This window comes from Oncorhynchus keta, chromosome 12 (assembly GCF_023373465.1).
Source record: "Oncorhynchus keta strain PuntledgeMale-10-30-2019 chromosome 12, Oket_V2, whole genome shotgun sequence".
Lineage (NCBI taxonomy): Eukaryota > Metazoa > Chordata > Actinopteri > Salmoniformes > Salmonidae > Oncorhynchus > Oncorhynchus keta.
Window position 1 is genome coordinate 1503488 of NC_068432.1, and position 144179 is coordinate 1647666.

Genomic DNA, 144179 nt, shown 5'->3' on the forward strand with positions numbered 1-144179 from the left:
ATGAGAGATGGCACCCTGCTGAGGCAATCTGAATTGACAAAGGTCCTGAAATATTCACCCCATCCCCCTTTATCAGACCACATCAATCCTAGAGACAGAGAGAGACAGAGAGAGAGAGAGAGAGAGAGAGAGAGAGAGAGAGAGAGAGAGAGAGAGAGAGAGAGAGAGAGAGAGAGAGAGAGAGAGAGAGAGAGAGAGAGAGAGAGAGAGAGAGAGAGAGAGAGAGAGAGAGAGAGAGAGATCATTCCTCCCACCTTGGCAGTAATTCAGGCCCTATTGATGACCAACCCTAGAGGGGTATATGTGTCCATTACTCCCGTCCCCCAGATGCGCTGTGATGGCCACAAGAGAAATCTTCCCTCCCTCAAAGCTATAGGGTCCAGTTACAGTGTGATGTGGCAAACTGGAGCTTAGCAAGAGTGATCTCCTTTTCTCATTGCCTGCTGATGGAGACCTGGGGGTACATTGTGTCTGTGTGTATTTGTGTCTCTGTGTGTGTGTGTGTGTGTGTGTGTGTGTGTGTGTGTGTGTGTGTGTGTGTGTGTGTGTGTGTGTGTGTGTGTGTGTGTGTGTGTGTGTGTGTGTGTGTGTGTGTGTGTGTGTGTGTGTGTGTGTGTTGCTTGTAATTCTCAAGGGCTGCACTCCTCCCTCCCAGCCAGGCTGAAATGGGCAAAATGACCCAGCTGCACTCCTCTCTATGGGGGGGGGGTTACACAACTGATATCACCACCTGGTTCCACAAAAGCTAGATGTGATCACGTCAGCCCCCTGGGAGAGGCAGGCCAGACCCACACCATTACACAATATGCCCATGGAAATCACAACAAACTCCTTTCTGAAATTAAAATTGAGAATACTTCCAGGACAGCCTTTGTTGAGAGCCTTTGAACGAGGCTTATTCTGAAGGGTTTGGTGAATGATTAAATGCAAATGGCCCATAGTCCTGTAGGGTGCCTGATATACATGTGGTGAGCTGGTTTATAATGAGTCTGAGCACATTTCTTTGTCACATGAAAAGATCCCCTCAATTGATCAACAACAACAGCAAGACTACTAGTCTACCTCCAGCCCCCAGCCATGGTTACCAACCACAGCACATCTGCCATTCTGAGGCACCCCTTCAATAAGCTATTTGCAATATTGGCGCTGGAATTAAAGCCCGCCTAAGTCAGTGGCACAGATGGAACTATCCAAGCAGAAGATCTCCTTAAAATGTTGCATTGACAACCAAAGACAATTCAATATCCAGTTTGTCTACAAATTCATAATTGATATGTTGGATTCACGTCTCCATCTCAACCAAAAGGTTCAAGAATAGGACTAAATCTAATCTCATCAAACTTTAAATAAAGTTTACATTGATTTAGTCCTATTCTTTAACTAAGATTTTTGGTTGAGATTTGAGACGTGAATCCAACATACAGTGTTAATGATTAACTTGAAGATTACATTTGAAATCAACCGAAGCTTGACGTCCTAGGCCTTTATGTACTCTCTATGTTTCGCTGAACCCTGGGATGACTTTGCAAATGCTATGTAAGGCCTTAAACAATACAATTGATGTTATATGACTTATAACGTATGGTTTCATTTCATTTGCATTGTTAAACCTCCCCTTTGGAATGAATGTGAATATATTTAGTTATTAAGACATCTCTTAATAATAATTATCACGATAGCACATGTGTAGTATTCCGTGACAAATGTAAAAGTGAAGCAGGCCTTGGTCAAAACCCTGGACAAGAGACCTAACAAATAAATAGTTCCAGTAGGAAGTGCTGCCCAGCCTATTGTTTGTTAAACCTGAACATTCAATGCCGTTTCAAAAGGTACAAATTCAACATACTGTATCTTAATACAAGGTTTGTCTATGATGAAAGTCAGTTACAATGATGACATAATCCTGTGAAATTGCACTCAAAACAACAGTTTGAGTTGATGAGTTCAGCCATTTTGTGCCCAGTGGGATGTTAATTGTTATATGTCAATAAATGTAATAACTTAATAATAACAACTTAATAATAATACATTAAGTTCATCATAAACTTAACCTAATGGGCTCTTATGACGCCTTACATAACGTTGTTTTGGTTGTCATGGTCAGATGACATGTCCTTGGCCAGCAGCATACCACCCTGCCTCCCACTGCTGGCTTATCACTGAAGCTAAGCAGGGTCAGTCCCTGGATGGGAGACCATATGCTGCTGGAAGTGGTGTTGGAGGGCCAGTAAGAGGCACTCTTTCCTCTGGTCTAAAAAAAGATCCCAATGTCACAGGACAGTGATTGGGCACATTGCCCTGTGTAGAGTGCTATCTTTAAGATGGGATGTTAAACGGGTCTTGAGTCTTTGTGGTCACTAAAAGATCCCATGGCACTTATCGTAAGAGTAGGGGTGTTAACCCCGGTGTCCTGGCTAAATTCCCAATCTATCCCTCATACCATAATGTCCACCTAATCATCCCCATCTTCCAATTGGCTCATTTGTCCTCCTTAACTATTCCCCAGGTCGTTGCCTTAAATGACAACCTGTTCTCAGTCAATTTACCTGGTCAAATAAATATAAACAATTGACCACCGTGGTTGGACTGACAGAAAGGCTGACACATTTCTCTCATTTCTTTTTGAACAGCATCGAGTGTTGCAAGCAGTTTATCATTGCCACCAGAGTAGTCTACTCTATTCTGCTTTGGCTGAGGGACACGGTTGTACGTCCTGTCTTGAAAGTTCCTACAATTTTCATCGACAGGTGCAGTCATGAATTATGCAAACAGGGCCTACAAAGGAAACCCAGCCAAGTTAAGCCAACTCCAGAGTGATCCTCCCGACACGGTCTGAAATGTTCAAATCTGACTGGCTGTTTCGCCTGAGAAACGGGAGGAGAGCAGGGTGATATGAGTGAGACAAGCCAGTCCGCTGTTCTGCTCCGTCCCATTCAATCTCCAGACTCCTCTCTCTCTCTATATAAAGAGATGTCTCCCGACCCGACCCGACCTAACCTGCTGCTGGCTGCCCAGTGCCCACACACAGACACGCGCGCACGCACACACACACACACACACACATAGGCGCGCGCGCAATAACATCACAAGTCCGTAGCCTACCTTCCGTGTGACAGCTGGAGGACAGGATGGTGCTTGAGGGTCTGAAGAGGTAAGGAAGGTACCGGGAGAAGCATTTCATCTTTTTTGTTGTTGTTGGCTGCGCATCACTATCAAGTCCACATCGTCTACACCCACTGCACTGACAGAGCGGAAAGAAACCGAGCGCTGGATACAGAGCCCATAGTCTTCGGCATCACTTTTACTCGGTTTAGATCAACGGGAATCCTTCCTTCGGGGCTATAGTAGCAGGAAGAGAAGAGAGGTCTCCACGCGCGATGCTACTCTCGTAAAACATTGTTCTTCCCCTAGTCGCCAGCAGGACACGAGAATATGTTTTTTTTTTTTTGCTGGAGTCGGATGCGAGGGAGGGAGGGTGTTGACGGAGGGAGGAGGACCGAAGCATCAGGGTTATTTCAGGGGAGGCTGGGGAGCACCTGCTCTGTCTGTCGATAGCCGCATGCTGCCTCTGTTGGTCGCTCGAGAATTGACTGTTATGCCTGTGAGTGTCTCTATTGGTATCCGCAGGAAAGTTTCAAAGCCCATTTTGAAGAGAGAATATAGCCTACGTGCGTCTGGTAAATAAATGTAGACTATTTATCATAACCATATCAGTTATCACTCCTCATTGAGACGAGGGCGACATTTAATGATACTGTTGATGATGGGTTTATAGAATAATGTGCCTGTGTTGCTTTTACTTCAAGCATATTCTCCATGTAAAAGCCACGCTATGTGGGTCATTAGGGCACTTGAAGTGTCTGGGTCTGTGCTCTTGGGAATCCCTGGATAACTCTGGTGACATCTCCAGTCTGTAGGCTAATGAACTGGGTCACAGAGCACCAGGACTGCCCAGGCCATATAACAGTCATTCAGTTCACTTAACTCAGGGGTGTCAAACTCATTCCAAGGAGGGCCGAGTGTCTGGGTTGTCGTTTTTTCCCCTTACAATTAAGACCTGGACTAGTGGTTCCCAACCAGGGTTACTAGGAGCCCTGGGGGTACTTGACCTATCCACATGGGGTACTTGAGAAGACTCATGAGACCATAGGCCTACTGATAAAATGCACAAGGTGGTACTTCAGGGGTACTCCGGACAAAGAAAAATTCAGTTGGTGGTACAATAACCCAAAGCGATTGGGAACCACCGACCTAGATTAAGATGCCGGTAGCGCACAAAGAGTGATAGTGGGTTGCACAGGGAGAAGTGTTTGGAGAATGGGAGCGATTGGAGAAGATGGCAGAAAAGGAAATAAGGAAGACGGTGGAGCATATTATGAAGAAACATGGAGTGGGGGATTACACAGGCCTTCTGAAAGGTCTGGTGAAGGAGAAGATGGTGGACAAGAAAAAGAAGAGAGAACCGTGGAAATGGTTATAAGGGAATGTGGAATGATTTCACAGAACCTTTGGAGGAACTTGAGGACATTGAGAGTGACGAAAGTGAGGATAAATTAGATGTGGCAGGTGCAGTGATAACGGTTGAGAAGAAGTTGAGTGTAGAGGGAAGGGTGGCGAGGAAGTTTGGCGTCAAGTGCAAAAATAGGGATACGTGTTCCAGTAGCTCTCAGATGTAATCTGACGAGAGTGTCGATGAAGTTCCTGCAGTAAGGACCGCTGAGGTCGGCCTCGGTTCGCGGATGTAGAGGATGATTCTGGTCCAGTGGGAGGAAGATTTGTGGAGAGAATGGATCCTTGCATTTTTGCTGATCCATATGTGGTGGTAGGTTGGGTAGAGGAGAGGTTGGGAACTATTGAGTTGGTGAAAGTAACTAGGAGTGATGATTTGTTGTGTTTCTTCAGCCCAAAGGGAGCGGGCACTCCGAATCACCCAATTAGGGACAATAAATGGGACTTGCTTTCCTCTCCGGAGCAGGGCACCGTTGAAAGGAGTGATAACGGAGGTGAAGATTCCCGGTGTCTGTGACGCTCGCCGTTTGGTGCGACGCAGATCCGGTGGAGAGAGTGGGGAAACAGAGAAGACGTTGTCTGTCCTGTTGAGTTTTGATGTAGTCTTTGCCAGATAAGGTTAAGGTACACTCTAAAAATTGTGGGTTCAACAAGAGTTCTTCTAAGATCCTCAAAGTTCTTCAAAGAACCTTAAGGATCTTCGCACTGAAAATTGCCCCCAAAGGTTCTTCCAAGAACCCCATAGGAGGTGGGGTTCATCGAGGAACCTCCTTAGTTGGTGGGGGTTCTTGCAGGAACCTAACTGCCCAACTGAAACATTTGGATATGAATTTGAAAGGACAGCTGGTGCAGGCACTTAACTGAAATATGTAGATCTCCTCAATTTAAGATCTACATTTATAGATAGTGTCATCAGAAAATTATCTTTTCATATTTGTGCAAATCTTTCTAAAACAGAAAGTGGACACAATTCAATGGATATCAATCAACACAGATGTAAGAATATGTACTGTAGGCTATAAGAATATGTTGAAGTCTAGCTGTATAGCGTGTAGCGACTGAACTGCTCACTTTTGTGTCTGCAGGTATACAGACGAGGAGGCATACAAAGGTATGTCAATTGGTGTTGGTATATTATGCAGATCACATTTACCATCCTCCTCCCTTACCTCTTCAATGAATATCCCATAGGCCTCTACATTATGGACAAGGTATACCATTTTTTTCATTCACATTTTACCACAGAAACCAAGGTATGAATACTGTCGTGTGCATGTTTTGTTAATCATCTGTAGAATTACTATTTTTCTGGATTCACAGACTTCACCCTCCCTACACCTCTGATGAATATAACAGGAAACCTGTTTGATCACCACACACTGCCAAATCATTCCGGCCGTGGATACAGAGAACATCAACACATTAACATCAACATACCAGAGGATTTACCCATTGGACTTGGGTCTCTGCTGGGAGTTTACCTCATATTTGGATTTTTTAATTCTGCTTTACCACTAAAATTATAAGAAACATTGACAACTAAAATATTGTCATATTGTTGTTGTTGTTTTTATTGTTAAGTGTATTATTATTAACAATAATAATAATAGGGGGGGGTAGTTAAAAAATGTACCCCAAAAGGTTCATCGAGGATCCATTAAAAAAGGCATTCTTTGAAAAAACCTTTTTTATTTTTGTTGTTGTGGTCCTGTTGTGGACGCAATTTAGTTTATTTCGTTCCAACAATCCTGTTTTTAAGCTCCAAAGACTGCACTCTCAGGAGAATTTAACAATAAGGGAGATGGACCGGCTCCCTCGTGGGACTCCTCTGAAAACACAGCATATGGCCAGCTACTGATGATGTAATACAAGCAGGCTGTCTACTGGAGGCATTCGAGTGGCAGGGTTGCATCTCTCCTGAGTCATTAAAGGTGTGTAGTGTGTGGCAGATGTGTCATTTATTGGAGCGCAGTATTGAATAAAGACATTCTACAAACAATGACCATGCAACGAGCAACGTTGTATCCTCCGAAAGGCTTCTATATCATTGTTCGAAAAATTACGCCATAGGGAACTGCATCCACTTATAACTGTGGTACACCCAGTGTACATAACACAAAGAATCTTGTCGGTCACAGAGAATGATCGAATCCAACGAAGCATATGATAAGGTGATTAACTCTCTCCTCAGAGAGGAATAGTCATCACCATCATTAGCAGCTTGACACCATCACAAACACCCTGGTGGGGATCCATCTACTAGGCTCTCATGACTGGGTTTCCCCTACTGATTAGCAGGCAGATCCCGTTCCCATCATTACTAATATAACTGTTTTTTTTCTATTCTCCAGGGTGTGGAGAATCTGTCTGTTGCTCATGTACAGTACCAGTCAAAAGCTGACACACCTACTCATTCAAGGGTTTTTCTTTATTAAAAACAAACTATGAAATAACACATAAGGAATCATGTGGTAACCAAAAAAGTGTTAAACAAAACAAAATATATTATATATTTTAGATTCTTCAAAGTAGCCACCCTTTGCCTTGGCAGCTTTGCACCCTCTTGGCATTCTCTCAACCAGCTTCACCTGGAATACTTTTCCAACTGTTTTGAAGGAGTTCCTACAAATGCTGAGCACTTCTTGGCTGCTTTTCCTTCACTCTGTGGTCCAACTCATCCCAAACCATCTCAATTGGGTTGAGTTTGGGTGATTGTGGAGGTCAGGACATCTGATGCAGCACTCTATCACTCTCCTTCTTGGTCTTATAGCCCTTACACAGCCTAGAGGTGTGTTGGGTCATTGCTCTGTTGAAAAACAAATGATAGTCCCACGAAGTGCAAATCAGATGGGATGATGTATCGCTGCAGAATGCTGTGGTAGCCATGCTGGTTAAGTGTGCCTTGAATTCTAAATAAATCACTTACAGTGTCACCAGCAAAGCACCCCCATACCTCCTCCTCCATGCTTCACGGTGGGAACTACACATGCGGAGATCAACCGTTCACCTACTCTGCGTCTCACGAAGACACAGAGGTTGGAACAGAAAAATTCAAATTTGGACTCATCAGACGAAAGGACAGATTTCCATCGGACTAATGACCATTGCTCATGTTTCTTGGCCTTCTTCATTTTGGTGTCCTTTAAGTAGTGGTTTCTTTGCAGGAATTTGACCATGAAGGCATGATTCACACAGTCTCCTCTGAACAGCTGATGTTGAAATGTGTCTGTAACTTGAACTCTGTGAAGCATTTATTTGAGCTGCAATTTCTGAGGCTGGTAACTCTAATGAACTTATCCTCTGCAGCAGAGGCAACTCTGGGTCTTCATGAGAGCCAGTTTCATCATAGCACTTGATGGTCTGTCATTTCTCTTTGCTTATTTGGGCTGTTCTTGCCATAATATGGAATTGGTCTTTTACCAAATAGGACTATCTTCTGTATACCACCGTTACCTTGTCACAACACAAGTGATTGCCTCAAATGCATTAAGAAGGAAAGACATTCCACAACTTAACTTTTAAGGCACACCTGTTAATTGAAAAACTATTCCAGGTGAATACCTCATGAAGCTGGTTGAGAGAATGCCAATCGTGTGCAAAGCTGCCATCAAGGCAAAGGGTGGCTACTTATTTAAAATACATTTTGATTTGTTTAACACTTTTTTGCTTACTACATGATTCCATATGTGTTATTTCATAGTTTTGATGTCTTCACTATTATTCTATAATGTAGAAAATAGTACAAATAAAGAAAAACCTTGGAATGAGTAGGTGTTCTAAAGCGTTTGACTGCTACTGTATATCATTATCATCATTAACATCCGCTCCCACTCTCTGCCTCTGTCAACATAATAAAAAATGGGGAAGCTCTTAAAATATGTGTGTGTGTAATAAATTACTTGCATTCTTTGGTTAGAAGCCAAACTAGAAGGGAGATGCATTGTGGCTGCCCATGTGGACCATGCTCTGCTTTACAGTGCATGCAGTCGATAGTTGGGGCAGCAGTTATTACGTTTGTTTCTTTGTGCTGGGTGAGTAGTGGTTAATTAACGGATACTTTAACATGTTTCATAAAAGTATGGTGAGGAAGTTGCGCAATGTGTTGTCCTTTCCTCTTCAGCTGTGCAACAATTTTTTTTTTAAATCATTGATAATATGAACATTTGAAAATGAAAATTTGTGTTACACTTACTATTTCTTTGTTAATTTGTACATTCTAATATTAGCTCTCTATGGGGAAAAAAAGCTGACACTGAGCAGAATTAACCGCAATGGTCTTACGCGCTGAGGAAACCAAAGATAAGACAGGTTTGGCTAAAATTGCAGTCTGTCTATTTATACTATATTTATGTTTCATCTGCAATATATACTATACCCTCTAGAGGGAGCCAAGAAATTCATACAGAGACTAGTCTAGCACCAGGATGGGCAACTTTGATGGGGGTGGGGGCTGAACTCTGAACTCGTCATGATGGGCCACAGTGACTTGCGGGTCTGCATACCCACATCCATACCCACACATGTCTTTTGGGGGTCCTAAGCAAAATGTTGTTGCCCCCCTTGTGAGTAAAACATATTCACCTTTCATTCAGGAATCATGGGAACATCCACATTAATGCAGTGGTGGAAAAAGTACCCAATGGTCATACTTGAGTAAAAGTAAAGATACATTAAAAGAAAATGACGGAAGTAAAAGTGAAAGTCACCCAGTAAAATACTACTTGAGTAAAATACTAAAAGTATTTGGGGTTTTAAGTATGTATAAAAAGTAAATGTAAATCGCTAAAATATACTTATATATCAACATTTTAAGTAAAAGTATGAATCATTTAAAATGTATCATACTAAGCAACCCAGACAGCACAATTTTCTTGTTTTTTTTATTTACAGAGAGCCAGGGGCACACTTCAACAGTCAGACATCATTTACAAACGAAGCATTTGTGTTTAGTGAGTCTGCCAGATCAGAGGCAGTAGGGATGACCAGGGATGTTCTCTTGATAAGTGCTTGATTTAGACAATTCTCCTGTCCTGCTAAGCAGTCAAAATGTAATGAGTACTTTTGGGTGTCGGGGAAATGTAAGGAGTAAAAAGTACATTATTTTCTTTAGGAATGTAGTGGACTAAAAGTTGTCAAAAAATATAAATAGTAAAGTAGTAAAAGTTGTCAAAAAATATAAATAGTAAAGTATATATACCCCAAAAACGACTTAAGTAGTACTTTAAAGTAATTTTACTTAAGTACTTTACACCACTGCATTAATGTGGAAGGGTTTAGAAACATATTCTATTCTTAAATAACAATAAAAGTGACTCCAGAATTACATTATTTACCATTCATTTTTATTGAGCACAAAATACACAACCAAAATGAATTGCAGTTGCATCCAACTAGTTGGTAGAGTCACAAGCTAGGAGCTAGCTCATTGCGTGCTAGGAATATAGGACAAAACTCAACATTTGAGTTGTATTACTTGTTAAACAAAATCTCTTTCTCTGAGCAATTGTATTAGAATTAAATAATACAAAATAGCTCAGGATTTGAATGATTTATTTGATACAGTTATTATTGCTCATCCTTGTCAAGGGTGTCAATCATTTCAGACCCCACTTTATATCTGTCTCTGCAAGAGTAGGGAGCATCCAAGTTAAAGAACTGAGCCCCATGGGCTGACTTCAGAAATACAACCCTTGGAATTCAGTTCTCAAAGTCAAGAACTCAGGGTGTGTTCAATGCGCTGTTTTACAGATGGATGCACAGCTCATCCCGCCTGTGAAGTGATAAAAGCAAACATAACCTTTTACTGCAGCGGGCTAAATCAGGGATGTAGTCTTAAACAAATCTATACTTTGAAATAAAAGTATACACCTCACACACGTGGAATAAAGTCGGAATAAAGTGACAGAGAGATTGCGTCGTCTGTGGATCTGCTGGGGCGGTATGGGAATTGGAGTGGGTCCAGGGTGTCTGGGATGATGGTGTTGATGTGAGCCGTGACCAGCCTTTCAAAGCATTTCATGGCTACAGATGTGAGCGCTATGGGGCGAGAACTCAAGCGGTTTTAAATGAGAAACGAGACCTTTGTTGTAGCAGGGCCGTGCACAGACCACTCATCATATAATATTTAAGAAGGCTTGTTACAGTGCCTCCTAAAGACATGACTGACATCGGGAAAAGAAGGTAGGCTGATCATTGATGTTGATGATTGATGTACTGGAAATCTGCTAGTTAGGTAGCAAATAGTTTTTTGTTTTTTTACTGATTGCGATTTATCTTCAATGCTCTTAAGTAGTAACTTCATAGTATAATATTTATCATCTTCAAACTCATAATATATGGCTGGCTGGCTAGTGACTTGTGTGGATAATCTACACTGAACAAAAATGTAAATGTTAGATGTAAAGTGTTGGTCCCATTTTTCATAAGCTGAAATAAAGCTTATTTGTCAAATGTTGTGCACAAATTTGTTTACATCCCTGTTAGTGAGAATTTCTCCTCTGCCAAGATAATCCATCCACCAGTGTGGCATATCAAGAAGCTGATTAAACAGCATGATCATTACCCAGGTGCACCTTGTGCTGGAGACAATAAAAGGCCTCTCTAAAATGTACAGTTTGGTCACACAACACAATGCCACAGATGTCTCAAGTTTTGAGGGAGCATGCATTTTGCACACTTACTGCAAGAATGTCCACCAGAGCCAGATAATTTAATGTTCATTTCTCTACCAAAAGCCACCTCCAACATAATTTTAGAGAATTTGGCAGTATGTCCAACCGGTCTCACAACCACAGACCATGTGTAACTTCACCAGCCCAGGACCTCCACATCCGTGAGACCAGCCACCCAGACAGCTGATGAAACTGGGTTTGCACAACAGAAGAATGTATGTGTCTTTGTGCCTCTCTCTGCAGCGCATAGGCTATTAGCCAACCTTACCGAATGTTGATTATGATGTAAATCAAGTGTTATCAAGTGTTAATCAAATGTTATGCTGCTCTGGCAGGACTGTTGATATTTAAACTAGGTAGCTTGCTACACACACACATTAGACCGGTGACCGCATCTCAAGGAATGCATCTTTGGATACCAGACGTGAGCAATCTCCATACAGGCATAGCCGCGGGAAGATGTTTGGGGTTACAATAATAGGCGTATAATTAGCAAGAATCGTGCAAGCCAACAGGCAGGCCACAAACAAGCAAATAACGGCGCAGTACAACATTGGTGTGCAGAACGGCATCTCGGAATGCATAACTCATCAGTCCTAGTCACAGAGGGGCTATTGCAGCCAAAGCGGGTCCCACTCCCATCAGCTAGTCAAGAAGAAGCAGCTCCAGTGAACATGCGATCACCAACACTGGACAATTGAGGAGTGGAAAAACATTACCTGGTCCGACGAATCCTGGTTTCTGTTGCATCATGCTGATGGCAGAGTCAGGGTTTGGAGTAAGCAGCATGAGACCATGGCCCCATCCTGCCTGGTGTCAACGGTACAGGCTGGTGGCGGTGGTGTAATGGTGTGGGGAATGTTTTCCTGGCACACATTAGGTCCTTTGATACCAATTGAGCAACGTTTGAACTACACACCTTGTAGAATCCATGCCCTGAAGAATTTAGGCTGTTATGGAAGCAAAGGGGGGTCCTGACCCGGTACTAGATGTGTGTACCTAATAAACTGGTCACTGAAAACTGGTCACAGAAACTCCCCTGATTATCCTTTATTACATTATTGTAGTCTATGCATATGATAAGGTATCACGTATTGCACTTCAACATTTTAGGGAGATGGGTCCTAATGTTAGAATAGTCTAAACTATTAAATGCTGTAATGTCACCTTTTAATGCATTCTGCACAAATTCATCTGTTGATTTAAATAGGCCCATAAGAATAAAATAACCATACATTTGAATCATTACAGTTACAAATGTGCCAACTTAAACCATTCTAATGTATGTCTGTAGCCCAGGGCTTTCTCATTAGTTAGTCACTTTCCTTTTGTACTTACCATGGGTTTTTCTTTAGTTTTTCTTTCTCTGGCTTCAACATCATTAGTACGAATCATTTTTTGTTCCAGTGCTGTCAGCATCACGACCGTGCCACTGCTGAATCATTCCCCGGTGCTGTTTGGGTAAAGAGGGGCACAAGGAGAACATTAGCCGCCTAAACCTCACAGCTTTCATGATGGGCCTCAAATAACGGTATATAAGGGAAGCATGGCTGCTCATTTGCATAGGCGTATATTCCATTTAACTGGCAGCGTACACATATAGTCACGGAAACTCCCCCTTTTTTTGTATCCCATTGCACACAGAGAGATTGCAAAACTCTGTGACAATGCATCATGACGCATGCATGGGCATATCCAAATAGAACACCATGTGTTGGTTAATTGCAAGCATTCTCAATCATTTGCAACATCGGACAAATAGCAATGTTTATTTTTTAATGTTCATGTTCATGCAGACATACAGGACCGTGGGTTTCAACCAATGACGCATTGGTTACAACCGATATCTGTTTAGGAAAACCCCAAACCAGAGCAGATACAGCGTTTCCGCTCTGTAAACTCCGTGGGTTGCGACGGGGAAATCCTAAAACCTGGTAGGCATACCAACCACCATAAACCATCGTCTATTTAGATCTCGTCTTCACGGATGTTGTTGTCCATTAGAGTTTATCATTTTTAAATCAAGGTTAGTCTTGATCAACATATTTACAACCAAATATATACATTTAGCACAACAGCAATGATTGTAACAAATTAATTAATTTAGCTCGACAAAAATAATTATTGGTTTTGTGTGTGTATGCACGTGGAGGTGTGGGTGTGTATCTGTGAGTGGTGTAAAGTACTTAAGTAAAACTACTTTAAAGTACTACATAAGTAGTTTTTTGGGGTAGCTGTACTTTATACAACTTTTACACCACTACATCCCATAACTTTTTACTCCTTACATTTTCCCTGACACCCAAAGGTGCTCACTACAGTTTGAATGCTTAACAGGACAGGAAAAGTTTCTAATTCACAAATTTATCAAGAGAAAATCCCTGGTCATCTTGGCAGACTCAATAAACACAAATGATTCATTTGTAAACTATATCTGAGTGTTGAACTGTGCCCCTGGCTATCAGTACGTTTAAAAAACAAGAAAATTGTGTTGTCTGGTTTGCTGAATATAATACATTGTAAGTGATTTATACTTTTACTTTTAATACATTTGAAACCTTTTACTCAAGTAGTATTTTACTGAGTGACTTTCACTTTTACTTGAGTCATTTTCTTTTAAGGTATCTTTAGTCAAGTATGAAAATTGGGTACTTTTTCCACCACTAGTATCTGTGTCTCTCTCTCTGTGTGTGTGTGTGTGTGTGTGTGTGTGTGTGTGTGTGTGTGTGTGTGTGTGTGTGTGTGTGTGTGTGTGTGTGTGTGTGTGTGTGTGTGTGTGTGTGTGTGTGTGTGTGTGTGTGTGTGTGTGTGTGTGTGGTGAAGGAGAGTCGGACCAAACTGCAGCGTGTCGATTTCGATCCATGTTTATTTAAACAAACGTAAAACACGACTAAACACGAACACTACAACACTACAAAACAATAAACGAAACGAAAACCGAAACAGCCTATACATGTGTCAACTAACATCTAACAAGGACATCAAGACACTCAGGACAATCACCCACAATACAATCAAAGAATATGGCTGCCTAAATATGGTTCCCAATCAGAGACAACAATAACCACCTGCCTCTGATTGAGAACCACTTCAGACAGCCATAGACTTTCCTAGAACACCCCACTAAACTACAACCCCACTAAGCTACACACCACATACAAAAACCCATGTCACACCCTGGCCTGACCAAATACATGAAGAAAAACACAAAATACTTCGACCAGGGCGTGACAGAACCCCCCCCTAAGGTGCGGACTCCCGAACGCACCTCAAATCAATAGGGAGGGTCCGGGTGGGCGTCTGTCCATGGTGGCGGCTCCGGCGCGGGACGTGGACCCCACTCAGTTAATGTCTTAGTCCCCTCTCCTTGCGTCCCTGGATAGTCCAACCTCGCCACCAACCATAGTAGGCCTAGTAGTCCTCACCCAGAACCCCACTAGACTGAGGAGCAGATCGGGACTGAGGTGAAGCTCGGGACTGAGGTGAAGCTCGGGACTGAGGTGAAGCTCGGGACTGAGGGGAAGCTCGGGAGTGAAAAGGAAGCTCAGGAGTGAAAAGGAAGCTCAGGAGCGAAAAGGAAGCTCAGGAGCGAAAAGGAAGCTCAGGAGCGAAAAGGAAGCTCAGGAGTGAAAAGAAGCTCAGGAGTGAAAATAAGCTCAGGAGTAAGAGGAAGCTCAGGAGTAAGAGGAAGCTCATGCAGGTTGATGGATCTACCAGATCCTGGCTGACTGGCAGATCCTGGCTGACTGGCGGATCCTGGCCGACTGACAGATCCTGGCTGACTGGCAGTTCTGGCAGATCCCGGCTGACTGGCAGATCTGGAAGAGTCTGGCTGACTGGCAGATCTGGAAGAGCCCGGTTGACTGACAGTTCTGGCAGATCCCGGCTGACTGGCAGATCTGGAAGATTCTGGTTGACTGGCAGATCTGGAAGATTCTGGCTGACTGGCAGATCTGGAAGAATCTGGCTGACTGGCAGATCTGGAAGAATCTGGCTGACTGGCAGATCTGGAAGAGCATGGTTGACTGGCAGATCTGGAAGAGTCTGGCTGACTGGCAGATCTGGAAGAGCCTGGTTGACTGGCAGATCTGGAAGAATCTGGCTGACTGGCAGATCTGGAATAATCTGGCTGACTGGCAGATCCTGGCTGACTGGCGGATCTTGGGTGGCTGGCAGTTCTGGCGTATCCTGGCAGACTGGCGAATCCTGGCCGACTGGCGGATCCTGGCCGACTGGCGTATCCTGGCCGACTGGCAGTTCTGGCGGATCCTGGCTGACTGGCGGATTCTGGCCGACTGGCGGATCCTGGCCGACTGGCGGATCCTGGCCGACTGGCGGATCCTGGCCGACTGGGAGTTCTGGCGGATCCTGGCTGACTGGCAGTTCTGGCGGATCCTGGCTGACTGGCGGATCCTGGCTGACTGGCGGATCCTGGCTGACTAGCGGATCCTGGCCGACTGGCAGTTCTGGCGGCGCTGGGCAGACTGGCGGCACTGGCGGTGCTGGGCAGACTGGCGGCGCTGGGCAGACTGGCGGCGCGGGGCATACTGGCGGCACTGGGCAGAATGGCGGCACTGGGCAGACTGGCGGCACTGGCGGCGCTGGGCAGACTGGGGGCACTGGCGGCGCTGGGCAGATTGGGGGCACTGGCGGCGCTGGGCAGACTGGCGGCGCTGGGCATACTGGCGGCGCTGGGCAGACTGGCGGCGCTGGGCAGACTGGTGGCGCTGGGCAGACTGAAAGATCTGGCTGCTCCATGCTGACTGTCGGCTCTGGCTGCTCCATGCTGACTGGCGGCTCTGGCTGCTCCATGAGGGCTGACAGCTCTGGCGGCTTCTTACAGACTGGCAGCTCCTTGCAGACAGACAGCTCCTTACAGACTGGCAGCTCCTTGCAGACTGGCAGCTCCTTGCAGACTGACAGCTCCTTGCAGACTGACAGCTCTGGCTGCTTCATGCAGACTGACAGCTCCTTGCAGACTGGCAGCTCCTTGCAGACTGGCAGCTCCTTGCAGACTGGCAGCTCCTTGCAGACTGACAGCTCTGGCTGCTCCATGTAGACTGGCAGCTCTGGCTGCTCTATGCAGGCTGACAGCTCTGACTGCTCCATGCAGGCTGACAGCTCTGGTTGCGCTGAACAGACAGGAGACTCCAGCAGCGCTGTAGAGGAAGAAGGCTCTAGCTGCACTGAACAGGCGGGAGACTCCGGTAGCGCAGGAGAGGAGAAAGGCTCTGATAGTGCTGAACAGGCGGGAGGCTCCGGCAGCGCAGGTGAGGCGAGGCGCACTGTAGGCCTGATGCGTGGTGCTGGCACTGGTGGTACTGGGCCGAGGACACGCACAGGAAGCCTGGTGCGGGGAGCTGCTACCGGAGGGCTGGGGTGTGGAGGTGGTACTGGATAGACCGGACCGTGCAGGCGCACTGGAGCTCTTGAGCACCGAGCCTGCCCAACCTTACCTGGCTCGATGCCCACTCTAGCCCGGCCGATACGAGGAGTAGGAATATACCGCATCGGGCTATGCACCCGCACTGGGGACACCGTGCGCACCACTGCATAACAAGGTGCCTGCCCGGTCTCTCTAGCCCCCCGGTAACCACAGGAAGTTGGCTCAGGTCTCCTACCTGGCGTAGCCATACTCCCTGTGAGCCCCCCAAGAAATTTTTGGGTCTGACTCTCGGGCTTCCATCCACTCTGCCGTGCTAGCTCCTCATAATGCCGCCTCTCTGCTTTTGCTGCCTCCAGCTCGGCTTTGAGGCGACAATAATCTCCAGGCTGTTCCCAGGGTCCTTTCCCGTCTAGAATCTCCTCCCAAGTCCATTTCTCCAGGTAGTGCAGCCTCTCCCACTGCAGCTGCTGCTGCTCCTGCTGCTGCTGCCTCTGTTGCCTCTCCTGTGGCAAAAAAGATGTCCAAAAGACCTTGCCGTCAATAAGTGTTTCTTGGAAAACAACATATGGTGCAAAATGTCCTTGCACAGTAACTGTGAATATCCCTCCCTGAAACCATTGAGATTGAGTCCTGTTGACCTTGTGATATCAAGACGTGTGTGACGGGGAGAATCATGCATGTCTTGCAATGTGAGGTACTACATAAGATCACACAGATGCCATCTCCTCCCACACAGACAGACAACGTGATCAGAGAGCATGCTACTCTGCCAAGGGCCCACTTTTACCTCACAGACGTATTTCAAACAGGAGAGGCACACACCCTCTTTACCCCAAATGGCTGATTGGTAGTTCTTGTCCCTTTTGCACCCTACATTTCATGGGAAAATAACATTGAAATGTCTAGATATTGAACTGATTGTTTTTTAAAGGTATGCTTAAAATCTGCAATATTTTCATTTGTTCAATGGTCATTTTTTAAATTAAAGATGTAATTTATATGCAGTGGAAGTGAAAGAACTAAGAAGCCTTTTGTGTAGTTGTATGTGTTTTACTGTAAACCTGTTTGAACAAGCAAACCTTTATCATTTAATAAACCTAAGATACAAATAACCAAGCAAATAAACAAACATACCTTCTCCCCCCCAAAAAATATGGACCACATCCCCAAACACTTCTTCAAAACAGCATGGTCACAAAATGGTTGCTCTCACACAAAAGACTAGTAAAAGCAACGACCCTGCACAGCCTATAAACACAGAACCTCCCCTGAAAGCTTTCGCCTGTTCTGGGATTTATACATTCTACCGGTTCACCACTATTTACACAGGAAACACTGCCCAAAACGAAGGTTACTAGAAATGATTTATATGTACACTAGATGACTGTTAAGGGGTGCTGTGTTGAAGCCACCACATCTCCAGGTTGGCACTCCCCACATTGTAAAAAGATTTTGGAAGCTATAGAAATTAATTCACTAATGTCAACATTCGTTTTGTTACATTTATTCTATTACAGTCATCTTAATGCATACTTTTAAATTATATTATGTAAGCTAAACATAATATATATATAAACATCTTAAAGTAGCTTTTTTATTACTAATGTTACTGTCCCCACTACAACAATTCAGGGTGTATATGCATCACTTGATACTAGCACGTCCCGTGACGGATAAATAATTGTGTATTTATCTCATAACAATGGTATCCTGGTTCAAATCCCAGCATTTGATTGATACTTTTATTTCAATGAGCACAAAGGAAAACTCGGATTAGATTATACTCATTCAGTTCAATTTTCTCCCTGATGCTGAAGAAGAGGGTGGGGATGCCAAGGATGCTCTCCGTGCAATGCCATTTGTCGAGCCATTTGTCAAAGCCTTTTCCCGATCACGTGGTAATGTTGCCGGATATTGATCCACATCTTGCCAACGGTAAAACCATTCATAATCGTTTTTTTTTTTAATTCTCAAAATTTCACATACTTTACATGTGTTATTCTATTACGGGGATAATCATATAGTGCCTCATTCGTTTACGATTGATACCTAATTTCATTCGCAAAATTGGCGGATTTGGGCGACAGACAACACATGCAGTGAGTGACTCGCTTGGCTGTCGCATCACAGTTCTAGCATCCATTCCTGCATCATGCACTGGTGTCTTCCTTTCCGATTTCTTCTAACATTACTATCGTCAATCTTGGCACTAGGAGACTCTGGATCTGCACAACTTGATGGTACTCCACCTTCAAAAATAGGTAAAGTAGCTAGCTCTATTTTGTCTAGCTAAAGTAAGTTAGCTATAGTTTTGCGGACATGTGTGGCTTGCAGTGCTGCTAACGTTAGCTAGCTGGGTTTGCTAGCTAACTAATGATAAATTAGCCTAGTAGCTTTCAGGGGGCTATTCAGCCACAGAGAAATGGAGTTGCTACCAAAACTGCCATGTAAATTCCCTGGTTGGGGATGACTTGTTTTTTTGACAGATCATTAAATTGTAGCATACTGATGTGTTTCTTCTGATGTCCGCAGCCATTGTAGGCGCTGGGATAGGCGGGACCGCCACAGCGCATTTTCTAAGGCAGCACTTCGGGCCAGAAGTGCACATTGATGTGTTCGAAAAGGGAACAGTCGGAGGGCGCCTGGCCACAGTCACCGTGAACCATCAGGACTATGAGTCCGGGGGCTCCATTATCCACTCCCTAAACCTGCACATGCAGGACTTTGTCAAGCAACTGGGTGGGTCCATCGCTGTCCCGTTCATAGATGGTACATTTTAGTACCACCGCTTTTATCTGTCCAGATCCCTCTGAGAATGTACAAGTGAAGACCACAAAGACAAAAAGGTGTTCTGTTCATTGCCATTACATGCACACCAAAGCAGAGGAGAAACTGAGGGTTGTAGGATAATCTTCCATACCCGTAGGCTTACTGCTTTGCTGGTAACTACAGGATGCTGTTCCACCCATCACACTATTCTATTTTTGTTGCAGGTCTTAAGTATCGTAAGAATGTGGCAGGGAAGACGGCTGTGTTTAACGGGGAAGAGTTCATCCTGGAGGAGACTGACTGGTACCTGCTGGATCTGTTCCGCCTGTGGTGGCGCTATGGCATCAGCTTCATCCGCCTGCAGATGTGGGTGGAGGAGATCATGGAGAAGTTCATGAGGTGAGCGGCAGCAGGGGAAGAGAGCTCAGACAAGACAGACAGGGGAAATCCTTCTCACTGTAAATTGGTTGACTCTTGATTTCAGAGCGCTGTCAAGCTATTCAACATGCCTTACATCCCCTATGCAATCTGTCTCTCTCCTTTCTGTGTCTATGTGTTCAGGATTTATAAGTACCAGGCCCATGGCTATGCCTTCAGTTCAGTGGAGGAGCTGCTGCACTCTCTGGGCGGGTCAGGGTTCCTGAATATGACTCGCTGCTCTCTCTCTGAGTCTCTGCTGGAGCTGGGGGTGTCACAACGCTTCATTGACGAAGTCATCGCCCCCGTCATGAGGGTCAATTACGGACAGAATATCAGCATCCCAGCTTTTGTCGGTAGGAACTAAGGCCAGGAGGATACCAGTATCGCGATACTCATTAGCACCGTGGCAAGGAAACAAAACACAAAGTGGATTTAACTTCTTTAAGAAAACAGCCCTAATGTTGGAATGTTGAAAACAAACATCCAAGCTATACCACACAATATTCTACATACAGCAGGTTTTTAAAGGACCGAAGAGTACGGTCTGCTTTGTGTTTTCATTTTTTGCCATGGGAAAAAAATATAGCGATAATGGTGTCGTCGCAGCCTTCGTAGGAACTCGAAGAACATTTGTAGTTGTTGTGTGCCGTTCGGGTCATAACGTTCTGCCAGTCTACCACTGCAGTTGCTCATCATGATCAATCATGTTCACATGTTTTAATCTGTGTTATAGGTGCCGTGTCATTGGCAGGTGCACAGGCCAACCTGTGGGCAGTGGAGGGAGGGAACAAGCTGGTTTGCTCTGGGCTGTTAAAACTGGCTAAGGCCAACGTTATCCAGGCCCAGGTCACAACCATCTCCCCCCATGCAGCTGGTAAGTGACTAAACATAGAATTATGTTTATAACATAGCATTAAGGTGAACTGGCATATTTAGCAAAACTGCGTTTTAGCACATATTAATTTACTTGCTCTAATCCCATTATTTCTTTACCTGAATTGAAGGAGAGTCTACCCAGTACCAGCTCAACTATGCCACTCTGACTGAGAAAGGATCTGAGTTCTATGACATTGTGGTGGTGGCGACTCCCCTGCAGTCCAGTGTGGGCTCAGGTATCTCCTTCCAGGGCTTTGAGCCTCAGCTGCCTGATATCGCTGGTTCCTACCACCACACAGTGGCCTCCATCGTTCACGGCTACCTCAACTGCTCCTACTTTGGCTTCCCAGACCCCAAGCTCTTCCCCTTTGCTAGTGTTCTCACCACAGACTCACCAGGACTCTTCTTCAACAGTGCTGCTAGCATCTGTCCCGTCAACATCAGCACTGGATTCCGCCGCAAGCAGCCCCAGGAGGCTGGTGTTTACAAGGTATTCTCCCCCCAACCCTTAGATAAGCCAGCGCTGAAGACACTGTTCAGGTCCTACTACTCTGTGCAGGTGACGGACTGGCAGGCTTACCCACGTTATGGGAGCACCCAGGAGCTGCCGCCAGTTGTCCTTCACGAGAGCCTGTACTACCTCAATGGCATCGAGTGGGCTGGCAGCGCCATGGAAATGAGCTCAGTGGCAGCCAAAAACATTGCTCTGCTGGCCTACCACCGCTGGACCAGGCAGCTGGAGATGGTCGACCAGAAAGACCTGATGCACAAGATCAAGACTGAGCTGTGACACGCCAACTCCGCAGACTCAGGCTCCGCCGGCTAGCTGCGGGGATTGTTTCTATGGAACCTTGCTGAAAGATGTTGTAGCATGATGCCTCACCCTAAGGAATTGTGTTTTATTAAGTTACTGCTGCTGCTGGCTGCAATGCAAAATAAAAACATGTTTTAATTTAATGCCACGTTGCATTCCATGGAAAGTGGTTCATTCTCAGCTGTTTGACTTGATATTTCATGGGGCGGCAGAGTAGCCTAGTGGTTAGAGCGTTGGACTAGTAACCGGAAGGTTGCAAGTTCAAATCTCCGGGCAGACAAGGTACAAATCTGTCATTCTGCCCCTGAACAGGCAATTATAACCCACTGTTCCTAGGCCGTCATTGAAAATAAGAATTTGTTCTTAACTGACTTACCTAAATAAAGGTAAAGTTAAATATGTAAATAATATGGACTTTATTCAAGCATTCTGATAATCAAATACAATATGGTTAGAATTGATTTACTTAACTAAACTACTGTCAATAATGCACTGATTAAAGGTCAGTTTTAATAATTGCTTTTATTTCTTCATGAGTTCAAGTAATAACAAACTGATTGTACACACGTGTTTGCCTGATAAGAAATTAAAATGGTTGTTCTTAATTGTTTTGCTCTGTCGTGTCTTATCCTTTTTAAATGCTCAGTGTCATCTTTACTTCTGTTTTTTTCCCGATTCACTTTCTGATGCACCATATTGTACCATATGGCAATCTAGTTTTAAACTGAGTTTAAAATGGAACTTCTCTCTGGAAGCAGCTTCTGCTGTTGCTACAGTCATCAACGCTTGAAGCCTGTTACATAGTTGCATCTCTGCTGCATAGTGACAAATTGGAACATTGTTATCTCTAATGACAAATATAATACTCCTAACTGCATTATTTACACATTACTACAATGTATCAACAATAGGCTACATTATGCATTATGATTCTTGACATAGGCACTTTCATCACGTGACCTGGCTTCCAGATTCGTCTGTAGCTCTCAGAGATATTGTCATTCTCGTGAAGTTAGTCTAATGTAGTTTTAAAACCATATTCTTAATTTAACAAACAAATCTTAAGACGCAACATGGCTTTTGCCATTCCTACTGTATTTACACTGTTTTGGTCATTTGTTGAAGGGGTGGTACAATGGTTTAAACTCAAGGGACCAAACCGAATGTCTAGCCTCTATAGTATGGCAGAATACCTTTTCTAGGTTGCAGGAAATGTAAATGAGTTGACAATGACAAATGGTCTTGGCTAACTGTAGGATTCTATTGCATAATATTGATATTATACATCACAAAAAGTTCATGAAATGAGCAAAGTTATTATTTGTATTTTTTATTTATTTTTATAAATGTAAGTTATATTTGAAAGTTATTGTTATGGGCAACTTTTTGATCATGTGGTTTTAATCTTCACTTCCGTTGCATTACTGTTTGAATGGCCATGTCTGTGTTTCAAAGGGTCATCATTGTCTTGCTAGTATGCACTGCAGTTTGCTGATACTTGTAAGTATAACCATGTGACGGAATTCATGGAGGCTTTGCTGTGTATCAACTTGTGTGTTGAAATATTGAAATATTTCAACACACAAAAATATTTTGAAGACACAGCAGTGACAGACAAGCACACAGTGCCTTCAGAAAGTATTCTTAACCCTTATCCCTTGATTCCATCTTTTGTTGTGTTACAGCCTGAATTCCAAATAGATTAAAACAAAAAAAAATCCCACCTCATCTACACCCTATACTGACAAAGTGAATAGAGGTTTTTAGAAAGGTTTGCAAATGTATTGAAAATTAAATACAGAAATATATAATTTACAAATTGTATTCACACCTCTTCGCTATGACATTCCAATTGAGATCAGGTGCATACAATTTCCTTTGATCATCCTTGAGATGTCGCTACAACTTGATTGGAGTCCACCTTGGGCCAATTCAATTGTTTGGACAATGATTTAGAAAGAAACACCTGTCTATATACAGTAAGGTCCCACAGTTGACAGTGCATGTCGGAAAGTGTAATGTTTTCATACTACAGAATAGTAGGCTGAAACACAGCCAATACAATAGGTGGCGGCATGCACCTATAATATTTGTTTGCGGACTGCCATAAAACCAAAGAAGAAAAATAAGAAGTGCATGTCAGAGCAGAAACTATGCAAGCAAGCAAGAAGGACCTTGGTCAGGGAGTTGACCAAGAACCCAATGACCACTGAAATGGTAGAACCTGCCAGAAGGACAACAGTCTCTACAGCTCTTCACCAATCTGGGCTTTATGGGAGAGTGGCCAGACGGAAGCCACTCATGAGAAAAAGGCACGTGAGGGCATGCCTGGAGTTTGAAAAAAATGCACGTGAAAGACGGAGCATAAAGCAAAAGATTCTGGTCTGACGAGACAAAAATGTAACTCTTTGGTCTGGAGAAAACCAGGCACAGCTCATCACCCGTCTGACACCATCCCTACCGTGAAGCAAAGTGATGGCAGTATCATGCTATGGGGATATTTTTAGGCGGCAGGAACGGGGAAACTGGTAAGGATAGAGGGAACACTGAATGGAATCAAATACAGGCACATCCTTGATGAGAACCTGCTTCAGAGTGCAAATGACCTTAGACTGGGGTGGTAATTTGATGTACGTTCCAACAGGCCAATGACCCCAAGCATACAGCCAAAGCATCACTGGAATGGCTTCAGAACAAGAATGTAAAAGCCATTGAGTGGCCCAGCCAAAGCCCAGACTGGAATCCCATTGAAAATCTGTGGAAAGACTTGAAGAATTCTGTTCACTGCCACTCCCTATCTAACTTAAAAGAGCTTGAGAAAATCTGCAAGGAAGAATGGGAGTAAATCCCCAAATCCAGATGTGCATACCCAAGATGACTCAAATCTGTAATCACCGCCAATGGTGCTTCTACAAAGTACAGACTCAGGGGTGTGAATACTATTTCTGTATTTCATTTTCAATACATTTGAAAACATGTTTTCACTTTTTCATTATGGGGTATTGTGTGCGGATGGGTGAAGGGGGGAATCAATTTAATACATTTTGAATACACAACTAAATGTGGACTAAGTTAAGGGGTATGAATACTTTCTGAAGGTGTGCAATATTGTTCCACTTGTATGCATTAAGAGGCAGTAAATACCAGATATCATATTTGTTCATTGGTTCACGTTTTAGTAATTTATCAGACGCTCTTATCCAGAGTGACTTACAGGAGCAATTGGGTTTAAGGGCCTTGCTCAAGGGCACAGATTTTTCACCTAGTCTGCTCTTTTAATCAGCAACATTTTGGTTACTGGCCCAACGCTCTTTAACCACTAGGCTACTTGTTACCCATAGCTCTGCCAAGAATGCGAAAGAAACAGAAAAGTCTTTTGTATACAAGTGTGTGTGAGAAACTAGTGTGATTCACAAGAGGATCAAACTGGGGACCTTTGTCCTGAAACTGTGAGGAAATGCAAGGAGCTCAGTAAGCCACATATTTGTTACAAATCCCCTTCTTTATTTGGGGGTCTGTTCAACTTGCGCAACAAGGTAGTACTTATGAGTACCTGTTCACTGTGCCTGTTTGGCCTGTATTCATATTTTACAGATATCACCACTTAAACCTTGTAGCCTAATGAAACCACTCTTGCCAGTTATCAGTGTTTTGATGGATAAGTAAGGGTCTCTGTGCTTCCGAAACAAATGCCAGAGAGTGGGCTTTTAGTTGCTCTCTCTCTCTCTCCCCTGGCAACTATGACAGCTGGACTGATTATAGTACAGTAAGATTCATGCAGGTGGACCCAGGAAACACAAGAAACAAACGGCAGCCAGTTTTCTTCACTTTGGATTGTCTGATGCATCTATTTAACTAGAAAAACGTTGATAAATATTGAGCTTGTGGAGCTGCCTATGTCTGTGTGTTACTGAGCCTTGTGTTAATGAACCAGCTGACGACAGCAGCTGACCACAACATTGAAGGCAAATGTAGAAAACAAACACAGTGCATTGTCTCCTCAATAACATTTGGGGAATTCATAAAAAAAATGTATCCTTTATTTAATAAGGTAATGAATATACTGCAATGGCTTGCAAGATGGAACTCTGCTCAGCCTGTAAGTCACTCAGCAGCATCTAGTGATGCTGTTTTGGAATCTACACGTGTGTAGGAATCTGAAAACGAGGAGGCAAGTAGTTGAGATACAAAGTGTCATTCAAAGTGAAAGTGTATTCATTTTATTTCTTACTGCTGAGTAATAGTCTCTTCTACAGAGAGAGCGAGAGAGTGAGCTGGCTTGTGTCCTGGGAGCGCAGGCAGATCTAAGCAGGATGTGCACTACGGAGTTCTCCAGACTAGCCCTGAGTTCAGACCCTCCCACAGATGGAATCCTTGGCTTAGTTTATATTTATTTTTAATAACCGACATAGTTACTATCCCTTTTTGGGAAAATGCTTTTTGAATATATGATATAGGACCTTTAGTCATGGTTGAACACACATTATCTTGTTCATCCTATCAGATTTAAGTTTTTCTCAGAACTCATGTTGTATTGTGTAATTATTTGACCAAACTTGTCTGTTACAATGAATATGTGTAGTTGCCACAAAAACCACTTTGTGATGTTTTTTTGTGCTGTACGTTTTTGGGGACCTCTTATGTAGAAACACAACGTGCCCAAGCACTTCCTGTAAGGCAGTATGGGAGACTGGGGCTAAATGTAACACTTTTTGCATTTTGCTTATTTATGAAAAGATTGTTTGAGTTAGATTAATAATATACATACAAACAGGGTTTGGATAGGTTACTTTCTAAATGCAATCCGTTACAGTTACTAGTTACCTGTCCAAAATTGTAATCAGTAAATTAACTTTTGGATTACCCAAACTGATTACATTCAGTTACTTTTAGATTACTTTCCCCTTAAGAAGCATTAGAAGAAGTCAAAAATGTACAGTACCAGTCAAAGGTTTGGACACACCTACTCATTCAAGGGGTTTTCTTTATTTTACTATTTTCTACATTGTAGAATAATAGTGAAGACATCAACACTATGAAATAGCACATGTAGAATCACGTAGTAAGCAAACAAGTGTTAAACAAATCAAAATATATTTTACATTTGAGATATTCAAAGTAGCCACCCTTTGCCCTGATGACAACTTTGCACACTCTTGGCATTCTCTCAACCAGCTTCATGAAGAATGCTTTTCCAACAGTCTTGAAGGAGTTCCCACATATGCTGAGCACTTGTTGGTTGCTTTTCCTTCACTCTGTGGTCAAACTCATCATCTGATGCAGCACTCCGTCACTCTCCTTCTTGGTCAAATAGCCCTTACACAGCCTGGAGGTGTGTTGAGTCATTGTCCTGTTGAAAAACAAATGATAGTTCCACTAAGCGCAAACCAGATGGGATGGCGTATCGCTGCAGAATGGTGTGGTAGCCATGCTGGTTAAGTGTGCCTTGAATTCTAAATAAATTAAAATAAATTAATAAATTAAAATAAATTCAACCAAGAGTGGCTGAAGTGAAATGTTACTATTGTTAAATGTAACAGGCTGCAATATTAAATGTAATAACGTCTTCAACGGTAAAAAAATGTTATGACTTGAAACTGATATTTGGATGAAAACACACAAAACTGATAACAACAAAAAATGTTGATCTTTTAGGCATTGACCGAAAACGGAGTAGCGAAAATGTTAATACTTCACTTTAGGCCTAAAATGTATTTATGGGTACTCCTAAAAACTTCTCAGCTATGTAAAGACACTAGTCAAGCATTAGCAAATTGAATAACAGCTTTCTAGGTGGTTTCTTATTTTAATTATTTAACTTTTACAACTGACCCGGTAATATGGTGAGGTGCAGCAAAGAAAGACCAAGGCAAAGTTGCAGCCTGAACAAAACAAAGCAGCACACGTTTCCCTTAATTGCACACACAGACCTAACATCACCAACATGCATAATAGTCTTTCATGGTGGAGGGTTGATGAGAAATTGACTACATTTAAGTCATTTTGACATTGACTACTTCTCTTGCAGAAACATTTCTGTGTTGAAAATGCCTAACCACTTTTATAATCTATTTGCATACACTTCAAACAGACATAGATACCCCACCAGACACGCCACTATGGGTTTCTTCACTGTACCCAAACCAAAAACAGGTTTAATGCGCCGCTCAGTTATATAGCGAGCCATGTCATAGTGGAATACTCTGCCACCAGAGGTTACTCAGGTCACTCGGGCAAAAAGAAAGTTTAGCTTTAAAAAGCAGATTTAAAAAACATATTGTATCACAGCACCCCTCTCTTAAGATCATATTTAACTGTATATAATACTATGAATATGCACATATGAATAGTGTGTAAATAGAATTCCAATATATAACTTTCCTGGTTTATCTGTTTTGTACCTCTTTGTCATGTATTTGTATGTTTTATGTGAAGTTAACCTAGTCTGTGTGATTTTCCCCAAGAGGTAACAATAGTCAAATCACAGTACATAAGAGATAGTATTATGACAGATCCAATCAAAGATGGTATTTATAGTCTTTAATTTGTGAACCCTTAGGAAACACGACTTGGGTTTCTTGCCAAATAACTGTAACCTAGGGCTTTTGGAAAAAAATATTATAAAAAATGTCTGGATAACTGTATTATAGCATATGAAGTGTGTGCTATGCCATCCATGGTGTGCAGTAGCAGCATACTGTTAGGTATGTACAATGTTTTGGGTCAATCCTAAAGCCCTGCTGCGATTGGTCCGTGAAGGACCACATGACTAGCAAGTCACGCGCTTTCCAGGAACCCGTCAGGAAGAAGATAAACAAAACAAATGCAAGAGGAAGGCAGCGTGGACTCCATTGAAATGGCTTTATTATTGCTCAGATAGGATTAAACACGAAGCGAAACACGACACCAAACTTTCACATGGGGTTTCTAACGGTGAGTTGAACGTTTTTCAAACCATTTGAAAACTTTGCATCATGTTTTTTCGCCAGATGCTTCTCACCTCTTGATAAGCTAACGTTAGCTAGTTGTATCTGCTGCTGTGAGAGGGGCGGGACGGAGGCCATACTGTAGTTGGTAGGGAACTAGATTTAGCTTGTTTCGTGTGAAATCCTGGTGAACTAAAACCGCTTACCTATTTAAAAAAAAATTGAATCAGGAATAGGTACTATATGTGCAGGAGCATTGTAGCTCGTTATAAGAGCTTTATTTTACAAAATATTTTTTGGGGTGTTTACAAGTCACAGCCAGTGTGCTGATAGAGAGATCGAGAACATTCTAGGTAAACTGAGTAGAGAAAAAAAATCCAACAGTTGACAGATTGGTTTTTCGGGGATTTGAAGACGTCAACTAGTCCGGACAGTCGTCAATGCTTAGCGAGCTACTTTTGTTCAGTTACCGAGTTCTCCGTGTCGTGTTTTTATGTTGACTATATGACAAAGCTAGACATGCGTGTCTTCTGTAAGATTATAATAAGAGGATAACATAGACTTCTGTAAAATTATCCCCTATGCGAATTCTACGTGTCATGGGGTCATTTTGCATGTATTTAATTAGTTATTTAGGCCACACAAACGATGCTTTGAATCGTTTGTTTTCTGTCTCAACCTAGTTATATTGAGATGGGCTATGTTTTTCTCTGAAGTATCTCATACGATTGACATAAATGTGGACCATTCGCGCATATTTTAAGGCGGGCTATGACTGCATTTTGACCAATAGGACTGTAAGATTGCGTGGGCGTTGGCCCAAGTAGGACGTTGGTTTGACGTTGCATTTGTTTTTGTGTCAGGGTCCATGTAGAGTGTTAGTGGGTCAGCCTACATTAAACAAAAAAAATCAGATGATTATTTATTGTAGTTTTTACGGTTTATTTATCTACTAGCCTGTATGTTATATATATATATATTTGGCCATATGCTTCTCTGAAAGTCAGATTTTGCCGAGGTATTCATTATGCTATGTAGCTAGGTCCTCATCGCCTGTAACGCGAGACAGCTATCGGGGGTTTAATCTAGTAAATATAGGTGATATATGTGAATACTTTAAACTTTTTTCTGCGTATGTGATCGATTTGCCACCATAAACTTAGGGGTGGCCAGCGTTGTAAATTAGATGCAGAATGCGATGCGTGCTGAGAATACCACACACATTTTTGCCTTGGATCTTTGCTCACTTTTAACATTACCTTCAATATTAGCAAAATAATATGGAACTTGGACATACTTAGCAGTGCTAGATCTATATTTTTTTTGTGCACTGCAAAGTGGCACAGGGGAGGACCCTGTGTTTCTAGAATACTCCTATCCTGGCATAATTTGTATTTTTTTTTAAACATATGTCAATATGCTTATCAAATACACTTTTATTAGTCACATGCACTGAATACAACAAGTGAAATGGTTACTTACGAGCTCCTAACCAACAATGCGGTTAAAAATATATATTCATATAATATATTAATAATATTGCCTAAGAAATAAAGAGCAGCAGTAAAATAACAATAGCAAGACTATACAGGGGGGTGGGTACCGGTACAGAATCAATGTGTGAGGGCACTGGTTAGTTGAGGTAATGTGTACATGTAGGTAGTTATTAAAGTGATGATGCATAGATGATAACAACAAAGAGTAGCATAGGTGTAAATGCATAGGTGCAATGCAGATAGTCTATATGATCGGTTCTTCCTGTTGACAACCAAAGCCACAGAGTACAATCAGGTTTCACGTTGAGGCCACAGAGATAACGGCCTGTCTGCTTTACAGTTAGATTCATCCTGTGCAATTTGTTATGAAAATGTGGTAGCCATCAAGAACCGAATGTGAGGTATTCTTAACATGGTCTAGGTAGTATAGTACATATTGGTTGTTTTATGTGTTGTCATATTACTGGATACTGGTATGAAAGCAGGCAATGAAACATTGCAGCATGCCTGAGTTGGTCCTGTAGGCAGGTAGCACACTGTGGTATCTATTAGTCCAAAACAGGGTGAACTATGAGAGTGCATTCATATGATATCACATGCATTTCACTCTAAGGTCTACACCTGTTTTATTCAGGGCATTTGACTAGAGGTCCGCCGATTATTGGAGGACCCAAAAATGCCGATACTGATTAATCGGCCAATTTTTTTATTATTATTTTTTTTTTATAAATGTTTGCATTTGTAATAATGACAATTACAACAATATTGAATGAACACTTACTTTAACTTAATATAATACATCAATAAAATCAATTTAGACTAAAATAAATAATGAAACATTTCAATTTGGTTTATATAATGAAAAAACAAAGTGTTGGAGAAGAAAGTAAAAGTGCCATGTAAGAAAGCTAACGTTTAAGTTCCTTGCTCAGAACATGAGAACATATGAAGCTGGTGGTTCCTTTTAACATGAGTCTTCAATATTCCCAGGTAAGAAGTTTTAGGTTGTAGTTATTATAGGACTATTGATCTCTATACCATTTGTATTTCATTAACCTTTGACTATTGGATGTTCTTATAGGCACTTTAGTATTGCCAATGTAACAGTATAGCTTCCATCCCTCTCCTCGCGCCTACCTGGACTCGAACCAGGAACACAGCGACAACAGCCACCCTCGAAGCAGCGTTACCCATGCAGAGCAAGGGGAATAACTACTCTAAGTCCCAGAGCGAGTGACGTTTGAAAACGCTATTAGCACGCACCCTGCTAACTAGCTAGCCATTTCACATCGGTTACACCAGCCTAATCTCGGGAGTTGATTGGCTTGAAGCACAGCGAAGAGCTTCTGGCAACACGCAGGAAAGTGCTGTTTGAATGAATGCTTACAAGCCTGCTGCTGCCTACCACCGCTCAGTCAGACTGCTCTATCAAATCATAGACTTAATTATAACATAACACACAGAAATACGAGCCGTAGGTCATTTAATATGGTCGAATCCGGAAACTATCATCTCGAAAACAAGACATTTATTCTTTCAGTGAAATACGGAACCGTTCCGTATTTTATCTAACGGGTGGCATCCATAAATCTAAATATTCCTGTTACATTGCACAACCTTCAATGTTATGTCATGATTATGTAAAATTCAGGCAAATTAACTGTAAGTTAACTGTAAGTTTGCAAGATTGAATCCCCCTAGGTGACAAGGTAAAAATCTGTCGTTCTGTCCCTGAATGAGGCAGTTAACCCACCATTGAAAGTAGGAATGTGTTCTTAACTGACTTGCCTAGTTAAATTAAGATTTAAATACATTTATAAAAAATAAAAAAAAATAGGCCAAATCTGTGTCCAAAAATACCGATTTCTGATTGTTATGAAAACTTGAAATCAGCCCTAATTAATCGACCATTCCGATTAATCGGTCGACCTCTACATTTGACAAATAACATTTGATTTGATTTGACGTGCTCTATGATTTGCCCTTTCTGAGAATGGTGTCATGTTCAGTGTTTCCCCTAGATTTTCTTTTCTTGACATAGGTGGCAAAGTTAGCATGCAGGGGTTAATGGACGTGGCCAATGGCGTGGTCTAACACTTACAATTTTTGAACAAACAAAATGTTGCTGTTTTTAAAGCTAATTTCTTGCAATTAGTGACTCGAACATGATAACACAATCATTGGGGGCCCAATGCCATAACATTTTTTGGAATATAAGATTTCCCTTACTGTCTAGTTTTTATTTTGGTTTTTATACTGAGCAAAAAATTATACTGCAACATGCCAATGTATACGATTTTACTGAGTTACAGTTCATATAAGGAAATCAGACAATTGAAATAAATACATTTTGCCCAAATGGGTGGATTTTAAGATGCTTAAAAAAAAATTTAAAAAAGGGTAGGGGCATGGATCAGAACCAGTCAGTATCTGGTGTCACCACCATTTGCAGCGGAACATATTTCGTTGGCGTAGAGTTTCAGGCTGTTGATTGTGGAATGTTGTCCCATTCCCCTTCAGTGGCTGTGCAAAGTTGCTGGTTATGGGCGGGAACTGGAACATGCTGTCCATAATCCATAGCATCCCAAAAAATGCTGAATGGGTGACATGTCTAGTGAGTATGCAGGCCATGGAAGAACTGGAACATTTTCAGCTTCCAGGATTTGTGTACAGGTCCTTGCAACATTATCATGCTGTAACATGAGGTGATGATGGCAGATGAATGGCATAACAATGGGCCTCAGGATCTCAAGATATCTCTGTGCATTCAAATTACCATTGATAAAATGCAATTGCGTTTGTTTTCCATAGCTTATGCCTTTCCATACCTTAACCCCTCCACTACCATGGGGCACTCTTTTCACAACGTTTGACATCAGCAAACTGCTCGCCCACACGACACTATACACATGGTCTGCGGTTGTGAGGCCAGTTGGACGTACTGACAAATTCTCTAAAATTACATTTGAGGTGGCTTATGGTAGAGACATGGACATTACATTCTCTGGCAACAGCTCTGGTGGACGTTCTTGCAGTCAGCATGCCAAACGCACACTCAACTTGAGACATCTGTGGTATTGTGTTGTGACACAACTTCACATTTTAGAACGGCATTTAATTGTCCTCAGCACAGGGTGCACCTGTGTAATGATCATGCTGTTAAATCATCTTCTTGATATGCCACACCTGTCAGGTGGGTGGAATATCTTGGCAAAGGAGAAAGGCTCATAAACGGGGATGTAAACAAATGTGTACACAGCATTTTTGATAAAAGCTTTTTGTGCGTATGGAACATTTCAAGGATCTTTTATTTCAGCTCGTAAAACATGGGACCAACACTTTACAAGTTACGTTATATTTTTGTTCAGTGTAGTTCTCAAATATGTTATAGATCTTATTTAAAAATCGATTTTCCAGTGTTAGCTGTGCCATCGGAGGCTCTGGATTCGAGCCCAGGCACTGTCGCAGCCGGCCGCGACCGGGAGGTCTATGGGGCGACGCACAATTGGCCTAGCGTTGTCCAGGTTAGGGAGGGTTTGGCCGGTAGGGATATCCTTGTCTCATTGCGCACTAGTGACTCTTGTGGTGGGCCGGGCGCAGTGTGCGCTATCCAGGTCGCCAGGTGCACAGTGTTTCCTCCGACACATTGGTGCGGCTGGCTTCCGGGTTGGATGCGCACTGTGTTAAGAAGCAGTGCGGCTTGGTTGCGATGTATTTCGGAGGACGCATGGCTTTCGACCTTCGTCTCTCCCGAGCCCGTACGGGAGTTGTAGCGATGAGACAAGATAGTAACTACTAACAATTGGATACCATGAAAAGGGGGTAAAATTAAAAAAATAAATACATGTTTAAATAGATTTTCTACATACTTTATATCTGGTTTTAGTCATTTAAATTTTATTCTGAAAACCATTTAAAGATCTCAATGTTATTTTTTGCCTGCTGCTGCCAAATTAATATAGGGAAAACGCTGTTGATGTTTGTGTGCGTGCCTGTGAGTGAGATCCTCCCACCTTGTAGTTGGTACAGGAGTGTGGCTGTCTTTTATCCCACACAATCAGATTGTAAAGTTGGGCTCATGTTTCCTAAGGCCTTGAAGGGCTTAATTCCTTTCCAATTGTGTTGAGAGACCTTTGAAGCCAGCCAATGCAGAGTGAAGTTGTGTTCATCAGGAACAGCTGGTGCCATCCATTGTGACCCATATCAGTTTAGTGCCCATAGTAAACTGACTTAACCTGTCCGCCTGTGTGCTTAGCATAATGAAGAAGCCATTGCGCTTTAGTCTCTGGTGATATCTAGTTTCAAAATGTTAAGTCATGCACCCAAAAGGCTAAAACATGTAGCCTACCCTAATCTAAACGGAATACACTGCTGTCAGTACAGGGTGTGTGGCACATAGTAGTTTGTCTGAATTCTGCTATTATTTCCACCCTTTCGCCTTCCTTTCAGTTCCCTTATTCGGCCGTCAACAGAAACCGATCGTCAGAAATCTGAAGAGGAAGTGAGTGGTCAATCATAAACATAAGAGAGAGACCTACTCTGTAGCGTGGATTTTAGAAATGGTTGCAAAAGGCAAAACATCATTTACATTTACATTTACATTGAAGTCATTTAGCAGACGCTCTTATCCAGACCGACTTACAAATTGGTGCATTCACCTTATGACATCCAGTGGAACAGCCACTTTACAATAGTGCATCTAAATCTTTTAGGGGGGTGAGAAGGATTACTTATCCTATCCTAGGTATTCCTTAAAGAGGTGGGGTTTCAGGTGTCTCCGGAAGGTGGTGATTGACTCCGCTGTCCTGGCGTCGTGAGGGAGTTTGTTCCACCATTGGGGGCCAGAGCAGCGAACAGTTTTGACTGGGCTGAGCGGGAACTGTACTTCCTCAGTGGTAGGGAGGCGAGCAGGCCAGAGGTGGATGAACGCAGTGCCCTTGTTTGGGTGTAGGGCCTGATCAGAGCCTGGAGGTACTGAGGTGCCGTTCCCCTCACAGCTCCGTAGGCAAGCACCATGGTCTTGTAGCGGATGCGAGCTTCAACTGGAAGCCAGTGGAGAGAGCGGAGGAGCGGGGTGACGTGAGAGAACTTGGGAAGGTTGAACACCAGACGGGCTGCGGCGTTCTGGATGATTTGTAGGGGTTTAATGGCACAGGCAGGGAGCCCAGCCAACAGCGAGTTGCAGTAATCCAGACGGGAGATGACAAGTGCCTGGATTAGGACCTGCGCCGCTTCCTGTGTGAGGCAGGGTCGTACTCTGCGGATGTTGTAGAGCATGAACCTACAGGAACGGGCCACCGCCTTGATGTTAGTTGAGAACGACAGGGTGTTGTCCAGGATCACGCCAAGGTTCTTAGCGCTCTGGGAGGAGGACACAATGGAGTTGTCAACCGTGATGGCGAGATCATGGAACGGGCAGTCCTTCCCCGGGAGGAAGAGCAGCTCCGTCTTGCCGAGGTTCAGCTTGAGGTGGTGATCCGTCATCCACACTGATATGTCTGCCAGACATGCAGAGATGCGATTCGCCACCTGGTCATCAGAAGGGGGAAAGGAGAAGATTAATTGTGTGTCGTCTGCATAGCAATGATAGGAGAGACCATGTGAGGTTATGACAGAGCCAAGTGACTTGGTGTATAGCGAGAATAGGAGAGGGCCTAGAACAGAGCCCTGGGGGACACCAATGGTGAGAGCGCGTGGTGAGGAGACAGATTCTCGCCACGCCACCTGGTAGGAGCGACCTGTCAGGTAGGACGCAATCCAAGCGTGGGCCGCGCCGGAGATGCCCAACTCGGAGAGGGTGGAGAGGAGGATCTGATGGTTCACAGTATCGAAGGCAGCCGATAGGTCTAGAAGGATGAGAGCAGAGGAGAGAGAGTTAGCTTTAGCAGTGCGGAGCGCCTCCGTGATACAGAGAAGAGCAGTCTCAGTTGAATGACTAGTCTTGAAACCTGACTGATTTGGATCAAGAAGGTCATTCTGAGAGAGATAGCGGTAGAGCTGGCCAAGGACGGCACGTTCAAGAGTTTTGGAGAGAAAAGAAAGAAGGGATACTGGTCTGTAGTTGTTGACATCGGAGGGATCGAGTGTAGGTTTTTTCAGAAGGGTGTAACTCTCGCTCTCTTGAGGACGGAAGGGACGTAGCCAGCGGTCAGGGATGAGTTGATGAGCGAGGTGAGGTAAGGGAGAAGGTCTCCGGAAATGGTCTGGAGAAGAGAGGAGGGGATAGGGTCAAGCGGGCAGGTTGTTGGGCGGCCGGCCGTCACAAGACGCAAGATTTCATCTGGAGAGAGAGGGGAGAAAGAGGTCAGAGCACAGGGTAGGGCAGTGTGAGCAGAACCAGCGGTGTCGTTTGACTTAGCAAACGAGGATCGGATGTCGTCGACCTTCTTTTCAAAATGGTTGACGAAGTCATCTGCAGAGAGGGAGGAGGGGGAGGGGGAGGAGGATTCAGGAGGGAGGAGAAGGTGGCAAAGAGCTTCCTAGGGTTAGAGGCAGATGCTTGGAATTTAGAGTGGTAGAAAGTGGCTTTAGCCGCAGAGACAGAGGAGGAAAATGTAGAGAGGAGGGAGTGAAAGGATGCCAGGTCCGCAGGGGAGGCGAGTTTTCCTCCATTTCCGCTCGGCTGCCCGGAGCCCTGTTCTGTGAGCTCGCAATGAGTCGTCGAGCCACGGAGCGGGAGGGGAGGACCGAGCCGGCCTGGAGGATAGGGGACATAGAGAGTCAAAGGATGCAGAAAGGGAGGAGAGGAGGGTTGAGGAGGCAGAATCAGGAGATAGGTTGGAGAACGTTTGAGTAGAGGGAAGAGATGATAGGATAGAAGAGGAGAGAGTAGCGGGGGAGAGAGAGCGAAGGTTGGGACGGCGCGATACCATCTGAGTAGGGGCAGTGTGGGAAGTGTTGGATGAGAGCGAGAGGGAAAAGGATACAAGGTAGTGGTCGGAGACTTGGAGGGAGTTGCAATGGGGTTAGTGGAAGAACAGCATCTAGTAAAGATGAGGTCGAGCGTATTGCCTGCCTTGTGAGTAGGGGGAGGTGAGAGGGTGAGGTCAAAAGAGGAGAGGAGTGGAAAGAAGGAGGCAGAGAGGAATGAGTCAAAGGTAGACGTGGGGAGGTTAAAGTCGCCCAGAACTGTGAGAGGTGAGCCGTCCTCAGGAAAGGAGCTTATCAAGGCATCAAGCTCATTGATGAACTCTCCGAGGGAACCTGGAGGGTGATAAATGATAAGGATGTTAAGCTTGAAAGGGCTGGTAACTGTGACAGCATGGAATTCAAAGGAGGCGATAGACAGATGGGTAAGGGGAGAAAGAGAGAATGACCACTTGGGAGAGATGAGGATCCCGGTGCCACCACCCCGCTGACCAGAAGCTCTCGGGGTGTGCGAACACGTGGGCGGACGAGGAGAGAGCAGTAGGAGTAGCAGTGTTATCTGTGGTGATCCATGTTTCCGTCAGTGCCAAGAAGTCGAGGGACTGGAGGGAGGCATAGGCTGAGATGAACTCTGCCTTGTTGGCCGCAGATCGGCAGTTCCAGAGGCTACCGGAGACCTGGAACTCCACGTGGGTCGTGCGCGCTGGGACCACCAGATTAGGTGGCCGCGGCCACGCGGTGTGGAGCGTTTGTATGGTCTGTGCAGAGGGAGAGAACAGGGATAGACAGACACATAGTTTACAGGCTACAGAAGAGGCTACGCTAATGCAAAGGAGATTGAATGACAAGTGGACTACACGTCTTGAATGTTCAGAAAGTTAAGCTTACGTAGCAAGAATCTTATTGACTAAAATGATTAAAATGATACAGTACTGCTGAAGTCGGCTAGCTGGCAGTGGCTGCGTTGTTGACACTACACTAATCAAGTCATTCCGTTGAGTGTAATAGTTTCTACAGTGCTACTATTCGGGGCTAGCTGGCTAGCTAGCAGTGTTGATTACGTTGCGTTAAAAGAACGACAATAGCTGGCTAGCTAACCTAGAAAATCGCTCTAGACTACACAATTATCTTTGATACAAGGACGGCTATGTAGCTAGCAGTGTAGCTAGCTACGATCAAATCAAACCCGTTGTGCTGTAATGAAATGAAATGAAAATGTGATACTACCTGTGGAGCGGCGGAATGCGACCGGGTTGTTGTTGGCTAGCTGTTAGCTGTTAGCTAGCAGTGTCTCCTACGTTAAGGACGACAAATAGCTGGCTAGCTAACCTCGGTAAATTAAGATAATCACTCTAAGACTACACACTCTAAACTACACAATTATCTTGGATACGAAGACAGCAAAGACAACTATGTAGCTAGCTAACACTACACTAATCAAGTCGTTCAGTTGAGTGTAATAGTTTCTACGGTGCTGCTATTCGGTGGACGTTAGCTATGTGGCTAGCTGCAGTAGACTACGTTAGGACGACGAAATACGATAATTACGCAATTATCTTTGATACAAAGACTGCTTTTTAGCTAGCTAAGAAGAAATTGCTAAGATTAGACAAATCAAACCGTTGTACTATAATGAAATGTAATGAAAAGTAATGAAAAGTAATACTACCTGCGGACCGAAGTGCGAATGCGAAACCCGGAAGCCCTTTTATTGACAAGGTCTTTAGTGACCTAGCCAGCTAGTTAACGTTAAGCCGGCTCCGTAGATAGTTGGCTAGTTAGCACTGAGTTCACCGTTCGTGTGTGTTTAACTTCCAGGGGAATGCCTGTGTAGAGACGACAAAGATATTAAAATGGCAGTTCAGTGCAGTAGCCAGGCAGGCAGTTTTGCATGGCATCAGCCGATTGCAGCAAGGGCTTCTCCACAGTGCCTCCCAAAACACAATCGCCGTCATTTTAGTTGTTCTAACAGGTGGGTGGATCTTCGCAGGACCGGGATTGCACTCGTACAGATGGCTCAAAAGTTTTCCTTTGCGTGGCGTACCACGACTCTGTTAACCTCTTGCTCCTACCCGACACGCAGGCGTCCCATCTAGACATCTGGAAATGCAAATGCGCTACGCTAAATGCTAATAGCACTCGTTAAAACTCAAACGTTCATTAAAATACACATGCAGGGTACTAAATTAAAGCTACACTCGTTGTGAATCCAGGCAACAAGTCAGATTTTTAAAATGCTTTTCGGCGAAAGCATGAGAAGCTATTATCTGATAGCATGTAACACCCCAAAAGGCCCGCAGGGGACGTAAACAAAATAATTAGCATAGTCGGCGCTACACAAAACGCACAAATAAAATATAAAACATTCATTACCTTTGACCATCTTCTTTGTTGGCACTCCTAGATGTCCCATAAACATCACTATTGGGTATTTTTTCGATTAAATCGGTCCATATATAGCCTAGATATTGATCTATGAAGACTGTGTGATCAAGGAAAAAAATAGCGTTTTATAACGTAATGTCATTTTTTTAATTAAAAAAGTTGACGATAAACTTTCACAAAACATTTCGAAATACTTTTGTAATGCAACTTTAGGTATTAGTAAACGTTAATAAGCGATCAAATTGATCACGAGGCGATGTATATTCTATAGCTGTACGTCTGGAAATAATGTCCGGGTAAATCTCAACAAAATATCCGGTCGGAGACCGGAAGAAAGGCGCTACCTTGTGTCCGTTTGACCAAGAAACAAATCGTAGGCAAATGACAAGACTGTTGACATCGTGTGGAAGCTGTAGGTATTGCAACCTCGGCCCCATTGAATGTGGATCACATTCAACAATGGGTTCTAGTGGCGCATGGATATATTTTCCCATTTTCAGTGATCAGATTTTCCTGCGCTTTTCGATGAAACGCACGTTCTGTTATAGTCACAGCCGTGATTTAACCAGTTTTATAAACGTCTGAGTGTTTTCTATCCACATACTAATCATATGCATATACTATATTCCTGGCATGAGTAGCAGGGCGCTGAAATGTTGCGTGATTTTTTTACAGAATGTTCGAAAAAGTAGGGGGTAGGAGTAACAGGTTAACTCCTAAAGTGTGCTAGCTGGGGGGGGGGTTTCTTCTTTTGCGGGCTGAGTTGTATACAAAAGCAGACAGATGATACGCACACCAGGAGGAAATGAGATCATCTGCTAGGCTTGGACGATATACCGTCTATACCGGGGTATTTTGGGGGTTGGGGCACCTGCGTGCTTAATTATAAGTTAAGTGTAACTGTAAGAAATCTAAGATGTATGTCAAATAAATTATATCCAGCTCAGGGCTTCAGCTATGCATTTGGTTTGCTAACTTGCTAGATGTCAAGATCAAGCTTCTTGGTTACAGCAGAGACATTCAATCTTCTCCTGGATATGTTGGCAAGACATTTTTTGCTTAATTTGAATCATAACATTTTTTAAAGGATTGTTTTGCTTGGTGTTGCAGCTGGCCAGCACAGTGCCCGCTCTCCCCAGCATATTTCTCCTGATTTGTTATGCAAACGGCACCCAAGCGACTCTGCTCCCTCTGTTTGTGACTCTTAGTAGGCAGTGGGGAAAGGTAGCTAGCTAGAATCATTTAAAAATAGCCTAGACACAGTGTTGGTTCAAAGCTCATTCTGTTTCGCATCAAACTCATTTTCTGGATCTGAAAGGCTGCAACCGGACAATGTCTGCAACTTCACTCGGCTTCAACAAGGTCTCTTTTACATGGACAAGCATGGAAGGACCCCCAGTTTGCACTGAGCGTCACCAACGCAGTCGTGATTTAAGCTCGCTCACACTAGGGTTGATAGAAGTAGGCTGTGTTCTGATTTAAATGAACAGCCGGTCTTGACAGGCACTTTCAGAAGCAGTGTTTGACGATCTGCACAGAATCTCAGCTTGTAGGCAAAGTTACATTATTGCATGTAAGATTGTAGGAGTGCCATATGCTGTCAAGTCTACCTAGTATGAAGGTGAAGTAGTGAAATGTGCAAACATATGTCATATCTTACCAATTTAACCCTTCCATTCCCCCTGTGTTCTCTCATCTTGCTCCAGACACCAGGGATCAGAAGAGAAGGTGGCGAGACTTACATGAGTCACTGAGTTTTCCACAATAAAGAAGACTTTGTTGCTTAACCCATCTAATTTTCTACTGGAGGTTGATATCATCCAAAGACGACTGGGACACGAGGTGGAAGAATAATTCACAATAAGGAACGAAGATCGGTGCTCGGCGATGCCTCAGGTAATGGAAGGGAGGGTTCTTTTTAGAAGTGTTCCAACTTTAGTCAATGGTCTCGCCGTTATCTTACAATTGACCATCTTTCAGCACAAACAACCTCTTCAGCAAAAACAACTAGGTCGCTGGATAGTTGATTACCATTATCCATAACGATGTATCTCAGATCTTCACACATTGTTTTCCTGAGTCTGTAGCTTAAAACTGACAGACCTTCGCCTAGTTGCCCTGCAATTACACCGTGGATGGTATATGGCGATTTCCCATTTTGGACATGGGAATGTTCCCACATTCATCCTGGCTTACACAACACCACAAATGTTGTATGTTCATTGTTACTCTCCATGCTTAACTAAATGTTTAAAGTGGTACTATGTACATACCCACTGATTCTTGAAGAATATACATTTATTAAATGCCTCATGAACTGTCATACCCCATCAGTACCTAAAATATAATCTTGCGTTACTCCGTTGTTTGTAAAGCCTAAAAACAGATAGCCCCTTTAAACTATGACTAATCATCTCTGTTCACCGTTTCAATAGTTTGGAATGTTTATTTCTCCTTAGCCCAGCATCAGTGGAATGGATCCTCCCTTTGGGGATTTCTTTCAAACTTATACTTTTGCTGACCAGGCACTAACCAGCACAGACCTGTTGGCGAGTAACACAGACCCAGACTTCATGTACGAACTGGTAAGTGTTCTCCATGCAAAGTGGCCTCTGGGCAACATCACAGTTTACAGAGCTCACAGAGAATCAGGATAGACAGGTGGCCTAGTAGAGAACACAACCCGCTACGGCAATAGAATTATGAAGATGTAACGTCTCTTTATTTACACATACAATATTGTTGAGTGAATATGGTTGCATACTTAGCCTTATCACACATCTGTCAAAGGATAAGACAATAACATGCATTTAATGTAGCTTCTTTATACTCCCCTTTCCTCCCCAGGATAGAGATATGACCAATCGCCAAAGCCCTAAAGGTGATCACTTCACAGTGGGGGACTACAAGGAGATGGAGTGTGGGGAGTACCTCTTGGAGCTGGTGGACAGTGACCCGGACTACAGCTCTAACTTTGAGCAGTGGGATACGTACTGGGAGGACATGACCAAGTACACCCGCTTTACCAGCTGTGACATCTGGGGCACCAAGGAGGCAGGCCTGGATGACTTCTCCAGCCCCTACCAGGACGAGGAGGTGATTGGCCAGACCCCCACCCTGGCCCAGCTCAACAGCGAGGACTCGCAACCACCTGTGTGTGACACGCTTTACCACCCTGATCTGCTGATGGGGGGCCAGAAGCAGCACACCTCCCTCCCCCCACTCTCCCTGGGCAAGAAGATGGCCGCCCGCCCGGGCCCCTCGTTCTCCGCCTCCTGCTCCAACCTGGTCAGGGACCCCCTTGGTGACTTTGCAGAGGGTTCCCTGAGCGCCACTTGTCCTGTCCCCTCCACCACAGAGACTATGTCCAAGGCCCAGGGTCCCAGCAAGATGGCTGCTCTGGGCCACCACTGCAACGACTATGTGCGCAAGGCCACGGTTCGCGTCAGCATGCCTCGCCGGCCCCTAGTCGACATGCCCATGGCCTCCCATCAAATTGAGTCTGACGACCACTCCCCGTACCCCAGCAAGCCCCCTGAGGTGGCCACCACGTCTGGCTGTGCTGCCCCTGTGGCTGCTCCTGCTACTGCAGCCTCTGCCTCTGCCAGCATCCTGGCCTATGAGAAGAGAGAAGAGCTGCCTTGCCGGGTGATGCCCCCCGCCTCAGTGGGCACATCTGGAGCTGTGCCCCCCATCCTCCACTACCCTGTGGCTGGGGCCACGGCCAGCGAGTCTCTGCTGACTGCCAGTGGGAGTGCCCTGGGACATGACCCAGTCTCTGACAAAAAGAAGGAAGAGGAGCACAACTACTCCCTGTTCCTAACCCGAGCCAGGCTGGCTGGGAAAACCCTCACTGAGATGGAGGAGGAGGAGGAAGAAGAGGTGGGGGAGATGGAGGATGAGGAAGATGCTGAGGGGGTGGAGCTGGATGAAGATCATGATGAGGGTTTCGGCAGTGAGCATGAGCTCTCTGAGAACGATGATGATGATGAGGATGATGATGATGAGGAGGATGATGATTATGAGGGCGATAAAGATGACGACATGAGTGACACCTTCTCCGAGCCAGGTAGCCATGTATCAGGTAGTCATTTCAATGTCCATGCACCTTGAATTATAGTAACCATTTTTTGTTTTTCATGTGAAGTAAAGTTAGTCGCTGAAGGTGCCCACTTCAGAACGGTGGCTATATTACAAATGTCAGCTCCCTGTAAAGAAAACATCACCTATATTTCTAGATGGGAATCTCTTTGTAGCTGAAGGATGGAAAAATGTAATTAAAATAACATTTGTGATAGGTTCACTTGTTCCCTGTTGGAAATCCTTGATCGGGCCCATTGTGTTACAGTGAGTCATTCTGTATTGTAAAGGAAGAATTTCAACCTTATCTTGTCCAGGGACCCCCCCACCCCAGGCAAACTGGCGACCTAGGGATCCCCATTGTACGTTAGCAAACTTGTGAATGAAAATGTCAAGGAGAAGTAATCAACATTTTTAAATGAATAGATTTGGCAGATAGTTTTACATTATTTTGACCTCCCCACATTATAATTGGAAGAGGAAGTGTAAACTCTAACAGCCTTTTAGCTAGAAGGGTGACTTAAACACATTTTCGGTATGGGCTGCTATTTAGCTGGTTAAACAAAGGTTAGCCATGTGTTGGCAAAATTGTCCAAATCAAGGAAGCTTGCCAGCAGTTCTCTTTAAATTTGGTGTACGTTTTTTAATTAGACTTTTGTCAACAGACTCCCTAGAATATATGGAGAGAACGGTTCAGAATATTAGGGATCAATGAAAGAAAGCCATGTAAATACACTCATATTCCTCTCCTTTTCAGCAGATAAAAAAAAAAACTCTGATCTTGTAATATTATTTAGGGTTAGGAAAGTGTTTGTGAATAACAAAAACACAGGTTTGGAGAGCCTTTACACACAAAATATATTTGTGAATCAAAAATAGCGGTTTGATTCATCTGGAATGTTCCCATATTCAATTGTTCAATCCATGGAATATTGTAAGGTGAAAAAGTGTACAATAGGGGTTGAACATTAGTCTATAAACTAGTCTATAAATCGACCCTAATAATCCTCACTAGTCATGGAACTGCGACGACAACGGTCCAGTCCTCGTCAACTGTGTGCCATTCTCCAGGTTTAAACGGCTCTGTATGGTCTGCCTTCCATAATGATTCAAATAGGCTACATGTCCCAAATTATTGCACAACTTGTAATACGTTAGCCTACTATGATCCACCATTGCTAGCGATCCTCAGGAACAACCACACAAACGTCAGTGAGGAACGAAAGGTAAACTATGTAATGATGCTAAATGTAAGGAAACTAACAATGAAGTGCCAATTTATATATGTGGGTATAACTGACGGTGGCTACCGATAGTGGCTGATATTTAACACGATACAAATTTGAAAAAATATAGTGAAAAGTCCAGGCATATAATAAAACATTCGAGCAATCAACTCGGTACGCTTGCCGCTATACTGTCATTTGCGTATGGCTGCAGAAGCCTATAGCTTGGGTCTCCAAATTTCATCCCTGCAAATTATAAAGCCAGCATTTCATAAACTTCACTGTGGAAAAGGTGATATGTTGATATGCTTCAGTTTTCTTCCATTGGTGCCATAAGGTGAATTAGATCTAAAAACAATTGTAATTTACTGTATATTCACAATCCCCTTATCCAAATGACTTACTCATTTACCTAGCTCTTAGCAAAAGTGCTTATCAATTTGTAAATTACAGTTATTTCTATCGGGGGGACCTACAAGTTCATAATTTCATTGTGCGTAAAGGTGGTGGAGTTATGTAGGCATGAAGTCAAGGTCAGAATACGGCGTATTTGTAGACACACCTTAATTTCTTTGATCTCCACCCCAAAATGTTTAGCGGGTGACTATCATGCTATTCTCCTGCTTAAGTTCAGGGTCAGAATATGCAGAGAAAGAAAAGTGCATGCTTACTCGAGTCGGAATTCCCGCCTATGTGATTGGGACAGTATGATCATCAGGCTCAATGGTTTATTTATACTATTTTATAAGTGGGGGGGGGGTCGTCTCTGATCAACTGAACCTCTGCACTTTTCTCATCCTCACTCCCTATGCTCATCTCTTCTCCTCACCCATATCTCCCTCTAATCTTTTCTTTCTGATCTTTCTTTCTTGTTGTTCCCTCGCCTCTCTCTCTCCCTCATCCCTGTCCTGTCTGTTGTGATCAGGATGTGACAATGACACGGTGGGGGACGTGAAGGGCCTGACAGCAGGGATCTCCAGGAAGAGGGGCAAACGCCGCTACTTCTGGGAGTACAGCGAGCAGCTCACCCCCTCTAAGCAGGAGCGCATGCTTAAGCCCTCCGAGTGGGACAGACAGACCCTGCCCAGCAACCTCTACCAGAGGAATGGCCCACACCACGGTGAGACACACAACTTTATCTCTCTCATAAACACACACACACACTCATACTGGTCAGTAGTTACGTGTGCACTGACAAAATATATAAAAATGCAACATGCACCAATTTCAAAGATTTGACAAAGTTACAGTTCATATAAGGAAAGGGGCGTGAATCAGAAAACCAGTCAGTATCTGGTGTGACCAGATGCAGCGCAACACTCTTCTTTTGCGTAGAGTTGATCAGGCTGTTGATTGTGGAATGTTGTTCCACTCCTCTTCAATGGCTGTGTGAAGTTGCTGGGTATTGTTGGGAACTGGAACACACTGATGTACACTTCAAACCAGAGCATCCCAAACATGCTCAATGGGTGACGTGTCTGGTGAGTATGCAGGCCACGGAAGAGCTGTGACATTTTCAGCTTCTAGGAATTATGTACAGATCCTTGCGACATGGGGCCATGCATTATCATGCTGAAACATGAGGTGATGAATGGCACGACAATGGACCTCAGGATCTCGTCATGGTATCCCTGTGCATTCAAATTGCCATTGATAAAATTGTGTTTGTTGTCCGTAGCTTATGGCTAGAAATCATTAACGTTATATTTTAAAATGAGTGTCTAACTTTTGGGATAACTGGTCTATTAAGGTAAAAGGTAGTCACTTTTGACCACAGCATGTGTTGGTGATTTCCATAGCAATATATATATATATATATATTGTTTATTTTAATTTAATTTGAATTTATTTATTTATTATTATTTTATTTTTTTAACCTTTATTTAACTAGGCAAGTCAGTTAAGAGCAAATTCTTATTTTCAATGACGGCCTAGGAACAGTGGGTTAACTGCCTGTTCAGGGTCAGAACAACAGATTTGTACCTTGTCAGCTCGGGGATTCGAACTGGCAACCTTTCGGTTACTAGTCCAAAGCTCTAACCACTAGGCTACCCTGCCGCCCCATATATTGAATTATAATCACCAAAAATTACTTAACTGCCAATCGTATCCACTTATTGTTTTAATTTTTTTTTATCCAAAAGGTTCAAGTTATTAATTTGTAAACTTGGAGAAGTAGGAACAACCTCATTAATATAACAAAGTGTTCTTAATAAGTCCAAGTAAAGGAAGTGGAATTGCTTTGCAAACCTCTAGTCCATATATTCTCTTTGAGTAATATTAACCTGAAATTTACCAATGAACTCCTAAAAAGGCAAAAACTCCCCAGTGTTGTCAAAACAAATCACATACAAAGTTAAAACCCTTGTCAAACCAAAAACCTTTGAAAATTGATTTCCTATTAATTTTAATAACTATTATTCCAAATAAATGTTTTTACAGAAAAGTAAAATTTGCTGGCGAAACTTATAGTACCAGTCAAAAGTTTGGACACACCCACTCATTCAAGGGGTTTTTCTTTATTTTTACTATTTTCTACATTGTAGAATAATAGTGAAAACTTAAACTACGAAATAACACATGGAATCATGTAGTAACCAAAAAAGTGTTGAACAAATAAACAAATCAAAATATATTTAAGATTCTTCAAAGTAGCCACCCTTTGCCTTGATGACAGCTTTGCACACTCTTGGCATTTTCTCAACCAGCTTCAGCTGGAATGCTTTTCCAACAGTCTTGAAGGAGTTCCCACATATGTTGAGCACTCGTTGGCTGCTTTTCCTTCACTCTGTGGTCCAACTCATCCCAAACCATCTCAATTGGGTTGAGGTCAGGTGATTGTGGATGCCAGGTTATCTGATGTAGCACTCATCACTCTTTGTTGGTCAAAAAGCCCTTACACAGCCTGGAGGTGTGTTGGGTCATTGTCCTAAATAAATTATTTTCCCACTAAGAGCAAACCAGATGGGTTATGCTGTGGTAGCCATGCTGGTTAAGTGTGCCTTGAATTCTAACTACATCACTGACAGTGTCACCAGCAAAGCACCATCACACCACCCTCTCCATGTTTCACGGTGGGAACCACACATGCGGAGATCATCCGTTCACCTCCTCTGCACCTCAAAAAAACACTGCGGATCCCTTTTCAATTCTCAGATTTGTTAAGAAATATGGCCAGTAAATCTGGCTAAAATAAATAAGAGGGGATATCGTACAACTCTGTCTAATTCCTCTAGCAATAGAGAAACGAGGGGAGGTTCCATTACTCATAGCTAGCGAACTGCTAATGTCATTATATATCAATCATCCTTATCACTTCACAGAAATTCTCCCTGAACCCAAAAGTAGAGAGTTCTAAATACAAAGTTGTGCTCTAAAGTGTCAAAAGCCTTAAAAAAATCTAAATACAATATAAAGCCATCATCTTCTATGAACTCACTCTAATCTATAATATCTCAAACTAATCGTATATGGTTATGAATACTCCTTCCTTTAATGAAGGCTGAGTGTCACTGATTTTTATATAATTCAGGCCTTTTTTCAGCCTATTGGCATGAAGTGCACTTCTCCAGTGTGCCAGTAGCCATCGAAGGTGAGCATTTGTCTACTGAAGTTGGTTACGATGCTGAACTGCAGTCGGATCAAGACTCTGGTGAGGACTACGAGCATGCCGATGTGCTTCCCTGAGACGGTTTCTGACCGTTTGTGCAGAAGTTCCCACAGTTTCATCAGCTGTCCGGGTGGCTGGTCTCAGACCATCCCGCAGGTGAAGAACCCGGATGTGGAGGTCCTGGGCTGGCACGGTTACAAGTGGTCTGCAGTTGTGAGGCCAGTTGGACATACTGCCAAATTCTCTAAAATAATGTTGGAGGCGGCCTATGGCAGGGAAATGAACATTCAATTCTCTGGCAACAGCTCTGGTGGACATTCCTGCAGTCAGCATGCCAATTTCACGCTCCCTCAGAACTTGAGATGTCTGTGGCATTGTGTTGTGTGACAACTGCACATTTTAGTGGCCTTTATTGTCCACAGCACAAGGTGAACCTGTGTAATAATCATGCTGTTTAATCAGCTTCTTGATATGCTACACCTGTCAGGTGGATGGATTATTTAGGCAAAGGAGAAATGCTCCCAGAGATGTAAAAGAATGTGTGCACAATTTAAAATATATATTTTTTGTGGGTCTGGAACATTTCAGGGATCTTTTATTTCAGCTCATGAAACATTGCGCCAAACACTTTACATGTTGCGCTTTATATTTTGGTTCAGTATAGAAGCACACACCACAAATTACCTATTGAAGTATGAATTCTCACACTTACAGTTGTACCTGATCAAAGCCACATGCTTCATAGTTAATTAATTACAGTAGATCACAGGTTATACATGTAACATGGCTGTTCGGTTATTCATGATGTACATTCATGGGTTTTGGATGAATCCATTTGGATACAAATGCATCTGACTGTCCCTGCTGACAAAGGGGAAACGTCTCAGTGGTTAACCTGCTCGGTGATTTGGCTGTGTGAACAGGGAAGTACAATCTGAAGAAGTCTCGACGGACGGACGTGGAGGACCTAACCCCTAACCCTCGGAAGCTGCTGCAGATCGGTAACGAGTTGCGTAAGCTCAACAAGGTGATCAGTGACCTGACCCCAGTCAGCGAGCTGCCCATCACAGCCCGCCCTCGCTCCCGCAAGGAGAAGAACAAACTGGCCTCCAGGTACTGGATTCTCACCTTTCAACCTCCATATGTTCAACACTCAGTAGTTACAGCTGGGTCTGACATTTTTGACACCCTTGATGAAGATGAGCAAAAAATGTCTGTATAAAATAAAACCTTCAACTACCGAGCTATATTGTATGTACATTTTTGAGGGGGAAATTATTTTATTTTATACTAATACAATTGCTTAGACAAAGAGAAGTAGTTTAATAGGTATGCTATTAGTTTTTTTTTCTCAAAGGTAAGGGTAAAAATTGACACCTGTTTTCAAATCCTCACCTCGCGAGCATAATGTTTTATGAGTTGGAGAACACATTGGGAGGGATCTTAGACCATTGCTCCATACAGATTCTTTCCAGATCCTTGATATCCTTTGTTTGCGCTTATAGACTTCCCTCTTCAATTCAAACCACAGGTTTTCAATGGGGTTCAACTCCGGAGACTGAGATGGCCATCGCAAAATGTTGATTTTTGTCGCCTATTAGCCATTTCTTTGTGGATTTTGATTGTGCTTGGAGTTGTCTTGCTGGAAGAACCGATTGCGGCCAAGTTTTTGCCTCCTGGCAGAGGCAAGCAGGTTTTCGGCTAAAATATCCCGGTGCATGGTAAAGGAGGCTGGAACTTTGCCACAAGTGGATCTTCCAGCAAGACCATAACCCCAAGTGCACATCAAGAAACGTTTAATTTGCCATAACATCAATGTTTTGCAATAGGGCTGCAACAGGGGCTTCCTGAGGTGGATTCTCAATCCTTGAAACCCAGTGGTGATATCAAATATTAGCGATATTACCGTGCAACCTAGACGTTCTAACGAGATTGCAAATCAATTCGTATGTTGTAGTGTTCATCGGTTATGAATGTTTCAGCTTCTGTGTTGGGAAATTGTGTTTTTACTGTCAGTTTCCATTTCAGAGTCTGTATTGTCCGATCTCTAAGCAGATGGAAGTCACATGATCTGTTAGCGAACACATGATGTGTCATCAAGGATCTGGAAAGATTCTGTATGGAGGAATGGTCTAAGATCATAGATATTTAAAAGGCTCAGTGCCGTTATTCTCATAAGGTGTAGGTATTGAAAGTTATTGAATTAAGGGGTGTCTAACTTCGAGAAAGTCAATTATTACTTGTTAATTTTTTTTAAACAAAATTGGAGCAATTCTATTAGTATAACATCATTTCCCAATTGTTTTAACATACAATATCAGTATATTATTTTTTTTATGTACAGTTATTTTTGCTCATCTCTATCAAGGGTATCAGTAATTTCGGACTCCACTATATATGTTCAATGCTCCCTCTCAAGAACTGTCCCTTTCTGCTTGGTTACCTTTGATACACACAACTACTACTACCACCACTAATGCTACTATGCCTTTAAACCACTTGTTTTTCTCTCTTTTCAGGGCCTGTCGGCTGAAGAAGAAGGCTCAGTATGAGGCCAATAAAGTCAAGCTGTGGGGTCTGGGCACAGAATATGGTATGTTTTAGGGTGTTTGTCCATAAAATTATTATTTAATTCAATGTTTATGAAAATGCAATTCAGTAAAGAATCAGAAGGCGATAGTCCAAACCCCAAACCCTTATATATGTTTCTCAAAACTTAGACTATTTACTCAGAGAGTTTAACGCGATTAGAGTGAATAGAATGTAATTACGGCCAAAAAGTGTTTACTGCTAAATAGAACTCTGTCACTGCTTTTGGGAAGAACAGCGCTAATTTAGCTTGTCAGTTGACATTTGATCTAGTGGCTGCAGATGTGTGTGATAACATGGCCTTTTTCTAATTGAAACGCAAAACAAAATTACACTGATTGATAGTGAGTGTGTTTGGAACGTTTTCAGACCCCTTGACTTTTTCCACACGTTACAGGATTATTTTGAAATGCATTAAATAGTTTTTTCCCCCTCATCAATCGACACAATACCCCATACTCACAAAGGAGGGAAAAAAATAGTTTTTAAAAATGTTTGTAAATTTATATGAATAAAAAAAACTGAAGTATCACATTTTCATAAGTATTCAGACCCTTTACTCCGTTCTTTGTTGAAGCGTCTTTTGCAGTGATTACAGCCGAGAGTCATCTTGGGTATGCCCCTACAAGCGTAGCACACTTGTATTTGCGGCGTTTCCCCCATTCTCTGCAGATCCTCTCAAACTTTGTCCGGTTGTATGGGGAGCGTTGCTGCACAGCTATTTTCCGGTCTCTCCAGAGATGTTCAATCGGGTTCAAGTCCGGGCTCTGGCTGGGCCACTCCAGGACATTGAGACTTGTGCTTAGGGTCATTGTCCTGTTGGAAGTTGAACCTTCGCCCCAGTCTAAGATCCTGAGCACTCTGGAGCAGGATTTAATCAAGGATCTCTCGATCCTGACTATTCTCCCAGTCCCTGCCGCTGAAAAACCTCCCCACAGCATGATGATGCTGCCACCACCATGCTTCGCACGTAGGGATGGTGCCAGGTTTCCTCCAGACGTGACGCTTGGTATTCAGGCCAAAGAGTTCAGTCTTGGTTTCATCAGACCAGAGAATCTTATTTATCATGGTCTGAGAGTCCTTTAAAACCTTTTGGCAAACTCCAAACGGGCTGTCCTGTGCCTTTCTATGAGGAGTGGCTTCCGTCTGGACCACTCTACCATAAAGTCCTGATTGGTGGAGTGCTGCAGAGATGGTTGTCCTTCTAGAAGTTTCTCCCATCTCCACAGAGCAACTCTGACAGAGCTCCAATCGGGTTCTTGGTCACCTTCCTGACCAAGGCCCTTCTCCCCTGATAGCTCAGTTTGGCCAGGCGGCCAGCTCTCGGAAGAGTCTTGGTGGTTCCAAACTTCTTCCATTTTTTTTATTACATACATTTTAGGATTAGGCTGTAACGTAGCAATGTGTAAAAAGGGAAGGGGTCGGCATACTTTCCGACTGCTGTGTGTGTACAGTACCTGTCAAGTTTGGACACGCTGTTAATAACTATTATTCCTTATCAATGTTTTCCAGAAAAGTTCAGTTTGCTAGTGAAACTTACAGTACCAGTCAAGTTTGAACACACCCACTCATTCACTGGTTTTTCTTTATTTTTAATCTTTTCTACAATGTAGAATACTAGTGAAGACTTAAACTATGAAAAAACACATGGGATCATGTAGTAACCAATAAACGTGTTAAACAAAACTAAATGTATGTTACATTCTTCAAAGTAGCCACTCTTTTCCTTGATGACAGCTTTGCATACTCTTGGCATTCTCTCAACCAGCTTCACCTGGAATGCTTTTCCAACAGTCTTGAAGGAGTTCCCACATATGCTGAGCACTTGTTAGCTGCTTTTCCTTTACTCAGCGGTCCAACTCCTCCCAATCCATCTCAATTGGGTTGAGGTCGGGTGATTGTGGATGCCAGGTCATCTGATGCAACACTCCATCACTCTCCCTTCTCGGTCAAATATCCCTTACACAACTTGGAGGTGTGTTGGGTCAGTGTCCTGTTGAAAAACAAATGATCGTCTCACTAAGCACAAACCAGTTGGGATGGTGTTTCGCTGAAGAATGCTGTGATAGCCATGCTGGTTAACTGTGCCTTTTTAATTCTAAATAAATCACAGACAGTGTCACCAGCAAAGCACCCCCATATTATCACACCACCTCAATGCTTCACAGTGGTAACCACACATGCAGAGATCATCCATTCACCTACTCTGCATCTCACAAAGACATGGTTGGAACCAAAAATCTCAAATTTGGACTCATCAGACCAAAGGACCGATTTCCACTGGTCTATTGTCCATTGTTCATGTTTCTTGGCCCAAGGAAGTCTCTTATTCTTATTGGTGTCATTTACTAGTGGTTTATTTGCAGCAATTTGACCATGAAGGCCTGATTCACGCAGTCTGAATTGTTGATGTTGAATTGTCTGTTACTTGAACTCTTGGGCTGCAATTTTAGGTCTATTTGGGCTGCAATTTCTGAGGCTGGTAACTCTAATGAGCTTATCCTGTACAGCAGAGGTAACTCTGGGTCTTCCTTTCCTGTGGCGGTCCTCATGAGAGCCAGTTTCATCATAGCGCTTGATGTTTTTTGCGACTGCACAACGTTCTTGACATTTTCCAGATTGAATGACCTTCATGGTGTTAAAGTAATGATGGACTGTCATTTCTCTTTGTTTATTTGAGCTGTTCTTGCCATAATATGGACTTGGTCTTTTACCAAATAGGGCTATTTTCTGTATACCCCCCCCCTACCTTTTCACAACACAACTGATTGGCTCAAACGCATCAAGAAGGAAAGAAATTCCACAACTTAACTTTTAACAAGGCACACCTGTTAATTGACATGCATTCCAGGTGGCCATCTAATGTAGCTGGTTGAGAGAATGCCAAGAGTGTGCCAAGCTTTCATTAAGGCAAAGGGTATCTACTTTGAAGAATGTCAAATGTTAAATATATTTTGATTTGTTTAACACTTTTTTTTTTGTTTGTTACTACGTGATTCCATATGTGTTATTTCATAGTTTTGATTTCTTCACTATTATTATTATTATTATTATTATTATTGTAAAAACCCTTGATTGAGTAGGTGTGTCCAAACTTTTGACTGGTATTATATATCTACATATAAACAAAGCTCACAGACTGAATTTCAATACCTACCCTCACGAAAAAATCTGATCCAGATTTTCAAATCAAACTTTATTTGTCACATGCGCCGAATACAACATGTGTAGACATTACTGTGAAATGCTTACTTACACGCCCTTAACCAACAGTGCAGTTCAAGAAGAAGAAAATATTTACCAAGTAGACTCAAATAAAAAGTAATAATAAAAAGTAACACAAGAATAACATTAACGAGGCTAGCACCGGTACCGAGTCAGTGTGCGGGGGTACAGGCCAGTTGAGGTTCATTGTGAATTTCTGACTCTTTCCCTTTATTAATTGCCATTAAAAACGACCCTTCTCAACATTGATTGACCAGAGTTAGAGGAATAGAAATCCACGGATCTGGAGATGAAATTACTAGAGTATCAAGTTGATTTTGATTGGTCCAAAGCGCAGAAATGCATCCTAATTTTTACCACCTCCCAATGCCGAAATATAGAGGAGATAAAACCAAGAGCTGCGCCGTCTAGTTGTTTAATCAACACTGTTAAGTACAAGCCTATTAAGGTTGTAATATTTTGACGGGAAATATCTAATGATTAATTGTGACTCATAATGACATGGGCTAAAGAAAATTAGGTTTAGACATTTAATTTAGTCGCACCCTCTTGAATTTACCCGCTTTTCACTCAATTCTAGAGCAGTGAGTGAACGAACGCCTTATAGGTTTACCAGTTATGTTGAATAATACACTTTTCTCACTGTCAATTTCCCTCTTCAGTTTTGTACATTGTGTGATTTGGTAGGCTGGAATATGTACTTGAGGTTTAGGAAAGGAAGGCATTTTGCCAACCTCTCTTTTAAACTGAAAAATGTAATTGCGGTTTTATTTTTCTCCAGATGGGCTTCTGTTTGTCATCAACACCATAAAGGAAGAGATGGTGAACAGAGTGCATGATATCTGCGACAAGGAAACAAGCATGACTGAAACGTTGGACAAACTCATCGAAGAAACCCTTGGTAAGATGAGGATGATTTGTATTTCGTAAGTAGCTGCAGAAATATAGTGTGCAGTAGGTTGTCTTCAGGAAATGGCCATGAAATGAGGCAGACTCTCTCTCATCCTTAGCTAACCTGAGCTTATTGAGTATATTTTGGGGAGTCAGCATTTGATCAAGATTGCAGAGAGTTTTGAGCCCAAACACAGTTTTAACAATGGCTGTTTAAAGCAGCTAAATAACCAGCACACTATAAACGTTTCTTTCTGCAGTGAAGTCGCCAGTTGCCGGGGAGACTTCAGACTTTGTGAACCAGATCCTGGAGAACACTGGCAAGGGGGATCCCACCGGAGGTCTGGTCGGGCTGCGCGTACCCACATCTAGAGTGTAGACAGGCCCTGTAGAGAGGCCTGGTGATGGCACACTCCAAGCCATCCCGCACCATTCTTGTCCCACACTGTAACGGCACACCCTCTGCATGTCCATTCCATCCGGAAACTCATTCCCAATGCTGAGTGGGAAGACATACATATACCATAGCTTCACATGTATGTATTCACACAATGCGCATGTACAGAAATGAAACTAGTAGCTATCTCTGCACTTAGTAGTCTGTTACTTGCCATTTGTTGCAAGTGGCTAGTGACCTTCACGAGCCACAGCGTTGCGAATTCAAAGCCAATATATGAAACGATAACTCTTGAAATGTTTTATGTTGAGAAGTGAAGCAAAACAGAATGATCATCAGTTCTAGCTGTAGCCATTTTCCTGTAGCGTTCAAACGACCCGTTTCATGTCTGCGTACCAGAGTGGGAACGCCAACACAGGATGCAGTTCTATTTAGAGTGAGCCGACCAGAGATATTCAATATAAATATTCTCCTGTCAATCCCATGTCCTTTTAATCAGCTGCCTTGTTATTATGCCACCTTACTGAACTGTGTTCCCAGTGAAGAACAGCCACTGTGTATACTGTTAGGAACACCTATTGATGCCAGTTTTCCCATTCTTGTACCACGGTATTTACATAGGAGGAGAAAATGTAACCCTATACATGTCAACCTGCAAACCACATCATAAGGCAACAAAAACACAGAAGCACTTGAAATACTACTAATATTAAGGAAAGAAATAGTATATTTTGAGGGAATGATTCTTTTTTTTTTTTTTTAAGTAAATGTTTGGGGGTTACACATTTAGGACATGAATGCAGTGAGGAAGGTTGGTTTGCGATTTAGCCAGATTGTTTCTGTTCCTGTGTTTCTGCAGCTGAGAAGATATTTCAGATGGACTTGAGCAGAAGGCTAAGATCCTAAATCGTCTCGACTATAAGCTAGATGATGTGATTACAACAATCAATTTTCTCTTTCTATATACACTTTGTTTGAAGTGTCTTCAAATGAAAATGCCATTGGCTTCTTGCGAAGTAGGGATGAGAGTGCTAAAAGTTTGGAATTCCTTGGTTTGGGGTGTTCGTATTTGTATTTGATCAGAGTACTATTCATTGTGCCTTGTATTTAAAGTGAGATGATTACAAAAACTCCCAGAGGTTGAAGGATAGTGGACCATTTTACAATGAGGGAGAGCAGAACATGGTGCAGGGAACGTGACGGTGTGGGTTTGTAATGTATTTCTGCTCTTTAAAAATATTCTGAATGTACATATGAACATGGAACATGTAGATATATGCCACAGAGTCTGTGCATTGTATTATAAGATGGCTCTGACAAACATTTACTTTGGTTATCGGTACTTGGACTTTGGGAATGGGAGGGTTTAAAAAAAAAAATATTCGTATATAGAATTTCAAAATATTTGCACACTATATTTTGATTTGTTTTCTTTTGTACCAAAGACACATGCAACAAAAACGGTGACTAGCCAGATAAAGTAAAGGTTTTGCACAGCTTACCTGACACCGTATTGAATGTAGGAAATGTGGTAGGGTCAGAGATTTTCATTGAACTGTGAAATTCGCTTGGGTCCAATTTATGTCCCGAAAGAAGCATTCATTAACATTTTCTAAAAGGCTTGCTCTGTCAGTTGGCTTCTCAAGTAGATGACTTGGAAACATTTTGATAGATTCCTGAAGTTACTACTCCCACCTCTTTTTATTGTGCTTTGGCACAAAGTAGAAAAGGGATGGAGCGCAATTTGGATGTTTTTTTATTTTATTTTGCCTGTCAAAACGTCAATCACAAGTAACCAACAGGTATATAACTTGTATCATCTATGTAGGTGAGATGGATACACATACATCATTGACATGACGTGATTTATGTTGTGTATGTATAGTACTGTCCATTCATGCATACAGTACACGTATATCTATCTATTATGAATTGCCACTTTTTCAAATTGATAAGTTTTTAATAAGCATGACACATTTCTAAGGTCTATCCTCACATTCAGAGAAACTTTGGAGAGGGGGTGACAAAGAGAGAAAATATTTTTGTAATATTTCCCTTGACCTTTTTCTGTTGGTGTGCAGGCATTTCATTCGAGAGAGATCCATTTCTGGAGTGTGACTCTGCATAAGATAAGGAAGGGTTCCTCTGTTTTTTTTGTGAAGACGGTATAGTTTTTTTTAGGCGTTCTGAAAGTAAGTGGTTGAATATCATGGATATCGTTATGGTTCAGTTCTTGACACAAAGCTGCTCCGTTGCACTGTCATGGGGAAGATTGGTAGAAAATGTATGGATGAGGATTCTCAATTGAGTACTTGCAATTGTAGTCTTAACCTGTTACGATCTCAGCCTAGACGAAATGAGACGCGCAGCTTTTTAGAGAGATTGCTTTTATCTCAAGCATCTCTCTTTGCTGCTGCAACTTGTCGATCTTCTCAATTTGAAGGACTAGGTTTTCTAATTCCAAGACAATGTGTTGATTTAAGGCTAAATTTAATCAAATTGGCACAGCTGCAAACCCTCCCTGTGGAACAGTACCATTGTCCCTATGCTGAAAAAAAGGCATGTTTTAATTGAAAATGTTTTATTTTATCCAGTGAGCATCTTATTTGAGTTCTTACATGATCTGAACATGCCTTTCCGTTTGCTGTAGAGGGACAATGTTATTGTTCTCCCACACTGCACGCCATAGACTGATTAACTCATGATGTTAATTAAAAGGGGAGAAAATATACTTTCTCTGAAACTAGAATGATACTTTATGTTTCTAATAAAATATCTTATTCTAATTTGTTAGTGTAGTCAAGATTCTCTATATACCATCCGTGGTTTGTTTTTGTAGTGTTTCATTTTGTAAATAGATTAAGCTGAAATGTATCTTCTAAATATTATATTTGTATAGTATATTATATATTACGTGTATGGAAAAAGAAAGCACTTTGTTAAAAGAAAAAAAGGAAAATACAAACAAAAAGTTTTTAAAAATTCCTTCCATTTGCTGCTAAACCGACCTTGTTTGAATGCTGCAGTGTGTGCTTGACTTCTGTAACCTGATCAGGACAGTGTGTTGGGGAGGTCTTAAGAGGGCAATCAACATTTTGGTTATAAGGCCCCTATGTTTTGAATGACTCTGAGTCTAAAACGTCATGAATTAATTTGCCTTCAGTAGAGATTTCCTATGGAAAAACAAATTCTGCTTTGGGTTTTTCTTCAGGTTGATGTACAGTATAGATGCATTTCTTCTGGGCATTTGCCAGAGTTATATTGTTATAGTTTTTTTTAGTAATTTGTACTTGTAACTTAATGGGGAGGGGGAGACTGAGGTACTCACAAAGGCCCATGTCCTTTTGTGAGTGCCTCAGAAGGAAAACTATCAATGTACTGTATGGCAAGTAATTTGTGGTGGAAATGTAATCCGGATACTCTTTGCCTTTTCAAACACCCATCCATTCACGTAAGATGGCCAATAGTTGGTTCAATTGCACGGCAGTGTTGCTGTGGAAACCGATATCAGCCAATATTGTACAGTCTACAACCAAGAACTCCAACCTTGTGATATGCTCAAATCAACAATGGCCTCTCCATTGGGATCATTGATGGCAAGTGAGGTTGAGCTAGGGGAATTGATGTTATGTAAGATGCTAGTAAAACATCTTATCCAGAAAGAGTGCTGTGAGTAGCTGATTCTAGAGTCAGGGGTGTTTCCACACAGGTTTTCACATTTAACATGATGGGCGCAAGCTGTGCAACTTTACATTCTAGCCAGGAGACTCTGTGGCATTTTAACAGTCAAGGAAGTGGTTGTCATTCAAAGCCAGTAAATATTCCTTCTGCTCTATTGACATCAAACATATATAAACCGATATTAAGCTAATAGATAGTGTAATTATGTGCTACTCTCGTCTGATAATTGAATCCATCATGGTCTTTTCTGCTGCGAATCAGGGTAACGACCATTCTATCAGAAATATATGTAACAAAATATTAAATCAAAGGACAATATATTTATGTAATCCAAATTGTTGCGATTTGTTTCTGCAGTTCAATCATATTGTGTGCGTTAATGGAGAGTCAAGGTAAAACAAAATGGTGCGATGGATAAGAATAGTCAACGGCCAATGGACTTGTAAAGTAGAAATATTTTTCCGAGATTTGCTTTTCTTTATACTCTTAACATGTGTAAACATACACAAATGTATTTGTCAAAAGGGAAATAATTTTGCTTTATAGTTTTGATCCAACCTGGGTTTTACCATGCTGCTGGTCATCTATGGTTGGTAATTCCTAAATGTTTAATGTATGAAAAATATGACCGTTTATGATACATTACATAGACCTTTTTTATTTGCTAACAAATGATCACATTTGAGTCCACCTTATGCTATAGTCTTAGACCTTCTGCTAAGTCTATAGATGTCTAATGGCAGCGTTACCCAACAGTTAGATCACAATGCGAAAGTGACCGCACCCGATTTGTTCCAAATGGCTACAGTAGACTAGAGAGGAGGCGGCAAGCGTGTCTTGTCCCCTTTTTTTTCCCCCCTCCTTTTTTTGGGCTTAAATTCCTGATATGAGTTTGGCTTGCTTTTTTGTATGTAGTGGTTTGTAGTGTGTGATGACAATGTTCTTAAAATGGTGCACTATGCAGGTCTTACTCGTAAGACTGTGTTTCTTTAGTTTTCTGCTGTCTCGTGTCTGAGCAGAGCATTTTATTTGACGTTCTACAAAGACATTTACTCTGTTTCCATAACCCTATGGAGTTGTTCCTAGTGGTGAAAGGCAGGTGGGGGGTTGAGTGGAGGTATTCCCTCTGAAATGGAGGAGCCAGGCGTGTGTAACGGAGAAAGGCCCGTCTCGTCGAACACTGCTAAATTGACATGTTCTTCTTTCCATCTTATCTAACCAGTGGAATGCTTTTGTGTTTTTGTTTTAACCTGTCATTTTAAAGGACCCTGTAAAATGCATTCTGCCATTACATATACCTTTTCCCCCTACACCCAGAGTGTCTATAGAAATTCAACACTTTTTTTTCTAGCAAATTGTCATGGGCTGTATTTGAATTTTTCTTCAATGCTTAAGCATTGCAGAAGCATTTTTTGAAAAGCCTCGTTTCATGTCATAACTTGCTCAACTTCCCCTATTGCTTGTGGAAATCCTCATACTCCCAAGGTTCTATGCTTTATATGTAGTATAACCATTTTTATGTAATATATTGTTTGATAAATACATGCAGCAAATATTTCATAGGGAATGAGCATCGTTCATGAAAATCTCACTCATCTATTGTATTTGTTTATTGGTAAAACATTTACTAATTTACTAGCAATGGGTGCATCTTAACCCTGAGTTTAAGGATTTTGAATGTCTCAAGGACTTTATTGAAGATATTTCAACATAAAAGAATGAGAGCAAAGAGATTTTTGTTTTGGATGTTGATCAATATATACCAAACTATTTCCCGTTGCTTACCCACTGTTATGACAACAAATAGTACAAACAGAAGCATACCCACATTGCACTTGGTTTTACAAAATGTCAAACATTATTTTTAATACAATGCCTGCTAAACCAGGTGCCTTACAAAAAAAATAAAATAATCCAAACTTGATCTACACCCTTCAAAGTCTTGGAAGTTTTGTATGGATACAAGATTTACTATCTTTCTGCCCACGATGCGAAAAAATTCTGACATTTACTCTGTCTGGTGTTTTAACAATGTAGAGTGGTGATCTCATGTACGTATGAAAATTGTTGCTGCTTTGCCTCGGACAGTTTTCTTATAAGTTGAATGTAGTCTTCCTTCGAGGGATTCAATTCAATATACGGATGTGTTCATACTCCAGAATATCCTAGTGTAACACTGGGTGAGAGAGACTATCCAAAGAGTGCTGCAATCATGAGTCGAAGGAACTTTGTCGTCCTTATTTCTGTGAACCTTTTATTATTGCTTTGGTATTTATGCTTTAAATCTGTAAGTTGTTGCACATGTTTGAATTTGTAGATTTTTTTTTTTTTTTTTTTGGTGCCTTTTGTACTTTCCGACTTGCCATACCATTTATTTTATTAGAAATTACTTTACCTACAGAAATTATTTTAGATATTCATGATACTGCAGCGAAATACATTTAGCAGACCCAGAGCGTCCACCAACAATTTATTTTTTTATATAGAACCGGTAGATCTGCTTTGCAAAGATGATGTCCAACCTTTTCTAACCTATTGTGTCCCCTCCACAAATTATCAAGATAATTGTGTGCCTCTGTTCATCATTTTCTACTGCTCCACAAACGGCTGGGTTGCACTTTACCTGGATCAGTGGCGCATACAAGCAGGTGGCCTTTAGCAGCCGTTCTTCAATGAACAAATACGGTTTGAAATAACACTTAATGACACACCGAGGTTTGCATTGTTCAACTTTAGATCTATATTAACCACGGAGCTCCAGGAAAGTGCATAAATATTTTTCACTAGAGACCAAGGTAGGCAAGGCTTTAAACATGGCAACCCCTGTATTAACACTTAAAGCGATGATAATCTTGAAGTGGTGGGCCTCTGCACATAATCAGTTTCCTTGATTTCTCCAAAGTGGTGCCACCGCACAGTTCCCTTTATATCACCGAAGGTTGAAGGGAGCACTAATTGGAGAGTGAGTTTTAAACAAACAATGCAAACAGCTGATAGGAGTCACCACTCACCAGCCATGGTGCTGAATCTCAGACGTACTTGAGCTCACTCGAGAGCTGGCATTCGGCTCCTGTTGCCATGTTTGCACGCTGCTTGGGAGCGTTGCAACTCTTTACCAGTTCCCAGAGAACTTCTCTGGACAGTGACTGATTTGCTTTAAGACCTGCACTAGCCACTGAGGTATCAGTGCCAATAAGGCCTTGTCCTCAGTAATGGTCACTGACGACCATGTTTGAATTTGATTGAAGTGGATTGGCCGGTAGTGGTGCTTTTTAATAGGATTATTTTTACTTCAGGAAAGGCATAGAGATCGGTTAGAGTCGCTAGGGCTGCTGGGCAGAGATCTCTCATCCCTGCACTGAAGTGTTGAGGTATGTACTCCTCCTGCATGTGACGCATGCAGACCAATTCGATGATTACCAATGCCGCTGAGAAAATGGGTATAACCCTCTTTCCAAACACCATAAACACATCATATTCACACTGCAATGATATACATTTCCTTCCAAACTTGCCAAATGCATGGAGTGAGAGGGAAATGTACCTAACATTTATTTGTGGTTTTTGTAGGGTTAACTCCAAATTATTTTTGAAAATCCTTACAACTCTCGATGAGTTCTATTTAAAACCCATTCTAAAAACGACACAATTCCTGCCCTTGATGTAATGCTTCTGATGTTGTATGGTATTTAAATTGATAATTTAGCATGTAGTAGTGTGTGTACTCCCCAAGTGTAGAATATTTGTCACAGTAGGAAGGCTGTATGTCATTGCTAAATTCTCTATAATAGATCTCTTGGTAAGATTCATAAGAAAATCTGCAGAAGTATATCTTGCTGAAACTAACAGTAACTTGATCCTATTAGCAATGTACATTTGTAGTTCAAATACGTTATCTTGACAGTTGTCATATATGTTTTGAATGTTGTGCTGGGTTTATACTTTTTGTCGTACTCTTATTTTTTTTATTTTTTGGGGAGGCACAATTAGTTGGACAACTGTTATGGATAATAAGCCTTGAAAATGTACAGATGTGATTTTGGCTAGGTTCAGTTGTGAACTGGCAGGGTAGCCTAGTATTTAGTGTTGGGCCAGTAACCGAAAGGTTGCTGGATCGAATCCCCGAGCTGACAAGGTAAAAAATCTGTTGTTCTGCCCCTGAACAAGGCAGTGATCCCCAGGAGGCCGTCATTGTAAATAAGAATTTGTTCTTAACTGACTTGCCTAGTTTAAAAAAAATAAAATTGATTGGAAAATTGGTCTGCTTGTGTAATTGTGCCTCATTTTTTAAAATGATTTTTCTCACAGGTACCAACTCTGCTCAGAGTTTGTACCACAGTTTTGCGGTTTATGTTAGAGTACAGCTACGGACAGAAGTGACGTTACGTCAGGGGAATTCGGTAAGGGTTAGCGAAAATGCTACGGTTGTCCCCATTGCGACTCGAACATGTCACTTTTGGTCTGTAGCTGTATTCCATCTAGCCACAACCCAGTTTTGCTTGTAACCATGATAGTCTAAATCTATTGATTTTAATTTAAAAAAACTTTTAGAAACTACAATTTGCTTCATGTTTTACAATTGTTTTATTTGTGTAGGCTATTAGTTTAATTGTATGATAGACACTGACACACATTCATGACCTACATGAATAGTTGAATAGTTGCATAGTTGAAATTTAGTCCAGACAGCTGCCATAAGATGTTATTGCATAAGCATTGATGTTAGAGGCCGAATCATAGAAATATAATCACATTCTAGTTCTGTGGGCTGACTGACCTACTGTACTGACAAATGAGTTAAAATAGCCTGGCAGCTTCACTTTGCATTGTGATTCACATTTCCTTTTTCTGCCACAAACTGTTATGTCGCCTCCTGTATATTTATTTTCTATATTTCTTGTCTTGGATGAATGCCAGTATCATCTCAGATCTTGCTGCGGTGGGTGGAAAGAAAATGGTGCAGTTTTAAAGCTACTTTTCTAGCAATTCTTTAAATTTTTCCATGTCTAATGTGTATTCATTTGATAAGAGTGACAACCTACATTTAAAAAAAAGTTAGCTGTTGTGGGCTAGTTGATCTGGACATGTCTGACAAGTTATAAATAGCTCTCTAAGGTATACAATGACTAACATGACAAGAGGAACTGATGATGCACTACCCAATGTAAAAATTGCACCTTGTGCATTCTATTAAACTTTCAAGAGTACGTTTGAAGCCGGACTTAGTTTCCTAGGGGGCGCGCCTCACAGCTTGGGAACCACTGACTTAGGTAATTGTATTAGACTTGATTTGTGGTCAACTTACTACAACTCTAAATTTTCAATGAATTTCTTATTTCATGGAATTACATAGATACACGATGAGGCGTGGCTTAACGTGACCACGGCCCCGAGTAGGGTACAGACGTGGGGTACTCCCCTTACTCCCATGTTAAATTGCCTACTTCAGACAACGGCTGTATTCTTACTTTTAGTCTATAAACATTTTGGATATGCTTGGTTAGTCATTTTTAACATTTCCATGTCTTAAATTACAAATTACATCATACCTAAAAACACTGATTCTAAATGTAAAAATATTAGCATGAACAGAGACTGTCGCATGGAATGTAGCTACGTCAGCCAACAAGCCGATCCCAAATTACTTTCTTCAGATCGCAAACGTTAGCTAACTAACCCTGCTTTTATAGATAAAATGCAGAGAAGCTGTTGCGTACCATTTTGTTTGAAGAAAAGACCACCAAATCAAGTTTCATCAACTGCCCAATGACCAGGTTAGACGAACCTCTCATGGTTTCAGGCTATACGCCGCCATTGATGGAAATCTGTGGGTACCGGTTACTCGATACATTTCAAGCACTTAATTCACTGTAAGTGGCTAGCTAACACTTTTTTATTTATTTATTTTTATTTCACCTTTATTGAACCAGGTAGGCTAGTTGAGAAAAAGTTATCATTTGTAACAGCGACCTGGCCAAGATAAAGACAAGCAGTTTGACACATACAACAACAGAGTTACACAAGGAATAAACAAACATACAGTGGAAAAAGTCTAAATACAGTATGTGCAAATGAGTTAGGATAAGGGATCGGCCATGGTGGAGAAGTAATTACAATATAGCAATTAAACACTGGAATGGTAGATGTGCAGAAGACGAATGTGCAAAGAGAGATACTGGGGTGCATAGGAGCAAGATAAATAAATACAGCATGGGGATGAGGTAGTTGGATGGGCTATTTATAGATGGGCTATGTACAGGTGCAGTGATCTGTGAGCTGCTCTGACACCTGGTGCTTAAAGCTAGAGAAGGAGGTATGAGTCTCCAGCTTCAGTGATTTTTGCTGTTCTTTCCAGTCATTGGCAGCAGAGAACTGGAAGGAAAGGCGGCCAAAGGAAGAATTGGCTTTGGGGGTGACCAGTGAGATATACCTGCTGGAGCGCGTGCATGGTGACCAGTGAGCTGAGATAAGGCGGAGCTTTACCTAGCAGAGACTTGTAGATGACCTGGAGCCAGTGGGTTTGGCCATGAATATGAAGCGAGGGCCAGCCAACGAGAGTGTACAGGTCGTAGTGGTGGGTAGTATATGGGGCTTTGGTGACAAAACGGATGGCACTGTGATAGACTGCATCCAGTTTGTTGAGTAGAGTGTTGGAGGTTATTTTGTAAATTACATCGCCCGAAGTCAAAGATCGGTAGGATGGTCAGTTCTACGAGGGTATGTTTGGCAGCATGAGTGAAGGATGCTTTGTTGCGAAATAGGAAGCCAATTCTAGATTTAGTTTTGGATTGGAGATGCTTAATGTCAGTCTGGAAGGAGAGTTTACAGTCTAACCAGACACCTAGGTATTTGTAATTGTCCACATATTCTAAGTCGGAACCGTCCAGAATAGTGATACTGGACGGGCAGGTAGGTGTGGGCAGCGATTGGTTGAAGAGCATGCATTTAGTTTTACTTGCATTTAAGAGCAGTTGAAGGCCACGTAAGGAGAGTTGTGTGGCATTGAAGCTCGTCTGGAGATTAGTTAACACAGCGTCCAAAAGGCCAGAGGTATACAGAATGGTGTCATCTGCGCAGAGGTGGATCAGAGAATCACCAGCAGCAAGAGCGACATCATTGATGTACACAGAGAAGAGAGTCGGCTCAAGAGTTGAACCCTGTGGCACCCCCATAGAGACTGCCAGAGGTCTGGACAACAGGCCCTCCGATTTGACACACTGAACTCCATCAGAGAAGTAGTTGGTGAAACAGGCGAGGCAATCATTTGAGAAACCAAGGCTGTTGAGTCTGCCGATAGGAATGTGGTGATTGACAGAGTCGAAAGCCTTGGCCAGGTCGATGAATACGGCCGCACAGTAATGTCTCTTATCGATGGCAGTCATGATGTTGTTGTTAAAGAAGCAATACAACTGACCTTTAGACTTGTTGAGTATCTGGCCAGTCTGAAATATGTATTTTTCTTTGCAACTCTGCCTAGAAGGCCAGCATCCCGGAGTCGCCTCTTCACTGTTGATATTGGCCACATACTCAACTAGTCTAAAGAAGGTCAGTTTTATTGCTTCTTTAACAAAAAACACCAGTCGTTGAGACTGGTGTTTTGTGGGTACTATTTAATGAAGCTGCCAGTTGAGAACTGAGGTGTCGGTTTCTCAAAGTAGACACTCTAATGTACTTGTCCTCTTGCTCAGTTGTGCACCGGGGCCTCCCACTCCTCTTTCTACAGCGTTGTATGAGATCATCAGTTCCTTGGCAATTTCTCGCATGGAATAGCCTTAATTTCTCAGAACAAGAATAGACTGACGAGTTTCAGAAGAAAGGCTTTGTTTCTGGCCATTTTGAGCCTGTAAATCGAACCCACAAATGATGACGCTCCAGATACTCAACTAGTCTAAAGGACAGTTTTATTGCTTCTTTAATCAGAACAACAGTTTAACTGTGCTAACATAATTGCAAAAGGGTTTTCTAATGATCAATTAGCTAATCCAAGTTGATCATTTTAAAAGGCTAACACAGGAGTGATAGTTGCTGATAATGGGCCTCTGTACGCCTATGTAGATATTCCATTAACAAAATAGTCAGTTTCCAGCTACAATAGTCATTTACAACATTAACAATATGTACACACTGTATTTCTGATCAATTTTATGTTATTTCAATGGACAAAAAGTGTTTTTCTTTCAAAAACAAAGACATTTGTAAGTGACCCCAAACTTTTGAACAGTAGTGTAAGAAGGCTGTTCATTGACTATAGCTCAGCCTTCAACACTGTAGTACCCTCCAAGCTCATCATTAAGCTTAGGGTACCTGGGTCTGAACCCCACCCTGTGCAACTGGGTCCTGGACTTCCTGACGGGCCACCCCCAGGTGGTGAAGGGGCCCCCCAGAGTGCGTGCTCAGCCCACTCCTGTACTCCCTGTTATCCAATAACTGTGAAGCCACGTGCGCTTGCAACTCAATCATCAAGTTTGCAGATGACACAACAGTAGTAGGCCTAATTACCAACACTGACAAGACAGCCTACAGGGAGGAGGTGAGGTTCCTTGGTGAAGTGGTGCCAGGAAAATAACCTCCCCCTCAACGTCAACAAAATGAAGGAGCTGATCGTGGACTTCAGGAGACAGCAGAGGGAGCACGCCCCCATCCACATGGGATGGAAAGAACGAGATTATGCTCTAAAAATAGCCCTAAGATCCAAATTAGAGCATGACAGACGTAGGTTTACCATGTTGAGAAATAAGGTGATGAAAAAAATCAGACTGGCCAAGGCAAACTTTTTTATTAACATAATTGGTGAAGGGAAATTATAAATTGATCTGGGGATTCTAAAAAAGTTAACAGGGAAAGACCACAGTAACACTGCAAAAAGACTAGAAATCATGGGGAATAACAATCTTGCACAGGATGCAGTCGAAATAGCACTAGCCTTCAATTCATACTTTATTAACTGTCAGGGTACTGACACAGAACCCCTCCTGGTTTCTTGGGCTCAGTGCTAGCTCAGCTCAGACGCTCAAACTGTCTTCATCATAAGGGAGGTTTCTGAGTCAAAGGTGAACAAGGTGATTAGCTCACTAAAGAACTCTAAAGCCAAAGATGTGTTTGGGTTGGACTCTACCTTTCTTAAAAACTACAAAGAGTCACTCATTGACCCCATTACTAAGGTCACCAACACATCTATTGGTCTCGGAGTGTTTTCAAGGGTATGGAAGTCGGCCATAATAATGGCCATCTTTAAATCAGGCAACCCTGCTGACGTGAGTACAGGCCCATTAGTACCTACCTGTGGTGTCAAAGGTTGTTGAAAAGTGTGTATCAGAACAGCTGATTGCCCACCTCAACAACAGCCCCTTCACATTACACTCCATGCAGCTGGGCTTCAGAGTGAAACACTCCACAGAAAAAGCCAACTGCTTTCTTCTGGAAAATGTGAAGTCCAAGATGGACAAAGGGGGTGTAACAGTATAATTTTAAACCGTCCCCTCGCCCATACCCGGGCGCGAACCAGGTACCTTCTGCACACAACGACAACAGTCACCCTCGAAGCATCGTTACCCATCGCTCCACAAAAGCCGCGGCTCTTGCAGAGCAAGGGGAACTACTACTTCAAGGTCTCAGAGCAAGTGACGTAACCGATTGAAACGCTATTTAGCGCACACCGCTAACTAAGCTAGCCGTTTCACATCCGTTACAGGGGCGTTGTTGGGGCTGTGTTTTGACCTAAGGAAGGCTTTTGATATTGTTAACCATGAGATTCTCATCACAAAATTGTCCAAGTTCAACTTTTCCCACGATGCCTTGAGATGGAAGAAATCATACCTTGAAGGCAGAACTCAGTGTGTCAGAGTGAGTAATGAGCTGTCGCCCACTCTTAGCTATGATGTGGGCGTGCCCCAAGGGTCAATACTGGGGCCCCTCCTGTTCAGCCTGTACATTAATGATCTGCCCTCTGTCTGTACTGGGTCTGAAGTTAAAATGTATGCAGATGATACAGTGATATATGTGCATGCAAAGAGCAAACAACAAGCTGCACAAGAACTCACTACTGTAATGGTCCAGGTTACAAAGTGGCTCAGTGACTCGTGTTTGCATCTCAATGTGAAAAAAAACTGTTTGCATGTTCTTCACAAAGAGGGCAACAGATGCTACTGAGCCAGATGTCTATGTGTCAGGGGAGAAGCTCCAGGTGGTATCTGATTTTAAGTACCTTGGCATCATACTTGATTCCAACCTCTCGTTTAAAAAGCATGTGAAAAAGGTAATTCAAATACCCAAATTCAACCTAACTCATTTCCGATTTATACAAAATTGTTTGACTGCAGAGGTAGCAAAACTGTACTTCAAATGTATGATACTCCACCACTTAACATACTGCTTGACTAGTTGGGCCCAAGATTGCTGTACAACATTAAAACCTATTCAGTCTGTTTACAAACAGGCTCTCATCGTGCTTGATAGGAAGCCTAATAGCCATCATCATTGTTACATCCTCAGAAAGTATGAGCTCCAGAGTTGGGAAAATCTTGTGCAATACAACGACGCATGTCTTGTAGTCAAGATCCTAAATGGCCTGGCTCCCCCTCCACTCAGTATTTTTGTTAAACAGAAAACCCAAACATATGGCAGCAGATCCACAAGGTCTGCCATGAGAGGTGACTGTATAGTTCCCCTAAGGAAAAGCACCTTTAGTAAATCCGCTTTCTCTGTGAGAGCTTCCCATGTCTGGAATACACTGCCATCAGACGCACATAACTGCACCACCTATCACACTTTCACAAAATGCATGAAGACATGGCTAAAGGTCAATCAGATTTGTAAACATAATCCTTAGCTATGTATTGCCACTTTCCATGTTGTCTGTAGCTTGCGAGGTGTGGAAACACTTTGTTGCTTTTATGAATTTTGTGTTGCTGCTTTTTGTTCTATGTTGCTCTGTCTGTGTGCTACGTCTTGCTTGTCCGATGTTGCTTTGCGTGTGCTCACTGCTCAATGATTGTCTATATTGTAATTGTTTTTAAGAACCTGCCCAGAGACTGCGGTTGAAAATTAGCTGGCTGGCTAAAACCAGCACTTTTACTGAAACATTGATTCATGTGCACTGTCCCTGTAGAAATGAAATACACTCAACTCAACATCAACAGGACTGCATTGGTGAAGGTGAAAAGCTTCATGTTCCTCGGTGTACACATCACTGACAATCTGAAATGTTCCACCCTCACAGCGTGGTGAAGAAGGTGCAACAGCGCCTCTTCAACCTCTGAAGGCGGTGGCCCGTTCCTGTAGGTTCATGCTCTACAACATCCGCAGAGTACGACCCTGCCTCACACAGGAAGCGGCGCAGGTCCTAATCCAGGCACTTGTCATCTCCCGTCTGGATTACTGCAACTCGCTGTTGGCTGGGCTCCCTGCCTGTGCCATTAAACCCCTACAACTCATCCAGAACGCCGCAGCCCGTCTGGTGTTCAACCTTCCCAAGTTCTCTCACGTCACCCCGCTCCTCCGCTCTCTCCACTGGCTTCCAGTTGAAGCTCGCATCCGCTACAAGACCATGGTGCTTGCCTACGGAGCTGTGAGGGAACGGCACCTCAGTACCTCCAGGCTCTGATCAGGCCCTACACCCAAACAAGGGCACTGCGTTCATCCACCTCTGGCCTGCTCGCCTCCCTACCACTGAGGAAGTACAGTTCCCGCTCAGCCCAGTCAAAACTGTTCGCTGCTCTGGCTCCCAATGGTGGAACACACAGTCCCTCAGGACGCCAGGACAGCGGAGTCAATCACCACCTTCCGGAGACACCTGAAACCCCACCTCTTTAAGGAATACCTAGGATAGGATAAAGTAATCCTTCTCACCCCCCCCTTAAAAGATTTAGATGCACTATTGTAAAGTGGCTGTTCCACTGGATGTCATAAGGTGAATGCACCAATTTGTAAGTCGCTCTGGATAAGAGCGTCTGCTAAATGACTTAAATGTAAATGTAAATGTAAGGAGGCTGAAGAAATGTGTCTTGGTCCCTAAGACCCTTCCACACTTTTACAGATACACCATTGAGAGCATCCTGTCGGGCTGTATCACCACCTGGTATGGCAAATGCACCACCTGCATCCGCAGGGCTCTCCAGAGGGTGGTGCGGTCTGCCCAAAGCATTACCGTTGGCACACTGCCTTTCCTCTAGGAAACCTACGGCTCCCGATGTCACAGGAAGGCCAAAAAGATCATTAAGGAAATCAACCACCTGAGCCAAGGGCCGTTCATCCCGCTATCATCCAGAAGGCGAGGTCAGTACAGGTCAGGGTACTGGGGCCGAGAGACTGAAAAACAGCTTTTATCTCAAGGCCATCAGACTCTTAAATAGCCATCACTATCCAGCCTCCACCCAGTACCCTGCCCTGAATTGAGTCACTGTCACTAGCCGGCTACCACCTGGTTACTCATCCATGCACCTTAGAGGCTGCTGCCCTATGTACATAGACATGGAATCACTGGTCACTTTAATAATGTTTACATACTGTTTAACTAATTGCACATGAATATACTGTATTCTACTGTAGTATAGTCAATGCCAAATCCGACATCGCTCGTCCTAATATTGATGTATTTCTTCATTTTATTATTTTACCTTGATTTGTGTGTATTGTTGTGACTTGTTAGATACTACTGCATTGTTGTAGCTAGAAACACAATCATTTCGCTAGACCTGCAATAACATCAGCTTAATATGTGTACGTGACTAATACAATTTGATTTGAAGTAGGTGTAGATATTGACATAGGCTACTTTGGGCCATTTGGTAGGGTTGTCTGCACAGCTGGTCTCAGGCAAGTTGAAAGGACATATAGGCAAGTGAACAAGAATCAACTTTTCTAAATACCTAGACCGTTCAAGCTTAGGCAAAGACTGGAAGTAGTTATGCGGCATATCTAAAACTAGCGAATTAGATCGAGATTAATTTATCTCGCTAGCCAGCAAGCTAACTGGAAAAAAGCTTAGGGTTAACAAACAGCGACGTAAGTATAATGTCACAGCTTTACTAGCTTTATGGCACATTCATAACTACTCGGAACTGGGAAGTCTCCGACTTCCTTTCTTTCAAAACTGGGAACTCGGGAATAAAACAAGCTCCAAATGGAAAAAAATCGTTTTGAACGGTCATCCAACTCGGAATTCAAACTCAGGACTCTTTCTAAAGCTCCGACTTGAAGATCACTTACAGTACCAGCCAAACGTTTGGACACACCTACTCAAGCAAGGGTTTTTCTTTATTTTGACTATTTTCTACATTGTAGAATAATAGTGAAGACATCAAAACTATGACATAACACATATGGAATCAAGTACAGTAGTAACAGAAAAGTAACTAAACAAATCAGAATATACTTTTATATTTGAGATTATTAAAAGTAGCCACCCTTTGCCTTGACAGCTTTGCACACTCTTGGCATTCTCTCAACCAGCTTCATGAGGTAGTCACCTGGAATGCATTTCAAATTTGAGATTTTTGGTTCCAACCGCCATGTCTTTGTGAGATGCAGAGAAGGTGAACGGATCACCTCCACATCTTGAAGGGAACTCCTTCAAGACTATTGGAAAAGCATTCCAGGTGAAGCTGGTTGAGAGAATGCTAAGAGTGTGCAAAGCTGTCATAAGGGTGGCTACTTTTAATAATCTCAAATATAAAAATATATTCTGATTTGTTTAATTACTTTTCTGTTACTACATGATTCCATATGTGTTATTTCATGGTGTTGATGTCGTCACTATTATTCTACAATCTCGAAAATAGTAAAAATAAATAAAAACTCTTGAATGAGTAGGTGTGTCCAAATTTTTTGACTGGTACTGTACTTGATCTTGATCATGATCTTGATCTATTTTTCTGAATTCCCAGTTGTTTTGAACACAGCATTACTGTCAGTGTTTGCAGGTCGGGTAAATATGTATCATGTAAATCATTTGTTGTTGTGAGAGCCAAGTATGTTAATAAAGACACGCGAGGCTGCTGAAAACGTTTGTTGAAACGACAGTGTCAGTAGTTGGTTTAGGATGACGCCAAAGATAGGCTAATTACATGGGAGTACCCTACCTAAAACACTGGCCAAAAGAACAATTTTAATAGGATATCTGTGTCTAGTTTGCTAAAGTTATTTGTGATCACTCAAATAAGCACCGTTTCATATATTGGCTATGCACTATATTATGCTATATATTATTTATTAGATGTGTCCGATTCATAGTGAATGAACACGGTCAACGTTTTCATTAAACAACGCGCTTCAAGTATTGCGCGCTTTTTGGATTAGTGGTTTTGCCGTACAACAACAACAGAAATGGCGTCTTCCCAGGATGTCCACGTCCGTATTTGTGGACAAGAAATAATCAAATATGATCTCGAAATTAAAGCTCTCATTCAGGTACATCCATCTTAACAACTTTTAACTTATTTTATTTATTAGGTTTACCTTGTGTCATTTCAATATGCGGTTGTGAGCCAAGATAGTGTACATTTGTCCAGCTGTCTAATCTAGCCTAGTTCATTTTGGCTGGCTAGCTAACTAGCTAATTGCGGAGAGCAAGCGATGCAATATAGCTAGTTTCACGAATGTGTATTATATTGAATGGACAGTTCCATACATGTATATTCTCTTGATTAGGACATTAGAGAATGTCCGGGGCCACAAAGTGTGCTGATGGATTTCAACTCCAAAGTAAAAGAGAAATTAAATCAACTGCGACTGAGAATCCAGGTAGTTATGTAAATCAATGCTAATTTATTTTAGATCGCATTTATTGTGATTAGAGAGCTAGGAAAAACTCATCTGAACTATACATTACATTCACAGAATATGGAACAGATGGCTAAGGAACAAGACAGAGAGACAGACAAACAAGCCATCCTGAGTGAGACAGAGAGTCATCGCAGACAGAATCTGAGGTGAGAGATTGGGATCCAGATTCCTATTTAACATGCCATTGACCTCACACCTTTTGGAATTCCCTGACTGGACTGAATATTTTCATATTATTTCCATCTACAGTAACCAGACAGCTTGGAGGAAGGCAAACTTGGCATGTAAACTGTCCATTGACAACCTTGAGAAAGATCAACTTCTGAATGGTGGAGACTCTACTGTGAGACAGCGGTGAGTCGTGCTCTTCTCATCAGGCACAGCTGTTAGCTATTTTATTAATGCTCTATGTCCAGTTTCTTATTCCTACAATCATTATTCTTCACAGCCTGAAAAATCCTATTTTCAACACACCCTAATGTACAGGCTAAAAGATACCTCCTCTAACAGGGTAACAGGGACAGAAAGTTGAGATTGCATTGAATTTAGTTCTAGTGTGTCATCCCCTCTCTGTGCGTGTGTGTTCTCAGGAAAGCAACTAAGGAGAGTCTGGTCCAGACGTCTGGTGACATCACAGAGAGCCTGATGAGCATCAGTCGTATGATGGCCCAGTCGGTGTCTCAGAGTGAGGAGACCATCGGCACTCTGGGTAAGAGACTACTCATTCAGGAAGGGAGAACAGTCACAAAATGGGTGCCAGTGGTTAGTGCTTGAAGACAAATATAAGATACGATAACTTTGTCCATTCACATTTAAAAAAAAGTTAGCATACAAAATACACAATCAATACACTATAATACAAATAATGCAATACAAAAATGGCTGGAAAGTGAGAACACATTCACATAGCCTAGTCCCTTTGGCATACTGTCCTCAGTGTCCCTGGGTGGTTACAGACGTCGTCCATTAGGCTAGAACACTTTGCATTTCCAGCACCTATTCTAATTCATGCAAGCCACTCTCTTATTAAGCTATGATGAATTACTGTAAAACTTTAATTAAACGCTGAGTCTCAAATAGTCGCCAATTTTATTTGGAATGGCAAGCCAGACAAAATGAAAAGGGCCAATTTATATCACAAATATGAATTTGTGGGGCAGAAATGATTAAAGCATTCGACCTCTCACTAAAAGGTATCAGTCATACAAAAGTAATATTTAAATCCGTATTGGTTCTCGAGGAAATTGGTAGGAATGTCTCACCCCATGTTCAAGAATTGCCTTTTTCCCTTTATTCAGATTACAACTGCTCACTTTCGGTCGTTTGAAAACGGAATCATCTCCAAAATATAGTTCTTTTTTAAACAAGCCTTAAAGGTTGGTTGCAATTTTAGTCTAATCCACCTGAAAAAAACTGAACAAATATTACAACAAATATTGTGTTTAAACTCAAACATACTAACTGATAAAAATAACATATTTTTCGATAAATTAAATAAATATTTTGTTGTAAATTATATCATAAATAGGACTGGTGGAGTTAGGTCACATGCAGCTAACACAGACATATGGAAATGTCTGCTTTACCCAAAAAGTAAGGAACTTGTCTGTCGGCCCTGCATTAAAGACCATAAATGTTTAATGAAAATTGTGATAAATAAAAACCATATACCAATTTCATTTAAGGACCAAAACATTGACAGCTGTGCCATATAAATTGCAAAATAGTTGGGAAGAGTTTTTCGATGTACCTATTCCATGGCACATGGTTTATGAATTGACACGCAAAACAACGGCAGATTCAAAACTTCACATTTTTCAATTTAAATGATTATACAACATTTTTAAAATTAATAGAATTTTATATCATTTATTTATTTTGGTACTGTCCATATGTAGCTCGTTTTTGGTCACAGGTCTAAGAATGGCTGAAGAATTGCAACATTTGCCTAGAACTAATGCTGCAGATAGCAATACTGTGTGATTTTAAAAGTCAGTCAGTCAATAATATTATTATTATTTCAACAAAAAAATGAGAAGCTATGAGAATAGAAAGGTTTAGTACTTCTGTGAAGCATCATAGCACAGTTGAAACATACAGTGGGTTAAAAAAGTATTCAGTCAGCCACCAATTGTGCAAGTTCTCCCACTTAAAAATATGAGAGAGGCCTGTAATTTTCATCATAGGTACACTTCAACTATGACAGACAAAATTAGAAAAAGAAAATCCAGAAAATCACATTGTAGGATTTTTAATGAATTTATTTGCAAATTATGGTGGAAAGTAAGTATTTGGTCACCTACAAACAAGCAAGATTTCTGGCTCTCACAGACCTGTTCTTTAAGAGGCTCCTCTGTCCTCCACTCGTTGCCTGTATTAATGGCACCTGTTTGAACTTGTTATCAGTATAAAAGACACCTGTCCACAACCTCAAACAGTCACACTCCAAACTCCACTGTGGCCAAGACCAAAGCGCTGTCAAAGGACACCAGAAACAAAATTGTAGACCTGCACCAGGCTGGGAAGACTGAATCTGCAATAGGTAAGCAGCTTGGTTTGAAGAAATCAACTGTGGGAGCAATTATTAGGAAATGGAAGACATACAAAACCACTGATAATCTCCCTCGATCTGGGGCTCCACGCAAGATCTCACCCCGTGGGGTCAAAATGATCACAAGAACGGTGAGCAAAAATCCCAGAACCACATGGGGGGACCTAGTGAATGACCTGCAGAGAGCTGGGACCAAAGTAACAAAGCCTACCATCAGTAACACACTACGCCGCCAGGGACTCAAATCCTGCAGTGCCAGACGTGTCCTCCTGTTTAAGCCAGTATATATCCAGGCCCGTCTGAAGTTTGCTAGAGAGCATTTGGATGATCCAGAAGAAGATTGGGAGAATGAAACCAAAATATAACTTTTTGGTAAAAACTCAACTCGTCGTGTTTGGAGGACAAAGAATGCTGAGTTGCATCCAAAGAACACCATACCTAATGTGAAGCATGGGGGGTGGAAACATCATGCTTTGGGGCTGTTTTTCTGCAAAGGGACCAGGACGACTGATCCGTGTAAAGGAAAGAATGAATAGGGCCATTTATCGTGAGATTTTGAGTGAAAACCTCCTTCCATCAGCAAGGGCATTGAAGATGAAACGTGGCTGGGTCTTTCAGCATGACAATGATCCCAAACACACCGCCCGGGCAATGAAGGAGTGGCTTCGTAAGAAGCATTTCAAGGTCCTGGAGTGGCCTAGCCAGTCTCCAGATCTCAACCCCATAGAAAATCTTTGGAGGGAGTTGAAAGTCCGTGTTGCCCAGCAACAGCCCCAAAACATCACTGCTCTAGAGGAGATCTTCATGGAGGAATGGGCCAAAATACCAGCAACAGTGTGTGAAGACTTACAGAAAACAGTTGACCTCTGTCATTGCCAACAAAGGGTATATAACAAAGTATTGAGATAATCTTTTGTTATTGACCAAATACTTATTTTCCACCATAATTTGCAAATAAATTCATTAAAAATCCCACAAAGTGATTTTCTGGATTTTTTTCATCTTTTTAAGTGGGAGAACTTTCACAATTGGTGGCTGACTAAATACTTTTTTGCCCCACTGTATATGGCAAATATAAATCCAAAATGGATGGTGTTAAGAGATAGATGGGAGGGGTTGAATGGAGCTGAAGGGTGGGACTAATAACAAGATAACCAATGTAAAACATACAGGGTCTTCAAAATGTATATAGGTTCAGAAATGTTGTTAAGTAGCACAGTTACAAATAGAAATCAAATTGGATGGACATCAGAAATAGAGGAAGGACTAAAAACAAACAAAATATAACTATTGTAAAATGTGTGTAATCTGATGGTAGAAGCCCAAGTGTTATTGTTTATTAGTTTACTCCAATTGGGGGAGGGGTGGTTGGGTTTGCAAGGAATAATGAAGGTATATTCTAAAAAAAGTATATGTATGTATGTATGAATATTTGTGTATGTATGTACAGTTGAAGTCAGAAGTTTACATACACTTAGGTTGGAGTCATTAAAACTAGTTTTTCAACCACTCCACAAATTTCTTGTTAACAAACTATAGTTTTGGCAAGTCGGTTAGGACATCTACTTTGTGCATGATACAATACATTTTTCCAACAATTGTTTACAGATAGATTAATTCACTGTATCAGTGGGTCAGAAGTTTACATACACTAAGTTGACTGTGCCTTTAAAAAGCTTGGGGGTCATGGCTTTAGAAGCTTCTGATAGGCTAATTTACATAATTTGAGTCAATTGGAGGTGTACTTGAAGGCCTACCTTCAAACTCAGTGCCTCTTTGCTTGACATCGTGGGAAAATAAAAAAAAACAGGCAAGACCCCAGAAAAAAATGTGTAGACCTCCACAAGTCTGGTTCATCCTTTGGAGCAATTTCCAAACGCCTGAAGGTACCACGGTCATCTGTACAAACAATAGTACGCAAGTATAAACACCATGGGACCACACAGCCGTCATACCGTTCAGGAAGGAGACGCGTTCTGTCTCCTAGAGATGAACGTACTTTGGTGCGAAAAGTGCAAATCAGTCCCAAAACAACAGCAAATGACGTTGTGAAGATGCTGGAGGAAACAGCTACAAAAGTATCTATATCCACAGTATAACGAGTCCTATATTGACATAACCTGAAAGGCCGCTCGGCAAGGAAGAAGCCACTGCTCCAAAACCGCCATTAAAAAAAAGCCAGACTACGGTTTGCAACTGCACATGGGGACAAAGATCGTACTTTTTGGAGAAATGTCCTCTGGTGTGATGAAACAAAAATCGAACTGTTTGGAGGAAAAAGGGGGAGGCTTGCAAGCCGAAGATCAGCATCCCAACCGTGAAGCATGGGGGTGACAGCATCATGTTGTGGAGGGACTGGTGCACTTCACAAAAAGAGATGGCATGAAGGAGGAAAATTGTGGCTATATTGAAGCAACATCTCAAAACATCAGTCAAGAAGTTAAAGCTTGGTCGCAAATGTGTCTTCCAAATGGACAAGACCCCAAGCATACTTCCAAAGTTGTGGCAAAATGGCTTTAAGGACAACAAAGTCAAGGTATTGGAGTGGCCATCATAAAGCCCTGACCTCAATCCTATAGAACATTTGTGGACAGAACTGAGAAAGCGTGTGCGAGCAAGGAGGCCAACAAACCAGGCTCAGTTACTCCAGCTCTGTCAGGAGGAATGGGACAAAATTCACCCAATTTATTGTGGGAAGTAGAAAGGTTCAAAATTCATGTAGAACATCACAGCACAATTTGAAAATATATGGCACAGGGAAACCAAACGAGGGTGGTCTATGTTGATGGGCGGAGACTGCCTAAGCGGTGGGATTAAAGAGTTTATGTATTATGTGATTGCTTTATATAAAAGTACCATGTATATAAAATGTATGTCGCAGAAAAGCTGTAAAAATAAAGATGTCCTCCGAAGAGGTGGATGAATGAATAAAAAAATAAATAAACACCACATTACTGCAGGAAATGTATTAATATGCTGGAATTAACTATGCAAATTAGCAAAAGCTGTGTCCGTTAAGGAAATAGACGCCTGGCCTGGCTCATAAGCGCCTGTTGTGTTCAGTGGTTTTAGCAAATAAACGCCTAAGCTATTTTTGAAATTTTACAGTAGTCATGTTTTGTAGAAATGCACATTCACTCATACAGTACTTGTCCTCTATATAGCTACATCTTCAAGAACAGTCCTGGAAACGGATGAAGAGTTCAAATCCATGACAGGAACCATACATTTGGGAAGGAAACTGATCTCGAAGTATAATCGACGAGAATTGACTGACAAACTACTAATCTTTCTAGCAGTAGCTTTGTTTTTAGCCACTGTCTTGTACATTTTGAAAAAAAGGCTGTTCCCATTCATTTAGAGGAAATTGTAAGCAATTGCCAGTTTTGTCCTTTTGATATTACTCCCCAAAACGAAATCTGTAATGTAACTGCAGTCATGCTGCATTTCTAACCTTTCAATGTCTTTCTTGCCCTACTACAGCCTTGTGCATGGCCATTTTGCATCTTCAAAACTGTCTGACATGCATTATCTAATACCACAGAGGAATGACCTTTAATGGTAAACTCACCGCAGATGTTGAGATGAGCGTGATGAAAGGACTGCTCTCAGAGTATCTTGAGCATGTGCGCTTCACGCTGCTACGAAATGGAAGCTACAGGACCAAAACAGAGAAGTTTAGCCTTGCGGAAATTGATCCACTTTGTGTTTACTTCGTGCATGCAACATCTCGTTGAGTATCTTTACTGGCAGGAATGATTTTTTATTCCATTACCTTATTCTTACTGTATAGTATACCTCAAATATACACCCTGGTGTTAGTACATACGAGGAAATGACAATGGTTATTGTACATCTGAAACAGTATAATAAAGTTTGGACGTAATGTCTGCCAATGGTTTTTGGATAGAGAACATTACATATGGCTAAACGCACCAAAGGAGACTGCGTGTGTGTAATTTGAGAATACATTTTTGAATTATGACTCAATTGAAGCGGAGCGTGCGGGTTTTCCACTTTGACTCCTCGCTCAATTAAGTCTATTGTAAAGTTGTAATCGCTGGTGCTGTTAGTCACAACAAAATGTGGTCAATTATTTCACTTTTTTTTTGAAGAGGTAGCTAAGGGTTGAGGCTTTACCATACATGGTAAATTAGACCAATTCATCCACTTATGGAAACATAGCAATCCTGCTCTGCCTGTCCCGTCCTTTCCACCCGTCTCGCTCTGCTTGCTCCACCTGGTTCTGGTAAGTTCTTTTCATTAGTGTAGGAAATTGAGTTTGAAGTTAACTATTGAATAAACAAACATTTCGTGTCTTGTATTGCTAGGTAGCGGAAAGATCTCTCGAATACGACTTCTAGTCTGTCCATTTTTGGATTCCTCCAATACATGTTCTACATATTACCAGTAGATGGCAGTAAGCAACCAATGTATTATGGCCAGATTTGCCAGTTCATTGTCTTAAGGAGCAGACCGTTTTTGCACCCGAAATTACATCCTTGCTACAGACAGTAAGATTGGGGAATGCATTTTCTTGGTACCATTTGAAAACACTCAAGTTTGAGTAAATTTGAAAGGAACGTAGGTGGAATAACATTTTACCAAATCAATGTAAGACAGTTTTGTACCATCATCTTTGAAATGCAAGATGAAGGCCATAATGTATTATTCCAGCCCAGGTGGCCACTAGATGGCAGTGTACGTGAAGTTTTAGGCAATGAACCATTGCGTTTGTTCATAATTTTGTACGAAGACTGCCCAAATGTGCCCAATTTGTTCAAAACTGTACATAATAGCATGGTATTCTTTCACTGTAATAGTGCAGTTAGATTAAATTCTTAAGCTTTCTGACAATATCAGATATCTGTCCTTGGAAATTCTCGTTAGAACCTCATCTGTACCTCAGGGTATCCACCGATCCTGAAGACGTTCCAGTTGAAGTGGATTTAAAATCAATTGTATGGAGGTCAATGGGAGTATGTCAAAATAAATCTCTATAATTCGCTATGTGAGGCTTACTGACTAAATTTTGCAATGTTTAAGTTGGCTAGAATGTCCCGCCTTTGTGGTAATATATTTACATTGTTAAGGCATTGAGTCCTGTCTCGTCATTATCGAAATATTTGGAAATGGCTTGTCTAATTTCACAATCCCATTAACGCTTTATTTTCACGCTGACATTTGAGCGGAGTCTGCCCTCCCTTCGCCTTCCTCTGGGATTACGATGTAATTGACACTACAATTTTTGCGCAGTCGTAAATGGACTTCGCCCACTTCAAATTGTACACAAGTTATTTAAAGCAACTAATCTCAATTAGACAATTTACACTCAAACTAGTAACATTTTATTCTGCTTATAACATTTCAATAAATGGTCAAAATAGCAACAAAGTATGTGAAAATGTTTAATGTCCAAAAGTACAGAACAAAAGAGATGTATAAAATGCTTTGCTTGCATCAAGGCCTAATGGTATGCATAGCCTAAGAAACTAGTAAAAATACATTGAATCAGAGTAAACAAACTTCATAAGAAGTCAGTTGTCTTTAAGTACAGACCTTCATTTTCCAATAAGTAAAAGTGAATAGTCATTCATTTGATTACAATTAGGTGAAAATACTGACACAGAAGGTGTCAGTACTATCATATAAACCAACCTGTACAAAATGCATGTAAAAATGTGTGAGATAGCGGAGTTGTATTCATACCAGTTCAATGTCCTCAATGTGTCCATTATGAAACATCTCTAGAGCTGGCATGGTGTGAGGTAGGTTCATTGGAGTACTAATGAAGTTAAAACAAGCATTTGATGTACAGTAGCTAGCTATTTGGATAAAAAGCTAGTAAAATGTTGAACCGTCAGTGGCAAAATGTTCTGATAAGACACTAGTCATCCTGTGACAAACACGTTGTAGTTGGAAAAATACATTGCAGTAGACCCTATTTGATACATACATATTATCAAAGACCTCTGTGAGAATAGTCCAAGGCCCATAATATTTTAACCAGGAAATTATGGGTTTCGTTAGAGACCTGAGGTTTGTCTTTGAGTGAATATACATAACCATGTTGCAGAGTTGTTAAACGTTCCTGATTGTGGTAGGCCACTTGTTCCTTGTAATTAGTGATCATGTACCAGAGACATACTTCCCTTGTGGAGTTGATGTGCAAAATTACAGAGTTGAAAGGGAACGTAAACCTGTCTTAGACATACAAATTAAAATAATCCTTGTGCGGTTCACCTTTGTGCTGCAAATAAAGTTGAAAAATGTTTCCACAGAAACGTTGAACTTGCAAAAGCACTAATCTCTATACAAATGTTTTTCAGTAGTGACAGTATAAATGGGTCGAGCTAACGCAGTATTACCTATTTTATAGAATGTAAAGCGTAGTATCAAAGGGACAGTTTAATTGAATTATATTTACCTCGTCTTCTGGATACCTTGAAATCTATGACCTGGAGTCAGACATCCAAAATGTGGGTGTTTTAGTATATTAGGAAATGTACTTAAGAGACATCATAGTATCTCAAAAGCAATAGCTCAATACATTGTGTGTACCAAGTTAGTGTCCAGCTAAAACTACATTACAGCCACAATTAAGAAATGGAAAACATCCAACCTTCTGCAAGAGTCCTTGCTATGATAAGCACTTGTACATCTTCACTGAACCTATATAAAATGTTCATACTGTAAATTGTATATACAGTGGGGCAAAAAAGTATTTAGTCAGCCACCAATTGTGCAAATTCTCCCACTTAAAAAGATGAGGCCTGTAATTTATCATAGGTACACTTCAACTATGACAGACAAAATGAGGGGGAAAAAAATCCAGAAAATCACATTGTAGGATTTTTAATGAATTTATTTTTAAATTATGGTGGAAAATAAGTATTTGGTCACCTACAAACAAGCAAGATTTCTGGCTCTCACAGACCTGTTCTTTAAGAGGCTACTCTGTCCTCCACTCGTTACCTGTATTAATGGCACCTGTTTGAACTCATCAGTATAAAAGACACCTGTCCACAACCTCAATCAGTCACACTCCAAACTCCACTATGGCCAAGACCAAAGAGCTGTCAAAGGACACCAGAAACAAAATTGTAGACCTGCACCAGGCTGGGAAGACTGAATCTGCAATAGGTAAGCAGCTTGGTTTGAAGAAATCAACTGTGGGAGCAATTATTAGGAAATGGAAGACATACAAGACCACTGATAATCTCCCTCGATCTGGGGCTCCACGCAAGATCTCACCCCGTGGGGTCAAAATTATCACAAGAACAGTGAGCAAAAATCCCAGAACCACACGGGGGACCTGCAGAGAGCCTGGGACCAAAGTAACAAAGCCTACCATCAGTAACACACTACGCCGCCAGGGACTCAAATCCTGCAGTGCCAGACGTGTCCTCCTGCTTAAGCCAGTACCGTAATTTCCGAACTATAAGCCGCTACTTTATTCCCACACTTTGAACCTCGCGGTTTATACAATGATGCGGCTAATTTATGGATTTTTCCCACTTTCACAAGATTCATGCTGCCAAAAAAAACTGAGCACAGTCGCATAATGTGACGCAAATCGAGCACGCTCAAATGTCCCATCATTCTGATTACGGTAATTTTGTCACCCTCATCATGGCAAAGATACGGAGAAATGCATATGATGCAGCGTTCAAGTTGAAGGCGATCGATCTGGCTGTTGGAAAAGGAAATAGAGCTGCTGCATGAGAGCTTGGCCTTAATGCGTCGATGATAAGACGTTGTAAACAGCAGCGTGAGGAACTGACTCAGTACAAGACAACAAACATTTCAGAGGGAAGAAAAGCAGATGGCCCAAAGTATTTGCAGCCACTCGACATCAGTGTAAATCGTGCATTTAAGGTGGCGCTCCATGTTCAGTGGGAGGCTTGGATGACAAGTGGGGAGAAATCCTTCACTAAAACGGGCCGCATGCGAAGAGCAACTTATGGTCAAGTCTGCCAGTGGGTCCTGACAGAGTGGAGCATTGTCAAAAAATCCACTATCAACGGGTTTTGAAAGGCTGGACTGCTGCGTGTTGAAGGGGCAGCATGAGCTCAGCGGGGTATTTGCCTCCGGCTGAAAGTGACGAGAGCGACAATGAAAACGATCCAACATCGGATGAAGCAATTCTGAGGCTATTCAACTCCGACACCGAAGGAGATGACTTCAGTGGTTTCAGTGCACAGGAGGAGAAATAGTGACCAATGACTTTACTGGTAGGCTACGGTTTAATTTTTGTTACAAGCCGTGTTTCGTTTAAAGGCTGTGTAAAGTTCATTTGTTTCAATGTACCGGTAGGCACCTGCGGCTTATAGACATGTGCAGCTTATTTATGTACAAAATACACTTCAGGGCATCCTTGATAATTCAGTGGTTGCGGTTTATATTCGGGTGCGCTTAATAGTCCAGCAATTACGGTACATGCAAGGCCCGTCTGAAGTTTGCTAGAGAGCATTTGGATGATCCAGAAGATTGGGAGAATGTCATATGGTCAGATGAAACCAAAATATAACTTTTTGGTAAAAACTCAACTTGTCGTGTTTGGAGGACAAAGAATGCGGAGTTGCATCCAAAGAACACCATACCTACTGTGAAGCATGGGGGTGGAAACATCATGCTTTGGGGCTGTTTTTCTGCAAAGGGAACGGGACGACTGATCCGTGTAAAGGAAAGAATGGGGCCATGTATTGTGAGATTGAGTGAAAACCTCCTTCCATCAGCAAGGGCATTGAAGATGAAACGTGGCTGGGTATTTCAGCATGACAATGATCCCAAACACACCGCCTGGGCAACGAAGGTTTCGTAAGAAGCATTTCAAGGTCCTGGAGTGGCCTAGCCAGTCTCCAGATCTCAACCCCATAGAAAGTCTTTGGAAGGAGTTGAAAGTCTGTTGCCCAGCAACAGCCCCAAAACATCACTGCTCTAAAGGAGATCTGCATGGAGGAATGGGCCAAAATACCAGCAACAGTGTGTGAAAACCTTGTGAAGACTTACAGAAAACATTTGACCTCGGTCATTGCCAACAAAGGGTATATAACAAAGTATTGAGATAAGCTTTTGTTATTGACCAAATACTTATTTTCCACCATCATTTGCAATTCATTAAAAATCCTACAATGTGATTTTCTGGATTTTTTTTCTCATTTTGTCTGTCATAGTTGAAGTGTACGTACCCATGATGAAAATTACAGGCCTCATCTTTTTAAAGTGGGAGAGCTTGCAGAATTGGTGGCTGACTAAATACTTTTTTGCCCCACTGTACCCATTTACTTCTAAAAGGAATCAAATGAAAGCTATTTTACAATACAATGTTTTACATTGCACCTGTAATTAAAACAAAAAGGAACTACTACTACTGAAAAACAAGTGCATGGCCTCAAATCTACATTTGACCACACATACCCTGTCACCTTTACAATTTAGGAGAGTATGAATGGAGGAGCATGGTACAGGACCATTACTCGTCCTTTGTCATTGTTTGTAACCACTGAGGTTATCAGTAGTAGGGCTGCTTGAGGGGGAAAAGGGGTTAGGGGCAGCTATGTTGTGTGTCAACAAGCTAAAGACATTGCACTCAGTGTTTCACCCCTGGATGGCGGTATTGGTCGGTTGACTGGCCACAGCGAGCCCAAGGTCTGTGGCGTTGTCCAGGGGCTCCTGACTGAGACTCACAGAGGGGTGGAGGGAGCCCCTGTCTAGCTGGCCAGTCTTAGGTTTCTCCTGTTCAATGTCTGGGAGGAAGAGCTGTCCAGCAGGATGCAGAGAGGCGGGAGGGACTGTGATGTGTTGGGGGTCATCTGAACGACCGAGGGAGCACGGGCTCAGGCTGTCACACAGGGCCCCCCAGTTCTGCTCACACTGCATCCTCACTCTCTGTGCTATGGCTGTCCTCACCTCCTCACCACAACCCAGCAGGATGTTCACCAGCTCCACATGAGTCCTGAGGTAGGAGGGAAAATTATATTTCTGAATCCAGACTACTACAGTATTTGAATATCAGATCATGTGGAGTCTGGAAACACCCTACACAGAGTTTAGTATGAAATGGAAAAAGACCTCATGCTCACCCTTTGGGGAAGAGGTCCTGGAAGTGGATCATCTCCACCATGACATTGATGTTCTCCTGGATGGCGGAACAAAGGTTGTGTTTGACGTAGCACTCTCTCTGCAGGTGGATCATCATCTCCTTCACTGCCAGGCACTTCCTGCTCACACAGCTGAACCGGTGCCTCAGGCTGTGGGCCATGCACTTCAGGGCATCCTTGATGAAGGACTTCCCCTACAGAGTTCAACATAACAGCTGACATGTCATCTCAGGGCTGGCACAATAATTGTATCATGTAACCTACAATTATGGACAAAAAAAAAGTCACTACATTTTAGGGAGGTGTTCAACTTTATTTTCAAGTAGATATAGTTTACCCAATAGCAGTTTAATTTTTACATGAAGATGGTAAAGTTGGTAATCATTTTACGATCAGAACGTTCGGGAGGAGAATCTTAATTTACGAAAGTTCCAAGCAGTCAAAACTGTTTGAGACAGAACAGAACTTTGGCAACACCCCTACTAAATTAGATACAGTTGGAAGTCGAAAGTTCACACTTATGTTGGCGTCATTAAAACATCTTTCAACCACTCCACAAATGCATTGTTAACAAAACTATAGTTTTGACGAGTCAGTTAGGCCATCTACTTTGTGCATGACAAGTCATTGTTCCAACAAATTGTTTAGACAGGTTATTTCACTGTATCACAATTCCAGTGGGTCAGAAGTTTACATACACCAAGTTGACTGTGCCTTTAAACAGCTTGGTAAAACCAGAAAATTATGTCATGGCTTCAGAACCTTCTGATAGGATAATTGACAATGAGTGAATAGGAGGTGTACCTGTGGCTGTATTTCAAGGCCTACTTTCAAACTCTGCCTCTTTGCTTAACATCATGGGGGGAAAAAAAGAAATCAGCCAAGACCTCAAAAAATAAAATTCAAGTCTGGTTCATCCTTGGGAGCAATTTCCAAATGCCTGAAGGTACCACATTCATCAGTACTAACAATAGTACAGAAGTATAAACACCATGGGACCACGCAGCAGTCATACCGCTCTGTCTCCTAGAGATGGTGCGAAATGTGCAAAATCAATCCCAGAACAGCAAAGGCCCTTGGGAAGATGCTGGAGGAAACGGGTACAAAAGTATCTGCATCCACAGTAAAACGAGTCCTATATTGAAATAACCTGAAAGGCCGCTCAGCAAGGAAGAAGCCACTTGCTCAAAAACCACCATAAAAAAAAGCCAGACTACAGTTTGCAATTGCACATGGGGACAAAGATTGTACTATTTGGAGAAATGTCCTCTGGTCTGATGAAACAAAAATAAAAATATTTAGCCATAATGACCACCGTTATGTTTGGAGGAGAAAGGGGGATGCTTGCAAGCCGAACACCATCCCAACAGTGAAGCACAGGGGTGGCAGGCTTTGCTGCAGGAGGGACTGGTGCACTTCACAAAAGAGATGGGATAATGAAGGAAAATGTGGCTATGTTGAAGCGACATCAAGACAGTCAGGAAGTTAACGCTTGGTCGCAAATGGGTCTTCCAAATGGACAATGACCCCAAGCATACTTCCAAAGTTGTAGCAAAATGGCTTAAGGACATCAAAGTCAAGGTATTAGAGTGGCAGTCACAAAGTCCTGACCTCAATCCCATAGAACATTTGTGGGCAGAACTGAAAAAGTGTGTGCGAGCAAGGAGGCCTATACAAACCTGACTCAGTTACACCAGCTCTGTCAGGAGGAATGGGCCACATTTCACCCAACTTATTGTGGGAAGCTTGTGGAAGGCTACCCGAAACGTTTGACCCAAGTTAAACAATTTAAAGGCAATGCTACCAAATACTAATTGAGTGCATTTAAAATTCTGACCCACTGGGAATGTGATGAAAGAAATAAAAGCCAAAATAGATAATTCTCTCCACTATTATTTTGACACATTCTCAAAATCAAGTGGTGAGCCTAATTTTTTTTACTAGGATTAAATGTCAGGAATTGTGAAAATGACTTCAACTGCATGTTGTAGCTAATTTGCAAAGATGCATTATGATAAGCTAAAAATATATTTTTACAGAGATGTAAATTGTTACACCAAATTCCAGAATAGTCACATCATAGGTATTATTTTTCCAAGTTGTTCTATAACATACTAAACATGTTCATACAGTTACATAAAGGATGTACTGGCTGTAGTACACTTAGAAAAAAGGTGCTATCTAGAACCAAGAGGTTCTTCAGCTGTCCCCATAGGAGAACCCTTTCTATAGCGGGTTCAACATGGACCCCAAATTTTATTTATTTTTTTCCTACGGGGACAGATGAAAAAACCTTTTAGACCCCTTTTTCTAAGAGTGGAGAGCATTTGTGGAAAACCCTCTATGACAGCAGCACAGCAGTTTAGGAGAAGTGGAATACCTTGGAGTCAAACTTGCCGGCATTGTGCAGAAATGTCACGCAGATCTCATGTAGGCCTCGTATTTCACAGGAGTTGTTGTTGAAGCATTCGAACATGCCACAGCCCACATCCCCAGCATTCACCAGACAGTGCTGGATCTCCGCTGATGGAGGGAACATGTTACTAAACAGGAGGGTGGCAAGCATGTTTGTGGTCTCTTCAGAACAGTAGCTTGTTAATAATAATGCAACAGTCGATCTTGTGTCAATGTGCTGGTTCCTAGGGAATCATTGAAAAGTCCTCCAAATATGACTGCTGCTTTTTCAGTAAAGAATAATCCTCTTACAAATTATACAACCAACTGTGGAGATGTAATAATGTAAAAGTATTTAAAATGTTTCAGGGTTAGACTAGTGCTGTCAGGACTCGTCCTGGTCGTTCTGCTGCCCTAAAGACAAAGAAAAATGGGTCCCTCCTATACAGTGGCGATCCGTCATTCAGGGCAGGCACATTTTTTGCAAAAATAAAAAAAATAAAGGGTGGCTTGCCTGTTTTGCATGTAATTTTGGCATTAATACATTTTATTACGTTTATTTAACCAGGTTGGCCAGAACAATCTCATTTACAACTGCAACCTAGCACAACAAACAAACAAGAGTTACACATGGGATAAACAAATGTACAGTCAATAACAATAGAAAAATCTATATAGATTGTGCAAGTGTAGTAAGATCAGGGAGGTAAAGGCAATAAATAGGTCAGTGGTGAAATAATTACAATTTAGCAATTAAACACTGGAGTGATAGATGTGCAAGTAGAGATACTGGGGTGCAAAACACCAATATAAATAATATGGGGATGAGGTAGTTGGGTGTGCTATTTTCAGATGGGCTGTGTACAGGTACAGTGATCGGCAAGCTGCTCTGACAGCTGATGCTTAAAGTTAGACTCCAGTGACTTTTGCAATTCATTCCAGTCATTGGCAGCAGAAAACTGTAAGGAAAGGCAGCCAAAGGAGGAGTTGGCTTTGGGGGTGACCAGTGAAATATACCTGCTGGAGCGTGTGCTACAGGTGGGCGTTGCTATGGTGACCAGTGAGCTGAGATAAGGTGGAGCTTCACCTAGCAAAAGACTTAAATGACCTGGTGCCAGTGGGTTTGACGACAAATATGTAGCGAGGGCCAGCCAACGAGAACATACAGGCCGAAGTGGTGGGTAGTATATGGCGCTTTGGTGACAAAGCAGATGGAACCGTGATGGACTAACATCCAATTTGCTGAGTAGAGTGTTTGGAGGCTATTTTGTAAATGACAGAGCCAAAGAGCAGTAGGATAGTCAGTTTTACGAGGGTATGTTTGGCAGCATGAGTGAAGGATGCTTTGTTTTGCGAAATAGGAAGCAAATTCTAGATTTAATTTGGGATTGGAGATGCTTAATGAGAGTCTGGAAGGAGTGTTTAGTCTAACCAGACAGGTATTTGCCCACATAATCAAAGTCAGAACCGTCCAGAGTAGTGATGCTAGTCGGGCAGGCAGCAATCGGTTGAAGAGCATACATTTAGTTTTACTAGCATTTAAAAGCAGTTGGAGGCCATGGAAGGAGTGTTTGGCATTGAAGCTCTTTGGAGGTTTGTAAACAGTGTCCAAAAGGCCAGATGTATACAGAATGGTGTCGTCTGCATAGGTGGATCAGAGAAACACCAGCAGCAAGAGCGACATCACTGATGTATACAGAGAAGAGTCGGCCCGAGAATTGAACCCTGTGGCACTCCCATAGAGACTGCCAGAGGTCCAGACAACAGGCCCACCGATTTGACACACTGAACTCTATCAGAGAAGTAGTTGGTGAACCAGGCGGGGCATTTGAGAAACCAAGGCTATCGAGTCAGCAGATAAGAATGAGGTGATTGACAGTGTCGAAAGCATTGGCCAGGTCGATGAAGACTGCCGCACAGTACTCTTATCGATGGCAGTTATGATACCCTTTAGGACCTTGAGCGTGGATGAGGTGCACCCATGACCAGCTCAGAAACCAGATTGCGTAGTGGAGAAGGTACGGTGGGATTTGAAATGGTCGGTGATCTGTTAATTTGGCTTTCAAAGATTTTAGAAAGGTAGGGCAGATATAGGTCTAACATTGGGCCTAGAGTGTCTTCCCCTTTGAGTGACTGTGGCAGCTTTCTAATCTATGGGGATCTCAGATGATACGAAAGAGGTCAAGTTGCTGCAGATCGTAGAGTTTTCGGGGGTGACAGTGTCTCCTAGCCTCAGTGCAGTGGGCAGCTGGGAGGAGGTGCTCTTATTCTCCATGGACTTTAGTGTCCCAAAACTTTTTGGAATTAGTGCTACAGGATGCAAATCTGTTTGAAAAACACTAGCCTTCGCTTTCCTAACTGACATTGTATATTGGTCCTTGACTTGCCTGAAAAGTTACATATCGCGGGGGCTATTCGATGCGAATGCAGAACGCCACAGGATGTTTTTGTGCTGGTCAAGGGCAGTCAAGTCTGAGGTGAACCAAGGGCCATATCTCTTAGTGCTACATTTTTTAAAAGCATGTCACATCAGTTTGTAAACAATGTAAAAAACATATAATTGAGTTAATAAAGCTGCTTGCAAAACAGGCAGCTCCAAAATGCAGGTGTTTCAGCCTAAACTCATTGCTTTTGTCGTGGTGGGGCAGGCCAGCAGAAAATAGGAGCGCCAAGATTTACATGCTAAAAATCGCCACTGCGCCTATACCCTGCAAAAACTAAATAAACACTGCTGAAGACTAGGCACGTGTGGAACCACGATTCGCGAGTTGTGCATGTCCCCGCGTCATTACATTGAATGATTACATAAACCCAGGGTATTAAAAAAAAGGCGTCGTCAACATATTCACGGTGGTGTGTGGCTGCGCCGGGGGTAAGAACAGCTTGCTGTCAGAGCTTGTGTTGGCATTTCAACGGGAATGTGCTTGGATAAGAGTTGGTCACTTGGCGCATTGAATTACAGTGAAGTGACAGAACTAGAGATCACTGCGTACCTGCGTAGGACGACACTATAAAACCAAATTCTAACACAGGTCATTTCGGGGAACATTTTGTAAAAACTTTTCACAGTGAAATAGTTTCATGTGGCCTAAAAAGAATACGACCGGAGAGTCACAAGGGCATTGTGCACACCATTTTATGAAAACGTGTGAAACTTTAGACTATCTGGTGAATGTATAATCCGCATTTCAGACATACAAGTACGAGGCAGTAGCTATAACCTACAAGCAACATTTAGCCAACATACCTGTGTTTTGCAGTGAGAGTCGTCTTTTCTGATGGTTCAATTGTTTCTCTTGAGGAGTTTGGTGAAGTTCGTTTGGGTCGGTCGCCTTTACTTGCTGAAAGGCTATACAAAGAAAGACCGCCAAAGAAAATTTAAGTAGCATCTCCATTCGCACTAATACACTCCAAAAAGAAAATAGCATTTTGAATATTTTATTTGTCAAATGTATTAAATTCAACTAAATTGATAACTTTCCAGTAGCGACGTGAATCAAAACGAGCATTGCGGGGGAATGGATGCTGCCTATATTTCCCTCAACTCTTATGTCAGTTTTAATGAAGGCGCTAAACAGGTGCTGTCGTTTGTGGCTGCCGACCAATCACATGTCAGGCATCCACGGCCAAAGTTTAAATGGCCTGCGTTCAATAACATTTCGCCATACTGTACTAGAGAATTGGAGAAAGTATTGAAGTCAAAGGCTGTAATATATTTCATATTACAACGCAGTGATGCATTTATGGTTTTGAATTATGTGATGTGAAACTACAAAGTAAGGGTGGAGTTGGGTTTTTCAGATGCTGAGCTGTTTGTTATAACAATGGAGGCTAGTAGTTACTGCTGTTGAGGTGGCATTTGAAAAAGACCGAATAAAATGTTGAAATGTAGTTTCTTGAAGAGTGTGCATGCACATAGACATGGGTAACAAAGGCTTGTGTACTACTAGGACACATGATATTGCCATTGCCTGAATGTATACAGTGGCACAGGAAAGCAATGTCCCTTACCCCCAAAGAACCTAAGCACATTGTAAATCAGTTACACTGGTGGGATTATCACTTCTAGCCTCAATTAATCTGGCAGCTAACGGGGGTGAGAGAATGTCAGCGTGCCGTGACAGCCAGTGTGGCGGTAGGAAACTGCAAAGTAGTAGCCTTCATGAGGGACATGCTCGAGGGATCAGTTTTGCAATACTCCAGAAAAATGTCACTTAGTTTTGAGTCTTTCACGGAGAGATAGTCAATGGGGGGGTGTGTACTGTGAAGTGGTGCTATTCAAAATAGTTGAGTGGAAGTCAGGAGCCTTAGTTCCCATAGGCTGGGCAGTGATTTGTGGGAAATATCTTGCTGTCTTGCCTAAAGGTTACAACTGCATGAGAGGCATAGTACATACCATGGAAAACAGAATGTGACAAAGTGGCCTATAGTGCCAAAGGATCCCAAAGGAACATGAGGTGAGAGAGAATCCGATGCCATTACCAGGGCTCAGTGCCAAGCCAAACATATCCCCTGTCATCCTTATATTGGCACTGTGTGTCAGAGGCACACTTCAGGAGGCCATCAGAAAGTATTCACACACCTTTGTTGTGTTACAAAGTGGGATTAAAATGGGTTTACAACCCCCAAAAATACCCTGTCAGTGGCAGACAAAATTCTAACATTTGTAGTTATTGTCCTGCTGAGAGGTGAATTAATCTCCCATTATCTGGTGGAAAGCAGACTGAACCAGGTTTTCACTCGAGGATTTGACCTGTGCTTAGCTGCATTCTGTTTCTTTTTTATCCTGATAAATGCCCCAGTCATTAACAATTACAAGCATACCCATAACATGATGCAGCCACCACTATGCTTGAAAATATGGAGAGTGGTTCTCGGTAATGTGTTGTATTGGATTTGTCCCAAACATAACACTTTGTATTCAGGACAAAAAATGCAATTGCTTTGCAATTTCTTTTGTAGTATTACTTTAGTGCCTTGTTGTACAGGCTTCCTTCATTTCAGGCTGTCAACTAGGTTAGTATTGTGGAGTAACTACAATGTTGTGGATCCATCCTCAGTTTTCTCTTATCACAGCCGTTAAACTCTGTAACTGTTTTAAAGTCACCATTAGCCTCATTGTGAAATCCCTGAGCAGTTTCCTTCTTTTCTGGCAACTGAGTATCTGTATCTTTGTAGTGACTGGGTGTATCGATAAACCATCCAAAAAGTAATTAATGCTCAAGGGGATATTCAATATCTGCTTTTTTTTACCCATCTACCAATAGGTGCCCTTCTTTCCAGCACTGGAAAACCTCACTGGTCTCTGTGGTTGAATCTGTGTTTGAAATGCACGCTTCGACTGAGGGACCTTACAGATAATTGTATGTGTAGGTGTACAGAGATTAGGTAGTCATTCAAAATGAATGTTAAACACTATTATTGTACACATTGAGCCCCTACAACTTATGATGTGAGTTGTTAAGCACATGTTTACTCCTGAACATATTTAGGCTTGCCATAACAAAGGGGTTGAATACTCATTGACTCAAGACATTTCAGCTTTTTATTTTTGGTATTAATTAGGAACATTTTCGAAAAACATAATTCCACTTTGAATTAGGAATTATAGAGTATTGTGTGTAGGCCAGTGACAAAAGACAAACAAATATCAATCTAAGTCAAGGGGTGTGAATACTTTCTGAAACCACTGTACCTTAAAGCGGACTCTTGAAGTCACTTGAGTGACAATTCAATCTCTTCCGGTACAGTTTAGAAATGTGTATATACAGTATATACGGAATAAAAATATAAAGGCAACAGGTAAGTGTTAGTCCCATGTTTCATGAGCTAAAATAAAATATCCCAGAAATTGTCCATAAAGCACAAAAAACGTATTTCTCACAAATTTTGTACACAAATTTGGTTACGTCCCTGTTCGTGAGCATTTCTCCTTTGCCAAGATAATCCATCCACCTGACAGGTGTGACATATCAAGAAGCTGATTAAACAGGATGATCATTACACAGGTGCACCTTGTGGTGGGAATAACTAAAGGCCACTTTAAAATGGGCAGTTTTGACACACAACACAATGCCACAGATGTCTCAAGTTTTGAGGGAGTGTGCAATTGGAATGCTGACCGCAGGAATATTCACCAGAGCTGTTGCTAGATAATTGAATGTTCATTTCTTTACCATAAGCCACCTCCAACGTTGTTTTAGAGAATTTGGCAGTACGTCCAACTGGCCTCCAAGTAGACAACTTGTAATCAAGGCAGCCCAGGACCTACACATCTGGCTTCTTCTCCTGCGGGATGGTCTGAGACCAGCCAGCCGGACAGCTGATGAAACCTTGGGCTTGCACAACTAAAGAATTTCTGCACAAACTGTCAGAAACCGTCTCAGGGAAGCTCATCTGTATGCTTGTCGTCCTCACCAGGGTCTTGACCTGACTGCAGTTCGGTGTCGTAACTGACTTCAGTGGGGAAATGCTCACCTTCGATGGCCACTGGTAGACTGGAGAAGCGTGCTCTTCACGGATTTATCCCGGTTTCAACTGTACTGGGCAGATGGCAGACAGTGTGTATGGTGTTGTTTGGGTGAGCGGTTTGCTGATGTCAACGTTGTGAACAGAGTGCCTCATGGTGGCAGTGGGGTTATGATATGGGCAGGCATAAGCTATGCACAATGAACACAATTGCATTTTATCGGTGGCAATTTGAATGTACAGAGATATCGTGATGAGATCCTGAGGCCCATTGTCGTGCTATTCATCCGCTGCCATCACCTCATGTTTCAGCATGATAATGCACGGCCAAATGTCGCACGGATCTGTACACAATTCCTGAAAGCTGAAAATTCCCCCGTTCTTCCATGGCCTGCATACTCATCCGACATGTCACCCATTGAGCATGTTTGGGATGCTCTGAATCGACGTGTTCAACAGCGTGTTCCAGTTCCTGCCCATATCCAGCAACTTTGCACGACCATTGAAGAGGAGTAGGACAACATTCCACAGGCCACAATCAACAGCCTGATCAACTCTATGCGAAGGAGATGTCATGCTGCATGAGACAAATGGTGGTCACACCAGATACGGACTGTTTTTCTGATCCTAGTTGTTTTTTAAAGGTATCTGTGACCAACACTAGATGCATATCTGTATTCCGAGTTGTGAAATCCATAGATTAGGGCCTAATTAATTGTTTTCAATTGGCTGCTTGCCATACATGAACTGTAACTCAGTAAAATCTTTAAAATGGTTGCTTTTATATTTTCACATTCAGCAGACGCTGTCATCCAAAGCGACGTAGTCATTCATGCATACATTTTATGCATGGGTGGTCCTGGAAATCGAACCCACTATCTTGGCGCTGCCAACTGAGTTACAGGGGACCACAGAAATGCCCACAACCAGCATCTTCAACTCAGACGTCATAGACACATTTCAAAACAATTTGTCTTTGCTTTCAGCAGTAAGGTGCTTAATTTGAGACGTCCAATGTGTTTGTTTGGAGAACTCCAATTGGCTTAGTTAATATCATTAGCATTACTCCCAGCTGCCTGGTAAGGAGAGGGGGGTCTGAGGTTTACAAAGCATCTATCATTCACGGCTGTGTACTGAGGTCGGGGAATAATGGCATACTTCCCTCAGTAGTAGCAGAGCCCTAGGGAAGGCCCCAGTGTTTTCGGCTGCCTTCGATACTGTGAACCATCAGATCCTCCTCTCCACCCTCTCCGAGTTGGGCATCTCCGGCGCGGCCCACGCTTGGATTGCGTCCTACCTGACAGGTCGCTCCTACCAGGTGGCATGGCGAGAATCTGTCTCCTCACCACGCGCTCTCACCACTGGTGTCCCCCAGGGCTCTGTTCTAGGCCCTCTCCTATTCTCACTATACACCAAGTCACTTGGCTCTGTCATAACCTCACACGGTCTCTCCTATCATTGCTATGCAGACGACACACAATTAATCTTCTCCTTTCCCCCTTCTGATGACCAGGTGGCGAATCGCATCTCTGCATGTCTGGCAGACATATCAGTGTGGATGACGGATCACCACCTCAAGCTGAACCTCGGCAAGACGGAGCTGCTCTTCCTCCCGGGGAAGGACTGCCCGTTCCATGATCTCGCCATCACGGTTGACAACTCCATTGTGTCCTCCTCCCAGAGCGCTAAGAACCTTGGCGTGATCCTGGACAACACCCTGTCGTTCTCAACTAACATCAAGGCGGTGGCCCGTTCCTGTAGGTTCATGCTCTACAACATCCGCAGAGTACGACCCTGCCTCACACAGGAAGCGGCGCAGGTCCTAATCCAGGCACTTGTCATCTCCCGTCTGGATTACTGCAACTCGCTGTTGGCTGGGCTCCCTGCCTGTGCCATTAAACCCCTACAACTCATCCAGAACGCCGCAGCCCGTCTGGTGTTCAACCTTCCCAAGTTCTCTCACGTCACCCCGCTCCTCCGCTCTCTCCACTGGCTTCCAGTTGAAGCTCGCATCCGCTACAAGACCATGGTGCTTGCCTACGGAGCTGTGAGGGGAACGGCACCTCAGTACCTCCAGGCTCTGATCAGGCCCTACACCCAAACAAGGGCACTGCGTTCATCCACCTCTGGCCTGCTCGCCTCCCTACCACTGAGGAAGTACAGTTCCCGCTCAGCCCAGTCAAAACTGTTCGCTGCTCTGGCCCCCAATGGTGGAACAAACTCCCTCACGACGCCAGGACAGCGGAGTCAATCACCACCTTCCGGAGACACCTGAAACCCCACCTCTTTAAGGAATACCTAGGATAGGATAAAGTAATCCTTCTCACCCCCCTTAAAAGATTTAGATGCACTATTGTAAAGTGGCTGTTCCACTGGATGTCATAAGGTGAATGCACCAATTTGTAAGTCGCTCTGGATGAGAGCGTCTGCTAAATGACTTAAATGTAAATGTAAATGTAAATGTATGTAACGGATGTGAAACGGCTAACTTAGTTAGCGGTGGTACGCGCTAAATAGCGTTTCAATCGGTGACGTCACTTACTCTGAGACCTTGAAGTAGTAGTCCCCTTGCTCTGCAAGGGCCGCGGCTTTTGTGGAGCAATGGGTAACGATGCTTCGTGGGTGACTGTTGTTGATGTGTGCAGAGGGTCCCTGGTTCGCGCCCGGGTATGGGCGAGGGGACAGTCTAAAGTTATACTGTTACATTTAGTTAGGCTAATATTAATGTTACAGAATGGGTGAGATCCAGTAATGGGACAGGATGAGAAGCTATCTGTCTCCCAGCAGAAGGCTAGTTCAGCAACGGCTTTCACCCTCTCTCCAAATATGTATGTTCCTCCATGGCCAAATATGGTCAAATGTTGGCCCTCTGAAAAGCTGTAAATGGTTTAGGGTTGAAAGAATTTCGCAAGCTGATTACACAACTCCAGTTAAGCCGAGTTTAATTCATTCCCTCAATAGCGTGGGTGCTGAATGTTTCGGCTGTTGAATGTACCGATATTTACTTTATTAACAACAGCTCAAGTGTTTACATAGCATAGACATATCACTCTCTAAACATCCTTAGTGAAAGTGTTCAGTGCCACAACGGCGCCAGGAGCATAAGTGACACTGAAGACCAGTCAAATAGGGACATACAGTACATTCGGAAAGTATTCAGAGTCAATTACTTTTTCCACATTTAGTTAAATTTCAGCTTTATACTAAAATTGATGAAATAAAAAAACACAATCATCACTCTACATACAATACCCCATAATGACAAAGCGAAAACAGATTTTGCAAATGTATATAATTTTTTTATATATTTTTTTATTTACATAAGTAATTCAGACCCATTGCTATGAGACTCAATATTGAGCTCAGGTGCATCCTGATTCCATTGATCATCTTTGAGATGTTTCTACAATTTTATTGGAGTTGTAGTAAATTCAATTGACTGGACATGATTTGGAAAGGTACGTTTATATGTTTATATAATGTCAGAGCAAAAACCAAGCCATGAGGTCGATGGAATTGTCTGTAGAGCTCTGAGACAGGATTGTGTCCAGGCACAAATCTGGGGAAGGGTACCAAAACATTTCTGGAGCATTGAAGGTCCCCAAGAACACAGTGGCCTCCATCATTCTTAAATGGAAGAAGTTTGGAACCACCAAGACTCTTCCTAGAGCTGGGGAGAAAGGCCTTGGTCAGGGAGGTGACCAAGAACCCGATGGTCACTCTGATAGAGCTCCAGAGTTCCTCTGTGAAGATGGGAGAACCTTCCAGAAGGACAACCATCTCTGAAGCGCTCCACCAATCACTCCTCAGTAAAAGACACATGACAGCCCACTTGGAGTCTGCTAAAAGGCACCCAAAGGTGTCAGACCATGAGAAACAAGATTCACTGGTCTGATGAAACCAAGATTAAACTATTTGGCCAGAATGGAGGAAACCTGGCACCATCCCTACGGTGAGGCATGGTGGTGGCAGCATCATGCTGTGGGTATGTTTTTCAGCGGCAGGGACTGGGAGACTAGTCAGGATTGAGGGAAAGATGAACGGAGCAAAGCACAGAAAGATCCTTGATGAAAACCTGCTCAGGACCTCAGACTGGGGCGAAGGTTCACCTTCCAACAGGACAACAATTCTAAGCACATAGCCAAGACAAAGCAGGAGTGGCTTCGGGACAAGTCTCTGAATGTCCTTGAGTGGCACAGCCAGAGCCCGGACTTGAACTCGATCGAACATCTCTGGAGAGACCTGATAATAGTTCTGCAGCGACGCTCCCCATCCAACCTGACAGAACATGAGAGGATCTGCAGAGAAGAATGGGAGAAACTCCCCAAATACAAGTGTGCCAAACTTGTTGCGTCCTACCCAAGAAGATTTGAGGCTGTAATCGCTGCCAAAGGTGCTTTAACAAAGTAATGAGTAAAGGGTCTGAATACTTATGTAAATGTGACATTTCAGTTTTTTTAGGTAGTTTTTTTTACATTTGCAAACATTTCTGGTTTTGTTTTGTCATTATCGGGTATTATGTGTAGATTGATGAGAAAAACAAACAATTGAATCGTAACAAAATGTGGAAAAAGTCAAGGGGTCTGAATACTTTCCGGATGCACTCTATATACTGCATGTCAGGCAGGGGTGATGACAATCAACCATGAAGTGGACTACAAGGACCACATAATCATAGCTATGCGTTGTCATGGAATGTGGTTGGTTGTTCCTTACTTTGAGACAATAAAACCCTACAATGGATGAGTTATGAGCAGGGAGTTGGAAGAATACAATGTTTGGTTTATCAACAAGTAAAAGTTGTAACATTCTAAAGCTATTGACCATGCTTTTGGCTAATTACTACCCTAGTGTTCTGTTTTTCTAAGACCTCTGCTTGAAATCAGTTGTTTTTTTTTTAAATCTGAAGTGTTGGAAGAGAGAATATCTGAAACCTCTGGTTTTGCTCAGCCACGGTTTTTCCCACAATAATATTTCTCTGTGCAAATCATGATTGTGAAATAGTCCAATTCCATTTTTCCCATATGCAGGTAACCGATACAGGGAGACTGGCCGTACTCTGTTGTTCGGTAGTAAATGTATGCTGTTTACCCTTCTGACTCTCACCCAACACATCCAAAGAATGTGGTCCTCAAAACAGTCGACATCATATGTCTCTTGTGTAATACCGATACCACCACATGTAAAACCTGTGTAAGCACTCTGGAGTCAGATGAAACAAAATTACTTCATGAAAACAGTTGTCATCAATAAAATTGGCTGTTGCTGACTGGTGGAAGGTATTGAATAGCCTGCTTTTCCAGACCTCCATGCATAAGTCCTCATTAGCTGTGGCAACACAATCACATAGGATTAACCACACTGTTGACGGTGTGGTTAAGGGGTGGTGTTCTCTGGGTGTGCTGTGTGTGTGTGCTGCTCTCAGGCAGTGGGCCTAATGGAGCCGGTCTCAGGTCTCTGGTGGCAGCAGATGCTGACTCTGCAGAGTGAATCTGAACTGTCAGAGGAAAGCAACGATGGTCTCAGCCTCTTACGTCAGAGGCACATTTAACAGACCCCGCATGCTGCCAAGAAAAGGAGCAGGCTTCTCAGAAGGGTAGTATAAGTTTGGGTTTAGGAGGGTTGCTGCTGCTGTTCAAATAAACTCACTTTACCAGGCTGAGAAAAGAGTACAGGCTGCAGGGCCAGGCAGGCCTTCCCCAGGGCCCAACGCAGGGCAGGACTACTGCATTTACACATTTGCACACACCTTCTGTGCAGTTTTCTAATGCTATTCTTCAAATTTCCTCACGAGTCTATGAGAAAATGTTGCAGTTTTAAAGCAAGTTTCCTGCTATTATACAGGGGTCTGTGCAGGCCAGTCAAGTTCTTCCACACCGATCTCGACAAACCATTTCTGTATGGACCTCGCTTTGTGCACACGGTATTGTCATGCTGGAACAGGAAAGGGCCTTCTCCAAACTGTTGCCACAAAGTTGGAAGCACAGAGTCATCTAGAATGTCATTGTAAGCTGTAGCGTTAAGATTTCTCTTCACTGGAACTAAAGGGCCTAGCCTGAACCATGAAAAACAGCCCTAGACTATTATTCCTCCTCCACCAAACTTTACAGTTGTCAGTATACATTGGGGCAGGTAGCGTTCTCTTGGCATCCACCAAACCCAGATTCGTCCGTCAGACTGCCAAATGGTGAAGCGTGATTCATCACTCCAGAGAACGCGTTTCCACTGCTCCAGAGTCTAATGGCAGCGAGTTTTACACCACTCCAGCTGACACTTGGCATTGAGCATGGTGATCTTAGGCTTGTGTGCGGCTGCTCGGCCATGGAAACCCATTTCATAAAGCTCCCGAAGAACAGTTATTGTGCTGACATTGCTTCCAGAGGCAGTTTGGAACTTGGTAGTCAGTGTAGCAACTGAGAACAGACAATGTTTACACGCTATGCGCTTCAGCACACGCCAGTCCCATTCTGTGAGCTTGTGTTTCCTACCACTTTGCGGCTGAGCCGTTTTTGCTTCTAGACATTTCCATTTCACAATAACAGCACTTACAGTTAGTTGACTGGGGCAGCTCTAGCAGTGCAGAAATTTGATGAACTGACTTGTTGGAAAGGTGGTATCGTATGACGGTGCCGTGTTCAAAGTCACTTAGCTCTTCAGTAAGGCCATTCTACTGCCAGTGTTTGTCTATGGAGATTGCATGGCTGTGTGCTCGATTTTATACACCTGTCAGGCACTAGTGTGGCTGAAATAGCCGAATCCACTCATTTGAACGGGTATCCAAATACCTTTATGTATATATAGTGTATTTGCAGGGTCACAAAACCAAGCTTTGGCACACACATCCATGATCTCACATGACCTCTCTGAGTTGGGACTAACAATGAACTTGGAAAAGAGCTCTCTGGTCCATACTCAGTGTGTCCACTTCCTGGCCTTGACACGGTAAGCTCAAATCATGCGAGCAACATTCTCCAGAAAAAGTGGTATCTTTGACAAATTTTCTTTTGACATTCAAATTGAAAAAAAAAAACAGGTATCAGCACTATAGTCAGAGGCTCCTAGGCCTCCAAGCTGCTGCAGTCCATGTTGTACCATTGGGCTTGCTCCACATGTGGCCAATACAATGCTGGTACAACAGACATAATATATGTCCCAAAAGGGACAAACACAAAAATCGGACAATTTCAATGAGTTACTGGAGAGCCATACAATGGTGGTGCCTAGCACATCAAACTCCCAGTGGAGTTCTCCTATGCCCAGTTCACAACCGGGTCTTTGAACACAGAGCCTCCCTACAGGGATGGGGAGTAGTCTGGGGTCCATGGTGTATGGTCAGCACCATGGACAATGGCCCACATCAATGTACTGGAGCTCAAGGTGGTTCACCTTGCACTCTGGCACTTCCTCCCAGTATTGAGAAGACAACATTCACTGATATGGACAGACAACACAACCGTGGTTGCACACATCAACCACCCGGGAAGGATTGAGGTCAATGACACTGCACTAGCAAAGGAGCTACTGCTTTGGGCAAACAGACACCTGAGAGCAATACACCTGCCAGGGGTGGAGAATCAGGCAGCAGAACCTCTTCTCCAGAGGAGGCCTTCTTCCTCTGTGGTGGAGAGGATCTGGGCGCGATTCAGAAGGGACGTCACCGATCTGTTTGCATCGCAAGATTCAACCCATTGTCCTATGCAGTTCTCCAAGGGTCCTGGAGGCCCACTTGGGGCGATGCCATATCACACAGATGGCCAAGGGGGCTGCTGTATGCGTTTCCACCAATGTCCTTGCTCCCTCGGGTCTCGAAGAAGATCAGACTTGAGAGTGTGTAAGTTATGCTTGTTGCTTCACATAGGCCACAGCATCACTCGTTTTCAGACCTTGTACAGCTGACAACCTCCCAGCCATGGGAACTCCCGCTTCGAGCGGACCTCATGCCACAAGCGGACGGCAAGCGTTGGCACCCCAAACCAGCATACTGAAGTTGTGGATGTGGCCCCTGAAAGTAACTGCCTTGTAGCTGCAGGGTTGCTCTCTTTGGTAATGGATACAATTTAGGCAGCCAAGGCATCCTCTACGCAAACCCTGTATTCCTACAAGGGAAATGTGTTCAGGAAGTGGTGTGTCGACCATGCAGAATTGTTAACTTCCTGCCCAATTTCTGTCATTTTGACTTTCCTCCAGGAGCTTATGGCTGCAGGGAAGTCCCCATCTACAAATGAAAGTGTGTACGGCAGCCATCTCTATGGATCATGACCAGATTGCGGATGCATTACTACAGGCACACCCTCTAGTATCGCAATTCATGAAAGGTGCTCTCAGGCTACGGCCACCCAAGGCCCCTTCAGTACCCTCATGGGAGTTAGATGTTGTCCTACGATCATTTATGACTCCACCATTTGAGCCTGTCTTCACTTGAGCTATGGGAGCTCTCAGTCAAGACTGCCGTTCTATTGGCTATGGTTTCAGCCAAGCGTGTTAGAGAATTACAGTACATGCGCTTTCTATCCAACCTTCATTACTCACTTTAGCAGAAGATGGATCTAAGGCAGTGCTTTGGCCAAATCCAGCATTCTTACCTAAGGTCCTTTCATCATCACATGTTAACCAGCCCTTAATCATAGCGACATTTCACCTGCCTCCCTACTCCTCACAGGAGAGTCGTGAGTTGCATACACTTTGCCCGGTTAGGGCATCTTGCTGCGAGAAGAACTGTTCGTCGAACAGAACAGCTTCTTGTGTGTTATGGGGAAAAATCCAAAGGGCGTGCTGTCTTGAAGCAGAGACTGGCACATTGGATGAAAGTCCCAGGGTGCAAAACCTGTTTTTGTGAACGATCCCCCTGGACTTTGTGACAGTTTAGTAAAGCCCAAGGGCAGCATGATCATGTGCCGCACGCCATGATGACATCACAGGGTCCCAGTGGAGTAACGCCACACAGATATGGTGATCTCCGGTCTCCTCCCCCCGGCCCTGGGCGATTGAAGATGGGAGGGGGAGCTGTTGTTTTGTTTTGGGAAGGGGGCGAAGAGGTCTCGTGTGTGTGTTTGTGTGGTTTTACACATAGTGGGCCCCATGTTCGGACTGGTGACTGTCCAGCTCTTTCGTCCTCGCAGAGAGCTTTCAAAACAACCAAAGAGATCAGTTCCAACTTCAGGCAACCTTTGTGTTGATCCCCCACTGAACGACCCCTGCCCTAGAAACATATGCCTACACATTGTCTCAAACACACAACGTTCATGTGCATTCTTGTACCCCATGTCTCTCACATGATGATGTTGTTGGAGTTGGAAATTATTGGAGTGAAGAGATGGAAGATGTGGGTCGAGAATGAACTCTGTGAGACACTCAAATAAAACGTTCTGATAGTGTTGAAGGCACCTGGTTTGTGTTCCACTGTGATACAGTAGGTCATGACAATGCATACAGAGAGAGTATTTGTCCTGTCCCCTACTAGCGGCCCCTAAGCACGTGGGAAAAGACAACAGGGCCCACTACACACAACGTCTACTCAAATCTGCACATTGCCTGACATTAAACATGTGAGTTGCATACACTTTGCCCTGTTAGGGCATTGTGCTTCAGACTCATGCCAAAAACAAGTGGATAAATCAATGAAATTACATCAGCGCTGACATCTGCAGATGAATAGAATAGCCAAGCTGTGCTCATGTTACGAGCTTACTTTCTTCTTTCTCACTCTGAGAAACAGCAGAATGTGCTTGTAATGGCCGAATTCATAATATTTTTTAAAATAAAATGTACAATGAATACAATTGCCTAATATGTATATAGGCCTGCTAATAATTCTCTATGTGTAATAATAATATATGCCATTTAGCAGACGCTTTTATCCAAAGCGACTTACAGTCATGTGTGCATACATTCTACGTATGGGTGGTCCCGGGAATTGAACCCACTACCCTGGCGTTACAAGCACCATGCTCTACCAACTGAGCTACAGAAGGACCACATGAATAATGAATTGATCCTCATTTTAAAAAATATATATAAACTGTAGCCAGCAGCTATCCTCTGTCCTTATTGAGTCCTTATTCCGCAACTAATTACTTCAAAATATAACTTTCCAAAAATGATAGAAATCATAAATTTGCTAACATATTCACCATGCATACAGTCAGGTCCACAATGATTGGCAACGTTGATGAAGATGTGCAAAAAAGACTGTAGGCCTTTAAAATAAATCATTCAAATACTGTTATATTGTATGCAAAACATTTTTTGGAAAATGATATTATTTTCTGCTAATACATTTGCTCAGAGAAAGAGGTTTGGTTTAACAAGCAATAAAAACAAATCTAAAGAATATGGGGGTCAAAATGATTGGCACCGCTGAATTCAGTACTAGAGCACTCTCCCATTGTGGGGATAACGATACTGAGCCTTTTTCTAAAACGTCTAAAACACACACCAGGGGTGGGTTTGGTGTCGAAAAACAGAAGCATATGCAGAAAAGTATCTCATACCTACTGTAAAATATGATGGTGGATGTTTGATGTTTGATGTTCTGGGGCTATTTTGCTTCTACTGGTCCTGGGGCCCTTAAGGTCAACGGCATCATCAACTTTTAGCCAAAAACCTGGTTGCCTCTGTCAGGAGGCTGATAAATTGGCTGCAAGTGGATCTTCCAGCAAGACAATAACCTCAAGCACACATCAAAATCGTCAAAGAAATGGTTAATTGACCACTAAATCTACATTTCGCAATGGCCACCTCAGAAACCTGTGGTTTGAATTGAAGATAGCAGTCCATAAACGCAGACGATGGATATCAAGGATCTGGAAAGATTCTGTATGGAGCAATGGTCTAAGATCCCTCCCAATGTGTTCTCCAACTCATAAAACAATTGAGAAAAAGGCTTTTTATTTATCCTCGCAGAGGGTGTTTTAGTACAGGGGTGCCAATAATTTTGTATATTACCTGTTAAACAAAGTCTCTTTCTCTGAGCAATTAGTATTAGTATAAAATAATGCAATTTCAACAAAATAAATGTGAACGCAATATACAGGTAACTGACAAAATACAGGAAACACCAATATAACGTTTCTTAATTAATTGGGTGTTGGGCCACCACAAGCCAGAGCAGCTTCAATGCACCTTGGCATATATTCTGCGGGTGTCTGGAACTCTATTGGAGGAATGCAACACCATTCTTCCATGAGAAATGCCATAATTTGGTGTTTTGTTGATGGTGGTGGAAAGCGCTGTCTCAGGCACCACTCTAGTGTTCAGTTGGGTTGAGATCTGGTAACTGAGACAGCCTTGTTCATCAAACCATTCAGTGACCACTTGTGCCCTGTGGATGGGGACAATGTCATCCTATGGAGGCATGGCCATGGTAGCCAAAAGAATTGCCTGCCTAGCATTTTTAAACATGACCCTAACCATGATGGGATGTTAATTAACTCATGGTCCTCACCTGTGTGGAAGCACCTGCTTTCAATATACTTTGTATCCCTCATTTACTCAAGTGTTTCCTTTATTTTGTCAGTTAACTATAGCTTAGTATTTTGTATTATTTCTTTTCTACAGTTTTTTTTGCTCCCTAATCACTACACCACAGATTTGAATACACATTATGTCTGCATATTCCCTGGCTGAAGTGGAGAGAAGAGACTGAGGAACTTGTGCCTAGTGGTAAAAGTGACCTTGCCTGGATCGGGCAACCTCAGTGTGCCACTTTATGTAATGAATGATGTGTGATAAAAATCTGAAGGGCAATAAAATGAACAGATGCACTAAGGCTTTGCAGAGGAACGGGGATTTAATTGTTGTGGCTTGGGCCTCTGAGAGCCACCTCTGGGACCAATGTGCAGCTGTGCTCTAATGCGGGTAAGGGGAGGGGCGTGGGGGGGGGGTGACTTTATCCCCCCTCTGTCCTCTTTCAATAAGAACTCTGGTGATTTATAATGTCCAGAAGACAAATGCAACGACAACTGAGACTTCCCAACCCAAGATGTGCAGTGAACACACAAGTTCACGTTACCTGTGCCCCCCAAGGACCCCAAATTGAATTGCTGCAGATCTAAGGCTAAATGTGCTGTGTCACTTGGTTCCTTACACAATGCACTGTACAACCATGTGTGTCATTTGCATTTGACATTTTAGTCATTTAGCAGACGCTCTTATTTGTATTTGTACTGGTGTCCTCTCTCATCAGTGAGTGATTAGGTACATCTGTGGATTTGAGTTTTTTACACTTGATGATAAATTATTTACTTGCTATGTCCTACAAATATGATTAAAAACCTTTGAATTTATCGTTATCATTATGCAATATGAAAAATTCCAATTAGGGAGTCATGATTGCATGTCATGATTTGTTGCCCGAGTATAGACAAAATAGTGGGAGTGGCCAGTGCCCGAGCCGAGGCACAAAAAGGAACCCCACAGGTGACCAGCTATCTCCCAATTAATACCCCTTCCTGTTGTATTGGTTGCATACATTGTTCTTCGCCAGAAATGATACATCATACTTTGTCAGCTATGTCAAGCCAGACTCCAGAGACACAGCTAGAGGATGATGTCCCTTAGCTAGTTTGGATCACTATGCCCCCTTTGTGGGTTTTGTCTTACATTTGAGATACTGCCAAAGCATCTGCTTTAGCACGGCCTTGTGTTGCCCTGTACACTGCACAGTACTCCTCCATTGTGTGGGAGGAAGATGCAGTTGTTGTGAGAGTTCTGAAACACAACTTGGTCACCACTTGACCTTTACTATTCAGGATAAAAAACGAGTGTGTTCAGACCTTCTGGTCGTAAGTTGCCATGGCTTTTAACTGAGTTACTGGTATTATGCGTGTGTAATAAGTGGCTTTACTTGACTTAATACAAAGAGTGTTAGTCGATAATCCCAACCACATACTATGACCTGCATAACACGGACTAGAGGGAGTGAGGACGAGAGACTTCCAGCTAGAGCGCAACGGAGCCAGGTCGTTCAATTCCTCGCCCTGCTTTCTGATTACTCACGCCAGACAGCTGACAATTGTGGTGTTAAAATCAGGACAAGATCAGCTTTCACTAGGTGTCACTTCTCTTAGCAACCAACAAATTAGCTATATTCAATGTCCAATATGTCACTAGTATCCACTTTCCACTTGCCCTTATCGATCTACTACACTCCCCAATGTGTTTTTTCAGACAGTGAAGCTAAAGCTTTTCACTTGGCGCTATACTCCAGCATTTTGGATTTGCGATCAACTGTTTCATATGAGGGGACAGTACAGATTGTCACCTTGTATTTTGATGTTATTTTCATATTTTTTTACCGTTTAGAAATGAAAGTACTTTATTTTTCTTGTCCCCCCCATTTGAAGGTGTCATACGTATTTGGGCAAATCCCCTTATATGTGTATATAAGTGGTCAAAAGTGTAGTATTTGGTCCCATAGCCCTAGCACAAAATTACTACATCAAGCTTGTGACTCTACAAACTTGGATGTGTTTGCAGTTTGTTTTGGTTGTGTTTCACATTATGTTGTGTCTAATAGACATAAATGGTAAATCATTTTGGAGTCACTTTTATGGTAAATAAGAATAGAATATGTTTCTGAACACTTCCACATCAACGTGGATGCTCCCATGATTACAGATAATCATGAATGAAACGTGAATAATGTTGAGTGAGAAAGTTAGAGGTATAAATATCATACCCCCCAAAAAAGGCTAACCTCCACTGTTATTGGTCAAATTGAGTGGTTAGCATGTCTCGGGGGTATGATCTTTGTGCCCATGTATCTACATATGCAAATTTGTTTAAAAGAAATGTATGCCAGACACCTTCAAATGGGGGGACTAGATACATAACGTGCTATCATTTCTAAACGGTAAAACATATGTATGAAAATACCCTCAAATGAAAGGTAACATTCTGTAGTCATGAAACATTTGATCTCAAAATCCAAAATACTGGATTATAGAGCCAAGATAAATGTTTTAGCTTCACTGTCCAAATAAATACAGAGGAGTGTATATATAATTTCCTTCGGACTTGTATCCTACTACTTGTACAAAGACCAGGAGAGCGAAGAAAACTCATTCTGTTGTGTCGGGTGTGTGGAAGTATCTGATATTTTTTTTAAAGACAACAGAAAGACCTGCTTGCCAGTTCTCAGTGATGCAGCATAGAGGGCCTGCTAGTCTGCACGTCCTCAAAGGCGAATTGGTGAAAGACAGAAGCAGCTCTATCAATTTAACCTTTGTCCCAGCCAGGTGGGAACACTCTGCACAGCTCATCCAGAGCCCCTCGTCCCCTTCCTGGGGGCTGCATCTTAGGGCCATTGAGCTAAGCCTCTCCTACATGGCCGAGGGTAGCAAGAGAAATATAGCATGGCTGTGGAGACAGCAACATACCATGCCAATCACCTTGCACCCTGTCTGCCCAGAGAAATGCCAACAAACCTGTCAGAGGCAGCCTGTTGGATCCCCCCTGGGAGCTAGTTTCATATCCTGGGTTGTACTCCAGATGTCAAGTCTCAAATTGGCAAAGACTGTAGCACACTTTTATGGCTAAGGTTTTTCCCAGGACTGTGTGCTCTATAAGAAACACATTGCACCTCCCTCCCCTCAAGAGATCTCACTGATTTTCCTCTGGATGGCTCCAAATTGGATAATAATGCTGAGAACATTCTAATCTAATAAGACTATAGTCAGATGTAGCAGAGGTATGGATAATTTAATCTAGGCTAACTCAGCAATGATGTCTTACCATGGCCAGTACAGCACATTTTCTATTGACCCAGTTTAAAAATGAAAGGGCAGTGTAAACATTTCTACCAAATCATTTGTTGAAAACATTTATTTACAAAATTCACAAAAAAAAAGTGGCAAAACATTAGGGGATAAAATCAGTTTGCAAACATTACGAACAATGACTACTTCTGGGTTTTAAGAAATAAAAGTGACCATTCTATTGTTAATTCAATAACCACAAATGCAATTTAAATCAGAGCAATTCATACAACTTTATCTGGAAGTAAACGATGGTATATTTAGCCAATTGTGCTAGCTACACAATAAAGTGTTATTTTGCACAATTCCTCCTGTGACTTGGTAGTTGGTACACATGTCCAGCATTGACAGCTAAAATCCATGGCTTGGTTTCTCCACATGAAGAATGACTAAGAGTTGTGGAAACCTCTTGCGCCATGATTCCTCCACACTAGTTTTTAAAGTTGGAGTTCCTTGTCCAGTCTGATGGAGCTCTAGAAAAGTCTACCTTTAGCAGAAGACGTTTCTCTGCACCTGAAATAAAGATAAATGACAAACTGAGAACCTGAAACATTCTGAGGAGATTATAGTTCAATACCTATAGTTTTCCCCATGATTTGTATGTTTATGTTGATTTCAGCAATCTTGACCACAGGTGTGACACACTGACCTCATGGTGTTTTGGGTCCAGTGTGGCTTGGAGCCTCTTGCTGTTCTGTCTCTGATGGAGTGTTGGATGGACCCTCCTCCTTCTTCTCAGCAGACAGGAAGTCGTGAATGGCTTCCTCAATGTGGGGCCTGAAGGTGTGGTTAAGCTTGGGATCCACCACCTGGGTGATGATTCTGTCCACTCCGGACTCCAGCATGCCTGACCTGACACACCACAGAGACAATACATATGACTGTCACATATACCCTAAATCTGTAAACATGGGCACCCTCATAGATATTATCCTGACCAACTTGCATTCCAAATGCACCTCTGCTGTTTTCAACCAGGATCTCAGCCTCATTGCCTGCATCTGCTATCGGTCCGCGGTCAAACGACCACCCCTCATCACTGTCAAACGCTCCCTAAAACACTTCTGCGAGCAGGCCTTTCTAATCGACCTGGCCCGGGTATCCTGAAAGGATATTGACCTCATCCCGTCAGTCGAGGATGCCTGGTCGTTCTTTAAAAGTAATTTCCTCACCATCTTAAATAAGCATGCCCCTTTCAAAAAATGTAGAACTAAGAACAGATATAGCCCTTGGTTCACTCCAGACCTGACTGCCCTTGACCAGCACAAAAACATATTGTGGCGGACTGCAATAGCATCGAATAGCCCCCGCAACATGTAACTGTTCAGGGAAGTCAGGAACCAATACACACAGTCAGTCAGTAAAGCAAAGGTTATCTTTTTCAAACAGGAATTTGCATCCTGTAGCTCTAACTCCAAAATGTTTTGGGACACTGTAAAGTCCATGGAGAACAAGAGCACCTCCTCCCAGCTGTCCACTGTACTGAGGCTAGGTAACACGGTCACCACCGATAAATCAATGATAATCGAAAATTTCAATAAGCATTTCTCTACGGCTGCCCATGCTATCCTCCTGGCTACCCCAACCCCGGTCAACAGCTCCGCCCCCGCAGCTACTTGCCCAAGCCTCCCCAGCTTCTCCTTCACCCAAATCCAGATAGCAGCTGTTCTGAAAGAGCTGCAAAACCTGAACCAGTACAAATCAGCTAGACTATCTGGACCCTCTCTTTCTAAAATTATCCACCTCCATTGTTGCAACCTCTATTACCAGTCTGTTCAACCTTTCTATCATATCGTCCGAGATCCCTAATGATTGGAAAGCTGCCGCAGTTATCCCCCTCTTCAAAGGGGGTGACACTCTAGACCCAAACTGTTATAGACCTATATCCATCCTGCCCTGCCACTCTAAAGTCTTCGAAAGCCAAGTTAATAAACAGATCACTGACCATTTCGAATCCCACCGTACCTTCCGAGCTGGTCACGGGTGCACCTCAGCCACGCTCAAGGTACTAAACGATATCATAACCGCCATCGATAAAAGACAGTACTGTGCAGCCATCTTCATCGACTCTACTCAATCACTGCATTCTTATCGTCAGACTCAATAGCCTTGGTTTCTCAAATGGCTGCCTCGCCTGGTTCACCAACTACTTCGCTGACAGAGTCCAGTGTGTCAAATTGGAGGGCCTGTTGTCCGAACCTCTGGCAGTCTCTATGGGGGTACCACAGGGTTCAATTCTCAGGCTGACTCTTTTCTCTGTATATATATCAATGATATATCCACCTCCACACAGACGACACCATTCTGTATAAATCTGGCCCGTCTTTGGACACGGTGTTAACTAACCTCCAAACTAACCTCCAAACAAGCTTCGATGCCATAAAACACTCCTTCTGTGGCCTCCAAATACTCTTAAATGCAAGTAAAACCAAATGCATGCTTTACAACCTTTCGCTGCCCGCACACGCCCGCCCGACTAGCATCACTACCCTGGACGGTTCTGACCTAGAATATGTGGACAACTACAAATACCTAGGTGTCTGGCTAGAATGTAAACTCTCCTTCCAGACTCATATTAAACATCTCCAAACCAAAATCAAATCTAGAATCGGCTTTCTATTTCGCAATAAAGCCTCCTTCATTCATGCCGCCAAACTTACCCTAGTAAAACTGACTATCCTACCGATCCTCGACTTTGGCGATGTCAGCTACAAAATAGCTTCCAATACTCTACTCAGCAAACTGGATGTAGTCTTTCACAGTGCCATTCCTTTTGTTACCAAAACCCCTTACACCACCCACCACTGCGACCTGTATGCTCTAGTCGGCTGGCCCTCGCTACATATTCGTCACCAGACCCACTGGCTCCAGGTCATCTATAAATCTATGCTAGGTAAAGCTCCGCCTTATCTCAGCTCCCTAGTCACGATAACAACACCCACCCGTAGCACACGCTCCAGCAGGTATATCTCACTGGTCATCCCCAAAGCCAACACCTCCTTTGGCCACCTTTCCTTCCAGTTCTCTGCTGCACTGGCAGCTGGAACGAATTGCAAAAATCGCTGAAGCTGGAGACTTATATTTCCCTCACTAACTTTAAACATCAGCTATCTGAGCAGCTAACCGATCGCTGCAGCTGTACATAGCCCATCTGTAAATAGCCCACCTAATCACCATATTGTTTTTATTTACTTTTCTGCACACCAGTATCTCTACTTGCACATCATCCTCTGCTCATGTATCACTCCAGTGTTAATCTGCTAAATTGTAATTACTTCGCTACTATGGCCTATTTATTGCCTACCTCCTCACGCAATTTGCACACACTGTATATAGACTTTCTTTTTTCCTATTGTGTTATTGACTGTATTCTTGTTTATTCCATGTGTAACTCTGTGTTGCTGTTTGTGTCGCACTGCTTTGCTTTATCTTGGCCAGGTTGTAGTTGTAAATGAGAACTTGTTCTCAAATAGCTTACCTGGTTAAATAAAGGTGAAATAAAAAAATACTGGCATTAGCAGGAACACCTGCTTGCAATCCAGACTGGGTACATGATCTTAATCATTCATGTGCCGATGGCACTGTTTTTGGCTTGAGAAAGTGATTTAATTGTTATGTACTGTCAACAATTACAATGCATTAGACATTTACAAGCATAATTATAATCATATATAGTAGCTACTCACTGCACGACGCTTTGTCTTAGCACATTTCGCACTTGATTTTTGTTGATTGATGGGTTCCAGTCTTGAGTGTTCAAATGAGTAGAGACGAAGTTGTCAACTTTCTGTCGTAGATTCTGGTAGGCAGGCTAATGACAACAATGACAGAAGCACGTCATTTACGTTACCCATTGATCAATAGCCGCAACATTTCAAACAGCTGGCTAGCTAGTTAGCTAAGCTAAGCTAAAAACAACAACGTGGGACAAATAAAGCGGAAACTATTTGCTAGCTAACGTTAAATAGCAGACTTAAAGGAACGTTGATAGCTAGTCAGAAAAAGTTGAAAGTTAGATTAGCTACCTTTGTATCCACATCTGCCAGGCAGTCTCTTCGGAACTCGTCGAACAGGCCTCGGTTCTTGAGATGTTCCACGATGAGCCCGATGAGCTGCGGATCTCCGGGGGGAAGATTCACTGCGTTACCGACACCCTCCGCCATACCGATGTTTGTTGAATTTCAGCCCGTCAATTAGTTTTGTACATATAGAAGTGTAGCAGTATCGATATAATTTCAAGAAATGACACAAAATAACTGCTGGTGGCTCTAAAACCTAGCTATATTATTTAGCAGTGTACACAAGTACCAACATGCTATGCAATAGGAAGTCTCTTACGTTGGGTGCGTTCGTAAATTAATCAGTTATTCTGCTCGCTGCAGACTCAGACGGGAGTGATCGGAGCAGATAGCCAGAGCGAATCTACGAACGTGCCCATTGCGTCTTCTTTAACGTTCCATGTTACGGGCATGATAGTAGACTACACCTATTGGTGTATTTCCGCCACCTACTGTACGGGTTATTAAAACATTTATTACATTGCGGGAAGAGGCACATTGCATATTGGGATATGTAGTATTTACGAAGCTAGTTTTACATTTAGTTTTGGTTTACAGAGGGAATGAACTGTATTATATTTTCATGGTTACACACAGTTCTGCCTAAAAACGCCCTAATATGCTGATGACAGTGAGTATGACCAGATAGAGATACCAGATTGCATGATCATTTTTGAGGAAACAGGTGATATAGAGTACCACAGTATGAGTCATAATACCCATAACACCTAGGAGTCAAACAGGGAAATTGTTCCAATCGTTTTTCCACCATTAATTTTTCCCATATGAGATTTTAGAAACACTTTTGTGTAGGTTACCCTGGTGTGACATTTTGATAACCGTGTAAATCTCTCTTGGACAAGGTGACGTTTATCAATATTGGGTTCTTCAGAGGGTGGTGGGGTCTGCCTAACGCATCACTGGGGGCACAATACCTGGCCTCCAGGACATCTACAGCACCCGGTGTCACAGGAAGGCCAAGAAGATCATCAAGGACCTCAGCCACCCAAACCACAGCCTATTCACCCCGCTACCACCCAGAAGGCGGGTGGTGTCGCTCTTGCTGCTTGTGATTTTCTGATCCACCTCGACACAGACCTCAACATTCTGTATACATCTGGCCCTTCTTTGGACACTGTGTTAACTAACCTCCAGACGAGCTTCAATGCCAAGTAAAACTTGCTTTAAATGCAAGTAAAACTAAATGCATGCTCTTCAACCGATCGCTGCCCACACCTGCCCGCCCGTCCAGCATCACTACTCTGGACGGTTCTGACTTAGAATATGTGGACAACTACAAATACCTAGGTGTCTGGTTAGACTGTAAACTCTCCTTCCAGACTCACATCAAGCATCTCCAATCCAAAAATTAAATCTAGAATCGGATTCCTATTTCGCAACAAAGCATCCTTCACTCATGCGGCCAAACATACCCTTGTAAAACTGACTATCCTACCGATCCTTGACTTCGGCGATGTAATTTACAAAATAGCCTCCAACACTCTACTCAGCAAATTGGATACAGTCTATCACAGTGCCATCCGTTTTGTCACCAAAGCCCCATATACTACCCACCACTGCGACCTGTATGCTCTCGTTGGTTGGCCTTCGCTTCATATTCGTCGCCAGACCCACTGGCTCCAGGTCATCTATAAGTCTTTGCTAGGTAAAACCCCGCCTTATCTCAGCTCACTGGTCACCATAGCAGCACCCACCCATAGCACGCACTCCAGCAGGTACAGTGCCTTGCGAAAGTATTTGGCCCCCTTGAACTTTGTGACCTTTTGCCACATTTCAGGCTTCAAACATAAAGATATAAAACTGTATTTTTTTGTGAAGAATGAACTGGTCACCCCCAAAGCCAATTCCTCCTTTGGCTGCCTTTCCTTACAGTTCTCTGCTACCAATGACTGGAACGAACTGCAAAAATCACTGAAGCTGGAGACTCATATCTCCCTTACTAACTTTAAGCACCAGCTGTCAGAGCAGCTCACAGATCACTGCAGCTGTACATAGCCCATCCAACTACCTCATCCCCATACTGTTATTAATTGTATTTATTTAGCTCCTTTGCATCCCAGTATCTCTACTTGCACACTCATCTTCTGCACATCTATCACTCCAGTGTTTAATTGCTATATTGTACTTATTTCACCACCATGGCTTATTTATTGCCTTATCTTCCTTATCCTACCTCATTTGCACACACTGTATATAGACTTTTTCTATTGTATTATTGACTGTATGTTTGCTTATTCCATGTGTAACTCTGTGTTGTTGTTTGTGTCTCACTACTTTGCTTTATTTTGGACAGGTCGCAGTTGTAAATGAGAACTTGTTCTCAACTTGCCTACCTGCTTAAATAAAGGTTAAATAAAAAAATATATATACAAAAAAAGGTGAGGTCCATGCACCTTAGCGGCTTCTGCCCTATGTACATAGTCATGGAATACTGGTCACTTTAACAATGTTTACGTACTGTTTTACCCACGTTATATGTGTATACTGTATTCTAGTCAAGGCCTATCCTTTTTAACTGTTGCTGCACGTGTTCTATTATTCAGGTGTACTACATATTGTTTTCATATAGTGTCCATATTGTATATACATCCCATCACATATACAGTGCCAGTCAAAGGTTTGGACACATCTAATCATTCAAGGGTTTTTCTTTATTTTTACTATTTTCTACATTGCACTTTGCACATTCTCAATTATGTCTGACTCATATTGTCAGACAGCATCTTCTGTTTATTTGAATATTAATTCCAAATGCCTCTTTTAAAAACCATTGAGACAATTGTTGTTTGGAAAACTATTGGCCAAGTTGATGATTTATAAAGAACTTGAACGTACGTGAATGTATTTGCAAGGCCTAGTTGTAAAATAAACTAAGGAGACATGATTTATGATATATATATATATATATATATATATATATATATATATATATATATATATATATGATATATATTATGATTTGGCATTGCAATTATGTTCTCTAATAAATGTAGTTATTGTAAAGTGTGGGCGTGGTCTTTAATTATGAAGTCAAATGTGGTCTCAATTTCCAGGAGGAGCTGGTTGCCAGGCAACTAGGGAGAGGAACCATGGTGACCCTGAGGGAGGGGGGACAAGAGGACCTGATGAGGAGGGCCGTGACAAGTATATCAAATGTATTGTAGCATTGGGTCTATTTAAATACACAATGTCCTTGTAGGCCTTGCCCCAACTCATGCTTTCTGTCATCTGGGGCGACGAGGCAAATGGCCCAGGTACACAAGGATAATACCAGCCAGTCAGCCCTTCCCCTGTCAAGAGGTCAAAATGCCCCTCTCTCTCTCACACACAGTTCCCAGAGGACTGACTGCTAAAATGCATGTGTGTTAGAGTAATATTATGGCATCCATGTTTGGTATCTATCTGAAACGTTTTCCCTGCGGAGAACGTCGATGCCATCTATATGGATGTATGATCTCTGTGGTAACTTGTATCCATTCAGAGTGAACTCTAAACTACTGTAAGCAAGAGAGTTGATTGTCTTTTCAGGAATTCTACCTTATCTGTGTTTCTCTCTCCAACCCTCCAATCGTGACACCTCTGGGACCAGATTCTGCTGGCCCTGTAGGTCTGAGGCTGAGTTACACTAATGCTATTGGTCAAAAACTCAGATTTTGAATCCAAACAGTCAGCGCAGATGATGCTGAGTACCGTTTTACACAATGACGCTGTCGGTGTGATCAAGGTGTTAGGATATGTATGCCTAGAAAAATGCCTGGTTAATGCCAGTAATGCCTTGTAAACATATCATTTCGCCTTGTATTATGGAACTCGTTCATCTTACAATGTTAATTAAATACTTGCTTTGATATTCGTTCGCAGTACTATTTCTTGATCTTAGTCAGGTACTCATAATACTTGATTGCACATTGTTTTACCATAATATTAAAAGTATTAAGTCAGACTTAATTTTATGTAGATTGTTAAATATTATTTAGCCCTATAGCCTTCTATGTATTGTGGCTGGAGCCTGAAGGCCTGGCTAATTTGACTCTCATTGGAAGATGAAAAATGCAAATAGGCCAAATGTGAATTGACAACCCTTCATTTTAATATGAAAAAGTAATTTCATCTTCCAGATTTAGGCCACAAGGTGGTGACATAACATCAATATGTGTCAGAGTTTAAGCAAAGGTTTAATTATGCAATACCCTCTAATTTATTCTCCAGTTGTAGTTGACAGTTTTCGACATGTGCAGCGGCATATGTATCTTTGATCTTTAGAATAAGATATTCTGTAATGGCCACCAAATAACAAAAACAAAGCACTCCGGCAGAAACACACACGCACGCCCACACACACAATTCTTAATGGAACTAGTCCAATGCATAACTCTGCCAATTTATCAGAATCAGGCAGGCCTGGTGTAATGTAATCAGGGGTGCACTGGGACAAGAATTCGGCCCTGGTATTTTATCCACACCAGCCTACATCACTGCGCACGGTGTCAACTCAACCCACACATACAACTCAGACCCTACACCCTAGTTAGACACAGGCAGTAGTGCTGACACATAACATTGGCAGTACAGTACAGCGTTTCTCAACCATTTCTTTACCAGTGACATGTGAGACATGGTCCTCCCCCTCTTTTTTTAAGCAGCGCAAGTTTAAAACAAATGTAAAAACACCACTGGCAATACAACTCATAAATTACAGTTGTAGGATCTTAATTTAAGACAGTTTGGTCAAGCAGGAACATTTGATTTGATTTCATCTTTAACTAGGCATGTCAGTTAAGAACAAATTCTTATTTATGATGGCTTACCCCGGCCAAACCCTAATGACACTGGGCCAATTCTATGCCGCCCTATGTGCCTCCCAATCACGACAGGTTATGATACAGCCTGGAATCGAACCAGTCACAACAGGAAATGTGAATTGTTATGTGGATTATAATTAATGGACATTTTTGTAGGGGTTGATACATTTTTCACAAGGGAAAATCAAGTCTGAAATTTCAAAGTGGAAATGACAAACTTCTGAAGCCTTTTTAAACCTCAAATTCTCTAAATGATCCTGCAACAGGGTGCTCAGATTAATGTTTTATCCTCCTATGTCTGATTGAAAATGGGCTTATGAAATGTCCATCGGCCAAATTATTTTACCTGTTCATGCACTGAAAATCATTGTGCTTCTTCATATGAAGGTGACATATCTGAGCATACATTGGCGCCACATTCAGTAGTAGGCTATACAAGCCATGGAAAGACAAACATCCACATATTTAATCCAAGTTGCTATTTCCAAAGCACATCTTTGATATTTGTGTAAAAAGAAAAAATGCTGCATAGAAAATCCAGAACTCCAATCATAAAACCTATTCTGGAGGATAAAAACGTAAACCAATCTTTGAGAAAAGTTATTTTATTCATTTAACAGAAAATCCAAGTTGCACATGCTCAATACCCCTGCCTGCCCTGTTTGTTATTATGGACGACGCGATGGGTGCAGATTGGGTCGTCAGCGGTGGTCCCTTGGAGTCCAGACCCAAAGTGGTGGTAGTGTTGGTCTGTGATCCACTCAAAACTATCAATACATACATTGTGAAACAAAATTATAATATTGCAAGAAAATATTGCAATTCCACATAACCATACCACAAGGTAGAGCTACTTTAGCTGCTTCATCATGACGAAAGAACTATAGTAACTGAAACTAAGTTGCTAACATAAACACACCCCATTCCGTACAAATGTGCATAACCGCAACATTCAAATGAGGCTTCAAAGAAAACTAATGGGACTGTAGGGACTGTGTTGACTTCAAAATGGGAGGTGTGAACTGGGTTTCTATTCAAGCGTTGATCGACATGGTAATGGCTCTATAGTATTGGAGAAAAGTAAAAAAAACGGACCCTCCATTACATCGTGTCGTGTCATGTCGTAACGTACAGCATAAAGCTACTATTTCTGTCTTACAATCTCTCCACCAGGTCTAGCACTTCTCTCATCGCTTAAAAACAAGAAATGGACAGTGACGGGGGTAAGGGGGGTTACCTAGTCATTGATGCGATCATCATTCTCAAAGTCCATGGACTCCCATTGGACATGCTCTCCGACCAGGGTCCTCAGTTCTCTTCCCGGTTCTGGAAGGCTTTCTGCACAGTCATTGGGTCATCAGCCAGCCTGTCCTCCGGGTTCCACCCCCAGTCCAACAGCTAACCAAGACCTGGAGATGACTCTTTGCTGCCTGGTCTCCACCAACCCCACCACCTGGAGCCAGAAACTAGCGTGGGTCGAATACGCCCGCAACACCCTTCCTTGCTCTCCCACAGGTCTCTCGCCCTTTGAGTGTTCCCTGGGTTATCAGCCCCCGCTCTTCCCCAAGCAAGAGGAAGAGGTCGGTATACCTTCGTCCCAGATGTTTATCCGCCACTGTCGTCGTACCTGAAAGAGAGCCCGGTCAGCCCTTCTCAAGACCACCTCCAGGTATCGACGACGAGCGGGCCGCCACTGGACCCCGGCTCCCCGGTATCGTCTCGGGCAGAAGGTATGGCTGTCCACCCGTGATCTGCCCCTCCGGGTGGAGTCCTGCAAACTTTCCCCCCGGTTTATCGGCCCTTTCCCCATCTCTAAGGCAATTAGCCCCTCTGCTGTTCGTGTTCTGTTGCCCCGTACCCGCCATATACATCCCAATTTTTATGTGTCTAGAATCAAACCCATGTCTCACAGCCCTTGGTCTCCTGTTTCCAGGCCCACCCCTCTCCTCCGTCTGATTGACGGCCAACCAGCGTACACGGTGAGGCGTCTCCTGAAGTTTCGACCTCCGGCAGTGGATTCTAGTGCTTGGTTGACTGGGAGGGTTATGGCCAGGAGGAGAGGTGCTGGGTCCCTGCTAGGGCTATCCTGGACCCAGGCATCATCTCTGATTTTTAACGCCGGCACCCCGGTCAACCAGGTATGCACCCAGGTAGGACGCCAGGTGCCGTCCCTAGAGGGGGGGATACAGTCACACTGTGATCTGTTTCACCTTTCTTTGTGCTTGTCTACACCCCCCTCCAGGTGTCGCCCATCTTCCCCATTATCCCCAGTGCATTTATACCTGTGTTCTCTGTTTGTCTGTTGCCAGTTTGTTTTTGTACGTCAAGTCTACCAGCGTTTTTCCCCTTGCTCCTGTCTGTTTCTATTTCCTGTTTTCCCAGTTTTGACCATTCTGCCTACCCTGACCCTGGCCTGCCTGCCGTTCTGTACCTTGTCACTCCACACTGGATTATTGACCCCTGCCTGCCCTGACGCTGAGACTGCATGCCATTCTGTACCTTTTCGACACTGATCTGGATTACTGACCTCTTCCTGCCCTTGACCTGTCGTTTTGCCTGCCCCCTGTTACTTCGACACTGTCTGCACCTGGGTCTTTCCTAAAACGTCATAGTATTTGAGGTTTAAAAAGGCTTCTAAAGTTTATAATTTCCACTTTCAGATTTCAACCCCTACAAAAATGTCCATTAATTATAATCCCCATAATAATTCACATTATTGCTGCGGAATTATTTTCCTGCTGTAGCAAACTGTCTCAAATTAACATTTAATGATCTAACATCTGTATGTTAATTGTAGACACTAACCACCACCGGGAATGGTTAATGTAATATAATGCACACAAATTAAACCAGTTGACCACAGAGACCCATTTTCTCCATTGTCTGATCATACAAGTCTCCGTTGCCAAGGCAACTTCTCCAGATTGAACATTTTCAACTGAAGAGACATTTTACGGATGTAGGATCTTAATTTGATTACCAAGCAGGAAATGTAAAACATGTTTACAATGGCTTCTGAAGTTTGTAATGTCCTATTGCTGGAGGATTCTTTTCCTGTTGTAGCAAACTGGCTCAAATTAAGATCCCACATCTGTATGCACTAACGGCTTCATTTATCTTTATCTTATGTCTTTAGGATTATGACATCAATTATCATATCATGTCTTAGTCTGTGCTGCAGTAGTTACAGTTCAGATAATATTCATGAATGGATATTCCTATGGGCTTTTACTGGGGTAAAACAGGGAGGAACTGCATGGAGAAGAGTTCCACAGCCATGGTGTAGTGACAACAATGGAATGGAATAGAGTTATGTTACAGTAAAAAATAGTGATAGAAAATCCATGAATTATATTGACAGTTCAACCCCAATAAAATACCAAATTGACCCCTGAATGTTAGTGATCTATCCTGCCTACCAATACCTCTAACCTACACAAACTATTCTGTCCAGAATAAGTAATTTAAAAATAAGTTTAAAGCTGTTATTTTTTGCTGTACAATCTAGGCTAATGTATGCAGTGTATTGCTAGCAGAAGCAAGTGCATAGTAGAGCTAGCCAAGCGAGAGTTAGCATCGTCATGGATGGCAGAAAATGATTTGAGATGGACGTTGGAACGGGAAAACAACTCAGATCACAGTTAATCCTGTGTTGTCTGCTGAGCAGTATTCGCTACCACACATCTTCAACCTTTTTGAGGTTTTAGCTGGGGGTTAAAAGTTCAGCAGATGCATGTGGATGAAAAGTCAAAGGATCTGTTTACCGTCGTGACACACGAGGGGCTCTTCAGGTACTGTCGTTTGCCGTATGGCATCACAAGTATGCACCAGCGCTGTTCCAGAGGGACCGGATCTTGAGTGTATTGCCAGGAGTACAATGGATGACCTGAAGAGGACCGTCTCCAGAACTTGAATGTGACCTTACAAAGATTGAAGGACTGCGGACTGCAACTTCGTAAGGACGAATGTGTATTCTTCTAATCATTGGTTGAATACCTTGGACACGGTCAAGGCTATCTTGGACGCCCCAGCTCCTCAGAACGTGAGCCAACTACGTTCTTTCCTGGGGTTACTGAATTACTAAGGAGGCTTTATCCCGAACTTAGCAACGAAGCTGAAGCCACTGCATCAGTTGATTTGTTAGGACAAAACATGGAAATGGACTGAACAATGCAAGGAAGCATTCATGAAATGCAAGGAAGCATTCATGTTTTTGAGTCATGCAAAAATGTGTCGGAGGAAACATCGTTCAACTGGTGACCGGGGTCAGCCTGCAGGCACTTGGCCCACCACAAGGAGTCGCTAGAGCATAAAGCCACCCTGAGCAAATCCATCCCTTAAACCGGACGATGCTGGGCCAATTGTGCGTTGTCCTATAAGACTCCCTCTCATGGCCGGTTGTGGCATAGCCCGGGAATGATTCCGTGTCTGTAGTAACGCCTATAGCACCACAATGCACACTGCACACACTCGGGGGCACCTGACGAGCATCTTTGGACCGCATACTGGGATTCTGTCATCTGCTATAAGAAGAATGCAAAGGCGGGCTATGTTTTCAGCACACACCTACGACATCAAGTACCACAAGTCAGAACTGCCAAGTATGGAATTAGCTACATATGCTATCTGAAGATAACACAGCAGGGTTATTCGCAGCAGAGCTACAGAGGTACAAAATCAGGCTAATAATGTCTTCCACTGTGCTTCAAACATCAGAAGTTCACTTTTCTGAATGCTGAGGTCGGATATCTTTGGAACAGTCAAGAGTAGGGGAGAACCAGGACGAAAGTAACACTTTTTGTTTTATTCCTAATTACTCAGAGAACAATAGAGCTAAAGACACCACATTCTATGACAAACAGCGTATACATATCATCTACCATTAGCAACTGTAATTTCATTTCTAGGGTAAATTTGTTTAAATTAAATAGACCGAGAACAGAACTACTGCAACTTTACCATTGTACCTTCCTGCAGGGCCGTGAGTAACACAGCCTTGGGATGGAAGTAACAGCTGGCGAGAAGTACACAATATTCATCTTATCTCCATGTTTTTGGTTTGTAATGCTAGTTACTTTTAACAAATGCACTATAAGCCATCATTTCATGTTAGTGTCGATTTGAATAATTAACGATATAGGTTTGAAATATATGAAAATGAACCATGCGTCAACATCGCAACATTGCTATATTAACCATAATTTTCTCATCTCACTTCAATGGGAATGCAGTAGGAGATGTTTTTCACCATTTTCCTTGACTAAATGCTTCGCCCCACCAATCAGGTGCTCTGTGGCTGTCCTTGTCATGCGAGCTCCTCGTGTCTTGATAGAATAGATGTTTTCATTCTTTTCACAAATGGCAAACTCATCATACTTATCACATTCCCATGGCTTGCCACAAGGTAATTGACCCCCAGAATCATAAAGATATATATTTTTAACCACTAACTCGTCGATAAAAGCTTATGCAAGAAGCTGATCCATCCATTCAATTGATTAAGGCTAACGATGTCATATATCATTTTCAAACATTCAGACACTTGTTGATATTTTGCTAACATTATAAAATCAATGTGAACTAGAGGAGACAACGCCTGCGCTTAAATGTTTATTTTGATTTATTCCAGGTCATCAGTTAACATTGTGTTACTTTCGTCCCAAATGTCTCTCCTGTAACTCCCAGGCTAACACCCAAGACTAGCTAGCATTATACTTAAAACCTATGCTGTCATTTAGTCACTAGATGGTTTAAGAAAATGACTAAATTCAACTCTACAACTGAAAAACCCTCCGGGTCCATTTTTTACTTACATCTCTCAAAACCACTTTTTTGTTGATAACTCAGCAAAACATGGTCGAACTGGGCAGTTTTTTTTTGTTGCAGGGAGCTCGTCCTCCGCATTAGGAATGTGCTGTCTTCACTACGTCATTCTAGCTTCTGTGTTATCAGAGAAAATGGGTCTGTTGCTTTTACCCCGTGTTACTTTTGTCCCAGCTCTTCCCTAGCCTATTTCCATGGCAACAATGATTCTAGGGCAATGTGACCAACAAGAGGTCCTATTAAATTCATATTCTTATTACTCATTCTATAACTGTGACAAACACCAGCAATATACAGAATATGCAATGTCACATCTATATCAAAGGCCCCTTTTCAGCACACGACACACTGACATCACATACAGATGCGCGCAACTCATGGCTGCAGAAAGAAAGCCGTCGCCATCTGCACCCATTCAACATAGTCTAGATTTAAGTTATTTTTACTTCTAAACAAAACAACTTTTTGGAGTTTTCATACCCTAGAATGTTGTTGAACATTTGCTAAGATATATATTTATATTTGGTTGTGATCTTTGCAAAATTCCTATTTTGGATGCAGCATCAGTATGCTAGAATGATAATGCTCATTGACATAGGCTGTAGCAAAAGCTAGCCAAAGAGCCATTTTACTGTTTGAAGGGCACACATTGCCCTCTTAGGATGATAATGTTGGAAATGGTTTGTTTAAGAGTCCATTTTCTGTTGGACATTAAGATTTAACCTTCACCCAGAACATTGTCTTTATTCATCACGCTCTCTCTCTCTCTGCCTATACAGGTCACCATACTCTGTCACACCTTAGCATCAGCTCTCAACCCCACAGGTCTCATAGACAACGTGTAATGTTCTGTCTGAGTGACATGAATACTCACACAATGGTCCTTGAAACTCATCCCTGTAACACCCATTCATCCACTGGCCACCTCCCCTGGTGCTCATCCAGCCCTCACATGGCCCAGCAAATTATCCTTGTGAGTTTTAGTAGCAACCTCAAAATGGAGGTCCTGTTTCACTGCATGAAGTTTGTGCAGTGTTCGATCTGTCATCTCCCTTATACACAACATTGTCGTAGTTCACCAAGGCAAATGATTATGATAGCGATGTTGATGATGGATACCATGCATGATATATGTGGGTTTTACAGTGTAAATCAGTATGATCGGAATGGATTGTATGGCCATCTGTGTGGTTGGCTTGGTTACTAGAATGGAACAGTGGAGCAGAGTCCTGGTTCAAGGAGACTGGAGGTGCTGATGAGTTCTGCTCAGAATGTTGTTGCAGTTTTCTTTTCAGCTTTTTTCGTTAGCATTCCACTTAATTCAAGTAGGCCTATATGTAAAGTATGCCATCAAGATTTGAGCTTGCACAGCATATTTGTGTGTGTGTGTGTGTGTGTGTGTGTGTGTGTGTGTGTGTGTGTGTGTGTGTGTGTGTGTGTGTGTGTGTGTGTGTGTGTGTGTGTGTACGCGTTCGTGCGTCATGAGTGTGTGTCTAATCCCACCTGAGTAATTATCCACTTTGTAGAACACAACTGATAGGACGTGAGACGGAGTGGGAGGTCAGACCCACAGTACTGTGCTGACAGACTAATGCTCTGGAAGATTGTGTGTGTGTCTGTGTGTTTGTGCACAAACACATGTGTGTATCTAATGTGCACGCTATGGGTGCAGGGTATTCATGTCCTCCTCACAGATGATTCATCTTCATAATGTTGGACTTTAATGTGAAGAATCCCCTCCCACCATCCTCAGGTCAAGAGGAGCGAGCACCAACCATGCCACCATGAATAAGTAAAGACCGCTGAGCTGGGAGGGAACATGTAAGTTAGCCTGCATCTAGGTCCCATCTCTATGGAAACAGGTAAAGAGATAAGTACAGTTGAAGTCAGAAGTTTACATACACTTAGGTTGGAGTCATTAAAACGTTTTAAAATCATTTTTCAACGACTCCACAAAAGTCTACTTTGTGCATGACACAAGTCATTTTTCCAACAATTGTTTACAGACAGATTATTCCACTTATAATTCACTGTACCACAATTCCAGTGGGTCAGAAGTTTATATACACTAAGTTGACTGTGCCTTTAAACAGCTCGGAAAATTCCCGAAAATTATGTTATGGCTTTAGAAGCTTCTGATAGGCTAACTGACATAATTTTATTCAATTCGAGGTGTACCTGTGGATATATTTGAAGGCCTACCTTCAAACCCAGTGCTTCTTGGCTTGACATCATGGGAAAATCAAAATAAATCATCCAAGACCTCAGAAAAAAATGGTAGACCTCCACAAGTCTGGTTCATCCTTGGGAGCAATTTCCAAATGCCTGAAGGTACCATGTTCATCTGTACAAACAATAGTACGAAAGTATAAACACCATGGGACAACGCAGCCGTCATACCGTTCTTGAAGGAGACGCATTCTGTCTCCTAGAGATGAACGTACTTTGGCGCGAAAAGTGAAAATCAATCCCAGAACAACAGCAAAGGACCTTGTGAAGATGCTGGAGGAAATGGGTACAAAGGTATCTATATCCACAGTAAAACGAGTCCTATATCGACATCACCTGAAAGGCCGCTCAGCAAGGAAGAAGCCACTGCTCCAAAACCGCCATAACAAAAGCCAGACTACGGTTTGCAACTGCAGGAAGTTAAAGCTTGGTCGCAAATGGGTCTCCCAAATGGACAACGACCCCAAGCATACTTCCAAAGTTGTGGCAAAATGGCTTAAGGACAACAAAGTCAAGGTATTGGAGTGGCTAACACAAAGCCTTGACCTCAATCCTATAGAATATTTGTGGGCAGAACTGAAAAAGTGTGTGCGAGCAAGGAGGCATACAAACCTGACTCAGTTACACCAGCTCTGTCAGGAGGAATGGGCCACAATTCACCCAAATTATTGCGGGAAGGTTGTGGAAGGCTACCCGAAATGTTTGACTCAAGTTAAACAATTTAAAGGCAGTGATATGAAATTCTAATTGAGTGTATGTAAACTTCTGACCCACTGGGAATGTGATGAATGAAATAAATCATTCTCTCTACTATTATTTTGACATTTCACATTCTTAAAATAAAGTGGTGACCCTAACTGACCTAAAACAGGGAATTTTTACTAGGAATTGTGAAAAACAGAGTTGAAATATATTTGGCTACGGTGAACTTCCGACTTCAACTGTAACTATTTTGCAGTAAAAAATAAATAAAAGCGAGAGAAAATAATGTATTTTTCAAAAGGTCTGATGCTCACTCTGCCATCCAGCAAAAGGTCAAGTGTGTAACGGTTTTCTAGGTGTGGTGAAGGAGAGTCGGACCAAACTGCAGCGTGTAGATTGCGATCCATGTTTAATGAAAAAAAAAAACGTAACACAAATCTAAAACACAAACACTACAAAACAAAGAACTTAACGAAAACCGAAAACAGCCTATACTAGTGAAAACTAACACAGACAGAAACAAGGACACTAAGGACAATCACCCACGACAAACTCAAAGAATATGGCTGCCTAAATATGGTTCCCAATCAGAGACAACGATAAACACCTGCCTCTGATTGAGAACCACTCCAGACAGCCATAGACCTTGCTAGATCACCCCACTAGCTACAATCCCAATACATACACACCAAAACCCCAAGACAAAACACACCACAATACAAAAACCCCATGCCACACCCTTGCCTGACCCAATACATGAAGATAAACACAAAATACTTCGACCAGGGCGTGACAAAGTGAGATTTAATGTGCAGTAAGGTTTGGGTACTACAGGGCTGAGCAGAGAAGACTCCTTTAGTTTATCCTCCAACCAGAGGACCAAGAGACTAGAACCTCCTAGAGGCAATGGAATCATTGTTTTATTTGTATTTAAATGGTCATTTTATTCATCAAAATGCATCTGATTAAGCTAGAGATTTCCAGGTTTTTGAATGGGCTGCATTTCTCTGTTTTGCTCTACGACGGCCACAAGCTTTACAGGACTCGTCTGAAGTCGGTCCCTTCGGTCCCTGTCAATTATATATTTTTTTAACTAAAACTTTAAAATTCAGAACGGTTTGAGATACAAACTAATGTGAACCCACTATGGACCCCACTATGACACCCACAAGATTCACAGGACTTGTGAGAAGGTCACCCGTGATTGTGCTGTAAATAATTAGTGAAAACGAATACACTTGAATAGGCTTTTTTTTGAAGAAGTGTTGTTTTATTGTTGTCGCTGAATGTATTATTCAATGAGTTTCTATGGACTAATAGCAGTAAGGCCATAGATATAAGGCAGGCTTCAGGAAAGCTCTGAATTATGGCTCCTTCTCTTTCTGCTCAGATGGAGCCAGTTTGGAGCGAAGCCATTTTGAGATTGGAGGGGGGTATGGTAGCTGACTCAATGTGTCACTGTCTTAAAGCTGCATCGTCTAGCAACAAACAGCACTACCCAGATGTGTGTGGCCCTGATTAGGACCTGCTGACTGTCTCTAAACCAGCAAATATACTACTGGAAGAGGACCACAATGGAAATTAGGCCCAGACATTGTTGATGATTTGACTCATGTACTTGTATGTCTTTTTCAAGTTTCATGTGCGCTTGTTTTTAAAATGGTCAAATTAATAAGCTGAACTAAATCAGTGAACACATATATTCTACTCATTGAAAATGGCAGGTTAAAATGGTATGCCTTGTACAGAATGCATCCCGAGACACCCCATAGCAAGGAGCAAGATGTACAGTGCATTCGGAAAGTATTCAGACCTCTTGACTTTTTACACATTTTGTTACGTTACAGCCTTATTCTAAAATTGATGAAATATTTTTTCTCATTAATCTACACACAATACCCCATAATGACAGTGAAAACAGTTTTTTTTATTTTTGTTCTGCAAAAAACAGAAAGAAACTTATGTAAATAAGTATTCAGACCCTTTGCTAAGACTCAAAATTGATCATCCTTGAGGTGTTTTTACAACTTGATTGGAGTCCACCTGTGGTAAATTCAATTGATTGGAAATTATTTGGAAAGGTACATACCTGTCTATATAAGGTCCCACAGTTGATAGTTCATGTCAGAGCAAAAACGTCGAAAGATTTGTCTGTAGAGCTCCGAGACAGGATTGTGTCAAGGCACAGATCTGGGGAAGGGTACCAAAACATTTCTGCAGCATTTAAGGTCCCCAAGAACACAGTGGCTTCCATAATTCTTAAATGGGAGAAGTTTGGAACCACCAAGACTCTTCCTAGAGATGGCCGAACTGAGAAATCGGGGGAGAAGGGCCTTGGTCAGGGAGGTGACCAAGAACCCAATGGTCACTCTGACAGAGCTCCAGAGGTCCTCTGTGGAGATGGGAGAACCTTCTAGAAGGACAACCATTTCTGCAGCACTCCACCAATCAGGCCTTTATGGTAGAGTGGCAAGACAGAACCCACTCCTCAGTAAAAGGCACATGACAGCCCACTTGGAGTTTGCCAAAAGGCACCTAAAGTACTCTCAGACCATGAGAAACAAAATTCTCTGGTCTGATGAAACCAAGTTGGAACTCTTTGGACTGAATGCCAAGCGTCACGTCTGGAGGCAAACTGGTACCATTCCTACTGTGAAGCATGGTGGTATCAGCTTCATGATGGGGGAATGTTTTTCAGCGGCAGGGACTGTGAGACTAGTCAGGATCAAGGGAAAGATGAAGGGACAACGACCCTAAGCACACAGCCAATACAATACAGGACACAGGCTTCGGGACAAGTCTCAGAATGTACTTGAGTGGCCCAGCCGGAGCCCAGACTTGAACCCGATCTAACATCTCTGGAGAGACCTGAAAATAGCTGTGCAGCGACGCTCCCCATCCAACCTGACAGAGCTTGAGAGGATCTGCAGAGAAGAATGGGACAAACTCCCCAAATACAGGTGTACCAAACATGTAGTGCCATACCCAAGAAGACTCGAGGATGTAAATGTGATACATTTCTAAAAACCTGTTTTTGCTTTGTCATTATGGGGTATTGTGTGTAGATTGATGAGGGGAAAACCCCCCGATTTAATCAGTTTTAGAATAAGGCTGTAACGTAACAACAATTGGAAAAAGTCAAGGGATCTGAATACTTTCTGAATGCACTGCAACTGCCGTGTTAATTGCCATGATAACCCTTCGTACAATCTATTGGCGCTCATTTATTTTTCCTCTACTGCAATTGAAATTAGATTGGGAGGGGTGAATTTGGAAGTTCACAAAAGCACAATTACCTTTTTAGATTGATGCTTGAAAAATAGAATGGATGAATTAGGTCATTGTAAAACAGATCCATGTACAGTAATGAGGGCTAAACAGCCTTGACGTATTCAATTGTTGCCTTTAAAAATGACGCAGATCCAAAAGGCAAGGAGGAGGAGTCGGAGGAGGAGGAAGAGATCATGGTGGATGGATGGCAGCAGATTCCAGTCGCCATCTCCTGACACACGCACACGCACACACACACACACACACGCACGCACGCACGCACACACACACGCACGCACGCACGCGCACACACACACACACACACACACGCACACGCACACGCACACGCATGCACCACACAGCACACACAGGGTTAGAATAGCTCTGTAATATAGATGAACAATATAGGGCTGGAGGAAAATGGCTTCCACAGATAGAAGAGTACTCTGTCATGGCAACTGCAGCTGATGACATCATCTAGTGTCACATGATCTTATGCATTCCTGCCGGACATTACAGAGATATTAAGTAAATATCAAGGGGGTGAATATCTGATTTGCGGATTGCACACCCCTTCCCAACCCAGGTGTGAATGGTTTTGTTTGATATGAAAATTGTCCTCTGCATCCTGCTGAAGTGCTAGATTGAATGCTGTGTGTTGTTTTATTCATGCCTCCAGAGAATCGCTCCCATTTGTTTTCCTCATAGATGAGCTGCACTGCTTGAAGCACGAGCGTGTGTGTTATGAGCACGGGAGACTGTGAAATATTAAGTCACTGTCGTCTTAAGGCAAGCCACTAAGGGGAGAGGGAAGGATGTGACATGTCCCTCATCTTTGTTTTACAGCACTCACATTCACACATTGGTGCACTAGACACTCTAATCAAACAGCAAAATTGAGGTGACATTAAACCAACAATAAAAGTTTGTTTTGAAGGAACGTCTGTTCTCTACCCAGGGGTGGTGCATCCTGTTACATTAACTAGGCTTTTCTGACTGAATGTGAAAACCAACTATGAAATCTTCCCTCTGTTCATTGAAAATGTATACACAATGTGTACATCTGCATGAAGTGCTTTTTTATGCAAAATGTGTGTCTGCTTGTGTGCATGCATGTGTGAATGTGTGTGTTTTACTATACCTCAAGACAATGCACAGCTGTCTCTTAAACCTCTGCAGGGGTTCCTCTGTTGTCTGGCAGCCAAGTCGTTTTATTTGATGCCGTTAGTCTCCAATTATGCTAATCATTGCGGGGACAGAGATTATCCGCGTTGTCTGCTGCAAACCTTCACTCACATCTGCAAACCATTCTTTGCAAATGCATGCTAATTCAATTAGACATTACAGTCATCACTCAGTCACAGGAGAGACTGTCAGTCTGAAACGTTGGGGCCTGATAGGCTGATGTGCCTTCAGAATACGAACATGTCATTGTCTTATCCCACCAGGTTGCCAGTCTCCTTGCAGCTGGAATCAACTCACGCTCCTTCTTCCCTTTGCAAAGTGTGAAACCCAAACAAAATGGTGAATCTCAATAAAATGGAGATTGTAAGTGACATCGAGAAAACCAAACCCAAAACCCAGATGTGCAGGTCCGCCTGGCTGGTTAGCAGGCCGGGGCCATATGCTTGCCTGAGGCTGCTCTCCTCACCAGATGCATAATTTGTGAGTTTAGTATTGTGTGTATTTGTGATTTGGCTGTGAAGACAGACAGACTGAGGAAACAGACATGTTGAGCCTCTGCAGGTGTCAGGCAGGCACGGAGGAAACGTCCTTGACAGAGCTGGAGGCCGGCGTCGGCCACTAGAGGGCATGTGTCTCACTGCTCACTCCCTGCTCTACTTTACACATCATCTTACCCACTCACTCATTACTCAGAGAACGCAGAGGAGAGAGAGAAGTCTCTTTCAGTTGTAAAGAGTCATGTTCAAATGGAACTTTCTGCAGTATGACCTATAATTCAATAGGATCTGAATAGAAATAGGTTCCTTAAACCAATTCTAAACATGCCTGTGAAGTTTGATGCTCTCAAACGAGAAAGACATCTCAGGAATTCATGAAAACCAGGACAAATCATCTTCCTCACATTTATAAAACCTCAATCGATCAATGTGTCACACCGTGGCAAATGTAATGAGAATCGGTCCCATTTGAGGACATGTGTCATAGGTGGGCGGGCAGGCAGGATAACACACAAAGGGGCCGGAAGGTTCTTGTACCGAAGCAAAAGTTCCCAAATCTCTTTTCATCTTGCCATATTCTGGAGAGAGATCAAGCCCCCTCGAAACAAAGAGCTGGCTTTTGTTTTTTGATAGGCTTATTTTAATAGGAATTCAGCGCTGTATGAAATATTTAAAACGGTGTCTCTCTCTTCCTCTCTCGCACTATATACACTACATGACCAAAAGTATGTGGGCACCTGCTCGTCGAACATCTCATTGCAAAATCATGGGCATTATCATAGAGTTGGTCACCCCTTTGCTGCTATAACAGCCTCCACTCTTCAGGGAAGGCTTTCCAATATATGTTGGAACATTGCTGCAGGGACTTATTGGGCGATTAGGTCTGGCTCACAGTCGGCGTTCCAATTCATCTCAAAGGTTTTCGATGGGGTTGAGATCAGGGCTCTGTGCAGGCCAGTCAAGTTCTTCTACACTGATCTCGACAAACCATTTCTGTATGGATTTCGCTTTGTGAACGGGGTTATTGCCATGCTGAAATAGGAAAGGACCGTCCCCAAATTGTTGGCACAAAGTTAGAAGCACAGAATCGTCTCGTCCCTTCACTGGAACTAAGGGGCCTAGCCTGAACCATAAAAAACAGTCCAGACCATTATTCCTCCTCCAACAAACTTTACAGTTGGCACTATGCATTCAGGCAGATAGTGTTCTCCTGGCATCCTCCAAACCAAGATTAGTCTGTCGGACTGCCAGATGGTGAAGTGTGATTCATCACTCCAGAGAACCCGTTTCCACTGCTCCAGAGTCCAATGGCGGCAACCTTTACACCACTCCAGCCGACGCTTGGCATTGCACATGGTGATCTTAGGCTTGTGTGCGGCTGCTCGGCCATGGAAACCCATTTCATGAATCTCCCAATGAACAGTTGTTGTGCTGATGCTAATTCGGTAGTGAGCATTGTAACCGAGGACAGACCATTTTTACCTGGTATGCACTTCAGCACTCGGCTGTCCTGCTCTGTGAGCTTGTGTGGCCTACCATTTTGCAGCTGAGCCGTTGTTGCTTTTAGACATTTCCACTACACAATATTAGCACTCACAGTTGACCGGGGCAGCTCTAGCAAGGCAGAAATTTAAAATTTGATGAACTTACTTGTTGGAAAACTGGCTTCCTATGACTGTGCCACGTTGAAAGTTGCTGAGCTCTTCAGTAAGGCTATTCTACTGACAATGTTTGTCTATGGAGAATGCATGGATGTGTGCTCGATTTTATACCCCTGTCAGCAACGGGTATGGCTGAAATAGCAGAATCCACTCATTTGAAGGGTTGTACAGTCGTGGCCAAAAGTTTTGAGAATAACACAAATATCAATTTTCACAAAGTCTGCTGCCTCAGTTTTTATGATGGCAATTTGCATATACTCCAGAATGTTATGGAGAGTGATCAGATGAATTTAAATGAATTGCAAAGTCCCTCTTTGCCATGCAAATGAACTGAATCCCCCAAAAACATTTCCACTGCATTTCAGCCCTGCCACAAAAGGACCAGCTGACATCATGTCAGTGATTCTCTCGTTAACACAGATGTGAGTGTTGACGAGGACAAGGCTGGAGATCACTCTGTCATGCTGATTGGGTTCAAATAACAGACTGGAAGCTTCAAAAGGAGGGTGGTGCTTGGAATCATTGTTCTTCCTCTGTCAGCCATGGTTATCTGCAAGGAAACACGTGCCGTAATCATTGCTTTGCACAAAAAGGGCTTCACAGGCAAGGATATCCCTTGAATATCCCACAGCATCCCCGTGGAACACTTTCGGCGGCTTGTAGGGGGGATGGTGTTCTTAATTTTTTCTACACTCAGTATATATCTCTCTCTCTGTCTATTGATCTCCCCACCCATTTTATTTGTCGCTAATTAGACAGTTGATGAGCTTTGCATGCTTTCTCTGTGTTGCATCTCTGTACTCTCCAGTCTGTGTGTAAAGCCTGCAGATGGGTGCCGGTGTGAATTCAAAACAGTTTCCTTGTCAGTATTTAATGCACATTCCATGCTAATGCAAGCTAGCTTCCCCAAAGATCTCTATTTTTACACAGAAAATGAATGTGTTAGTGTGGATCAATGGAGGAGTTTTTATGGAGGACATGACTCCACTACAAACACGGGAGCGAGGCTCCACTTTCTCACGCTATGTATGACGAAGCGGTAGAAAGGGGGATAGAGAAAGCAGGAGAGCGAGAGTAAGAGGAACAGAGAGAAAGAGAGTGTGGGAGGCAGGCAGCATATCCCTCTGCAATTAAAAGCCACTCTCTCTCCTACTCTCTCTCCCTCTCTCTGTGTTGTGAGGTATTCCCCAAATCCTGATTCCCTCTCCTCTGCGTCGTGCCGCAATCTACAAATATCATCAGGATAATTATTTGCTAACGGCATCTGAAGCCCAAGCATCTGCCCCTTCTTCTGTTGACCTCCACTCCCCCCTCCCTCTCCTGCCTTTTCTCGTAAGCCTGTTATGCCTTCCAACCTCTCAGATTGATTAGCTAAAACAGAGGCTTGATCAATCATACATGCATGCCTTGTCTATTTTTTTTAGAATGAGAAAGAAAGGTAGATTAAAATGTAGATGGATGATATAAAGAGAGAGGGATAAGGGGGGGCAGAGAGCATTGGGAGAGGAAATGATTGATGCTTCAGCGTTGTATCAATCAAAGAGGTGTTCATGTACAAATGGGTAACTTTGATATAGGAAGCTATCAGCGTGTTGCTTGTCTAGATCTTTCACACTAGGGCCAGCTACTCCCGATCCACTGATGCTTGGGATGGGATGGGTGTGCATTGGATCAGCACTGCAGGTCTGGTCCTGCAGCTGGTGTCACAGCTCCCTGGGATGAAGGCTTATAGCATGCTTGTGCGTGCCACTGGTCTGTCACACCAATAGGATTGGACCCTAACCATGATCCCTTTTCAAGGTTGTCTCGTGGCCCTTCCCCCTTGCTTCTGTTTCAGCCTCTCAGGAGTCAGGATGGTGGAGACAGTCAGGAGGGTGGATAAGAGTGATGGGTGGTTCTACTGCACTGTAGGAAGTTTTATGTTCTGGATCTGTGGCTCTAGTTGTAGGTAACAGCTGAGTCATTCTCTGTTACTTAAACGCCATCGACTTGTAAGACACAAAGTGACTCCATATCACCGTCTGTACACTCCGGTATTAAACCGCTTTGCAAGTACTGATATGAATTATGTGTCAGCATGGATTGATAGATTTCTATCAATCCTGGACCATCTTTGACTCAGCTCTGATATAAGTGACTATTTGTCAAATGACTGATTTAGTATTTGTTTAATGTAGAACAAGCGAAGACATGCATTATGCATCGTTATGCAAAGAAATCCCTGGCATCGTGAAACATTATCAGCCAGAAGTCAATCTCTGTCTGGTAGACATCACCAAGCATGCAAAGATCATCAACTGTCTAATTAGCAGCAAATTAAATGGGTGGGGATATCAAATGACAAAATACTAATGATACATGTACATTAGAACCAGTGAGAGGGGGGATGGGCTCTCCAATTACTCCCGTCTCTCCACGATTCACATACTCCAATAAACACAGGAGAGCATAAAGAAGCTTATGGCACAGTTTGTGGATAGGACCCTGGGAATTTGGGGGGCACAAGGCACACCCTTTTAATAGGTAAGAGTCATAGACTATGTCTCTCCTTTGCATGGTGAAATAAAGGAACCATTGCCAGCTAGCAGGGCATGATTCAGATTTCAGACTGACCTGGCATAGTCTGTGTATAAGACTTCCTTAGCATACGGCAGCATCGATAAGACATGAGTGATTTTAGGGGGCGTGGGTAATCTCTCTGTGGCTGAGGAGGGCGTGGGTAATCTCTCTGTGGCTGAGGAGGGGGCGTGGGTAATTTCTCTGTGCCTGGGGGGGGTCGTGCATTCTTAGAAAAAAAGGGTTCCGAAAAGTTTCTTCGGCTGTCCCCATAGAATAATCCTTTTTGGTTCCATGTAGAACCCTCTCCACAGAGGGGAAGGTAGAACCCAAATGGGTTCTACCTGAAACCAAAAGGGTTATACATGGAACCAAAAAGGGTTCTCCTATGGGGACAGCTAAAGAATTCTTTAAGGTTCTAGATAGCACCTTTTTTTCTGGTGTAGTGAAGGCTGTGCCCCCATGCGGAGCGTGGTGAGGGTGGTGTGGGATGTAGCGTGGCTGCCATGGAAACCCCTTCTCCTTGGCTCAGAACAGAGCGGCTCTGGGGAAAGCCCCAGTGTGTCTTCTCTCTCTCTCTTCTCCTCTCCTTCCCTCTCCTACCCTCTTAGCACTGCTGCTAACACTGTGCAGATCTGCCTCAGTAGATCCGCTAAAATGATTCAGGCTCCACATTTATACTGAACAGAAGTATAAATGCAACATGCAACCATTTCAAAGATTTGACTGAATTACATTTCACATAAGGAAATCAGTCAATTTAAATAAATTCATCAGACCCTTTTCTATGGATTTCACATGACTGGCCAGGGGTGCAGCCATGGTTGGGCCTGGGAGGGCATAGTTCCACCCACTTGGCAGAAAGTTCCACCCACTAGGGAGCCACGCCCAGCCAACCAGAATTATTTTTTTCTCCACACGTCCTGCGCTGGCGTGGATACACATGGTATGCGGATGTGAGGCCGGTTGGACGCACTGCAGAATTCTCTAAAACGGCGTGGCAGTCAGCTTATGGTCAAAAAATGAACATTCAATTATCTGGCAACAGCTCTGGTGGACATTCCTGCAGTCAGCATGCCAATTGCACGTTCCCTCAGAACCTGAGACATCTGTGGCATTGTGTTGTGCGCCTATTTTAACATTTTTTTGGTGGCCTTTTTTTTGTCCCCAGCACAAGGTGCACCTGTTTAATGATGATGCTGTTCAATCAGCTTCTTGATATGCCACACCTGTCAGGTGGATGGATTATCTTAGCAAAGGAGAAATGCTCCCTAACAGTGATATATATATTTTATTTCAGCTCATGAAACATGGGACCAACATTTTACATGTTGTGTTATTATTTTTGTTCGGTGTACATAATTGTGGGCTCAGAAACGTGTCAGTGGTTCCAATTAAAAGCATGTTCTTATGACGTCAAATGGTCTATGAGGCTGGAAGAATAAGGTGTGTTAAACCAGCTACTGCATTTCAGTACACTCTCATCTTTTTCAGCCTCTTAGGTCCGAGTGTGTTGGTTCATTATTCAGTTGGGTTTTCCTCTGCTTCCAGCCCTCTCAGCCTGTAATGCAGTGGACTGGTGTTTTTGTTTTCAATACATGAGCCTGGCTGGTTTCATTCATCTCCTCTTCCATTTGCCTAGCAACAAAAACCTGCCAGACTGAAACTGAACAGAAGGAAAAGAACAGCGTAACGCAGGGCAGCAATTTCCACAGTGAACAAATCAATAGCCTGGGATCTACCCAGCTAACAACAAACCTCCCCCACAATTTTAGAGGACATTCCCTTGAGAGTCTCATTAGGTTATTAACTAGCGTTTTAATGGGAACGTTCCAGAGGATGTGCAAGGAATGTTTCCAAGAGACTATTCCCTTCATGTAAAATAGAACTTACCCAGAACGTGGCTACCATGTTACCAATTTAAGATGTTCATGTTCTAGACACGTTTAATGGAGCATTCATGTGTCCAGTTTGCTGGTGGTTAGTAGAATATTTGATCCATGTCACACCAAAACGAGCATTTCTGTTCTCAGAACAAAACATGTTACAGTTCAGTTGGGAACGCTCAAGACATTCCCAAAGACATTCCCAAAGAAACGCCCCCAAAAAAAAAAGTTTAATTACACATTTTAATTACACGTCACACCTTGTTACTGTTGCCAAGCCCATCAAGGCCCTGATTGGTTAACCACTGATCCATTTATACAGTAATTATTATTCAACATGTCCTCACCTGGGATCTCACAACCACTTGGTTCACGGTACACTGATCTTCCCGCTACGCCACCATGTGTCAGGTATTGGTTCATTTCACTATTCTCATCATTGATTTGATTGACTTATTTTAGCAATTTAAGGTCTTTCTGTATCGTTGTCTAATGTTGGTGGGGCATGTTAACTTGTTTAAATGATACTCCTGAATATGATACTTTTAAACAGAGCTGACATTTACGGAAAAGTGCATTCACCCTATTGCTTACACCTATCACGTTGTTTCATCTACATAAGTGCCTAGGGAGGAGGGGTTATGGATTATTTTGGACAGGGCCTAACTATACTGGCCCAACAAGCACATGACCTAGAAATATCCCTTATTGGAACAGTGGTTAGGGCATTCGAGACCAACTCGGAGAATCACCCTACTCTCACTTTTTTTAATTAGCTTTTTTGTTGTTGTTACTTATAAATATAATTTACATATTAAATTTTATATACTACATAAATGGTACTTTTATATACAGCATTCACCTGACAAAGATATATATATATATACACAATACATTACCAAAAGTATGAGGTTGAGGTCAGGGCTCTGTGCAGGCCAGTCAAGTTCTTCCACACCGATCTCGACAAACCATTTCTGTATGGACCTCGCTTTGTGCATGGGGCTATTGTCATGCTAAAACAAGAAAAGGCCTTCCCCAGATATGCATCTGTTTGTCACAGATACCTTAAAAAAAAGGTTGGTGAGTGGATCAGAAAACAAGTCAGTATCTGGTGTGACCACCATTTGCCTCATGCAGTGTGACACACCTTCGCATAGTGTTGATCAAGCTCTTAATTGTGGCCTGTGGAATGTTGTCACACTCCACTTCAATGGCTGTGCGAAGTTGCTGGATAGTGGCGGGAACTGAAATATGCTGTCGTACACGTCGATCTGGAGCATCCCAAACATGCTCAATGGTTGACATGTCTTGTGAGTATGCAGGCCATGGAAGAACTGGGACATTTTCAGCTTTCAGGAATTGTGTACAGATCCTTGCAACATGGGGCTGTGCGTGATCATGCTGAAACATGAGGTGAGGCTGGTGGATTAATGGCACGACACCAGGCTTCAGGATCACGTCACAGTATCTCTGCATTCAAATTGCCATCGATAAAATGCAATTGTGTTCGTTGTCCGTAACTTATGCCTGCCCATACCATAACCCCAACACCATCATGGGGCACTCTGTTCACAACATTGACATCAGCAAACCGCTCGCCCACACGATGCCATACACGCTGTCTACCATCTGCCCGGTACAGTTGAAACCAGAATTAATTCGTAAAGAGCACACTTCACCAGCCTGCCAGTGGCCATCGAAAGTAAGCATTTTCCCACTGAAGTCTGTTACGACGCCAAACTGAATTCAGGTCAAGACCCTGGTGAGGACATCAAGCTCACAGGTGAGCTTCCCTGAGGTTTCTGACAGTTTGTGCAGACATTCTTTGGTTGTGCAAACCCAGAGTTTCATCAGCTGTCCGTGTGGTTGGTCTCAGACGATGGTCTCAGGTGAATAAGCCGGATGTGGAGGTCCTGGGCTGACGTGGTTACACATGGTCTGCAGTTGTGAGGCTGGTTGGATGAACTGCCAAATTCTCTAAAACAACGTTGGAGGCGGCTTATGGTAGAGAAATTATCATTAAATGATCTGTCAACAGCTCTGGTGGACATTCCTGCAGTCAGCATACCAATTGCACGCTCCCTCAAGACTTAAGACATCTGTGTCATTTTAGAGTGGCCTTTTATTGTCCCCAGCACCTTGAGCTCCTGTGTAATGATCATCCTGTTTAATCAGCTTCTTGAATATTGTATATTCTGAGAACATGATATGCCCCACCTGTCAGGTGTATGAATTGTGTGTGTGTACTGTACCCCCCGTTAGATAAACAACTTGATAGGTGTAAGGCTGTAAGCAATAGGTGTGAATCTTTGAAGACACATAGTACTGATGTTTCAGAAGTATCTTAGACAACTATACTGAAAGAAATTACCTGGTTAAATAATAACTTTTGGTTGTGATTGAATTGTCGACTAATGTGAAATCAACAACAACAAAAAATGTCACCATGTCTTTGAATCTAGATTGAAAGTTGGGCGGAAAAAACCCCCATGAAATTCCCTTTTACGTCGGTTTGTTTGTGTATATCTGTGCGCATGAGTGTGTATGTGTTTGCCGGTGTGTGTGTGTGTGTCTTTGCTTGAGTAACTCTGTGTGTGTGTGTGTGTGTGTGTGTGTGTGTGTGTGTGTGTGTGTGTGTGTGTGTGTGTGTGTGTGTGTGTGTGTGTGTGTGTGTGTGTGTGTGTGTGTGTGTGTGTGTGTGTGTGTGTGTGTGTGTGTGTGTGTGTGTGTGTTTCTATGCTAGTGTGGGGGTTGACATTACAGGCAGGCCGTGATCTGTGATTGTGTGTGTTTTTTTTCAGTAGGGGGCAACTTGAGAAGCCTGCCTCTTTCCCTCTGTGTCCAATAAAGAAATGATAAGTGGGAGTGGATTAATTATTGAATAGCCTGTGGAGGCAGGAAGAGATGACATGTCCATACAGCTTGGGAGGTCAAGGGTCACCAATCTAACCAATGCTAGGTTTCTCCAACACTGACATGTGTGCTGAGGCATGTCCTGTTCTCCTGCTCCTCCTCCTCCTGCCCAGTCCAGTTTGAACAACCATACCTTGTTGGGACCTGCCCACAGTGTTGGGGGGTAGTGAACAACATTTAGTTCAAGTAATCTACTAGTAAAATAATTTCATTTTGCAGTAGATTGGTGGTAGTTGAACTAAATCCAAACCGTGGTAGTGTTTTCAGTAGTTAATAACTTTTGTTTGCCACGTAGTGGTGTGGCCAACTACTGGAACTACACATTACCATCTTTTGCAACAAAAGAAACATGGGTGAAGTAGGCAAGAATGTCCTTTTCAGTATCAGACCAACCTAATTCTCACTTTAAAAATAGTTTGTGTGTCTAATTCAACTGCGTTTAATAGCTAAATGACACATTCTGTTAACATCTGACTCCAGATGGAACTGTTCTTGCATTTCAGATTTAGATATGCTGATTTTTCACAAAGTAGTTTGGATGTAAATGGACTACTTTTTCTAAGTAACTTCAGTTAAAGAGATTCTCTGTTAGTTGTGTATACCTTGTAGCCAGTAGTTCTGAAAGTAGCGCGCACAAGCAAGTAGTCCCCGATAATTGCATACTATGGTACCAGTCAAAAGTTTGGACACACCTACTCATTCAAGGGTTTTTCTTTATTTTTACTATTTTCTACGTTGTCGAATAGCAGTGAAGACATCACAACTACGAAATAGCACATATGGAATAATGTAGTAACCAAAAAAAGTGTTAAACAAATGTAAATACATTTTAAATTTTAAATTATTCAAAGAACCCACCTGTTGCCTTGATGACAGCTTTGCACACTCTTGGCATTCTCTCAACCAGCTTCATGAGGATGTCACCTGGAATGCATTTAAATTAACAGGTGTGCCTTGTTAAAAGTTCATTTGTGGAATTTCTTTCCTTCTTAATGCGTTTGAGCCAATCAGTTGTGTTGTGACAAGGTAGGGGTGGTAGACAGAAGATGGCCTTATTTGGTCATTGCTCTCTCTCTCGAGCTATGCTGTGTGTATCTTGCTAGCAGTCACTCAAAATGCGAGAGGCTGAAGTTCATTGGCTAGAACTTGAATTGTTAGGGGGCCTGCCCACGTGGGGGGAAATGGCGCAGCATGGCTTCCAGAAAAAACAATCACTTTCAACCTAGGGATTTTGTGGCTAACTGAGGTAAGACAGTAATTCTGCTCATAGATTATGCATGAATGAACTACACATCCAGCCCGAAGCAGGAGATTTAAAAATGACTCAGTAGTTGCCAAAGTTTCGGAACATGTTATTAAATTGGCCTAAAATATCTTCTACTTAAGAGTAGCTTTAGTGTAGCTTAGCTTCTTCCAGTGTGAAGTACTTGGTAGCTACATTTTCAGAGTAGCTTCCCCGACATTGCCTGACCAAATGGAAACAAACAGCCGATTCCCCACCAAAACCACGCCACACTTCCCACATTCCCCAGTCTCCTCTCCCCTTTATTGTTCAGTTCCTGCACATGCTGTACCCTAATCCAAAGATAATTAAGACGCCAACTGTGTTGTGCTCTCTCTCTCTGTGTGTGTGTGTGTGTGTGTGTGTACTTGCGTTTGTGCATGCGTGCTTGTTAGTCTCTGTTGCCTCCACATGAGACTGTATTGTGCCCTGGTTGGGACGGGGAGAGATTCATGTAGAAGTGGGTGTGTGTGGGGGTGGGGGTGGGGGTGGGTGTGATGGATGCAAGCCCAAAATGCCCAGATTGTAAGCTCATGGTGACACTTTAATGAGAAGAGCTCAATATGCTGCCTGCCTCTGGCTTATGGGATACCAGGCAGTCAGCCTGCAGACTGAGTGGTACCCCTGCCAGACTCCTGTCTTGTGATACTGTGACAATCCATTGTGCCCTCCAGACCCAGTTAAAATACGGAGCATGTATATTTGGCTGAATCAGATGATGGCCAGCCTAAGGCCATATTGTCTGATATAGGCATTGGGAACAGGTGCTAGTCACCAATAAACCATGGCGAATTTGATATATCTCATATCAAGTCATATTCTATTCAGAGCATTTCCTGCAGGGTCAGCTATAGCTATAAAATTGCTTCCATTCAGGTATCCCATGCATTATCCATTCAGCATTATCCAGCAGGAGCTCAGGAGAAACTCATTCTGAGAAATGTTCAAATCTCAGTTGATTAGAAGCGTAATCCTTTCATGCCCCCATTTTCCATCCATTAGGATTCTAAATATAGGCTATGAATACTAGTAGGGATCCGGTGCACATGCAAGGTCTGATTACCACATGAGTGTAGCCCTCCTCGGGCACACGACGGTCATGGCCGGTAGAATGGTAGAACGGCACTGTGCCATTCTCAGGCTCCCATCATATTGGCAGGCTACAGTTAGACTGTAGTTAGAGCTTGTTCTTCTAGAGAGCAAGAGAGAGAGAGAGAGAGAGAGAGAGAGAGAGAGAGAGAGAGAGAGAGAGAGAGAGAGAGAGAGAGAGAGAGAGAGAGAGAGAGAGAGAGCAGGGCTTTAAATTCCCTATTCGTACCACCACAGACCATGGCAACTAATCTCCAAAGAAACACACTTCCTGTAGCTCCCCCTGTTCCTCGTTGGCCTTTGATTGTGATAAAGGCAGGCAGAAGGATACGTC

The 144179-nt window shown here is 42.7% G+C and overlaps 5 protein-coding genes and 1 long non-coding RNA gene across 9 annotated transcripts in view; 4 read left to right on the forward strand and 2 right to left on the reverse strand.

The window, feature by feature from the left end:
- LOC118390845 (serine/threonine-protein phosphatase 2A 55 kDa regulatory subunit B beta isoform) overlaps nucleotides 1-3469 on the reverse strand; it is a 114687-nt gene extending 111218 nt beyond the window's left edge. Inside the window, exon 1 of the mRNA XM_035781535.2 lies at nucleotides 3103-3469. Within this exon, the coding sequence (XP_035637428.1) occupies nucleotides 3103-3181 (79 nt within the window). The 5' untranslated portion in view covers nucleotides 3182-3469. The remainder of the gene's footprint in view (nucleotides 1-3102) is intronic.
- Nucleotides 3018-6064, forward strand: LOC118390846 (uncharacterized). Its single transcript, XR_008060702.1, has 3 exons — nucleotides 3018-3151; nucleotides 5595-5720; nucleotides 5830-6064. It is a non-coding gene; the product is annotated as an uncharacterized LOC118390846 (long non-coding RNA).
- A 12351-nt stretch (nucleotides 6065-18415) lies between these two features.
- On the forward strand, nucleotides 18416-22055 carry LOC118390847 (prenylcysteine oxidase-like). Of its 2 annotated transcripts, XM_052457602.1 has the most exons (7): nucleotides 18416-18501; nucleotides 18780-18827; nucleotides 19099-19305; nucleotides 19560-19734; nucleotides 19897-20108; nucleotides 20489-20629; nucleotides 20760-22055. In XM_052457602.1, exons 1-7 carry the CDS (start codon nucleotides 18468-18470, stop codon nucleotides 21419-21421), a joined length of 1479 nt encoding a protein of 492 aa, XP_052313562.1. In that variant the 5' UTR covers nucleotides 18416-18467; the 3' UTR covers nucleotides 21422-22055. The 2 variants fall into 2 exon arrangements, with proteins under 2 accessions (XP_052313562.1, XP_035637431.1); XM_035781538.2 differs by lacking the exon at nucleotides 18416-18501 and having other exon boundaries at nucleotides 18508-18827.
- Nucleotides 22056-28243: 6188 nt separating this feature from the next.
- LOC118390848 (CREB3 regulatory factor-like) lies at nucleotides 28244-63078 on the forward strand. 3 transcript variants are annotated; one of them, XM_035781539.2, is made up of 9 exons: nucleotides 28244-28378; nucleotides 40826-41015; nucleotides 41579-41704; nucleotides 41967-43203; nucleotides 45351-45545; nucleotides 48959-49148; nucleotides 50555-50628; nucleotides 54631-54750; nucleotides 55001-63078. In XM_035781539.2, exons 2-9 carry the CDS (start codon nucleotides 41007-41009, stop codon nucleotides 55117-55119), a joined length of 2070 nt encoding a protein of 689 aa, XP_035637432.1. In that variant the 5' UTR covers nucleotides 28244-28378; nucleotides 40826-41006; the 3' UTR covers nucleotides 55120-63078. The 3 variants fall into 3 exon arrangements, with proteins under 3 accessions (XP_035637432.1, XP_035637433.1, XP_035637434.1); XM_035781540.2 differs by having other exon boundaries at nucleotides 41967-43188; XM_035781541.2 differs by having other exon boundaries at nucleotides 41645-41704.
- Nucleotides 63079-72833: 9755 nt separating this feature from the next.
- Nucleotides 72834-81244, forward strand: LOC118390850 (vesicle transport protein SEC20). Its single transcript, XM_035781542.2, has 6 exons — nucleotides 72834-73224; nucleotides 73465-73557; nucleotides 73654-73745; nucleotides 73849-73953; nucleotides 74190-74308; nucleotides 79315-81244. The coding sequence occupies exons 1-6, from the start codon at nucleotides 73141-73143 to the stop codon at nucleotides 79509-79511; spliced, it is 690 nt and encodes a 229-aa protein (XP_035637435.1). The 5' UTR covers nucleotides 72834-73140; the 3' UTR covers nucleotides 79512-81244.
- Nucleotides 81245-81545: 301 nt separating this feature from the next.
- LOC118391747 (uncharacterized) lies at nucleotides 81546-114544 on the reverse strand. Its single transcript, XM_052457555.1, has 7 exons — nucleotides 113897-114544; nucleotides 113558-113682; nucleotides 110525-110723; nucleotides 91895-92111; nucleotides 88634-88776; nucleotides 86236-86447; nucleotides 81546-86108 (listed from the first exon to the last, which is right to left on the reverse strand). Exons 1-7 carry the CDS (start codon nucleotides 114032-114034, stop codon nucleotides 85751-85753), a joined length of 1392 nt encoding a protein of 463 aa, XP_052313515.1. The 5' UTR covers nucleotides 114035-114544; the 3' UTR covers nucleotides 81546-85750.
- Between the last annotated feature and the right edge of the window lie 29635 nt (nucleotides 114545-144179).

Coding starts and splice junctions, on each gene's coding strand:
- LOC118390847 (XM_035781538.2), top strand. CDS start 18,719: ATGCACTGGTGTCTTCCTTTCCGATTTCTTCTAACATTACTATCGTCA. Junction 19,306..19,559: donor GGACTTTGTCAAGCAACTGG/GTGGGTCCATCG, acceptor TTTTTGTTGCAG/GTCTTAAGTATCGTAAGAAT. Junction 20,630..20,759: donor CATCTCCCCCCATGCAGCTG/GTAAGTGACTAA, acceptor CCTGAATTGAAG/GAGAGTCTACCCAGTACCAG.
- LOC118390848 (XM_035781539.2), top strand. Junction 43,204..45,350: donor GCCAGGTAGCCATGTATCAG/GTAGTCATTTCA, acceptor TGTTGTGATCAG/GATGTGACAATGACACGGTG. Junction 45,546..48,958: donor GAGGAATGGCCCACACCACG/GTGAGACACACA, acceptor CTGTGTGAACAG/GGAAGTACAATCTGAAGAAG.
- LOC118390850 (XM_035781542.2), top strand. CDS start 73,141: ATGGCGTCTTCCCAGGATGTCCACGTCCGTATTTGTGGACAAGAAATA. Junction 73,225..73,464: donor AAATTAAAGCTCTCATTCAG/GTACATCCATCT, acceptor TCTCTTGATTAG/GACATTAGAGAATGTCCGGG. Junction 74,309..79,314: donor GGAGACCATCGGCACTCTGG/GTAAGAGACTAC, acceptor TCCTCTATATAG/CTACATCTTCAAGAACAGTC.
- LOC118391747 (XM_052457555.1), bottom strand. CDS start 114,034: ATGGCGGAGGGTGTCGGTAACGCAGTGAATCTTCCCCCCGGAGATCCG. Junction 92,112..110,524: donor ACACTGGACCCAAAACACCA/TGAGGTCAGTGT, acceptor TTATCAATTTAG/TTGAATTTAATACATTTGAC. Junction 86,109..86,235: donor CAGGACCTCTTCCCCAAAGG/GTGAGCATGAGG, acceptor CTCCTACCTCAG/GACTCATGTGGAGCTGGTGA.